General features: G+C 33.7%; 2 protein-coding genes across 2 annotated transcripts; one reads left to right on the forward strand and one right to left on the reverse strand.

The window, feature by feature from the left end:
* The first annotated feature begins 16,787 nt into the window (after positions 1–16,787).
* LOC101891836 (high affinity cAMP-specific and IBMX-insensitive 3',5'-cyclic phosphodiesterase 8) lies at positions 16,788–99,994 on the forward strand. The gene is made up of 5 exons (XM_011296248.3): positions 16,788–17,571; positions 18,379–18,823; positions 83,710–84,262; positions 99,580–99,664; positions 99,930–99,994. The coding sequence occupies exons 3-5, from the start codon at positions 83,975–83,977 to the stop codon at positions 99,956–99,958; spliced, it is 402 nt and encodes a 133-aa protein (XP_011294550.1). The 5' UTR covers positions 16,788–17,571; positions 18,379–18,823; positions 83,710–83,974; the 3' UTR covers positions 99,959–99,994.
* LOC131804258 (uncharacterized) lies at positions 40,274–43,770 on the reverse strand. The gene is made up of 7 exons (XM_059126845.1): positions 43,069–43,770; positions 42,875–42,996; positions 42,677–42,817; positions 42,405–42,617; positions 41,983–42,333; positions 41,770–41,929; positions 40,274–41,703 (listed from the first exon to the last, which is right to left on the reverse strand). Exons 1-7 carry the CDS (start codon positions 43,370–43,372, stop codon positions 41,231–41,233), a joined length of 1,764 nt encoding a protein of 587 aa, XP_058982828.1. The 5' UTR covers positions 43,373–43,770; the 3' UTR covers positions 40,274–41,230.
* Positions 99,995–144,179: the final 44,185 nt, after the last annotated feature.

Here is a 144,179-nt window from a genome sequence, read left to right on the forward strand (position 1 = left end):
TTGAAATTTTCAGATTAGGGCCCATATTGGTCTTGATCACATTCATCAATTGATTTGGCTAAAAAATTGTATTTATGCTATCCTGGGGTAGGGAACCATCATACAGATAATTGCCACATACGGATTTATTTAAGTAAAGTCTCCACATTGGAGTATCCCCAAGTCCACTTTCACATCTAATGTGTGGTCAGAAAAGAAAATATTGTATTCTATTGAATTTGTAACCCCAAGAGAATATTGGTTGGGAACGTAGATTTGGGAGGTACATCTATATGAAATAAATTGTGAAAACATGAACAAATTACAAACATAAGAAAGTAGCACGGGACCGAATATTTGTTGAATCGTCATTGAATTATACTATGATGAAAAATATGGACTTTATGGGGTCTCCAACTTACAATTTGACTATTCCAAAATCATTCTGCCCTCAATTATGAGGTGGATAAAACTATTTTTACTTATTTAAATCACGCGAAATGCTATGACATGCTATGTTGTTCTGCTATATTTTTGATTTGGCCTCTATTTGTAATATTGGATTATAAGGGGTAGAAGAAAATTTTCAATGTATGTCGATGTTTCGGATTAGTGCCCATATAAAGTTACCTCTTGATGTTACCATATTTCATAGGATTTGGCTAAAAATGTGTATTGAGGGGGTGAATATCTTACACAATGATTTCAACATATCTATAAATTTTAGAATTTTCTCCATGTAATAGTACCTTCTCAAGTCCATCTTTTAGCGGACAAACAGACCGACATGGTTAGGGGGACTTATGAGAACTCTAATGCACAATCTAAAAAAGTAATTAACTTTGGCTATGCTTAAATCATTCAATTATGAGGTGTACAAAATACAGTAAATTCAAAATTACTACTCATTTGACTGGAAAATTTTGCTACGATTTTTACCATACTAAAAATGAATTTGATCCCTTTCTAATAGATTTGTATAGCACATCCACACATTTGAAGCCCACGGTTTAAATATTGAAGCCCACGGCTTAAATATGGGTACAGGTATTTTAAAACACTTTTAATCGACCAGTACGTGAACTCTTATATCAGTCATTTTTGTGAATAATTATGCTTTGACAAATATGCATAATAGACAAAAACTACGGGCCGGCAACGCGGACCGGCCCAGCTAGTAATCTATATATATAAAAGAAAGTTGTGTTAGTTACTAGCTTATAACTTAAGAACCGCTGAACTGATTTTAAAGATTCATACAAATTCGAAATTGTCTCCTATCCGAAAAGGATAATATCCAAAAAATTGCGTAAAAATGTGATATTTCATTTTGACTTTTGAAATGTACAATAGTAATGTTTTATTTTGCATGATTTTTTTTTTTCATTTTGACTTACTTTTTTCTTTTTATATTTTATTTTTAAATTCGAATATTAATACCAATTTATTTAATTGACCTGATTTCTTGAGAACTGAATTTGATGGCAGGCTACATGGAAGTGTAGTACCGAATTATGTGGTGGCGAAACGGAATAGATCATATCGAAATAATTTAACGCGATCACACCAAAGTTAAAAGATAATTACCTTTTCAAAATCGCTAAAAATCACGAAAAAGAGATCTCATTGCAAAAATTCTCAAATCGGGAAAATATCCAAAAAAAAAATTTCAATGGAATTGAATTTTAAAATAAAAGTACATTCTATTGACAAACTTTGTAAGGATCTTTAAACAGTTGCTGTAAAAAATCAGCGAACAAGTTGAAGATTTTTTCAATTTGTTATTCTTCTTTTGTCATTTTTTTTCAATTTGTATTATCATATTGAATTCAGTGGATTTTTTGTGAACAAAATAAAGAATAATTGTTTACTATATACAATTTTTCACCAAAAAAATGAAATAAGTGCGAAATACGATGTTAACTGACATCTACCTTTCAACTTCAGGGCCTACAAATTGCTACAGCTGGAAGATGCGCACATATTTAAACAAACAAAAATGACCGAAAAAGACTACTTCTTTCATGTGACAATAATCCGTACAATGAGAGCTCAAAATGCAAAATTCTTTGGGAGTACAATCAGTAAAATACCAAATATAAAGGGTGCAAAATATTAGAGCGAATGGGGCCTTTAGTAAGAAAAGGATTTCTATCCTTCCAGAAATTCTTCCCGAACATTCAAGATACCTTAAATCGCTTTTGCAGGTCCTGATATCAATCATATATAACCATCGTATGATTTAAGCTATTTTTTGGGGTCTTCGCCACTTTATTCTATTTTGGCCCTTTTTTGGCATCTTTGTTTCTAAGGGGGTAGAGAGCCTCTTCGCATAAAATTTTCGGAGTAGGCCCCATATTGGTCTTGACCACATTCATCAATTGATTTGGCTAAAAAATTGTATTTATGCTACCCTGGGGTAAGGAACCATCATACATTAACTTTGGCTATTCTTAAATCATTCAGCCCTCAATTATGAGGTGTACAAAATACAGTAAATTCCAAATTACTGCTCATTTGGCTAATATTTAAAAATTAATCGACCAGTACGTGAACACTTATAACAGTCATATCTGTGAATAATTATGCTTTGACAAATATGCATAATAGCTGAACCCGGTGCGCTTCGCTACCCCTTTTGATTTTATATGCATTCAAAATTTTATTTACGAATATATGTTGGATAAAGAAAAACAAATTTAAAAATTAAAAAAAAATATTGCACTATTTTAATGCGTTAATAAACAAAATCATTACAAAAGCAGTAACATGACATGAATACACGAAGGGTTTGTCCTTCGGATTTATTTATTTCATAGCAAATACCAAGCGTGCAGGAAACTGCAATCTTTTGAAGTTGAGTGGCATTTCTATTGCAATTAGTGAATTCGAGATAGCAACATACTTCGCCGTAATAAGCATACTTCAAATAAATTGTTGTGTTGTTTTTTAGTGTTAGCCTAAGGCGTTGTGGGTCAATGGTTCTTATTAAAATCATATCCCAATCTGATCCGATTTAAACATAAATTTAAAAAAATTACTTTTACACCAAACTCCGCCACACCTTTCATATTTCATTGAAATTGGTGCGTCAAATATGTGAAATCGGCCGAGAATATATATATGGGAGCTATATCCAAATCTTAACTTATCTCCAATTAATTTATCACATTTATTATTATAACCAAATTCCGCCACACATTCTGAATTTCATTGGAATCGGTCATATATATCGTGTTTGGTGCATAATATGTATGAAATCGGCCGAAATATATATGTTAGCTATATCCAAACCTCAACTGATTTCAATATAATTTGGCAATTTTTGCTGGTGCCAGATTTTGTCCCTCTCGCTTTGGGTGCATCAAATATGTGAAATCGGCTGAGTATATATGGGAGCTATAATCACATCTGAGCGTATTTGAATATAATTTGTCAAATTTATTTTTGTACCAAATTTAGCCACTCATAATCAAAATCCCGTTACATATTCCAAATTTCTTTGGAATCGAACATACATATCGTGTATGGTGCATAAAATACATGAAATCGGTCGAAAATATATATGAGAGCTATATCCAAATCTGAACCGATTTTAATATAATTTGACAAATGTATATTTGTTTTAATTTCCGCTACACATTCCAAATTTCATTGAAATTAGAGATACATAGCGTGTTTGGTGCATCAAATACATGAAATCGGTTGAAAAAATATATGGGAGCTATATCCAAATCTGAACCGATTTCAATTTAATTTGACAAATTCATTTTGGCTCCCAATTCCGTTACTTATTTTAAATTTCATTACAATTGGAAATACATGTCGTGTTTGGTCCACCAAATACATGAAATCGGCCGAAAATGTATATGGGAGCTATATCCAAATCTGAACCGATTTCAATATAATTTGGGAAATCAATTTTTTAGATAAAATCTATCACACGTTTCAAATTTCATTGAAATTGGGGATACATAGCGTGTTTGGTGCATCAAATGCTTGAAATCGGCTGAAAATATATATGGGAGCTATATCCAAATCTGAACCGATTTCAATATAATTTGACAAATTTATTTTCGGATTAAATCCCGTCACACATTCCAAATTTCATTGGAATCGAACATTCATATTGTGTTTGAGGCATCAAATGAACGAAATCGGTCGAAAATATATATGGGAGCTATATCCAAATCTGAACCGATTACAATATAATTTGGCAAACTTATTTTTGTTCCAAATTCCGTTACGTATTCCAAATTTGGAGACTGTATCTTCAACCAATCAATAGATATGTGCATATAAAATCTAAATTTTTGGGAGGTACCTCCGATTCTGATGCTATATCTCCAGTTCCAAGTGGAAATTCAAAAATGTATATAGCCTATGTTACTTTCAGGCAATGTTGCAGTATATATGGAAATTTTCAGGAAAATCTATTCAGCGGTTTTCGAGTCCATAAATTACAAACAAACAAGCAAACAAACAAACATACAAACATTTTCCTCTTTTATAGATATAGAAGATAGACAAAAACTATGGGCCGGCAATGCGGACCGGGCCAGCTAGTTCTTAAAAAATTACGTGTTTGTTTCTCTTTCGAGACGAGCTTAATGATCTGAAATTTGCAGTGAAAAGGGAAGCAGATAGACACTATCACACACTCACCACTACGCGACGCTTACAAGGGCCGTTTTGTGGAAAGTAGTATATATTTCGAACTTATTGCGAGTTAGCATATGGGAATTAAACACTAGAAACTCTCCAACAGCCAGGCTCGGCTGAATTTTTTAATTACGCCAAAAATATTTTTATACCCTCCACCCATAAAGTATATATATTCATATATATATATATATATATATATATACAACCTTTAAAATTAGTATGAATTACCTACCGACTATAGGATAACAGCTGTCCCAAGTTCGGCAGGGGATTGAAATCTTTAAAAAATGCGATTAATATAATTATTTTAATTGTCTCTATTATATGGATTAAAATGTACTGTAACAATGTCCAATCAGTTTTATTAAGTAAAAATTAGATTTTTTATTGAATATATTATTATTGAATATATTATTTCTTGGAACATGGCATGTTGAAAACATGGAAAGTGGAAAAAATACCGAATAATAAAAAGCACTATTTTAATAAAATTACAAATTTAGTAAAAAATGGATCAACATTTGCTTATTATTTCGAAAACTTAAAAAAACTTCGAATCTGAATAAATTAAAGTTGTTATAATTGAAAAATTCCACTCAGAATGATGAATGATTGAAAAAGCGAAAATCCTAAATGTGCTGACTACTGGCACACTTACCTTATACCTGTTTTAAAAAATTCAATATCGTTGGAAACATATATGGAAGCTAAGCCAAAACCTGAAGCTTTGTGATCGGTTCACCCACGAGTCGATGGGTAAGGTAAACTTTCCAAAATGTCCCATTATAAAGACAAGACCAGAAGTTTTGTCACCTACAAATGACCAAAACACCAAATAGTTATAAAGGCTTTTAAATTATGAAAATATACAAGTAATAAACTTAAGTACAGCTGACTGGACTAAAAATTCGACCAAAGCTTTAGATATACTAAAATTTTGGAAAGTGGCTACATATAAATAGATTTTCTGTAATATTGCAGTGCAATTGAAAAAAGCGTTTTCACCATTATATACATTTTAGTAGATATTTACAGCACTTAACATTTTTCTTTTCGATTTGAAAGAATTGTTGTAAATTTCTTTAATTCTTTGCAAATAACAAAAATTCCACAGCACACCCGGATGAGGCATGAAAAACTATAAAAGACGGACGGACGGATTTGAAGTAACCGCACAATGGTCCATATTTTAAAATAGGTCACCCTAATTTTTTACTTCGTTCTAAAAGTGACAAACTTTTTATGTGTATGTTGTATAAATTTTCATTTTTAGAGCTCCTACCAAAAATCTCGTTTGTATCGTTATATGGGGACTACTAGAACTCTGCATAGCACAAAATAGTGTCAAACTTCTACATACTACCTAAATGGATTCTAGCGTGATTTACAAAAAGACAAATAAACTCAGAGTAATAATTTGAAAAAAAAATATTGAGAATCGGAACGACGATAATAATATACCCTCCATCTTATACTCATTGGTATGAGCATCATAAATTACAAACAAAACAAATCTAGAATGAATAAATTTGTTCGAAATTCCACCTCCCAAAATTGTGCACTTTGGAACATTTAATAACTTTCATACCAAAACAGCAACTCTTAAGTCTTATGAAAAAGTTTATGTATTGTCGTGGTTCTCCCATGTACCAATTAATTGTGTATAGACGGAAGTATACATTTAAGAGACTTGTAAGGGATGATGCACATTCTCTTCGAGATGGAGTGTACTCTTTACTGGTCTCTTTTCTATGCTGCTAACGCAGAGTGGAATTTGTGTGTATTTTTGGGTTAAATATTTACACAGTTTCTGTCAGCGTTTAAATATTTATTTTATGGGAAATTCATAGTTAAGAAAAATAATTTAATCTTCATTAGTTGCATATTTATTTAATCTTTCCGTTTGATTTGATTTTGATTTCAGAAGCCATGTGTACGCTTTTGCTTTGAAACTACTCCTACAATATCCATAACAGTATACTTCCTAGTTCCTTCTTAAAGGAAGCTGCCTTTTGAATTTTTTTATGAGGGTTCAACATTTTGAGCCGATTTTCCAAATTTCGGAACCCGCGTAAATTGAGTTTTTTTCGTTCTTAATCTAACGTTCCAAATCTACCAACTTGATCAGAGGACATAATACCCCTTAAATTTGAAATAAGTAGCAATCGATGCTACGTTAAGTAGAATTTTTAACAAGTAAGAAAGCGTTAAGTACGTCCTAGTAAAACTTTTAATTCCTTTCTCCATAGGGCAAATAAAGCTATAAAAAAGTTCAAAGGAATTCAATATTCAAACAAATTCTATTTTACACTGAAATTACCAGAAGAATTAGTCTGAGAACTTACTTATATGGGGGCTATACCAATTCGTGAATCTAAACCACGTTGCCGGAAAGAAATTATGTTATGTTATAACTCAAGAATTGCTTGACGGATATTGACAAATCATACAGTATAAGAAAAATATCTTGGCAAAAAAAAAAATCGCGAAGATATGCCAATAAAAATGTGAATGAAAACAAGTAAAAACATTAAGTTCGTCCGTGCCGAACTTTTAATACCCTCCACCTTAAGGTCAAAGAATAATTTTTATATAAAAGTATTTGAATTAAAGCGTGCTCCACTTCAAACTACAAATACCACTAAGACCTTTTGCATAATGCAGTTAAACTCATCAAAAAACCAATTTCATGGGTAAAGGTTACTAGTATTATCAAAATACCGAATACCGGTGGATATCGGTTTATGTGCGCTATAGGAAAAAATTGACCTAAATATTCAACGTTTCGCCACCGGAGCTAAAACCCGTTATGACACACAAATACCAATTTTTAGACAAATCCGTGAAAAAATGGCGCGAAAATCATCAAAATACCGAATATCGGGAGGTACAGTTATATGGGAGCTACACCAAAACGTGGGCCAATACATACAATGTTTCGCCACGGGAGCTAGAACCCATCATGGCCAACAAATTCCAATTTTTAGACAAATCCGTGAAAAATATGACAAAACTCATCAAAATACCGAACATCGGGAAGTATCCTTATATGGGGGCTATACCAAAACGTGGACCTATACATACAATATTTCCCCACACAAGCTAGAACCTATTATAACCTACAAATACCGATTTTTAGACAAATCCGTGAATAAATGTTGCAAAGATCATCAAAATACCGAATATCGGGAGGAACCATTATGGACCTATACATACAATGTTTCGCCACACAACCTAGAACCCATTATGACCTACTAATACCAATTTTTATACAAAACCGTGAAAACATTTGGAAAAAGTCAACAAAGTACTCAATATCGGGAGGAACCGTAATATGGGGACTATACCAAAATCCTAGGCATAATACAAATTGTTCTGCTAAATTTTGACGCTCTACGTCAAATAATGTGGGCTGTATCGTGATTTCAACAGACAGAAAGCCGGACATCGTTAAATCGACTTTGAAGTATATATATACTAGCTGGCCCGGTCCGCGTTGCCGGCCCGTAGTTTTTGTCTATTATGCATATTTGTCAAAGCATAATTATTTAAAGATATGAATGTTATAAATGTTCACGTACTGGTCGATTAGTTTTTAATTTTTAGTCAAATGAGCAGTAATTTGGAATTTACTGTACTTTGTACACCTCATAATTGAGGGCTAATTGATTTAAGAATAGCCAAAGTTAATTAATTTTTTAAACCCATTAGCACCTCAGATTGTGCATTAGAGTCCTCATAAGTCCCCCTAACCATGTCGGTCTGTTTGTCCGCCAAAAGGTGGACTTGAGGGGGTACTATTACATGGAGAAAAATCTAAAATTTGTAGATATGTTGAAATTTTTGTGTAAGATTTTCACCCCCAAATACACACCCCCAAATCCTTTGAAATATGGTAAAATGCGAAACATCGACCTACATTGAAAACTTTCTTCACCCCTTATAATCCAGGATGACAAATAGAGGCCAAATCGAAAATATAGCAGAACAACATAGCATGTCAAACTGAAAAAAAATCACGTGATTTAAATAAGTAAAAATAGTTTTATCCACCTCATAATTGAGGGCAGACTGATTTCAGAATAGTCAAATATAATTACTATTTTACACCCATTACCCTAAGATGGGAACTAATTTTATTTGTCATTTAAATTGTAAATTGGAGACCCCATAAAGTCCATATTTTTCATCATTGTATAATTCAATGACGATTCAACAAATATTCGGTCCTGTGCTACTTTCACATATTTGTAATTTGTTCATGTTTTCACAATTTATTTCATATAGATGTATAACCCAAATCTACGTTCCCAACCAATATTCTCTTGGGGGTTACAAATTCAATAGAATACAAATTTTTCTTTTCTGACCACACATTAGATGTGAAAGTGGACTTGGGGATACTCCAATGTGGGGACTTTACATGAATAAATTTCTATGTGGCAATTATCTGTACGATGGTTCCTTAGCCCAGGGTAGCATAAATACAATTTTTTAGTGGTCAAGACCAATATGGGCCCTACTCCGAAGATTTTATGCGAAGAGGTTCTCTACCCCCCTTAGAAACAAAGATGCCAAATAAGGGCCAAAAATAGAAGAAAGTGGCGAAGACTCCAAAAATGGCTTAAATCATACGATGGTTATTTATGATCGATATCATGACCTGCAAAAGCGATTTAAGGTATCTTAAATGTTCAGGAAGAATTTTTGGAAGGATAGAAATCTTTTTCTTTCCCGTTCGCTCTACTATTTTGCACCCTTTATATTTGGTATTTTACTGATTGTACTCCCAAAATTTTTTGCATTTTGAGCTCTCATTGGACGGATTATTGCCACATGAAAGAAGCAGGGCCACTCTTTGAAATAAGCCCCATTAGTCTTTTTCGGTCATTTTTGTTTGTTTAAATGTCTGCGCATCTTCCAGCTGAAGCACGATGTAGGCCCTGGAGTTGAAAGGTAGATGTGAGTTACCATCGTATTTCTCACTTATTTCATTTTTTGGTGAAAAATTATTCTTTATTTTGTTCACAAAAAATCCACTGAATTCAATATGATAATACAAATTGAAAAAAATTTACAAAAGAAGAATAACAAATAGAAAAAATCTTCAACTTGTTCGTTGATTTTTTACAGCAACTGTTTAAAGATCCTTACAAAGTTTGTCAATAGAATGTACTTTTATTTTAAAATTCAATTTTATTGGAAAATTTTTTCGATATTTTCCCGTTTTGAGAATTGTTGCAATGAGATTTCTTTTTTCGTGATTTTTTTAACGATTTTGAAAAAGTAATTATCTTTTAACTTTGGTGCGACCGCATCACATTATTTCGGTATCATCTATTCCGTTTCGCCACCACATAATTCGGTACTACACTTCCATGTAACCCGCCATCAATTTCAGTTCTCAAGAAATCAAGTCAATTAAATAAATTGGTATTAATATTCGAATTCAAAAATAAAAAATAAAAAACACTACAAATGTACATTAGAAAAAAGTAAGTCAAAATGGAAAAATCATGCAAAATAAAACATTACTATTGTACATTTCAAAAGTCAAAATGAAAATGTTAACATATCACATTTTTACGCGATTTTTTTGGATATTATCCTTTTCGGATAAGAGACAATTCCGAATTTGTATGAATCATTAAAATCAGTTCAGCGGTTCTTAAGTTATAAGCGTAGTAACTAACACAACTTTCATTTATATATATATATATATATATATATATATATATATATATATATATATATATATATATATATATATATATATATATATATATATATATATATATATATATATATATATATATATATATATATATATATATATATATATATATATATATATATATATATATATATAGGTCATAATGGGTTCTACGTTGTGTGGCGAAACATTGTATGTATAGGTCCATAATGGTTCCTCCCGATATTCGGTATTTTGATGAGTTTTGTCATATTTTTCACGGATTTGTCTAAAAATTGGAATTTGTTGGCCATGATGGGTTCTAGCTCCCGTGGCGAAACATTGTATGTATTGGGCCACGTTTTGGTGGTTCTTAAGTTATAAGCGTAGTAACTAACACAACTTTCATTTATATATAGATATAGATATATATATATATATATATATATATATATATATATATATATATATATATATATATATATATATATATATATATATATATATTAGTAGGTCATAATGGGTTCTAGGTTGTGTGGCGAAACATTGTATGTATAGGTCCATAATGGTTCCTCCCGATATTCGGTATTTTGATGAGTTTTGTCATATTTTTCACGGATTTGTCTAAAAATTGGAATTTGTTGGCCATGATGGGTTCTAGCTCCCGTGGCGCAACATTGTATGTATTGGGCCACGTTTTGGTGTAGCTCCCACATATATGTGTCTCTCGATATTCGGTATTTTGATGATTTTCGCGCCATTTTTTCACGGATTTGTCTAAAAATTGGTATTTATTTGTCATAACGGATTTTAGCTCCGGTGGCGAAACGTTGAATATTTAGGTCAATTTTTTCCTATAGCGCACATAAACCGATATCCACCGGTATTCGGTATTTTGATAATACTAGTAACCTTTACCCATGAAATTGGTTTTTTGATGAGTTTAACTGCATTATGCAAAAGGTCTTAGTGGTATTTGTAGTTTGAAGTGGAGCACGCTTTAATTCAAATACTTTTATATAAAAATTATTCTTTGACCTTAAGGTGGAGGGTATTAAAAGTTCGGCACGGACGAACTTAATGTTTTTACTTGTTTTCATTCACATTTTTATTGGCATATCTTCGCGATTTTTTTTTTGCCAAGATATTTTTCTTATACTGTATGATTTGTCAATATCCGTCAAGCAATTCTTGAGTTATAACATAACATAATTTCTTTCCGGCAACGTGGTTTAGATTCACGAATTGGTATAGCCCCCATATAAGTAAGTTCTCAGACTAATTCTTCTGGTAATTTCAGTGTAAAATAGAATTTGTTTGAATATTGAATTCCTTTGAACTTTTTTATAGCTTTATTTGCCCTATGGAGAAAGGAATTAAAAGTTTTACTAGGACGTACTTAACGCTTTCTTACTTGTTAAAAATTCTACTTAACGTAGCATCGATTGCTACTTATTTCAAATTTAAGGGGTATTATGTCCTCTGATCAAGTTGGTAGATTTGGAACGTTAGATTAAGAACGAAAAAAACTCAATTTACGCGGGTTCCGAAATTTGGAAAATCGGCTCAAAATGTTGAACCCTCATAAAAAAATTCAAAAGGCAGCTTCCTTTAAGAAGGAACTAGGAAGTATACTGTTATGGATATTGTAGGAGTAGTTTCAAAGCAAAAGCGTACACATGGCTTCTGAAATCAAAATCAAATCAAACGGAAAGATTAAATAAATATGCAACTAATGAAGATTAAATTATTTTTCTTAACTATGAATTTCCCATAAAATAAATATTTAAACGCTGACAGAAACTGTGTAAATATTTAACCCAAAAATACACACAAATTCCACTCTGCGTTAGCAGCATAGAAAAGAGACCAGTAAAGAGTACACTCCATCTCGAAGAGAATGTGCATCATCCCTTACAAGTCTCTTAAATGTATACTTCCGTCTATACACAATTAATTGGTACATGGGAGAACCACGACAATACATAAACTTTTTCATAAGACTTAAGAGTTGCTGTTTTGGTATGAAAGTTATTAAATGTTCCAAAGTGCACAATTTTGGGAGGTGGAATTTCGAACAAATTTATTCATTCTAGATTTGTTTTGTTTGTAATTTATGATGCTCATACCAATGAGTATAAGATGGAGGGTATATTATTATCGTCGTTCCGATTCTCAATATTTTTTTTTCAAATTATTACTCTGAGTTTATTTGTCTTTTTGTAAATCACGCTAGAATCCATTTAGGTAGTATGTAGAAGTTTGACACTATTTTGTGCTATGCAGAGTTCTAGTAGTCCCCATATAACGATACAAACGAGATTTTTGGTAGGAGCTCTAAAAATGAAAATTTATACAACATACACATAAAAAGTTTGTCACTTTTAGAACGAAGTAAAAAATTAGGGTGACCTATTTTAAATTATGGACCATTGTGCGGTTACTTCAAATCCGTCCGTCCGTCTTTTATAGTTTTTCATGCCTCATCCGGGTGTGCTGTGGAATTTTTGTTATTTGCAAAGAATTAAAAAAATTTACAACAATTCTTTCAAATCGAAAAGAAAAATGTTAAGTGCTGTAAATATCTACTAAAATGTATATAATGGTGAAAACGCTTTTTTCAATTGCACTGCAATATTACAGAAAATCTATTTATATGTAGCCACTTTCCAAAATTTTAGTATATCTAAAGCTTTGGTCGAATTTTTAGTCCAGTCAGCTGTACTTAAGTTTATTACTTGTATATTTTCATAATTTAAAAGCCTTTATAACTATTTGGTGTTTTGGTCATTTGTAGGTGACAAAACTTCTGGTCTTGTCTTTATAATGGGACATTTTGGAAAGTTTACCTTACCCATCGACTCGTGGGTGAACCGATCACAAAGCTTCAGGTTTTGGCTTAGCTTCCATATATGTTTCCAACGATATTGAATTTTTTAAAACAGGTATAAGGTAAGTGTGCCAGTAGTCAGCACATTTAGGATTTTCGCTTTTTCAATCATTCATCATTCTGAGTGGAATTTTTCAATTATAACAACTTTAATTTATTCAGATTCGAAGTTTTTTTAAGTTTTCGAAATAATAAGCAAATGTTGATCCATTTTTTACTAAATATGTAATTTTATTAAAATAGTGCTTTTTATTATTCGGTATTTTTTCCACTTTCCATGTTTTCAACATGCCATGTTCCAAGAAATAATATATTCAATAATAATATATTCAATAAAAAATCTAATTTTTACTTAATAAAACTGATTGGACATTGTTACAGTACATTTTAATCCATATAATAGAGACAATTAAAATAATTATATTAATCGCATTTTTTAAAGATTTCAATCCCCTGCCGAACTTGGGACAGCTGTTATCCTATAGTCGGTAGGTAATTCATACTAATTTTAAAGGTTGTAGGCATTTCAATTTTTAAATAGTTCTATTTGTGAATAAACACGTCTAACCTTTTATTTGTTATATAAAATTATTATTGATATAAGAGTCCGATTATCTTCAAATTTCACATATCCCAATATTTTTATTACCCCAAGGTCTGGTGTTAGGAGGGAATACATCGGTCCACTCCTTTTGGTACCTCCCACACAAAAGGTCAACATTTTCAAAAAAATATATATAAAATATATTTTTTTGCACAGAAAGAGAAACAATTACCCGATTTTGCTCTAACTTTTCTAATATTTGCGTCAGTGCTAGATTAGGTGCTAAAATGGACAGCACCGGTTCACTCCATCAAGCTCCTCCCCCACAAAGGGTCAACATTTTGAATAATTATAACTCTTATAAAATGTGATGTAAGGATCCGAACGTCTTCAAATTTCACACATTCCAAATTTTTTATAAACCCAAGATCTGCTGTTTACATGGAATGTATCGGTCTATCAACACAACATCTGTTATAAAGGTGGTATAGATCGAACCATTTCTTCTGGTACCTCCTCCATTCTTAGGGTTCAAGATTTTGAAAAACAAAACGCTCAAATAAAGCGAAATAAGCATGAAACTCTCTTTCACACATACAAATATTTTTGCTAACACAAGATCTGTTGTGAAGTTGATATATATCTGCGAACTCCTTCTGGTACCTCACCCACAAAGGGTCACAACTTTCAATAATTTTATCTGACATAACTTTCGAAATAAATTAGCAATTCTTTACTACTTGCTATGCTCAAATATTTCTCTCAATAAGAAGCCTGAAATGAATATGACATTTATCGGAATTTATGATTTCGCATAAAATTGGACATAAATATCCTTTCTCCTAATTTAGCCCAATATTTCGATCAATATTTTTTATTTGTATCAGATGAAGTATAAAAATGAAATATTTCGGTAGACTCTATATGGTACATCTCGCACATTTTAGTGAGTAGATATATCAATACCAGGAACGTAGAAATATTTATATCATATGTTTGGGTCTGATACAAAATGGACAATATTGGCCCATTCCTTCGGAACAGCTCCATAGAGGGTCAATCGTTTGAATAATTGTAACACTAGTCAAATATATTTCGTTTATTTAATCGAACATAGGCTGAGGGTATATATATATATATATATATATATATATATATATATATATATATATATATATATACTGCCAAATATATATATATATATATATATATATATATATATATATATATATATATATATATATATATATATATATATATATATATATATATATATATATATATATATATATATATATATATATATATATATATATATATATATATATATCGCCAATACCGACTGATACTTTTTAACTTGTTTAGGTTAGAACAAATTGTTAGTTTATTAATCTTAAGTTCTTTGAGAATGCTCTATAGTCATCAGTATTCTTCATGTAACAGAACCAAGTTGAATATAACAATTCAGGAAATTTGAAGGTAAAACGATTTTTGACGGATAATATTCTATTCCCGGCAGAACAAACAAACTCACTTTAAAGATTTAAGAATTAAATCGTATTTTATATCATATAAAACTCTTTAAATGTATTGTTTGTAAATAACATTTTTTTAACATTTTTCTCTTCTTAAAAAAACGATTGTACCCTACCGTACCGTACAAAAAGCTTACCACTCACACTATGGTAAAATATTTCTTTCTTAAATTCACATTTTTCTATTATTCGTCTTATTTTCAACATAAAAAAGTTATCTCAATGTTGAATTTGTTCAACTTTGAAATTTTGTACGTTCTTGGTATTTTGGCAGTAATCAATAAAATACTGTATTCGACTGATGTGGTGAAAACCTCAAACATAACATAGAAAGTTATTTTGAATATTTTCGAATTCTGTTGAAATTATAAATCTTGTAGAAAATCATTTATTGAGTTTTGAGAAAGGAAACTTAGATCATTAAAAGTTAATAATTGGGCTGTGCCGATACATGGGCAATATTATAAAACTTTTTTGATATGGTTGCTATTAAGATTCTAAAGACATTTCAGTTTAAAATACATAAAGTCGGTCGGTTAAATTTGTGGACCATATCGATTTATATGGCATTTAAACTAACCCGTCTAGAACCTTTGCCAAAACTATGTTATAATTAAGAACTTTTTCAATACCAACGAACTGAAGAGTACAATAAGGGTATTTCATTCATTAATCTTAAATATTGGGACTTCGAAAGAGATGAATTGAAAGTTTCCCACGATAGTTAGGTTAGCATGAGCCAAATTTTTCAAACTGAAAAATTGTAAGTCTAAAAATTAAAACGAAAATAAGTATTAAACACGTAAATGATGAATCGGCAATACTGACCAGCATTCTTATAAAACAAAGCTATTGGCAACTCTGCCAGCGAAAATGCTCCAAAAATTGTGTGAGTATTTTCGACTCACATTCTCTGTTAACCTCTCTATAGCCATATAAATATATACATATTATTATATGGTGTGTGTAAGATGCTCAGATAGCCCCAAATGTGCAACAAGCAGTACACCCAACAGCAGATACACACATCCCATAAATGTGGAGCACAGATGTGAGATTGCTGGCATCTCTTAACCCCCCACCTTGTCATCTTCATGCTTAGAACTTTTATAAAAAGCAAACACCTTGTGCGAAATTGGTTCTGGCTGTGCCAGTGCTTCAGTTGCGTTCCGGCAGAATCAACAGATACATGTATACGCATGTTGCTCGGAAAGCAGCATAGCCAGGCCAGAGTGCAAAACGAAAAGACAATACTTTATATCACTTTGCTCTAGCATCGCTCGTAAATTACCACGGCAAGACCAGTGTCCATCCATCTACAGCTCTAAGTACCTACATACATTGTTTTTGTCTCTTCATATTCGGTTTGGAGACAATAACTCTGGAGGTTATTGTTTTGTTTTCTCTGCCTTAACTGACGTTACTGGTGAGCGACTACTGCCCAGACACAGTATGTCTTAGCTTGCGTTTTCTTTAGTTTTATTTCAGTGCGATGCGGTCCGACAACGACGTTTGACGTGTTCGCTCATTTGATTCGTCGTGGAATTGGTTGCATCGTCTTAATCAACAGTATAGGCCCGTAGTTGTCAATAGCAGTTCGTGACACTAACTTTGTGCTTCCATTTGGGACGTACGATTTAGTTTACTGTGCTCGCGTAGTGGCGGCATTGCTTTTTATTTTTCGTTATACGCAGAGATACATACTTATGTTTCTCCACCTTCACATAGCGCAGTAGTTACTGTCGCAGTCGCGCTATCGGGGCAGCCGTCGAACAGAGCGCTCAGTCGCAGCACAACCAACAGTTGGCCCTCGCGCAAATAGAATCTGTTGATTCTAAATATTATGATTACAACACACAAACGTGTAAACACTCGCAGGCTGTCGTCGAACCCGTATTCTCTCGCGCACCAACAAAACTCACTACACAATAAGAGCAAATTAAAGAAGAAACAAAAACAGAAAAAATAAGAAAACAAAAACAAACACAGAGGAAAGTGTTCGAATGAAGATAATAAAAATAATAATTAAGTGTCGCTGTTTCACGACTCCAAGCTCAACTTAGCCGGAGGAAAAACAAAATAAGCCAGCCAGACAAAAAGCAAAGCAAAACAAAAGCCGGCCAGTCGCTCATTGGCATGCCAAACAAATGAAACAGAATCTAGTTACCTAGGTGATTTAGTCTATTTCGGAGGATAAACCTATCTTACCGTTCGAAGTTCTCCTTCGATACAAAAATAAACAAACGAGAGCATGTGTAGTATATAGGTAGATACTTCATAAATAGTACTGCAAACGGACAGACGAACGAACATTATGGGTACACATTCATGTATCAACAATATATCAATCCATCCAATTCACCCATCGTTCATCAATGTTACGGTGACACATAATTACATATACATACATACATGTCCCTTACGCACACCGCAGAGCTAAGTTTATACTAACCACAAAGTATGCACATTGGAAGAGGGCAAATTTAGATACGCACAGAATTACGGACGGGTGATTGGACGGACGGACGAACGGACCTACAAATAGACTGCTGGGATTACCTTGTGTGCACGTACTTTTATCTATTTGTAGTACGTCCGTAAGTATATGTATCCGAGTGTGTATTGGAATGTATGTAAGTATCATCAGAGTTAATAACTCTCATATCAGCCGCGTTGGACTAAGCTGGGAGGGGAGATACCTACTTATATTCGGTTTACTACGGGCGTACGTTCGTTCTGTGTATGTATAAAAGCTCGACAACCGCACAAACATATCCCACAGATATATATTTATTTGAATATATAGGCATACATACCCACTCACGTATTCGATTCGGCAGCTGATGATATGCATAGATTTGTCTTGGCTTGCTTTTCAACTTGGGAGAGAAATCAGTCAATGGAGTTACTGTGAATGTCTTCTGCTTGTGCTGCCGCTGCAGCAGTCTCCGACTGTCGTCACTTTTGCTCCGCGTCGTTGTCGTTGTCGTCGTCAGCGTCGTCGCCTTCGTATTAAAATAATAAATGTGTTATGTGTGTTATTTTTTATTATTACTATTATTTTCTTTGTTAGGTCTTTGTTGTTGTTACAGTTGCTGTTGCTATTCGCGTCGTCGAAAAAATTCTTTACAAATAAAAAATGAAAAATGTGTTAATTTAATAATAAGAAATAAATCAAAATAAAAATAAGCCCGAAAGAGAGCCCCAGTGTTCGAGAGAAGAAAAGTGGAAAGAAGTAACAAAACAAAATAAAAGTCAAAGAAGAATCAACAAGTCGGCATCGCACAACTAAACCAACCATACACCGCAACACCCCTTTCACCCACATTACAAATTGAAAGATCATTAGCCAGAATCGTCTCTTCGCTGTCATTGAAATATGCAACAAGACTGAACGCCGACCAACCGACCGACCGAACAACTACCATGTGCACTTCGTGCTGAAAATCTGGAAATCAAACCAACTGAACGCAAACCTTGGCCAATAACCAAATTTATTGGTTTAAATATTTTAGAAGGTGAGTGTCGTGATTGATTTGTATTCATAAAAGTGACTACATATGTACAAGGGTAATAGGGAGGCTTGCACGTTAGGGTAGGTTCTAGTTCAATGATTCTGTGGTTCCAGTGCAAAAATAATGCGCATGAGACGACGGTTTAGGATTGAAATAATAATAGGTATGTATGTGGTGATGCTATAAATGACTAAACGTGTGTTTAATTAATAGGAAGGTACAAAATTTCAAATACTTGCCCATATCGATCGATCAGTAACAATTTTCTCTCTCTTAGTACTTAGTATAACAATTTTCTCTTAGTTCTTTTCGTACCCTCATAGTGTAAAATCTCGAAGTCACCCATTCTTTTATCGATCGATTAATTAAAATTGTTTACCATTCACTACTTTTTGTATGGGTTCTCGCTTGTATTTCGCTTCTATAGAACAAATGTAGGTGGTAAATCTCAACATTTTATTTCCTATGGATCGTTCAATTATAATGTTAAACAATTTGACATACCATATTGAAACTTCTAGTACTTTTCTTTTAGTATTCTCTAAGAAGTTTAAAAATCTAACATCGTTCAATAACAATTTTGTTCTATTTTGTATAATTTAGTAGTTTTGATGCACGAATTCCAAAATCTTTATCCTCTTTATACAGATCTTATTAAAAAATTTCAAAGATGTAGTACTTATCGTTTGATCAGTAACTATGTTGAACTAATTTATACCTATGAGTGCTCTCCGTACCCTTAAAGTATGAAGTTCAGGAAAACCAGTCGTTAAACAATGATCCCTACGCTAAATTTTGTAAGTACAATTTCGAAAACTCACACCTAGCGTCGTCAGATTGATCTCAATTTTTTTTTTAATTCTTAAATATCATCGTAGACTTAATAAAGTATATACAGGGTGAGATAAAAAACTGCGACAAAGTCGAACGCCTTAATTTTTAGATTTTTTTTAAATTTTATGTCGGAAATAGCATCAAATTTTAGAATAAGTTTAGATTGGTCACCTTTGGCACGAATTATGGCCTTCAAACGGCCAATGTTGCTATGCGGTACTTTGGCCCATTCCCGGCGAAGCGCTTGCTTGAGGTGATCGATACTTTGGTATTTTTTAGTGCCAACCTTGCTTTCCAAAATACTCCAGACACAATAGTCCAACGGATTGGTATCCGGAGATTTTGGTGGCCATTGTGCGCTGGAAATGAAGCGAGGAACCTAATTTTGTAACCATTCTTGGGTGGCGCGTGCTGAGTGCGATAGTGCTGAGTCCTGTTGGAATGTCCAAGGTCCCCGGCGTTTGCGTGCCCAAGGCTTTAATACACCCTCCAGAATATTTTCGCGATAATATTCGGCATTTATTCTATTCTGATGCGACCATCGGCTGTTATGGCGGTCCACACCATTACCATGGCCGGCGCTTGAATTCTTTTGGCCAACCGAAGGTGCACATTTTCAGCTGACATCTTTGGCAATTAAACACTATCATTTTGTTTGTTTACAAACTGCTGGACAATGAATGTATTCTCATCGAAGAAACCCAAATTCGGCAGTTCACCACTTTCGGCCAAATGAAGCAACTCTTTAGCTCGTTTGAGTCTATTTTTTTTCTTTTGTGGTGTGGTTAGGTTAGGTTGAAAAGCAATTCGCCACATGCCCTGTTGGGCATACACTTAAGCCAGAAGAAGACGGGCAGTTTATAGTCTGTTATATTTGAAATTCAGTTGCCTTTATGAAATTTCTTAACTGTCTTATACCATTTACCATTGTCTGATTAAAGTCTGGTATGGAGTCGTTCCCTATGAATTGGGATCTGATATTTGCAAACGCTGGGCATTGGCAGAGAAAATGTTCCAATGTTTCGTCATCTTCCCCACATGCCCTGCATATGCTGTTATCTCCACATCCCATCTTGTACAGATGAGTTTGTAGGCCCAGGTGTCCCGTAAGGATGCCTGTTACCTCACTGATTTTTTTTTTTACGTAGAAACAAACGGTTCTTCGTTTTTATCTCATCTGGATCGTCCCATAAGATTTTTGTGGTTTCCCTACGCCCTCATTGTTCCATAGGGATATGTGGGTGTTTTTTTGCCCATGTCTTTAACACTAGACGTGAGGCATTTAGCGACACTGGATTGTCTACGTTTATTGTTGCTAATTCCCTGCCTGTTTTGGCGAGAGAATTTGCTATCTCGTTACCCCTAACTCCCGTATGCCCTGGTACCCATATAATGCGTAATACGCCGTGTTGAGAGTAGTTATTGATTGAATTTATACATTCCAAAACAGTTCTTGAAGTTACTGTTTTGGATGTTATAGTCCTTATAGCTGTCTTGCTGTTCGTTAGGACGTTTACGGTAGCCGGTCTCCCGTTGGCATTAAGCCAGTTTAGACACTCTGCAATCGCCCGTGCCGAATGGAATATTGCGATATGTTCAGCTCGCGAGCCATTTTTCGGCCACTGCAACGCGAGTTTCGATTAAGTCGCTTCTTTACTTTTCGAACCCTTTCTGCTGATGTTGCTGTTTTTTCCCGTTAACTTCCTTAACGTCGAGCTACCAGTATCACGGTGATGCGCGATGTTACGAGACACAAAAGATTTATTCACATTGAAATGCTGGTGTGCTCTAACGATAGCAACTTGTGTATTTCCAGCCAAATATAAAGAAATCACACTATCACGTTTGAATTCCATCACGAATAACTTTTTTTCTGGAAAATTTTCACAAAAAAGCTTTTGTACGTTGGTTGGTTACATTTTTTTCATATCACCCTGTATACATTCATAAATTCTATGGCGATTTAACGATATCCGATACATCCCACATTAAGAAAACTTAGTATAGAGAACAGCGTTCACTGTCCTCAATAAATTTGTTTGATAATTCTCAAAGGAGATATTCGATTTGGTCCATAAAAATTAAATATTGTTTGACACATCGTAATATTTTCAACAGGTCTAATTTAGGTGGACAATATCGGCTAATTGCAACAAAAAACGTTTTTTTTCATCCGCATTTCCATTGATCCTAATACCAGAAGTCTTATAAATACCATTTAGTACTTTCCGTACTTATTTACGCACTTATTGTACGCATTTCCACTTTGATATATTTACCAAAAACCGTATTGTACCAAATTTAGTACCATCTAGTACATTTTTTACCCTTAGTACACATTTCAAAACCGTCTCCTTTTATTAACTTTACTTTATAAACTTGATCCTTGTACTAAATTTCACATAATTCCGAAAGGTACCAATTTTAGTGCATTTTAATTCTTTTGGTACACTTATTGTTGGATATTAAAAACACCTATAGTTCGTCTATCCTACACAACATCAAAGATCATCCAACTTTAGCCCATCGTTAAATACCAAATATAATGTTATTTAGTACTTTTCGTACTCTTTTAGTACGTATTTCCATACCCACTTCCATATATTAACCGCACCGCGCAAAAATGATCCCAATACTTCCAACTTCCCCAAATAACAAATTTAGTACCATTTAGTACTTCTCGTACTTTCTTGGTACGTATTTTCAGAACCACTCCAAATCTCAACCCCACAGACCAACAGTGACCCTAATGCCAAATTTCTGATTTCAAGCTGTATCCGTTCACCCAACACCAATTAGTACCATTTAGTATTTTTCGCATACATGTAGTACGTATTTCCAAAGCCACCTCTTCCATTTTTAAATAGCAATATATAAAAATGTGGATTCAAGAACAAGTAGTTCAACACCATATTTGATTCTCTGAGAGAACCCCTTAAGATCGCAATTAAAGTATAAATTTAATTTTTAAACACACTTGCTATAGTGACATATATTACGTGTACATACAATTACTAGGAAGAGTCTATTACTTCGGCAGCAAAAATAATGTTAGATTCGTTCCAACGGTTCATGTTAGTCCTTTTTAGTACTCAAAATGCACAATTTGTTCAGTTTGACAATATTTTTTATTCAAAACTTCACATTTTCCATTTTCGGAAAAAATAATAAGAGATTTATACATTTTACACCAAAAAGTCTTCAAAATCTTTCATTTTGAAGATTTCCGAGTTGGAATTAGTAAAACCGTTGCACAATGGAACCACATCAAATGTTTATGTCCAATACTATTCCAACGGCTTCATATGTAAACCCTGGATACCAACAGTGACCTCAATATCAAGTTTCAGAGTTTCAGCCAAATTCCCTTACCCAATATCATATTTAGTGATATTTAGTACACATATTCGAACGATATTATACGTTTGCAAAAACTCATCCATATCTTAACTACAGACACCAACAGAGTCATCTATATCAAATTTCACGGTTTCAACTCTATCCCTTCATCCAATACCAAATTTAGTACTACTTCCACATATCAATTCCAAACACCAACAGAGTCATCTATATCAAATTTCGCGGTATCAACTCTATCCCTTTACCTAATACCAAATGTAGTTCCATTTGTCACCGCCACACAGATACCATCAGTAATCTAAATATCAAATTTTGGAATTTTTCTCTATCCCTTCAAGTAACACAAAATTTAGTACTTTTCGTCCGTAGGCTACACCTGAATAGCAAGCACTATCTGTTCATCCAAAGTTTTAACGAAATATAGTAATATTTGGTACTTTTCGTGCTACCACCAACAGCGACCCCAATACAAAATTTCAAAATTCCAGCTTCATCCGTTCAACCTTAACCAAACCGTTCCAAATTTAGTACCGGTTCACACACTTTGTACACATTTCCAAAACCATCTTCCTATATCAATATACTTTCCAACCTTGATTTTTATTCCTGTTTTTAGCTCTATCCATTCACATAATGCCAAATGCAACTTTTCGTATTCTTAAAGTTTGAAATTTGAAGAAGCCCTTGTGTACATCTATTCTTGCTCATTCCGTTTGTTTAATACAAAGTATTGGATTTGTAGTACATTTTCGCACCTTTTTGGTACGAATTTCCAAAAATCCATCCTTATCACACACCAACGCCTCCTGACTGACCCTGGGCGTTGCTTCATATACATACAAATTGTACACGAAAGGAAAACATTTCGGGCCACTTTACGTATCTGAAATAGATTTCACAAAAGGTTATAACCGCAAAGTGCATACACACATTTCGGAAGCGAGAATATTGTCCCGGTTTAAGATTGAACTTTTTTCCGCCTCTATCGTCTACAAAGTCAATTGATTTTGGAACTTTTATATATAATATAGTTGTGGTTGCGTAGAACGGTTTTCAGAATTTTGTACCAATGTATATTGTTGATATGGACCCATTGGTTTTAGCCGTTTCTCTGACTTTTCCTACCTGAATCACTCTCTTGACGTTGTGTACAATTAGTGCCCTTTTCGTCCAGCTTTCCGCATTTTTGCATTTCGCTTGAGTGCTTTGTTTCTCTATTTTATTAATTTATTTACTTAATGTCATCGTTAAGCGACGAATATTTTGCTGCGGCTCTTCATTCGCCGTTTGGCACGTCGTATTCTGTATATAGATATGTGTATGCATGTATATGTGTCTATGGATGGTTGTCGTCAGCTTTATTTATTATGCAGATGTTGTTGATACTTTCGTTAAATTTATTTATTTGTTATTTACAAATATTTTAATAATATTTTTCTTTCACTAATCTGTCTTAGCGTAAACTGAAAAAAAATAAAACATACGCTATTGTCAATGAATGAGTTCATTACAACATTGATCAATTTCTTCATTTAGTTGAACATATCAAATAACTTTTTAAGAATATCATATAAATCGATGTGAGATCGGATACAACATATAATACATCAAAGTGACTTCTTTACAATGTGCTATGCCCAATTCGCTCCTCCATCGACAGAATAATAAGGAGCACCAACTTCCATAGCAATAATTCGTAACATTTCTTATGTTATGGAGGCTATATTAACTTTGTAATTCCGTTTGTAACTCATATCAGACCCAATAAAGTATATATATTCTTGATCAGCGTAAAATTCTAATTCGATTTAGCGATGTCCAAGGATAGCGTGATTACAACGCCATATAACGGTACCTCCCTACATTCGGTATTTTGATGATTTTAGCAACATTATTTATCGGAATTGTTTCAAATTTGTTATTTGAAGTTCGTAATGGATACTACAGCCTATGACAGATAATTGTCTATGCATGTCCAGGTCTTCGTATAGGCCCCATATACCAGTACCTCCCTATATTCGGTATTTTGACGATTTTATGTACAATACCCACCGAAATTGTTTGATATGTCGTATTTGAACTTCGTTATGGATGCTACAGCCTGTGACAGAAAATTGTCTATGCTGGTCCAGGTCTTCGCACAGCTCCGATATAACGTTACCTCCCTATATACGATATTTTGATGATTTTACCTACATTATTCACCGTTTATTTCAAGTTTCGAATTTGAATATGGTTATTATTATTATTATATATTATATATATTTTACAAGCATCATTTTAACATTACCATACGAATAAGCGACAATTGATCATGATATAATATACAGAATTGAAACATCGAGACTTGATATAATATAATTAATATTGACATTAGAAAATGTTGGCGATAGCGGAAGGCATAAAATGTTGCAGTGTGGTAGGTCACAAATAGACCTGTTCAGTGAGCCATCAATACCTGCGTGTGTTTCACACAGAACTAAGATCGGTGATAGAACGATTACCAATCTAATCCAGTATTTTGTGTCTGAAGTGTGGTCATCCTCTCTCCAAATTCGTTATTATTTGTATAACAATGAAAAAAATGACCACATTCTTCGTAAAGTAATATGAATGTGAAGTTGAATAATGTTTTTTTGTTCCATTTACAGAACATTGTTGCCATTTTTTGGAATACGTAGTTATTTTGTTGTTGCAAAAAGTCAGGCTAAATCCCATCATTGTTATTTATTTATTTAAAGACCTTCATTACCCTGGCGGGCACAGCAAATTTCAAAATTGCCCTGAGACATAGAACTCCGTTCTTAGACCCTGAATTTAACGTCTTTGTAATTGAGTCTTAAATTTTTCAATATTTTACTAGGACGTACTCGCCGTTAAGCCTGACTATTTTGCGGCCACGTCGGTAATCTATATTTAATCCCTTACCAACAGCAGCTCGTTCTTTAACAAATGAGTTTTTCAGAAAGTACCCCAATTTGAGTGTCTGAAATAGTATTTGCCTATAACCTATTTATGGTGCTATAGTTGCCCTTAGAACCTTTCCTCAAGCCCGGCTTCATCCGTCCATCCTTAATACTTTGATGCTTTTCCCTTTTGCTTATAACCTGTGCATATTTTTAAATTCGAATTCATCTAAATGGACGGGAAGGATGTTGTCCTAGGATTATATAAATAACTCCTTGGGTAATATTCCCAGGCAATACCCAAGGAAGCTGATGAGGATTGGTGGTTCTTCTCTCTATCTATGGCTCTATCTCTCTACTAATAAATAAACGTTATTATACCCTCCACCTTGAAAAGGAGGGTATATTAACTTTGACATTCCGTTTGTAACATCCATAAGTATATATATTCATGATCACCATAAAATTCTAATTCGATTTAATAATGTCCGTCTGTTGCAATCACGATAAAGCCCACATAATTTGAATTCACAATTTGGCAGAACAGTTTTGGTATAGACGCCACATAATTCTACCACCCGATATTTTGTATTTTGATCATTTTCGCCGCATTTTCTACGGATTTGTCTAAAAATTGATATTTGTAGGTTATTATACATTGAATATCTAGGTCCATGTTTTCCTATAGCCGCCATATAATGATACCCACTGACATTCAGTATTTTGATAATCCTTGTCACATCTACCCACGGAATTTTTTCAAATTTGTCATTTAAGACTTACAAGGATTGTTATCTATCCTTGTAGTATAAATTTGTCTAAATGGGTACCCTTTTTGGTATGGCACCCATATAACGGACTCACTTGAACGGTCTTACTGGTATTTGTAGCTTAAAGTGGAACACGTTTCAATTAGATACTTCTATATAAACATGTTTTCTTTACCCTATGGTGGAGGATATTAAAAGTTTGGCTCGGCCGAACTTAATGTTTTTTTTTACTTTTTTATATAGAAACAACAATAACGGGATTATGCCTCACTATTTAGCAATCACGTCGGTGACCTATATTTAATCTATCACCAGCAGCAGCCCGTTCTTTAAAAAGTGAGTTTTTCAGAAAGTACGCCAAATTGAATGTCAGAAATAGAATTTACCTACAACCAATTCATGGTGTTTTTGCTTATAACCTATGCATTTTCTTAAATTACTTCTTAAGGCCGCTTTTCTGATAATATTCAATTATAGCATTCGTAAATTTGTAGTCCTTTCATTTTACGATGGAGGGTATAAATAACGATAGCTACTTTATCTTGATTCAATTTATCTAAAGAGTGATTTGTTAAGAGCTTGATAACTTTTTTAAAAAAAACGCATAAAATTTGCAAAATCTCATCTGTTCTTTATTTGAAACGTTAGATTGGTCCATGACATTTACTTTTTTAAGATAATTTCATTTAAATGTTGACCGCGGCTGCGTCTTAGGTGGTCCATTCGGAAAGTCCAATTTTGGGCAACTTTTTCGAGCTTTTCGGCCGGAATAGCCCGAATTTCTTCGGAAATGTTGTCTTCCAAAGCTGGAATAGTTGCTGGCTTATTTCTGTAGACATTAGACTTGACGTAGCCCCACAAAAAATAGTCTAAAGGCGTCAAATCGCATGATCTTGGTGGCCAACTTACCGGTCAATTTCTTGAGATGAATTGTTCTCCGAAGTTTTCCCCCAAAATGGCCATAGAATCGCGAGCTGTGTGGCATGTAGCGCCATCTTGTTGAAACCACATGTCAACCAAGTTCAGTTCTTCCATTTTTGGTAACAAAAAGTTTGTTAGCATCGAAAGATAGCGATCGCCATTCACCGTAACGTTGCGTCCAACAGCATCTTTGAAAAAATACGGTCCAATGATTCCACCAGCGTACAAACCACACCAAACAGTGCATTTTTCGGGATGCATGGGCAGTTCTTGAACGGCTTCTAGTTGCTCTTCACTCCAAATGCGGCAATTTTGCTTATTTACGTAGCCATTCAACCAGAAATGAGCCTCATCGCTGATCAAAATTTGTCGATAAAAAAGCGGATTTTCTGCCATCTTTTCTAGGGCCCATTCACTGAAAATTCGACGTTGTGGCTTCAGTTCTTGCACGAGCTGTATTTTATACGGTTTTACACCAAGATCTTTGCGTAAAATCTTCCATGTGGTCGAATAACACAAACCCAATTGCTGCGAACGGCGACGAATCGACATTTCACGGTCTTCAGCAACACTCTCAGAAACAGACGCAATATTCTCTTCTGTACGTACTGTACGCATTCGTGTGGTTGGTTTAATGTCCAATAAAGTAAACTGAGTGCGAAACTTGGTCACAATCGCATTAATTGTTTGCTCACTTGGTCGATTATGTAGACCATAAATCGGACGTAAAGCGCGAAACACATTTCGAACCGAACACTGATTTTGGTAATAAAATTCAATGATTTGCAAGCGTTGCTCGTTAGTAAGTCTATTCATTATGAAATGTCAAAGCATACTGAGCATCTTTCTCTTTGACACCATGTCTGAAATCCCACATGATCTGTCAAATACTAATGCATGAAAATCCTAACCTCAAAAAAATCACTCTTTACTAAAGAGCGACAAACTATTTGCGAACTAAAGAATTTGTTTTATTATTAAATATGTTTTATTGAAAATACTACGGCTACAATGTAATCAAACTTTTTTATTTAGCTGGCGACTGACCTTTTCAATTGTTGTTTTTGTTGCTGTTGTTGAATACAAAATAATTCAGTCGTTGACCATGCACCGATGTACCGGGTAATCATTTACACACTCATTCACATGTGTAAATGAAAACATTAGGGTACCTCTCGCAATATGTATACAGTACTGTTGGGGAGGTGTTACAAATTAATCGGGCACGATTGCCGTGTTGGACAACTAAGCATGCGATACACATGGAAAAATAATCAATTTAATTGCCGTCTGCGAAGTGCGCCGGAGATAATTACCACCCCTCGTGTACACATCATTCTGTCCGATCGAAAAAATGGCAATGAAAATGGTCCTCATGTTTTTAGAATTTGATGCGACTATATCATTTTCAGTATACTTGTGTGGGAGTTTTGGTATATAACATAATATTAGTGTGTTTTATAGAAAGCAAAAAATTAAGCAAAATTTTACGGAATGAGAAAATATTTAGAAATGTATTTTTTATGTGCTTTATATACATACGTATTTTTTTGTCAGTATAATTTACGGTTATTTCGTATTTTGAGTTTTTGTGTTTTTTTTTTTTCTGTATTTACTGTTGGCTTTTCATCATAACATTTTTGTGTTCTTGATTTTTCTTTAATGTATTGAGATTTTTTCAAAGCAAAACAGCATTCCAAAATGTATCTTTAGTTTCTGTTGTTCTGTCTTTATAATCGTATCTTTTTGTATGTATACAGTCGAACTTCACTTAACATAGCAGTTGGCGACTGACTATCGAATTGCTATATTGTACAGAAATTTCGTTATGGTGAGGCTGGGCAAAAATACGGTTAAATTCATGGTAGAAGAATACAGTTAGTCGCGTCGACAATGAACTGTCAAACCGATTTTGAAATTGAAAATCGTGATTGAAAAATTATTACAATTTCTAAAATTTTTTGATAAATACATATAATTACTACGTCTGATTTGCCTCGTATATGAAAACATATAAAAATCTACTTATTTTTGACAAAACACTTTAAAAATATTGACATATCAATGTTCATATCAATCAAAGTGTTGATGCATCTACCTATATTCTTCTACCATGGTTAAATTTGTCGGGTATATATACGACTAAATGCAAATTAAATTATTATCCAAATGTTTTCGCAATAAGTAAAAATTAATATAAAGGCAATTTGGAAACATATACATCTGTGGACGATCGAATATCGGCTGAATCGAAGCAAAATCTAATAATGATATGACAAAAGTAGGACGATGCCAATTAAATGATACCCCATTTGTTGACTTTTAGTGACCAAATAAAAGCAACTTCCTGCCAAAGATTTCTTAGAAACGCATTTATTCGACAATGGTAATGGTTAATGACAACCTCATAGAAAAAAATTGAGCAATGTTAGTAGTAGAACATGTAATAAGCTAGATTTTCATTTGGAATAAAAACACGTTACAATAACAAACAAGTAAGTTTGTTTGTGCGGGGTCGACCATGTGATACCCTACAACACTAAAATATTTTAGAAGCCCCCTTATGTCCAAATCCATGTTGGAAGATTTCGCATTTGAAATTATGTCACGGAGCACTGCCCAGATATTGCCCTTAGTTTTTGACCAGGAACATTTGCCCGATATAACCTATACCTTCCGCACTTCGTCGTGCTGTGAGCTACTGTGGTCCATTTTACAGCTAAATATAATGCAATGGTCATCCAAAATACAAGAATTCTTCCCTGTCCTTAACTCTCTTCTCAGGCGTGTCGATTGGCTTCAATTGTGTGATCAGGAAATTTTTTCTGTTTTTGGTTCATTTGAACTCACAAATATTTTGCGATCTCCAAAAGCAAGAGGCGTCTCTGTATCCCCAAACATATATGTCTTGCCTGTCTACGATATTTGGCTACATTCATCAACGAAATCAGCATAAACCGGAAGTTCGCCATTTGTGTTTTTCGGATATCGCCGGTAACTAATGTTGGTAATTTTCACACAAAAGTAGTGGTGCATTCTACCCGCTGTCTTAAACTCTAACTTCATGCGAGATTTCGTGTCTTTTGGTTTCTATTTGTGACCTTTATACGGCTCCAAAATCAGGAACATTTCTAGTTGTTGGTCCATTCCAACCCCTAAATATATTGCGGACATCTTTGAAAATTTTCGTAAGGATCGGACGATAATTGCATTATGTATAAAAAATAAAAAAATAAAAAAACACACTTCAATATTATGCAAGCCACACAAGATACAACAGTTGGTACAACCTGGAGGGTTGTCAAGTTGAATACTTCGGCCAATATCAAAAAAATTTGATTTTTTGTACAACCGAGACACAACTTCGTACAACCACCCCAAAAACGATACAATCTTGAATACAACCTCTCCAAGTTGTACAACCAGTTGCTTCGTGTGTGGCTTGCATTATAAAAAAATAGCATGCGATAAAAATATGAAAAAATGTCACAAAATACTGCAATATCTATAGTGACATCATTATTGTCATCTTTTTATGCCATTTTGTTTAGATTTCATTATTTTATGCCAAGAGGGCATTCTGAATTGACAAAATTTGTCAAAATCGGTCCAGCTATTCTTGAGATATAAACATTCTATCATATATATATATATATATATATATATATATATATATATATATATATATATATATATATATATATTGTATATCAGATATTATTATCTATTTAATGGTCAAAATTGACCTTTTCGTCTATTTGTGATTTCGACAGGATCAAAAATATACGCGGTTTAATGGAAAATTTTACTTTTATTTAACACAAAAGTTACGGTCGATTTCACCCACTAAATATTACCCGATGACCATCCAAATTGGAAGGCTTCTGCGCAGCCCTAAGCTCTAGCCCCATGCTAATTTCGATTGGTCTATAATTGCGACCTGTAGAGCAACTGCAAAATCAGGAAATTTATCAGTTTTTGGTCCATTTCAACCCCTAAATATTATGTGATCATCTCCAAAAGCAATAGGCTTCTATTCTGGTTCTATCCCCACCTCCATTCTAAAATTCGTGAAGATCGGGCCATAACTGCGACCTGTGGAGTGAATACAAGTTAACATGGACAGACGGACGGGAGGACATACATAGTTAGATCGACTCAGCTCGGCGAGATAGGAAGATCCATATATACTTTCCTATGTGGGAAACCAATATTACGAGGTGTTATATAATGTTTGGCCCAATCACCCCAACACATAGTGTTGTAAGGTATAAAAATTGAAAATATACGAAATTGAGTTCTTGTTATTTGGGCCCCACTTCCCAATCTTCATATATCAGTCTAATGCGTGAACTTATTTACTAATTTAAGTATTTTGCCCTGAAACCTAAACTTTTTATTTAGTACACATTGTTTAAACTAATATATTCCTTAAGCTAAGCAAATGTAACATATTAATAATGGCGTACAATGATCAGTTGGGATTCATAGATTAAATCAAGTAAACATAGTTAAGGCGCATTTTGTATGGCTTTATGACTCAAAATATGCCAGAACCAATATTCATTCAAATCAATCAAACTTAAAAAACCTTGGAAGATTGTTAATTTCGTTTACAAAAAAATTGTATAATATTTTTCCATATTTAATTGAAGACGTTCCGAAATTTCAACATTATTTTTTCCTGCGCCATGTGTATTTTATTAATTAAAGTCCCACTAAACACCACAATTTTTAGTTTGTAGTCAAATGTCGAGTCGAATAGTCCCAGAGAATATTTTACTAAACGCCTGTAGCTCGACATTCCAGGTGTTCGTATTCCTGTAAGGCTTCTGCGTACCCCCATGATCTGCAGGGAGGTGCTGGATGTAAATCTAATTATTGTCAATTGCTATAAATCAAATAATTATTTACTCGTTTACATGTATCGGTAACTTACAGAATGTTGCGTACATGTGTAATAGTACACATACGCAACATTCTGTAAGTAACCGTTACCATTATTATTACTATGCTGAGACTGTGAAATCTTCACAGCACTGCTGGCAGCCAGAGTCATCAAAAACAAAAAAAAAAAAAAAATAAAATTTTTGCCGAAACAGTAAAAACCAACATCGCGGAGAGCGATCATCGGCTGTTATGGCGGCCCACACCATCACCATGGCCGGCGCTTGAGTTCTGGTGGCCAACCAAAGGTGCACATTTCAGCTGACCTCTTTCGCAAGTAAACACGATCATTTTGTTTGTTTACAAACTGCTGGACAACGAATGTTTTCTCATCGGAGAAAACCAAATTCGGAAGTTCACTACTTTCGGTCAAGCGAAGAAACTCTTTAGCTCTTTTGAATCTATTTGCTTTCTGTTGCGGTGTAAGTTCTTACAGTTTTTGGAATTGCAATGGCTTCACCGAGCTCATTTTTCAATATTTGCCGAATGGAATATTGCGAAATGTTCAGCTCACGAGCCATTTTTCGGCCACCGTGACTCGGATTTCAATCAAGTCGCTTCTTCACTTTTCGAACCATTTCTGCTGATGTTGTTGTTTTCTTTTGTCCATTTCCTTGACTACGGGCTACGCTACCAGTATCACGGTAAGGAGGGATGATACGAGACACAAAAGATTTATTCACATTTAAATGCAAAATAGCCAATTGTGGTTTTCATCTCCAGAAGAATTTTGTCATCTTAGAGAAGAAGTTAGTAACTCACTTCCAAATGCTTGTAGAGTTGAGCTAAAAGTTAGTTACCAGTGTTACTTGGAATACCTGTACAAAAAATTGTTTGTGCGATTAAGAGATTATTTTATCGTTGCAAAATAGTCAATAGCTTGTTGTTTATAAAAACATTTATTTTTATTGGTGGTGAGTGGGTAGGTTTACTAGGTGGTAAGGCCATCGATGTGGAAAGAGCCACACATCCTTGTCAGTTCCCTTGGTTTTTGTCCGAAGACATTTTCCTTAAGAGTTAATTGGTTGCTTCCTCTTCTATTGAGGTTGTGATTTTCACTTGAGTATAAAAGAGTTACTTTTGAATAAGTCATGGGATGAATAAACCCTATACTGTGGCATTTGAGGTTCTTAGTGAATTTAAAGAATACTATCAATTATTGTCCACTTTTTGGTATAGACAACCTGTACCAGATTTTTGGTGTTTGTACCAGTTTTCTCAGTTCTTCATAAATATATATCACTTTAAAACTAACATTAGTTGTTATCGAAGCTTTGAGTTACTCCAATCGAACGACTATTTTCTTGCAATTACACGAGTTGCCATTGATTTATTATTTTGGTATACGTTGATGTAGCTATATCTTGTAAGGGTGTTGAACAAGAAAATATGTATGATAATGTGTGTGATAAAGATAAGGAAGTGCTACAAAGATTCTGCAATTTGGGTGCCTGATAAACATCGCGGTGCGAATGAATCTTGTATGTGGTGTTGTCGTATGTGGAGTTGAGAACAAGTTCATGGCAATGGGGAAATGATATGCTTAGTACATGGAAATGCTTTACGTGTAATTGGAAATGTCAGAAAGGAGCTTTCCTAACTTTTTCATTTACAATTTACATTGTGAATCATTGTTGTTGGTGCAGCCAATATGATAAATTTTCATAGCCATTGTGTTTCATGCGCGACGTAGAAGAGACCATTTTGCCAATGTCGGTTGTGGGTTGTAAAAAAAGGGGCGAGAAACATTCGCGATTTGTCGGAGGATTATTTGGGCAAAGCTGTCAATTGGTTTACTGCCAGCATGCGTTGCCTTGTGAAGACAATACATCTGATATCAGAGTAACAGGTATTTGTGTGTGACGCAAAATTCAATTTATTTATGTTGGTAATGTTGAAACAGATTAAAGCGCACAACCCCCTATTCACAGCTCACAAAATCATCTACAGATATTTTCAATTGAAAAAAAAAACGCCCGTCGGCGGTAATTCATATCAAGACAATGCACGATTTTTATTGTTGATCCCGTAGTGAAACGACACGACGTTTGATCCAAATTTCATTTCGCTGGGATAAAAATAATCCGGAGCTTATGTTGTAAGCCTATTAAAGTCAAATTGTAAATATTTTATGTCGTTTTGAATTTGAGTACAATATTCCCCCCGTCATTGTGTAATCTTAGATGCGAATTATTTACATTTATACCAACTTGAATCCGTATAATTCATAAGGTCGAGGAGGTATCATCCGATGTGAACGGATCATTCATATTTCCTTCGTAGCCCACTTGAGAGAAAACTTTAATGAAAAATCAAGTGTTTATCACAAATTACTGCAGTTGTTCAATTAATTGTCGTAAGTCATAGTGGTTCTACGATACCAATCCAAACCGAATGTTTATGGCATTACCGTTGCCAACAGAGTTCATTTGCTTTGCAGTCAATTCATTAATTTGGCATCAAAATATTCACTTCAAGTTGGACCAATTATTTTAGAATTTTCATTAAAATGTTAGCATTACCCATGGGCAGTAAATATAAAACCTGCTAAGCGACGCCTGCCTGATATGCAAAGATAAAGTAAATATGAAGCTTTTACGTGAATACGTCTCATGCAAATATCATAAAAATATTAAAATGTTTTATGCCTTCAGGCAAGGTGAAACATATTTTTAAGTAATGATGTTTCAGAGAAATCGAACAGCTTAACTAAACAAATGATAATGTTTGCATATCCTTCGCTCTTTTGGCACATAATATTTAAAATAATTTAACTTTTAATCAGTAGAAGTAACCTGAAGTATTCTATATTTAAATATTAATTTGTTTTTAACCCCTGACTTTAGAGTCGAAGTAGCAGTGATCCTAGGTGTTTAGAAAGAAAATGGAATATGATTCAAGTAACTGACATAAATTAGGATGGCACAATGATATCAAGGTATGGTACAGCTACCAATCAACCAGCGTTCGAAAATAAACAGTATGGTACTGTACCGTAGTGTTCTGTACCGTTCCGAGGTGGAGTGGTACACTAAGATAATGTACCGTACCGGAGCACAACCCTTAAAAAATATTTTAGTGATACTGTACCGGAGCACAACGAGAATCGTACTGTACCGCAGTCGGAGCACTAAAAAACGTAGTGTTCCGCAGTCGGAGCACTACGAAATCGTAGTGTTCCGCAGTCGGAGCACTACAAAATCGTAGTGTACCACATGGCGAAACATTAAAAAAATAGTGTACCGGTAGTGTACCACATATGTGTTGTTTACGATTTGTGAGAAAATTAGATGTTTGATGTTTTTGATAATGCAAAAATTACTAATACAATTCAATATTATGAAAATAAAAGCTGAACTTATTTTATTTGTCATATATGTTTAGATTGGTTGCGAAATTGAAGAAAGTACAAAAATATGGGAACAGGCAGAAAGAATAAAAAAAGGCCAAATCTGAAGTGATAATAATTTGTATTTAACCATTGAAAATTTAAATTTTTAATTTTTCGTAGAAAGGGGCATTTTAGTGGTTGCGTTGCAATGGGTTATTATGCAAATAATTTACCTGCTATTTTATGGTACCGAAAAATCAATGAATGTAGGTATAAAAACTAAATATTTTACAAAGTATGGCTGAGTGTTTAAAATCAGTTTTATGATTTCGATTTTTTTAATGTGGTGCATGTGGTACACTACAATTTTTTAATGCTCCGATTGCGGAACACTACGTTTTTTAGTGCTCCGACTCCGGAACACTACGATTTTTTAGTGTTCCGACTGCGGTACACTACGATTTTTTAGCGCTCCGACTGCGGTACACTACGATCATCGTTGCGTTCCGGTACAGTATCACTAAAATATTTTTTAGTGGTAGTGTACCGGTACACTACCGCTAAAATTTTTTTTAGTGATACTGTACCGGTACAGTACACTATGTTAGTGTACTGTTTATTTTCGAACGCTGCAATCAACTCAACATTTTTTATTTGCCTGGCTTAACACGTCAAATTTGGGTGTGTACATACATGTGTGTTGTTTTCAATCACATGAAAATTGTTGAGAAATCATTCTAATTCAGTTGTAGTCAAAATGCGTATAATAGCGTATGTTTTGTAGCCAAATAAATCGTTAGAGAATTATAGACCATAGTTTTGAAAAGAAATGTAGACATTTTCGCGTTTTTTGTTAATTTTTTTTTCAAATCAATGTTGTTTTTTAAAAACAAAAAAACTTGTTGCTTTTGTTTTGATAGTAATTCTGACATTACAAACCAAACAGGTAGACCTCTAGAACCTCCAAAACAACTTGTTACATTGATTTTGAAAGGTTTATTTCGCTTCAAAAAAACTGTATATTTTGTCGATGCATATTTTCTGAACAATTTTTTATTATTAAAAGGATACACAAATAAAGTTGACATACTAAGACAAGAAAATAAAAGAAAAAATTAAAATCATATGGTATCATAGACCTACCTTGATTTTATTGTACCTTTAATCTATTTAATAGAAGTCTCCTTATGGTCATATTTTTCAGTACTTTGGCGTTTTCTGCCACCGAATTGGTTGGAATTTCTAAACAGCAATAAATACCAGACGTTAATGTTTCAAATCGAATGGGTTATCATTCATTTTCGAATTCGCAATAGACGGTCGGCAAGGTATTTAATTTTATCCACCGTTTGTAACACCTCTAAATATTCGTCGTAGATCCCATAAAGTATATACATTTTCATGATCAGCATAAATTTCTAAGGCGATTTAAAGAAGTTCGTCTGTCTGTTCAAATCCACATTACTTGACGTAGTGCTTAGAATTTATGTCTAGATGGTTGGCATTGTAGGCTTTCCCATAGCGCCCACACAACGGTACCTCCCAATAATCGCTATTTTGATGATTTTAGCCCTATTTTTCCACGGAATTGTTCTAAATTTTGTATTGAGAGTTTGTATCGCGTTCTGCCTTCTGTGGCTGAGCATTGTCTATAGTTTTTATTTCTGGATCGAAATAAACACTTACCTAAATAAACACCGATTTAAATGTTTTGAAGGACCTAACATATTTTCCAGCAACATGGTTGGTACTTATTCTATGACTATATACGTACATCCCTTATTTTTGAATTGGCAACGTTTAGAAACCATGTTTGTTTACTTTTATCCACCTCATGACATTAAAATATTATACCTAGAATATTCATTAGGGACACATAAAGTTAATTCTACGAGAATACACTGTGTCTATCTGTCTGTCCGCCCGTCACATGGCTTAAAGAGAAAAAGGTCCCAATATTTGGGATAGAAAACTTTGAAAGTAGCATAGACATATACATAAACCCTATCCCGCTTAGACATAGCCCTTATATAATTCAACCCAAATTTCACAATTTCTTTGGGCCATTTTGCAATCAATAAATATTTTAGCGATTCAGGTTTTTAGAGTATAAATGAACTCATATAGATCTGCGTGAAAATAAATTTAAAACCAACACTGTTTTTTTTCTCAGAGATAAATTTAAACTTAACTACATTTTGGTGAGAGTAAATTGAAATATAACTCAAAAATGCTTGTTATAAAAACCAAATAAAAGTTACAATGATGAACATTGAAAGATTTTTTTTTAAATGTATAATTAAAAATTGTTGTTCCATTATCAAATTTGACATTCACAACACTGTGCACATAATACCTGCAAAATGGCACACAATAAAAATATGAGTGGTTTAGAAATTACAGATATCTCCGAATACAAAAATGTTTGGGGAATCAGACCCTTCGGGGAGTTCTTCAGTGGCCTCACTGACATTTCTCCTGGTCACTCCAAGTAGAAATAGGTTTGGGCTCAATATTGGAAAATGGTCAAGGATGCGCCTTTGTGGTATCCATTTTTGGAAAAAGTATCGAAAATGCTCCTAGACCGCTTATTTCGATGAACCAACCCCATCTGGAAATCCAATAGTGGCCCGACTTATATTTCATATGACCAATCTCAGCAGAAATTGGTTTGGGCCCACTGTGGGAAAATGGTGAGGGATGCACCTTTGTGGTAAAGACCATGCTTCTAGACCACTTATTTTGATAAACCGAACCTGTCTGAAAATCCCACAGTGGTCAGACTTGTATTTCATATGGCAAATCTCAGGAGAAGTTGGTTTGGGTCCACTGCGGGAAAATGGACAAGGATGGTTTTCGGAAAGATAATTAAAAATGTACCTAGACCACTTATTTTGATAAACCAAATTCATCTGGAAATCCCACAGTGGTCAGACTTGTATTTCATATGGCAAATCTCACGAGAAATTGGTTTTGAGCCCCCCGTGGGAAATGGTCAAGGTGCCCATATTCCGAAAGAGAATCGAAAATGCCACTAGACCACTTATTTTGATAATCCAAACCCATTTGGAAATCCCACAGTGACCAGACTTGTATTTTTGTGTTTAACAAATGTATTTTGTTTTTAACAAATTGTGAAGACAGATGAACGGACCGAAGCAGGGACAAGCATAATTAAGGGACCAGAGTTCAAATAAATATTGTAATTATAATGCAAATAAGGGTACGTTTGTTGGGGGAATAAACTGTGATGTGTTCTAATCGTCGCTTCAACAAAAAACATTCGACATATATGCTGTAAGTTTTAAATGCTCAATTTCCCGAAATTGTGAAAATTGCTTGAATACTATTGGACTAAAATGTAAAACTTTCAAGTTGAAACTCTTTTGTAATTATAAAGGAACAATTTTGATTACAATTTACATACACATGTACACATTTATGTATGAGTGATATTTGTAAAAAAGACTTGAGAAGATATACGTACATTAGGATTGCGTTATTACTGCATAATTTAGACAACTAATTTGCTATGGAGAGAAGTGGGTTACAGTGACCGTATATGCAGATTTATTCAATTGTTTATATCATTTTTAGAAACGCAATTCGAAGACGACTGAATTGTGGAATTATATTTTACAAAGCTCATTGCAATCACATTTCGCAAGTCTCTCCCCCTGCCGTGGTAATTGCTGCCGTGCCAAAATATTGACAACTGCGGACACGTACATTTTGGCGGTGCTATTGTTGTTGGTTTTGCATTGTTTTGTTGTTTGAATGCCTGGCTAAACGTTCGGATTTTAAATGGTTTATTAAAAGTTGTCACTCCATGTAGTAGGTTTTATTTGTATTCGACCATGGTCAAAATACTAATTGGCCTATCAACCATTATGTGTGCACATTACACTGTCGGGATCATTGGACTGATTGAAGGTTAAGCACGGTTTGGTCTACATTGAGTTTCAATGTTGCAACAGGTCAAAGCATTGACAAATTGAATAATTTTATGGGCACGTACGAACATGATATGAATTGGTTAATAGATGCAAAACTTCAACTGTGGGCGCACAATCGATAAATACGTATTTAGCTAACGACTTTTAGTGACCGAAGTCGGTAAATAGTTACCAATTAAAACGATTTTTAGAGACCTAAAAATACTTATTTCGAGGGAATTCCCCTGTTTAAAATAATGAGTTGGTAACACGATTTGTAATGAGTATTTTCTCTGAGCAGTTTGCAAGTTTCTAAATAGTTATTTAAAATACCAAACTGTACTTGTGTAAGTTTAAACAAGGGAATCCGAAAGTTTAAACAAGGGAATCTGAAATTCGAAACAATTTTTTTCACAGGCTTTAGCATCCATTACGAACTTTAAATACACCCAGAGAAAAAATGACAACATCCGTGTATGAAATGACCACATCCGTGTATGATAGTGTATCAACCACGTTTGGTGTCAAAATGAGCACGCCGTTGTCATTTTGACACCGAGATTTTGGCAACGATTTCAACAACAGATGTGCATGAAATGAGCACATACGTGGTCATTTCGAGCACGCCCCGTTGTCAGATTGTCAACGCTTCGTTGTCAGATCGTCAACGCTTCGTTGTCAGATTGTCAACGCTCCGTTGTCGGATTGTCAACGCCCGTTGTCAGATTGAAATCAATGGTGGTCATTTTTTGATATCCGTTCCTTTTCCATTTTATACCCTTAGTAGAAGAAACGAAATTTTTTGAAAAGTATTTTATTTAACGAAACCAATTACATAAATTCAATATAAATACATATTTGATTTAACAAAACAATTCGAATTACATATATTCAATGTATAGAAACAAATTAAATTAACTTAAATCTGAAATAAACTTTTCCATTATTCATAGGATATAAGTGAAATGGGTAAGTAATAAAATCTAAAATTGGTATTAAAAAAATTGTATCCTCATTCAGAGAACCAACTTCATACGATTGTAAATGATAATCAAAGTTTTTAACTTTTACTTGGTTACATAAAATGTAAACATTTTCATTTTCAATTATTAAATGTTTAATTTTGAAAAGTTCAATTGCGGCATTATTTGTTGCTAAATAATAGTTTTTTTTATACCTAGTTCCCTTAAAAAAAATGTCATCAGACACTTTGCAATTTTGGTAATTTAAAACTGGCTTACGTTTTTGTAAATTTTGTAAATGTTTGCTTACAGTTGTCCTGAACGCATTGTACTTTTAAAAATTTAGTGGACATTAAATGGTCTGTTTTCAAATGAGCTATTAAAAGATTTGCCTTATCAAAATGCTTACGGCAACGAAAGCAAATATACATTTTGAATTGTACTTTAATTATTGTTGCAGAAATTAATAAGTGAAGTCAAATTAACTGATTTTATATCATATACAGTATTAATTTCATAAAAATATTTTTGGATAAAAATCCATGGAATTTGGCAGGCATTTGGATATTTTAAAGAAAGTGCATGAAAAATTTTAAAACATGTATCTAAACATTCGAGGAACGATTGAAATTTTAACAAATTGTGGTTAAAAAAAACATAAAAACCTTTTATATTGAAATCGGACAAACCCTCCACAATTATAAATGGCTGTATAGTTAATCCAGCATTGTAATACTTTTCAGTGACTGTATCAATTTGCCTTTTATAATCGTTAATTGTCGGTAGTCGCAGTACGAAACTTTCCTGCGAATCAGCTATTGTTACTTTTTTTCGTAATTTACCGTTTCCACATTTAAACCTAGCAGGTGATGGTAAAACTGAATTCAACAGTATTGCGTATATATAATCTTGAGCATCTGCAACCGAAATATAAAATAAATATTACTTTTAATGTTTATGATAAATCAGGAATTAAAATTTACCTATGCTGCTTGCCGTCAAAACATTTGCGAAGAGTTGTTTGCAATGTTCGTTATGAATATTTTTCCCATAATAATTGTAAATTTTTTTCTTAAATTGGTCCCATTTAGAAAGTAGAAGATTGCCTTTCTGTGGATACATAATATCGAAATCAATGTTGACCTAAAACGAAACATTAGTATCCATATACAAATAAATAGCTCATGGCTACTTACCAATTCTGAAGCTCTTGCATCGGACAACTTCGTCCATTCAAGGAGAAATGTATGGCTACTTAAATTTTTTATATCTCTTTGCCGTATGTTAAAAGATCTTTTCCATTTTTCGCAGATCGATCCCCAATCATTACATTCTCTTAGTAAGGAAGCTTTCAATGAATTTTCAACTGATTCATCAATTTCGGGAACATCTTTGTTACAAAAATTAGGAGATGTGTGAGTTGCTGCTTTGCTTGTGCTAGGCTCGGAAATCAAAAGCTTTATTCTTTTGGACTTCTTGTTTCTATACTTGGCATAAAGTTTTCCGCTTGCGTTGTTCTTTCCTTTTCTTGAAATGTAATAATAATCCTAAAAATAAAGACATATTATAAGTTAAGAAACTACATAATCAGATACGTTGTTTATATTGTTAATCTTACCCTCATTTCGTTTTCAAGAGGAAAAACGGAACAAATTTCATCCAATATGCGCATATAGTCTTGAGTGTAAAGAGTAACATTGTTGGTTAAAATATCTTCAATAATTATATTAATTATATCATCTCTTTGCTCGTCACTTAATTTCTTATTAACGCTACTACATTCAAGCGCTAGTTTCCCCTTCGAGGTATGTGTTAACAATTCCGTTAGATCCTATATTAAATAAAAAAACTACATTAACTATGCTTACACAAATATTACTCTTACCTTACCTCTGACAAAATTCCTTTGGCTTTTGAGCAGTTCGAACCTGTAGTGTCGGGAGTACCAGGAGTACTTGCAGGTGTCTCGTTGCGTTTCCACCATTCACCTATTTTAGATGGAACTGACATAGTTTCGTCATCAATCCCGAGCTATTGTTATGACAATATTAATACTGAGTTCAACTCTGTAAAACAAATAATACGTACCTTTCGTTTTTTCCAAGCAAAGAGCTTTTCTCTGAATTCAACACGCAGTCCCAATGGTGGCACTGCTTCCTTTAAATCTTCTTTTTTCAAGTACTGCAAGCTGCGAAATGTTACATGTGATGCTAAAAGAACAAAAAAGAAAATTCTTTGTTAATTACACTGATTAACTGAAAAATTCATTTTTATTTACTTACCTTTTAATTGTTCAAAAAGCGACTCCATATTTATTCCTTTTAAGAACTCCCTTAACATATAATCGTCCTCATTGTTTTCCGCATCTTGACTGCTGCAATGGTTTGTATCGCGAACCACAACAATATTGCCATCGATTTCTAACAACTCACCAATGATATTTTGAGGATCTTGCGAATTATTATTCATTTTCAATAAATTTTTTGCACAATGCGTCCTTTCTCTTTCAATAACACGGAAAAAATGGTAAATATGCAGCCGATTGCACACGAGTAAAAAAAATGACAACGGTGGTGCATGATTCATACACGGTAGTTGCTAAAATGGCAACGATCGTGTACGATTCATGCACGTCGGTGTACAAAGTAACAACGGTGGTGCATCATTATGCAGGTGGTGGTGCATAATTCATACACGACCGGTGTCATATTGACAACGACAGTGTGTGAATCATGCACCACCGTTGTCATTTTTTACTCGTGTGTAATCGGCTGCAATTACCAATATTAAAAACGCAAAGTTGTCATTTTGAGCACATCGGTGGACAAATTAAGCACGGCTGTTGTTGGTACCGAAAGTTGACCACGTCTCGGTGTCAATTTGAGCACGTTCGTGCACAATTCACCAACAGCCGTTGTTGAAAAATATAACAACGGGTCGTTGCGAAAATGACAACATACGTGCTTGATTTCGCAACGGGATTTTTCCCTCAGTGTACGATATCTAAAACAATTTCGGTGGGTTTTGTACTCAAACTCGTGAAAATAGGGATATAGGGAGGTACTGATATATGGGACCTATACGAAGACCTGGACCTGCATAGACAATTATCTGTCATAGGCTGTAGTATCCATTACGAACTTCAAATACCAAATTTGAAACAATTCCGGTGACTAATGTCGCTAAAATCATCAAAATACCGAATATCGGGAGGTAACGTTATATGGGGGCTATACGATAACGTAGACCTACATGGCCCGTTTACGAACTTAATCTGCCTACTGGAAAAATAAACATGTGTGCAAAATTTTAGCCTTCTATCCCCATTCGTTCGAAGATAGCGTGATTACAACAGACGGACAGATGGACATTGCTAAATCGACATAAAATTTTACGCTGATCAAGAATATATATACTTTGTTGGGTCTGACATGAGTATTTCGAGGAGTTACAAACGGAATGACAAAGTTAATATACCCTCCATAGTATGGTGGAGGGGATAAAAAAAATTTTGGATGCTTGTTTTGTAGTCTCTGGTGACCAAATGTAAAAAAATCATTTATCAATAAAAGTAATTCGGATTCAATATTCGAATATCGGTAGGTACCGTTTTATGGGGGCTATTGCAAAACGTGGAGCTATTTAAAACATATTCTGCCACCGAAGCTAGGCCCATTACGAACTAGAGATACCGAACGTTAGACAAATTCGTTAGAAAAGGTACCATTATATGACGGCTATAGTAAAACATGGACCATATATACAATGTTCAGATACCGGGGCCAGAACCCATTACTAACTCTAAATACCATAGTTGGAAAATATACCGTGGAAAATGTGCCTAAAATGGTACAAGGTGACGATGTTTTTTTTTGGCTGTTATTAAATTTTCCATCACTTTGACCAAAACTTCCGGCGATAGGTCCTCACATTCTTGACGGATATTGTCTTTTAGAACTGAAAGAGTCTGAGGCTTGTTGACATAAATCCGCGACCTCAAAAACTCCCACAAAGGGAGTTTGGAGCGATCAAATCAGGCGATCTTGCTTGTCAGTGCAAATCGCAAAACGGGAGATTAGGCGACCGGGAAATGCATCCTTCAGCATATTGATTGTGCAGCTTCCTGTTGGAACCACATGTTTTTCAATCCCAACTCATCACACTCACCATTCACAGAAACCGTCTTAGAAGAAAAAAATTCTGGCTCTTCGCGGGTTACTCGCGAATTTCAATGCCCCAGAAGCGTAAATTTATAACCCGCTAAGATGGAAATGGGCATCATCACTCATGATTATTTTTGATAAAAATCATCTTCTCCTTGGTGGTGATAAAATAGTCACCAATATTCCGCGTTCTGGAGCAGTGTAGCGTAACATTGTTTATTAACGTGTATTTCGCATGTGTTTACTACAAAATTATCAAAACAGAACTGACATTGGTGCCCAATCGTAAAATTTATAGCATTTTCTGATAGAAGGATTACTTTTGCCCTACCTTGTATATTCAGACCTGTCAGAACGGCGTTCATAGAACAACAATGACACTTGTTGATCATCATCTACATGAGCAGGCAATATCATACCGAAACGACAGCATAATAAAACGCTGTCGATGCCATGCCTTCTCCCAGACACATAAAAAGGCCTTTATGATCGAGAGAAAGAAAGAGGTATAAAAGTATAACAGCGAGCCTCTAAATTAACTGGTCTTTCAAGTAGGACTGAATAGTATACACTCTGACACGGTCAAAGAAGTTAGGGAGAAATACCTATACTGTTAACTATTACTATGAGTAACTTTAACTAAAATGCAACTGGTTTTCTTAAATAAGTTAATATTTTTGGTATAGCTCCAAGTGATTTCTTCAGTTTTACATTTAAGGGCAACGGCATTGCTTTGTCTGTGAAATAAACAAGGAATTATTCGTATAATCCAAATAGACAAAGCTATATCAGATTTAAAAGCCTACAACGAGGAGTAATAAATGTTGAAGTTGGATTGGTGTCGCAAATATATTTGCCTCCTTTAAAAGCAAATGCTGTAGTAAAACACATGACATCTCATTTAAATATCCATTTACTACTTCTATGTATAACTCAACAAATGTAAAAAAACCTTGATGTTTCAGTCGTTCTAAATAACCTCAAAAGTCTACAAAATGTAACTACACCTGGGTCGGATGGTATTCCGGCTTGTATCTTGAAACATTGTGCGGATAACTTAGCACTCCTACTATGCATTATATTTAACAAATCTCTTACCTCATGTGACGTTCCAGCAAAGTGGAAAGAGTCGCATATTGCCCTCCTTTACAAATCAGGAAATAGAAATGAGGCCTGTAATTATAGAGGCATTGCTAAACTAAATAGTATTCCAAAATTGTTTGAAGGAATAATCACCGACTTATTTTCATTTGAGGTGTCATCTATTTTATCGAAATACCAACATTTATTCCATAAATATCGTTCTATGGGTTTAAAAGAAAATATCAGACGGATTGCAGATACACCGACTTCAGCAAAGCTTTTGATAAAGTCAATTTAAAATTATTGTTACAAAATTGGTTTCAGTCTTTTTTATTGAAGTAGATAAACTCATACCTAACAGGCCAAATTCAAATAGTTAAATTTGAAAGCGCTAATCATATACAATTCCACTATCTTGTAAAGTTTCACAGGGGAGCCATCTTGGTCCAGTACTATTCACCTTATTTATAAATAACTAGCTGACCCGGTCCGCCTTGCCGGCCCGTACTTTTAGTCTTTAATGCATATTTTTTGAAGCACAATAAATCACAGATCTGACTATAAGTCACAATTTTTATAATGAGTAATGACTCCACAGTAATTTCTAAATAGAAATAAATATAAGAGATGTTCACCCACCGTCGGTGTTAGATATTTTGAATAACCTGATCTTATTTTTCAGCCATAGGCTTTAATTTGAGTGTTATGATATAGAAAATTTATAATAGCCCTATGTGAGAACTCAGCACAATTTTTGGCATTGTAAGGAGCCTAGCAACATATTCCATTCAAATGGGCTGTAATTTGGAATTCGTATTTCCAACGTTTAGAGTACCGTGCTGCGTGGTATTTAGTTTTGTGCACCTCATAATTAAGGGCAGAATGATTTCAGAATAGTCAAAGATAATTACTCTTTTACACCCATTACCATAGGATAGGGATTATTATTTTTTATACCCTCCACCAAAAAAGGTATGGAGGGTATATTAAGTTCGTCATTCCGTTTGTAACTCATCGAAATAATCATTTTAGACCCAACAAAGTATATATATTCTTGATCAGCGTAAAATTCTAAGACGATTTAGCCCTGTCCGTCCGTCTGTCCATCTGTCCGTCTGTTGTAATCACGCTACAGTCTAAACGAATTAAGATAGGAAGCTAAAATTTTGCACAGATCTTTCTTTTGTCTGCAGGCAGGTCAAGTTCGAAGATGGGCTATATCGGTCCACGATATCGTATAGCCCCCATATAACGGTACCCCCAGATATTCGGTATTTTGATGATTTTACCCACATTTGTCAACGGAATTGTCTGAAAATCCACACAAGGAGTTCCTTGTGGGTACTTTATACCTCGGCAGAGAATTATTTATATAGGTCCACAATATCGTATAGCCCCCACATAACGGTACCCCCCGATATTTGGTATTTGGATGATTTTACCCACATTTTTCAACGGAATTGTCTGAAAATCCACACAAGGAGTTCCTTGTGGGAACTTTATACCTCGGCAGAGAATTGTTCATATAGGTCCACGATATCGTATAGCCCCCATGTAACGGTACCCCCCGATATTCGGTATTTTGATGATTTTACCCACATTTTTCAACGGAATTATCTGAAAATCCACACAAGGAGTTCCTTGTGGGTAATTTATACCTCGGCAGAGAATTATTTATATAGGTCCACAATATCGTATAGCCCCCACATAACGGTACCCCCCGATATTTGGTATTTGGATGATTTTACCCACATTTTTCAACGGAATTGTCTGAAAATCCACACAAGGAGTTCCTTGTGGGAACTTTATACCTCGGCAGAGAATTATCTATATAGGTCCACAATATCGTATAGCCCCCATATAACGGTACCCCCCGATATTCGGTATTTTGCTGATTTTACCCACATTTTTAACGGAATTATCTGAAAATCCACACAAGGAGTTCCTTGTGGGTACTTTATTCCTCGGCAGAGAATTGTCCATATAGGTCTACGATATCGTATAGCCCCCATGTAACGGTACCTCCCAATATTCGGTATTTTGATGATTTTACCCACATTTTTCAACGGAATTGTCTGAAAATCCACACAAGGAGTTCCTTGTGGGTACTTTATACCTCGGCAGAGAATTATTTATGTAGGTCCACAATATCGTATAGCCCCCATATAACGGTAACCCCCGATGTTCGGTATTTTGATGATTTTACCCACATTTTTCAACGGAATTGTCTGAAAATCCACACAAGGAGTTCCTTGTGGGTACTTTGTACCTCGGCAAAGAATTATCTATATAGGTCCACAATATCGTATAGCCCCCATATAACGGTACCCCCCGATATTCGGTATTTTGATGATTTTACCCACATTTTTCAACGGAATTGTCTGAAAATCCACACAAGGAGTTCCTTGTGGGTACTTTATACCTCGGCAGAGAATTGTTCATATAGGTCCACGATATCGTATAGCCCCCATATAACGGTACCCCCCGATGTTCGGTATTTTGATGATTTTACCCACATTTTTCAACGGAATTATCCGAAAATCCACACAAAGAGTTCCTTGTGGGTACTTTGTACCTCGGCAGAGAATTATCTATATAGGTCCACAATATCGTATAGCCCCCATATAACGGTACCCCCCGATATTCGGTATTTTGATGATTTTACCCACATTTTTCAACGGAATTGTCTGAAAATCCACACAAGGAGTTCCTTGTGGGTACTTTATACCTCGGCAGAGAATTATCTATATAGGTCCCCAATATCGTATAGCCCCCATATAACGGTATCCCCGAAATTGGGTATTTTGATGATTTTACCCACATTTTTCAACAGAATTGTCTGAAAATCCACAAAATGAGTCTCTTGTGGGCATTTTACCTCCTCAAAATGAAGTGTCTATATAGGTCCACGATATCGTATATCCCCCATATAACTGTAATCTCCGATATTCGGTATTTTGATGATGTTAGCCACGCTTTTCAATGGAATTGTCTTAAAATTAACACAAGTAGTTCCTTGTGAGTACTTCACCCCCTGAGAGAGAATTGTCTATACAGGTCCACGATATCGTATATCCCCCATATAACGGTACCTCCCGATATTCGGTATTTTATGATTTGACCCAAATTTTTCATCGGAATTGTCTGAAAATCCACACAAGGAGTTCCTTGTGGGTACTTTATACCTCGGCAGAGAATTATCTATATAGATCCACGATATTGTATAGGCCTCATATAACGGTACCCCCGATATTCGGTATTTTGATGTTTTTAGCCATATTTTTCAACGGAATGGTCACAAGGGGTTCTTTGTGAGCACTTTACCCACCGACAGAGAATTCTCTATATAGGTTAACGATAACGTATAGCTCCCATATAACGGTACCCCGCGATATTCGGTATTTTGATGATTTAAGCCACATTTTCCAATCGTATTGTCTGAAAATCCACACACGGAGTTCCTTGTGAGTACTTCACACGCAGACATAGATTTGTCTTTATAGGTCCACAATATCGTATATCCCCCCATATATCGGCACCTTCCTATATTAGATATTTTAAAGATTTTAAAAGAATTTTTATTGGATTTTATTTTTTTGAAAATTTTCTAATTCGTTCCAAATGGTGGAGGGTATTCAAAGTTCGTCCCGGCCGAACTTACTGCTTTTTTACTTGTTGTCCTTTAAATTGTCGTTGGGGACCCCATAAAGTCCATATTTTCCGTGTTACTTTCTAATATTCGTAATTTTGTTCATGTTTCTGCTACAATTTCCGACTAATGAGTCCTAGTTTGACATATCGCAGTTTATTTCATATAGTACACCCTATTCTACGTTCCTAACCAATCTTCTCTTGAGGTTTACAAATTAAATAGAATACAAAATTTTCTTTTCTGACCACACATTGGTTAGGAAAGTAGACTTAGAGGCGCACTTAATGTAGGGACTATACTTAAATAAATGCCTACCTGCACAATTACCTGTAAGATGTAAGACCGGAATAGCCTGAATAAAATATTTTAGCTAAATCAGAATATGGATGTGGTCAAGACCAAGATGGGCCCTATTCCGAAAATTGAATATGAAAAAAAGGTTTTCTACCACCTTAGAAACACAGATGCCAAATAAGGACCGAAAAACGAAAAAAGTGGTCAAGACACCGAAAATAGCTTAAATCATCTGATGGTTATACCAAAACGGGATCAGTTTTTGCAAGGATGGCTTTTTCTCAAAATAGCGACATTTACTGAAGTTAGTATGGAAAATATTGTTAAAATGTAAAATATACTTAAAATCGGTTTCTATATATATATATATAAATAGAAAAAAATTTTTGTGTTAAATACCCATGTGATAAAAAACATCTATAATAGTCCGATGTGAAAATTCAGCTCAATTTTGTATTGTAAAAAGCTTAATATTTCCATTCAAATGATCTATAATTTGGAATTTGTATTTCCAACATTTAAAATCCTGTACTACGTGGTATTTAGTTTTGTCCACCTCACGTATGAAGGCAGAATGTTGTCAGAATAGCCAAAAAATTAATTTTTTGCTCCGATTACCGTTAGATTGGCATTAATTTTTTTGTCATTTAAATTGTGCGGTGGAGATCCAATAAAGTCCGCATTTTTCATCATAGTATAATTCAATGACGATTAAAAAAATTTTCGGTCCCCCTTACTTTCTAATTTCGTATTTTTTATGTTTCTGCCACAATTTCCGACTGAAGGAGTCCCAGATTGACATTTCGGAGTTTATTTCATATAGACGTGCATCCCAAATCTACGTTCCCAACTAAAATTCTCTTGGGGGTTACAAATTCAATAGAATACCAAATTTTCTTTTCTGACCACACATTGATTGGGAAATTGGACTTGGGGGTATACTAATGTGGGGACTATACTTAAATAAATTCCTATGTGGATAATTATCTGTAAGAAGGTTTTCTACCCCAGGGTTTTTTACACCAGGTAGCGTCGAGACTGAGATGGTCCCTTTTCCGAAAATCAAAAATTTTATGAGAAGAGGTTTTCTTCCCTCTAGAAACAAAGATGTCAAATAAGGGCCAAAAAATCGAAGAAGTAGCCAAGACCCCGAAAATACCTTAAATCATTTGATGGTGATACCAAAACGTGATCATTTTTTGCAAGGATGTTTTTTTTTCTTAAATTATCAACATAAGGTTAAAATGTAGAATGTACTTGAAATCGCGTTGTTCCGTTATCGGGGGTTATGACACACATCATGACCTGCCAAAGCGATTAAAGGTATCTTGAATGTTTAGGAAGAATTTCTGGAAGGAATTCGCTCTACAATTTTGCGTCCTTTATAGTCGGCATTTCACTGATTGTAGTCCCAACGTATTTTGCATTTTGAGTTCTTATTGGACGAATTATTGTCATATGAAAGAAGCAGGTCCACTTTTTGAAATGATCCCAAAAACGCTTTTTCGGTAATTTTCATATTTATTTATAATTTTCATATTTATTTATATTTATACATGAAAGATCGCCATTTAACATCTTATTGCGCACTCATTTCATGTTTTAATATTATTCATTAGGAATTGAAAACAATAAGAAATGTACACTTCAATATAGAAACAAGTAAGCAAAAGCTACAGTCGAGCGGGGCCGACCGTTGAATACCCTACAACACTATAATAAATGATACAGTTTATTAGGCGAAATACTCGACAGAATTCCACAAGATATTGTGACAAATAATAAAAGAAAACCATCAGGTTTCGTTCTCTAATTTTCGAATAATAGCAACTTTAACTAATTTGCTCATTTCCAATTTATTGGTAGATGTTGCACGTAAATGGTCTTCCTAGATCTGGAACCAATATTTCCCAAAGACCTTTAATCTCTCAGAAGTGGCAAAAGATTAACATTTATTATTGGTTTTTGACTGAAACGCATCTATATGAGATACAGACATTTGACTATATTCTTCAACGAAATCAGCCTTAACGAAATAGTCAGAAGTGCGTCTTTCCTGTATTTGTGAATTCTCCAAAAAGACACTGGAATGGGTATTTTCGTATTTTGTCTACAAAAGTTGGCAAACTATTTCACACATTGAATATTTTTGGATGGCCATCCAAAACTATTTGGCTTTTGCAATGTCCGGTAACCTCCATTCAAATGCGGGTGAGGATCGGGCGATAATTAAGAGTTGCTGACAATTTTGCAGTTTTTTTGTCCATTTCAATCCCTAAATATATGGCGATCATCTCCAAAAAGAGTAGGCTTCTATTCTGACCCTCATCTTATCCCTATGCAAAATTTCATAAGGATCGGGCCATAAATGCGATCTGTATATGATATCCTGATATCCTAACTACTTAGTTGTGTTAGCTGTAGAAATATTACCAAATGTTTAATTCAAAATGAAAATATGCCAAAAATATGACAAAATTGAAAAAATATGAGAAAATATTACAAAATCAATATTTTCATCTTTAGAGAGATATTTTTATGCAATTTTTTAATTGCGACCTGTAGAGCAACTGCAAAATCAGGAATTTTTTCAGATTTTGGTCCATTTCAACCCCTAAATATTATGCGATCATCTCCAAAAAGAATAGGGTTCTATTCTGACCTTAACCCCACCTACATTCTAAATTTCGTGAAGATCGGGCCATAATTGCGACCTGTAGCGTGATTACAAATTAACATGGACAGACGGACGGACGGACATACATAGCTAGATCGACTCAGCTCGGCGAGATAGGAAGATCCATATATACTTTCCTATATGGGAAACCAATATTTCGAGGTGTTACATAAATTCTGGCCCAATCAAACTTATAATACCCCCAACACATAGTGTTGTAGGGTATAAAAAGAAAGAATTGAAAAAAGAAAAAGAAAGATTTTAGAATTTTCATATCTTATTCTCTTCTGAAATAATATTATTCGTATTACCCAATGAATACATAAAATCTAGAAATAACAGTTTTATCCGTTGTCGCTTTATACTACCCAAAAAACCTACACATCATATTAAAATTCAAAAAAAAAAAAAAAAACACGTGTACATTTGAAAATAGTAAGTCAAAATGGAAAAAATATGCAATATAAAACATTACTATTGTACATTTTAAAAGTCAAAATGAAAATGTTCAAATTTCACATTTTTACGCGATTTTCAAACCGATATCTTCACTATTTTGGCAAATATAAAGATTTTAGATAAATCGTAATAGTCGGCGTTAAAGGAGGCTTGGTCAATATTTTTTTTCTTTTAAAACCTAACTCGGGGTATGACGAACGTTTGTACAAAAAATTATGCAAATCGGTCCAGCCGTTTTCAACTGATTCCGTTACCAACAAACAACAATTGATTTTTATATATATAGATTAGCTGACCCGGTCCGCGTTGCCGGCCCGTACTTTTAGTCTTTAATGCGTATTTTTTAAAGCATAATAAATCATAGCGGCACAATTTTCATTATAAGTAATGACTCCATTATAATGACTCCAATTTTGATTATAAGTAATGACTCCATGACTAAATAGAAATTAATTTTTGTGTTAAATACCTTTATAATAAAGAACATCTATAATAGCCCAATGTGAAAATTCAGCTCAATTTTTATTATTGTTATAACCTTAACATTTTCATTCAAATGATCTATAATTTCGTATTTGTATTTCCAACGTTTAAAATCCCGTCCTGCGTGGTATTTAATTTTGTCCACCTTATACTTGCAGAATGTTGTCAGAATAGCTAGAAAAATTGCTCTTTTGCTCCGATTACTGTAAGATGGACATTAATTGTTTGTCATTTAAATTGTGCGGTGGAGATCCAATAAAGTCCACATTTTTCATCGTAGTGTAATTCAATGACAATTAAAGAAATGTTCGGTCTCGTGTTATTTTCTAATTTCCTATTTTTTTCATGTTTCTGCCACAATTTCCGACTGAATGATTCCTAGATTGACATTTCGGAGTTTATTTCATATAGACGTAAATCCCAAATCTACGTCCAAAACCAATATTCTCTTGGGGGTTACAAATTCAATAGAATACCAAATTTTCTTTTCTGACCACACATTGGCTGGGAAAGTGGACTTGGGGGTATGCTAATGTGGGGACTATAGTTAAATATGCCTATGTGGATAATTATCTGTAAGATGGTTTTCTACCCCAGGGTTTTTACCCCATGTAGCCTCAAGACTAAGATGGGCCCTTTACCGAAAAATAAAAATTTTATGAGAAGAGGTTTTCTTCCCCCTTAGAAACAAAGATGTCAAATAAGGGCCAAAAAAATTGGAAAATACCTTAAAAATGGTGATACTAAAACTTGATCATTTCTTGCAAGGATGTTTTTTTTTAATTATCAGCATAAGGCGAAAAATTAGTACGAAAAATATGGTTAAAATGTAAAATGTATACTTGAAATCGGGTTGTTCCGTTATCGGGGGTTATGACCCATATCATGACCTGCCAAAGCGATGAAAGGTATCTTGAATGCTTAGGAAAAATTTCTGGAAGGAATTCGCTCTACTATTTTGCGTCCTTTATAGTCGGTATTTCACGGATTGCAGTCCCAATGTATTTTGCATTTTGAGTTCTCATTGGACGAATTATTGTCATATGAAAGAAACAGGTCCACTTTTTGAAGTGAACCCCATAACGCATTTTCGGTCATTTTTGTTTGTACAAATGTGTTTGTATCTTCCAGCTGAAGGTCCTGGAGTTGAAAGCTAGATGCCAATTTTGTACATGAAAGATCGCCATTTAACATCGTATTACACACTCATTTAATTCATTTAGAATTGAAAACAATAAGAAATGTACAATCCAATATAGAAAAAAGAAAGAATTGAAAAAAGAAAAATAATCTTCATCTGGTTCGCTGATTTTTTTACGGCAAATTTTTAAAGGTCCTTTGTCTGTAGAATGTACTATTATTTTGAAATGCGATTCCACTGAAAAATTTTCGATTTTTCCCGATTTTAGAATTTTCATATCTTATTCTCTTCTGAAATGATATTATTCGTATTACCCAATAAATATAAAAAATCTATAAATAGCAATTTTATCCGTTGTCGCTTTATACTACCCAAAAAAACTACACATCATATTAGAATTCCAAAAAAAAAAAAAAAAAAAAAAAAAACGCTACAAATGTACATTCGAAAATAGTAAGTCAAAATGGAAGAAAATCATGCAAAATAAAAAATTACTATTGTACATTTTAAAAGTCAAAATGAAAATGTTCAAAATTTCACATTTTTACGCGATTTTTTTGGATTTTATGCTTTTCTGCCAAGAGGCAATTCCGAATTTGTCTGAATCGTTAAAATCAGACCGGCGGTCTTTATGTTATCAGCGTAGTAACTAACATAATTATCTTTTACATATAGAGAGACAGATTTAAAAGTAGGCGCGTTCTTCAGCCCCTAAATAAATACTTACGGTTGGATGGAAAGCCAACAGCATCTCGTGTAATAATTCTCAAACCGATATCTTCACTGTTTTGTCAAATATAAAGATTTTAGATAAATCGTAATAGTGGGCGTAAAAGGAGGCGTGGTCAATATTTTTTTCTTTAAAAACCTAACTCGGGGTATGACGAACGTTTGTACAAAAAATTATGCAAATCGGTCCAGCCGTTTTTAACTGATTCCGTTACCAACAAACAACAATTGATTTTTTTATATATATATATATATATATATATATATATATATACATATATATATATATATATATATATATATATATATATATATATATATATATATATATATATATATATATATATATATATATATATATATATATATATATATATATATATATATATATAAAAGAAAGTAAGTCCCTCTAACCATGTCGGTCTGCTTGTCTGCCAAAAGGTGGACTTGAGGGGGTACTATTACATTGAAAAAACTCTAAAATTTGTAGATGTGCTGAAAATTTTGTGTAAGATTTTTACCCCCCAAATACACATTTTTAGCCAAATCCTTTGAAATATGGTATAATCAGGAGGTAACTTTATATGGGCACTACTCCGAAACATCGACCTACATTGAAAACCTTCTTCTACCCCTTACAATCCAAGATGACAAATAGAGGTCAAATCAAAAATATATAGCAGAACAACATAGCATGTCAAACTGAAAAAAATTTCGCGTGATTTAAATAAGTAAAAATAGTTTTATCCACCACATTATTGAGGGCAGAATGATTTCAGAGTAGTCAAATATAATTACAATTTTACACCCATTACCGTAAGATGGGAATTAATTTTATGTTATTATTTTCTTATATATGTACTTTGTTCATGTTTTCACAATTTATTTCATATAGATGTACATCCCAAGTCTACGTTCCCAATCAATATTCGCATGGGGGTTACAAATCCAATAGAACACAAAATTTTCTTTTCTGACCACATATTAGATGTGAAAGTGGACTTGGGGATACTCCAATGTGGGGACTTTACTTAAATAAATTCGTATGTGGCAATTATCTGTATGATAGTTCCCTACACCAGGGTAGCATAAACACAATTTTAAACAATGAAAATCTCAAATTTTATGCGAAGAGGTTCTCTACCCCCAAAGATGCCAAATAAGGGCTACAAAGATGCCAAATAAGGGCTAAAAAATGAAAAAAGTGACCAAGACCCCAAAAATAGCTTAAATTATACGATGGTTACATAAATATGAAATCGAGTTGTACCCTTATCCGTGAGTTATGAGCGATATCATGACCTGCAAAAGCGATTTAAGGTATCTTGAATGTTTGGGAAGAATTTCTGGAAGGATAGAAATCCTTTTCTTACTAAAAGTCCCGTTCGCTCTACTATTTTGCACCCTTTATATGTGGTATTTTATTGATTGTACTCCCAAAAAATTTTGCATTTTGAGCTCTCATTGGATGGATTATTGTCAGGTGAAAGAAGTAGATCAACGCTTTGAAATGAGCCCCATTAGGCTTTTTCGGTCATTTTTGTTTGTTTAAATGTGTTCGCATCTTCCAGCTGAACCACGATGTAGGCCCTGGAGTTGAAATGTAGATGTCAGTTAACATCCTATTTCGCACTTATTTCACTTTTTTTGGTGAAAAATTGTATATAGTGGAAAATTATTCTTTAGTTTGTTCAAAAAAAAATCCACTGAATTCAATATGATAATACAAATTGAAAAAATTGACAAAAAATAATAACAAATTGAAAAAATCTTAAAGATCCTTCAAAGTTTGTCAATAGAATGTATTATTATTTTAAAATTCGATTTCATTGAATTTTTTTTTTTCGATTTTTTCCCGATTTAAGAGTTTTTGCAAAGTTTTGGAAAAGAATTATCTTTTAACTTTGGTGTGACCGCGTTAAATTATTTCGTTATCATATATTCCGTTTCTCCACCACATAATTCGGTACTACACTTCCATGTAACCCGCCATCAATTTCAGTTCTTAAGAAATCAAGTCAATTAAATAAATTGGTATTAATATTCGAATACAAAAATAAAATATAAAAAACACTTCAAATGTACACTAGAAAAAAGTAAGTCAAAATGGAAAAAATCGTGCAAAATAAAACAATACTATTGTAAATTTCAAAAGTCAAAATGAAAATGTTAATATATCACATTTTTACGCGATTCGCCATCTCCGAACTCGATCTAAGATTGACAAAAATATTACGATGTACCAAGTTTGGACCAAATCGGATACTCCCTCCGAGAGTTATCGTGCGCACCAGTGAGCAAGACAGACGGACGGACGGACATCGCTAGATCGACTCCAAATGTTCTGAAACGGATTTGCTCCAAAGAGACCTAGGGTCTAAAACCGTTATTTTGACTAGGCACGTTTTGACCGTATCCCATAAATCTATATTCTTCTATATATATAAAAATCAATTGTTGTTCGTTGGTAATGGAATCAGTTGAAAACGGCTGGACCTATTTTCATAACTTTTTGTACAAACGTTCGTCATAACCCGAGTTATGTTTTTAAAGAAAAAATATTGACCACGCCTCCTTTTACGCCCACTATTTTGATTTATTTAAAATCCTTTTATTTGCCAAATAATGAAGATGTCGGTTTGAAAATTATTACACGAGATACTGTTGACTTGGAGGGAACTCCAACCCTAAATATTTATTTGGGGGCTGAGGAACTGACCACGCCTACTTTTTAATCAATCTATATATAAAAATCTCAATTGTTGTTCGTTGGTAAGAATCAGCTGAAAACGGCGGGAACGATTTGGATATTTTTTTTTAAATGTTCGTCCTACCACGACTTAGTTTTTTATGAAAGGGAAAAGTGACCACGCCAAATATATGTAAAAAAATGTACATAAGTATAGTAACGCATCAGTTGAGAACGGCTGGGTCGATTTGACTCAAATTTTCTTTTGGGTATTTGTAACTGTTGTAAAAAACGAAAAAATGGAGAAATTTGGCATATTTTCTATGCATAATACAATTATATGGTTGCCGTCCCAAAATTTTTTATTCTGATTGAAAAATACTTCTCAAAGCATCAAAAAACTTTAGATCTCAACATACTTCTAAATTGAAATTATGTTTATTGGGGAACCAATATTAAACAGTTGATTTTACAAAACCGAAAACTTTAAATGTCAAATTACAGTTCATTCGGTAGAAATTGTAAGAAAAACATGCAAAAGGACGAAATTTTATAAACTGATGAAACTTTATTTATGATAGTTAAACTAGTCATATTGCAAGGTATTCAATTTAGAAGTTCCTATCGATTCTAAACTTTAAAACACCATAAAATTGACTAGATATGGAAATAATCCATCCAATGAAATTAAAAAATTCATTGGGACTGCAATCAGTGAAATACCGAATATGAAGAGGCACTTAAATCACAAGTAACGTTATACGGGTATTATGCGCTATCTTCAGTAATTACACTACACCGCAGACAATCATGGGGTAGGGAAATTTTTCGGCTGGTAGATAAAAATCCCAAAAGAAGGGTTCCCGGATCAAACTTGTTTGAGGTCCATATTATATAGCTTAACCATACACAAAGGGCTCTATACTCCGCAAAAGTTTGTGTTAAATTTGATACAGTCCTAGGGGTTACATGAAGAATCATTTGTACAAAATATGTATCAGGTCGGTCTATATTGTGATATAGCCCCCCAAAAATGATTTAGCCCCTTAGAAACTTCTCAAATATTGGTAATTTGAGATTTAAGAAAGAACAACACATTCTTTCAAATAATTATAAGTATTGAACCATTCTTTGGTATAACCCTTATATGAAGGTATCCGCTGATTTCAGCTATTTCCAAGGTCTTGGTCTCATTTTTCAATTGATTTTGCCCTTATTTAGCATCTTAGCTTTTAAGGGGGGTAGAAGACCTCTTCGTGGAAATTTTTCAATGTCAGTGTTTCGGAGTAGCGCTCATATAAAAGTACCTCTTGATTTTACATATTTCGAGGGTTTCGATTATATTTTCGAATCGATTTGGCTTAAAATGTGTGTTTAGGCTACTTTTGGGGTAGAGAACAATCTTATATGGGTATATTACTCTCAAATTAAAACCTTTGAATAATGGAATCAGGTTTTTTGAAACACTATAAGTCGCCCGGTACGTGAACCTGATTTGACATTTTTGCAATGCAGATTTATTTCTATTTAGTCGAGTCATAATTTATACTAACCACTTATGTGAGCCAGATCTGTGAATTATTATGCTGTAAAAACTATGCATTAAAGACTAAAACTACGGACCGGCAACGCGGACTGGGCCAGCTAGTTGCATATAAATGTTCGATTTTGTTATATATTCATAATAATATTTATATCATATGTATTTAGGACCGATATGAAATGGACAGTATTGGCCCATTCTTTCAAACCCCACTCCATAAACGGTCAAGAGTTTGAAAATTCACAACAGAAGTCAACATATTTTTAAATAATCGAACATTGGCTGAGGGTATACATCTGTCGGCAAAACCGACCGATACTTTTTTACTTGTTATTATTCTGATTAAAATATCGTGGCTGGGGCGCCCAGTCATTGCCATCATATGAATATAGATTACGTCTGATTAAACTGAACAGATTAACTAGTAAGCGTTCCATGTTTAATGTAACATCCATTTTAAATATTTATACCCTACAACACTATGTGTTGGGGGTATTATAAGTTTGATTGGGCCAAAAATTATGTAACACCTCGAAATATTGGTTTCCCACATAGGAAAGTATATATGGATCTTCCTAGCTCGCCGAGCTGAGTCGATCTATTTATATATATTTTGTGTTGAAAAAATTCACAATTTTTCATTAAACCGCGAATATTTTAAATCCCGGCGAAATCACAAAGCCATGACAAAGTTACTTCTGATCTTTACATTGATGTTAACATCCAACAAAACGGATATATAGCAAAATATGTGTGATATATTTGTTTATCAAAGAAGATATTCTTGAAAAATCTTTTATATATCGAGAACGGCTGAACTAATTTCGACAGTTCTCATTAATTTAGAATGGCCTCTTGGCAGGAAAGAAAAAACGTCTAAAAAAATCGCATAAAAATATCTCTCTAAAGATGAAAATATTGATTTTGTAAAATTTTCTCATATTTTTTCAATTTTGTCATATTTTTGGCATATTTTCATTTTGAATTAAACATTTGGTATATTTCTACAGCTAACAAAACTAAGTAGTTAGGATATCAGGATATCATATACAGATCGCATTTATGGCCCGATCCTTACGAAATTTTGCATGGGGATAAGATGAGGGTCAGAATAGAAGCCTACTCTTTTTGGAGATGATCGCCATAAATTTAGGAGTTGAAATGGACTGAAACCTGGTTTTCTTTTATTATTTGTCACAATATGTTGTGGAATTCTTTCGAGTATCTCGCTTGTATAATCTGTATCGTTTATTATAGTGTTGTAGGGTATTAAACGGTCGGCCCCGCTCGACTGTAGCCTTTGCTTACTTGTTTTCAAGATAAAATAATTTCAGATTTAATTTTTCAGACAGTTTGCATCCAATGAGACCAACTAGTAATTACGAGCTACTGCAAATTACTCTAATAACGATCCTTTACGCCGACTTTTAATGGAATTCAATAAATCTTACCATTTTATCGATCTTACTGAAAATCGTGATTCAATTAAGAGAAAACTAATTTCATATTTAGGCCCCTGAATATTGTTTTTAAAAATCGTTGGAAGTCTGTAAGGATTTTGTATCTATAGGCTTAAGAAATGAAATAAAACAATACCGTCATATAATTTTTGTTTCAATCATAGCACTCAGCAAAGTCTTACGGTACCGATCATGCTTCGTATGATATTTTATTATATACCGGTTAGGACTTAGATATATGTACATGTTTTATTTTGTTTTTGTTTGTGTTTCTCTTTATCCCTTAAACCGGGATTGTCAGTTGGAGCGTCCCTAGTTTCTGTCACAAATGACTTATATTTCGACACCAAATTTCTTTAGTTGTTTGTTAAATAAATTAAATTAGTTTTATTTTTTTCTTATTTTTTGCAATGCAAATATTGGTAAAGTCATCAAAGAAATTGTATTACAATGTTCCCCACTTGTTGCTAAGGAACACGGCCAATTTCGATTTACCAAAAGAAGTTTGTTTTCGAATAAAAATAACTTTTTCAACAATGGAAATCTAAACAAGACGTCAGCTATAGAAACAAGCTTTGTGTAATTAGCTAATCTTGTTTTTGATAATACGGACAAAGCTGTTGTCGATGTCGAAACCGCTGGCAACAACAACGACATCCTTCAGTCATTTGTTGGACATGGCTACAGTGACCTGAATGCCCGCCCTGTTGTACTTGCACTTCTTGTTGGGCTAACATTTCAACCGTAATGACGATATTCAACAAAAATCCCATTTAAAAACATTTTTCTGTGTAACGACGCCCTCGGCAAAAGCTGTTTTAATTGAAGGTAGAGAGACTATTATCAAGGTGGAATGTAAATACATATCTTTTTGTGTATCCCATGGAAATGAAATCAATTAATGTTCAGTCGAGATTCCATGGTGGTATCAGACGCCCAGTGATGTGTTGAGTCACACATACACTCGCCCAAATTTACATCCCTATATTTTGTACAAACATAATATAAAAACGCCCTTACCCTAACCAAGTCCTCGCCGTATGTCAATGTACAATGGAAAACCACAAGGATGAAACTTTGTCCTACTTGTTTTGTTGGGCGCACATTTCCATACTTCCAGGTATTCGTTTGCTTCGCTTCGCTACATTGTTATGTGATATGGCAAGGGGGTTGCGGTCCTTTAATGTAGTGAAAAGGTTTACCAGCTTCTTTTTACTCATTTTGTTGCTATAACCATACAGTGGTAATTTTGGAGACTATGTTGAAGAAAATAGCATTGCGAAATGATAAATTTGATCATTATTTTCCGAGGAAAAGCTCAAAAATCAAAAGTGGCCAAATACGTAAACCCTGCTTGGGGGTTGTACTTGATAAAAATCGCTTTTCCCTTGAAAATTTAGCTGTGACATGTCAGCCCTATTTCTATTTGGAAAACTATATGAGCATGTGACCCAAACCTTTTAAGTATCTAAAGTCAAGCGGTACGATTTTAAGTGAAATATAGCTTTTAACATACCTAAATATTCGCCTGAAGCAATTCATTAAGCAATCGAAGCAGTGTGGCTAGGACGAATAATATTAAAAATGCCAATATTGTTTCGGTCCCCATCAGGAACGTACAGAGCAATTTCGAGGCCATTTTGAGGGGGTTCAAAAAAAATTAATAAAAAAGTTTTAGAAAAATGTAGAAAAATGTCAGAAAACGGAATATCGGGTAAGGAATGATATCCCTGGCCCCCATTTCTTATTCCTTGTAGTATTTTCAGGATATTAGCCACTGTTTTCTATTTAACAAATTAGTCTCCCACATTATTTAAACTATCCCATAATTGTTTACAAAAATTAAACTTTAAGGGAATTTTACTTACCTTTACCTTTTTTCATATATTATAACATAATTCAAAATATGGGAAACATTGAGTGCGATGCAAGTGAAAATGTTCCCTTGAAACACTGTAAATAAATTTCCAAAATAAAAAGTTTGTTTTTAGAATCCTCTGTCAACTTCTTACTCAAAATATTATTCCCTCAAGCTACGTCATATCATATCTGTGGAAATGATATCAAAACATACCTGTTACATCCTCAAAATTCTTTAACATTGGATGGAGCTGAGTATCAGTAATTTTTTCATGTTTACAATTCTGTTAAGTATTTTAGGGAGCTCAATGGCTAACTTAGTCCTGGAGTTAAACTTGAAAAAAAAATTAAACCATTTATGTACCCTGTAATGAAAATGCATTGAAAGAAGTTAAATGTAAAAGGTTTATGACGTGAGCAAATTTTTAATCTGGCGGTAATCAATACACACATATCTGTAGAACAATGATAATGGATGTACAGTGGTGCATACTCTCACTCTCAAATGTCACTCTCGAATTTGAGAAAAAAGTGCAACAAATTTGGGAAGATTCGCCGTTCTCTGCCGTTATAGATGGAGGTAACCATATTGCAAAAAGTAAAAACGCATGAGGTATACTTTACAAGTAATAGGATCGGGAATAATGGAATGGGTTGGTACAAATTCTTAAAAATGCCGTAAATTGGATGGCATCGGTCTTCTGATAAAGCGGTTGCCAAAGTGTCAAATACAAAATTAAAAAAATCTGCTAGAAAATTTGGTTAAAATCACTCAAATACCAAATTCCGAGATACTGCCTTATAAGTAATAAAGGAAATAATGAGTCTATTCTAGCACCCTTTTGTAACAGAAGATATAACCATTACAACCTTTACATGCCGAATTTTAAAAGATTTCCTTCAAAATTTGGCTAAAATCATCAGAATACTAAAACATGGGGGCCATAACCAAATTTGAACCTATGCTACGGGATTACGAACCACCCATTACGTACCCTAAGTATCGAATTTTAAACAATTCCGTTTGAAAATGTTACTTAAGTCGTGGGGATGTACAGTTATATGGGGGCTATAAGGAAACGCCGACCTATATAGACAATATTTTGCTAGAGGAGGTAGAGCTCGTTTTGGCCCATTTACGAATTTAACTTGCCTACTGACAAAATACACAATTCTTTCGAAAGGACATATGTACTTTGCTATGGTGGAGAGTATAAAAACAACTTCGATATAGAACTCATTTTTGTAATAAGCCATGTTGATATGGACTAGGAATGTCCATTAATTTGAAGAATATTTGAAGAATAAAGTTATTTGAAGTAAGTTAATTCCCAAAATCTCGGTGACAGTGGCGTTCTAAAGCGCTAGGTGCTACCACAGTCGGAGGCGCATGGGAGTATTTTGAAATGCTTTGCCATTTCCTGCCTATTCCTTTATCCAGCCCGCAATTTATATAAGGAAATACCAAATTTCAATGTCAACACAGTCTGCTCGGAAACTTTGACTTAGGCAGTTCGATACGCACAATAATTTCCAGTTGCAATTCCTCTCAAAGTCACGTGCTACAAGCAGTTAATCACTTGCCGTCACATTCTTTTTTTCGACGCCACAACTTTGAGTTTTCCCTTAGATAAACGATTGACCTAATCAATATTCATGGTTATCAACTCACGCCGTGCCTGCGTCAGTACATTATTTACATTTTTGTCGTTTAACGTAATGCTCTGCCTTTATCTAATCGAGTAAAGTATTAAAATGAGCCTAAGCCAATTTAATCGCAATTGTAATTTTGAAATTTAATGTTCTTGGTATACTCTCTCGGTTTCTTAAGAACAGATTTTTGTTTGCAAAAGAATTTAATGGAAAGATGTACAACTCATATTGATATTGATGATATACATTTTGGTAATATTGATGATACAAATCGAAAATATGGCTATATTATAATTGTTGAAAGTTGCCATGGTCCGCATCTTTTATAAAGGTTGATAGAGTAAGTAGTCGGGATAATTTTTAAAGGCCTTTCGGGCCACTGGTTGGATTCATTTTGTTTCTGAACTAAATTGTGCTGAAAGTTGTTACAAATTCCATTAAAGTTGATTGGAAAATATCGGGCATATAATAGAAATGAGATTCAAGACTATCTGATATTGTTTCTCATACCTAAAATAGTACATATTTGATTTTTTTCAACTTGGACATTTGTACTTTCGAAGTACTTCAGTAGCATTCATATAAACCCAGGTATTCCTCTTGTGATGGCAAATGTCAAAGGCGTGCGTCAAGCATTAGGTAAGGATGTCATTAAACTTTTGCGTACGAACTATAACAAATTATTATGTTTACAAACACACATAATGTTAAATTAAGTATGAAACAGTTTTCTGACAATGGTTTTTCATATTGGATTAGCTGACCCGGACCGCGTTGCTGGCCCACAGTGTTTAAGCATATATTCAGGAACCTAATATACTCGCAAGTTGTAAACCATGATGTTATGTTGTTGTTTTCCTTGTGGTTTTGTGGTTTATTGTTGTATTCTTTTGAACCCATTTCTAATAACAATATTTGTGATAAATGGAGGAAATTTTGAAAATACACTTGCTTATATATTTTCGATGTTTTGGAGACTTTGTCCTCAGAATCGATAGTAATTGAAGTAAACATTAATTGCAAAAAATTTCAATGTAGACAGACACATACCCAACATACCAAAAATACAATACAGCTTGAGAATCTCTATATATAAAAGAAATTTGTGTTAGTTTCTAACTTATAGCTTAAGAATCGCTGGACTGATATTAACGATTCATACAAATTCGGAATTGTCTCCTGTTCGAAAAGGATAATAAACAAAAAATCGCGTAAAAATGTGATATATTAACATTTTCATTTTGACTTTTAAAATGTACAATAGTAATGTTTTATTTTGCATGATTTTTTTCCATTTTGACTTACTTTTTTCTAATGTGCATTTGTAGTGTTTTTTATATTTTATTTTTGAATTCGAATATTAATACCAATTTATTTAATTGACTTGATTTCTTGAGAACTGAAATTGACGTCGGGTTACAGGGAAGTGTAGTACCGAATTATGTGGTGGCGAAACGAAATCGAATTTTAAAATAATAATTCATTCTATTGACAAACTTTGAAGGATCTTTAAACATTTGAAGATTTTTTCAATTTGTTATTCTTCTTTTGTCAATTTTTTTCAATTTGTATTATCATATTGAATTCAGTGGATTTTTTATGAACAAAATAAAGAATAATTTTTCACTATATACAATTTTTCACCAAACAAACGAAATAAGTGCGAAATAGGATGTTAACTGACATCTACCTTTCAACTCCAGGGCCTACATCGTGGTTCAGCTGGAAGATGCGAACACATTTAAACAAACAAAAATGACCGAAAAAGCCTAATGGAGCTCATTTCAAAGCGTGGACCTACTTCTTTCACGTGACAATAATCTATCCAATGAGAGCTCAAAATGCAAAATTCTTTGGGAGTACAATCAGTAAAATACCACATATAAAGGGTGCAAAATAGTAGAGCGAACGGGACTTTTAGTAAGAAAAGGATTTCTATCCTTCCAGAAATTCTTCCCAAACATTCAGGATACCTTAAATCGCTTTTGCAGGTCATGATATCAATCATAACTCACGGATAAGGGTACAACTCGATTTCATATTTATGTAACCATCGTATCATTTAAGCTATTTTTGGCATCTTTGTTTCTAAGGGGGTAGAGAACCTCTTCACATAAAATTGAAATTTTCAAAATAGGGTCCATATTGGTCTTGATCACATTCATCAATTGATTTGGCTAAAGAATTGTATTTTTGCTATCCTGGGGTAGGGAACCATCATACAGATAATTGCCACATACGGATTTATTTAAGTAAAGTCCTCACATTGGAGTATCCCCAAGTCCACTTTCACATCTAATGTGTGGTCAGAAAAGAAAATTTTGTATTCTATTGGATTTGTAACCCCCAAGCGAATATTGGTTGGGAACGTAGATTTGGGATGTACATCTATATGAAATAAATTGTGAAAACACGAACAAATTTCAAATATAAGAAAGTAGCACGGGACCGAATATTTCTTGAATCGTCATTGAATTATACTATAATGAAAAATATGGACTTTATGGCGTCTCCAACTTACAATTTAAATGGCTCTCAATTATGTTCTCAATTATGAGGTGGATAAAACTATTTTTACTTATTTAAATCACGCGAATTTTTTTTCAGTTTGACATGCTATGTTGTTCTGCTATATTTTTGATTCGGCCTCTATTTGTCATCTTGGATTATAAGGGGTAGAAGAAAGTTTTCAATGTAGGTCGATGTTTCGGAGTAGTGCCCATATAAAGTTACCTCCTGATTTTACCATATTTCAAAGGATTTGGCTAAAAATGTGTACTTGTATTTACACAAAAAATTCAACATATCTACAAATTTTCTCCATGTAATAGTAATAGTAATAGTACCCCCTCAAGTCCACCTTTTGTGGACAAACAGACCGACATGGTTAGGGGGACTTATGAGGACTCTGAAGCACAATCTAAGATGTTAATGGGCTTAAAAAAGTAATTAACTTTGGCTATTCTTAAATCATTCAGCCCTCAATTTTGAGGTGTACAAAATACAGTAAAGTCCAAATTACTGCTCATTTGACTGGAAAATTTTGCTACGATTTTTACCATACTAAAAGTTAATTTTATCCCTTACATGGGTATAAGATTGATATATTCTTTTTAATAGATTTGTATAGCACATCTACACATTTGAAGCCCACGGTTTAAATATTGAAGCATACGGCTTAAATATGGGTACAGGTATTTTAAAACACTTTTAACCGACCGGTACGTGAACTTTTATATCAGTCATATCTGTGAATAATTATGCTTTGACAAATATGCATAATAGACAAAAACTACGGGCCGGCAACGCGGACAGGGCCAGCTAGTAATATTATGAAAATATAATTTTTCAACAATGCTTGAGAAACACTTATGTTCCACAAACTTTTCTCAAATCTGTCCTTTGTTGAAAAATTTGTCTTGATTTGTTGTGAAAATTGTCAGCAAAAATTGTTTTCGTTGGTAAAAAGCAAAATCACGCTAATTTAGTACCCATTACTGGACCGAATTCTTAAGGTATGGATGAATAATGCCCGTGAAGATAAATTTTAAAATATAAATGCAATGTGTTGGTGCGCAAGGAGTTAATTGAAAAATAGTTTTTTTTAATATTAATGATTTTTACCATTTTTTTTTGGATAAATCAACGTATTTTTAAATTAAATTAATTAATTAAATTAATTTAACAGGAAAATGACACAATTTCCCGACTAGGGCGAATCACCAGAGTGGTGTTGTCGGTAGGGAAACTGCATGGAAAATGCTGAATTGCACAAAAACTATGCTAGCTGCGTCATTGAGGCGGGTCTTAAATGAAAGGTCTCGAGGAGTACTTTCTGGCTATATATGCCTTATATTCCCAACTGATTTCAGATAATCGAATTTTTTCGATTTTCTAACCAAAGTGGCGGTTTCGGTAATATGTAATATTATTCTCAAGCCATTTTGGTATGTTGGGTAGCCACATAGCTTTAATTTATATATCAAAAATAAGGTGTCATCGCTTTACAACAGTTATGACCCCATAAAGAAAATAAAAGAGTGAAACTCTTTGATAATTAATGTTACAAAAGGTATATATTTGTCTTCATTTAGATACAGGCTTATATGAGGCCTAATATTCTTCGACCAAATGTGCTCTAATTTGGCATTTTAGTCATTTTATACTGGTTCCACCCACATAACCTGTCCATTCGAGGTGCTTTGAAGGATGCAATGGCATTTGCGAGGCTATAAATCCATTGTCGGAAAAATTGTAATTTGACATTTAAAATTTTTAGTGTTGTGAAATCTATATATAGCAGTTAACTATTCGTTCTCCATTAGGCACAGCCGCAACTTAAAAGTACGTTTAGAAGCTTAGTGCTTTAATAAGTGTTTTCAAATCAAAAATGACAACCTTTTAAAGATATATATACTTTTTACTCGCGACATTTGTAGAGACTTTTCAAAAAATTGTATTTCGTAAAACCTTTCCACTGTAATTACAAATAACCGAAGGAAGTTTTGTTAAAATCGCCCCAGCCGTTATCAATTGATGTTCAGTGTTGCCCATATTCGACGGACCCATCTGGCAACGCCATAACTTTTAACAGAGATGTCACATCGCTTAATGACATACCGCGTTTGAAGCGTCAGTCCAAGCAGATTTTTACCATGAACCAATACACGCCACGCGAGTTCTCTGAAATAGTTGAAATTTACATTTAACAGAAGAAGTCAATTGTGAAAACTCAACGTGCTTTTAAAACATTAAAAAATGTGAGAAGTGCGCCTTCTACAAACACCATTAAGCGTTTATACGAACAATTTTCGATTGGTAAGGCTCTTTCTAATCCGAAGAGGTCATATAAAAGTCGACCAAGGCGATCGGCCGAGAATATCGCTGAGAGGTCCCCAAGAACATCCCAAAAACGCCGTTCTCAACAGTTGGGCATGGCTCGGTCCACTTTACAACGGATTATTCGCATTGATTTGCATTTATTCCCGTGCAAAATTCAATTGACGCAAAGAATGTTGCCTGCGGACAAGCCTCATCGATTGGAATGGGCCCAAAAAAATTAATTAAGAGTTTACTAAATTTCAAGCAGACATCTTCATTTTTTTTGTAAATATAAGGATTTTAAGTAAGTCGAAAAATGGGAGTAAAAGTGGGCGTGGTCAATTTGTAAAAAAATTGTCTAAATCGGTGCAGCCATTCGCAACTGACTAAATTAGCATCGAACGGCATTTGATTTTTAGTAATATATTAAAAAGTAGGCGTGATCAGTTCTGAGCCCCAAAATAAATAATTAGGGTTGGAGGGAAAGTCAACAGCAACTCGTTAAATAATTTTCAAACCGATATCTTCATTATTTCGGCAACTATAAGCATTTTACATAAATCGAAATAGCTGATGCTTAAAAGATCATTCTAAATATCAGGATCGGTTCTTAATGGGTTACAAATAATATAACAAATTCCTGTTTTAAGGTCATTGTTGTCATTATTACATTACTCAGTTTGCGTCCTCGGTCGGGCATGTGGGAATTTGAAACAACACTTGAAAATGTAGATTCATGTTTCTACGAAATCAGCATTAACGTAAGGGTCAGATGTGCCACTTTTATGTACTAGTAATTTAATCGGCAAGTGACACGCAGTATTAAAAATATTTTGGAATCCTTCACACAAAGTTATGGTCGATTTCACCCGCTAAATATTATCTGATAATCGGCAAAATGTGTTTCCTTTAGAGCGGAAATTTTGTGTGAAAATATACCAACATCTGTACTAGTTTTTTACAGCACAGAATATCATCCATCAGAATTAATGACGCATCGAGCGGTTTTCTTAAATTTGCATAACATGCCTCCACTTCGCATCCATAATTTGTTCTGAGATTGTATCCAATATTCATATTAACTTTTGATAAACACAAAATACATTTTGTTCTTCCTGTTTTTTATTATTTACAAAATCTTAAATTAAAAAAAAAAAATATTGCTGGCTGTAGATGCTCCTTTTCCAAGCAGGATGGAATTTACTCCCACTGACAAGACATCCACATCTGTGTTCCTCTGCTTGGTTGTGTCAATAATGGAACAATCAATTTTAATTAGATGATGATGATAAATTTTATAACGAAACGGAACGAAGCAAATGATAAATGATTTATGTTAAATGATTTATTCAGTGCGGATGGAGCAACAAGTCGAGTGTGGTATCGCTAAATGGAAATTTGCTCACAGTCGGTATTCATAATTTGTTTGATGAGAACTAGGTTGTATATCTGGAGCAGTGCACATGAGCACATGAGGTGGTGTAATTACACAAAGGCCGGTTATTACATCTTTCCGATAGATAAAAAAAGTGATGTTGTCGGACACATAAATCGTTTTTTGTTATTGCAAGTTTCATTTGAGTGTGAACTGTTCGATAAGCGAAATGTCAGAGCACCTTCCCTTTATCTTTTAGCGTAAAGTTTACTGAATCCATGTTGCCATATTTTAGGTCAGGTGAAAATGTACACCTTAGGTTGCCCACCAGAACTCAAGCGCCGGTGCGGACCGCTATAAGAGCCCTCCGCTGGTATTAATTGACCGTGGCAACAGAATAAATGCCGAATATTGTCGCGAAAATATTCTGGAGGGTGTATTAAAGCCTTGGGCACGCAAACATTTTGGCCGCAGACCTTGGACATTCCAACAGGACTCAGCACCATCACACTCAGTACGCGCAACCCAAGAATGGGTACAAAATGAGGTTCCTCGCTGCATTTCCAGCGCACAATAGCAACCAAAATCTCCGGATACCAATCCGTTGGACTATTGTGTTTGAAGTATTTTGGAAAGCAAGGTTGACACTAAAAAATACCAAAGTGTCGATGACCTAAAGCAAGTGCTTCGCCGGGAATGGGCCAAATACCGCAGAGCAACATTCGGGCAGCGTGTGACGGTTTCATTGGCCGTTTGAAGGCCATAATTCGTGCCAAAGGTGACCAATTCGAACAAATCTAAACTTATTCTAAAATTTGATGCTATTTCCGAAAATTTTTGCTTTCATTCAATAAAATTTAAAAAAAAAATGTGGAAATTATGGAGTTTGACTTTGTTCAGTTTTTTTGTCTCACCCTGTATATATACGCTTTATATAAAAACGTTATTATCATTATTTATCAACTCAAATTGAAAATCTGGCCTTTTTTTCACATTAACATTTTTGACCCTTGCCAATCGAGACAAGCAATGACACTTTTTTTGATTGGTTGCCAAACTTGAGCTTTAACAGAAACAACATTCACGGCGCAAAAAAATGACCACCCAAATTTTTACGACACGAAAAAAGCGACAAACAATTGTCATGGTCATGGCCAGTGTCATTCTGCCGCCGCACCACCCACAGCATATAATTTGCCATTGCTGTCTGATTCAAAATCACCGACATATGGAATAGTGAAGCACCGCCGGCCACTAAAATGTAGATAATTCGGTGAACACAAGTATAAAAAATTCAGATTCGGAATAGCGAAAATAAGCACAATGTCACAGGCATACACACACTTGTCTTTTAAGCGTAGTCAAAATACTGAAATTTCTTCTGCTTCGCACCAATGAATTTTTGATATAAACGTGCAGTTTACCAAATTAATGTTTGCAATACAAGACACATGCAGCTGAATAATAATGTTAATATTTTTATAAAATTGTGCAAAATATTATATTTTAATAATTTTTATTTAAAAAAAAAGGTTAAATATCTCATTTTTTATATACTATCAACCATGACTATTACCACCATAACCAAATCATTGCAAAATTACTAGAAGGTAGAAGCAAAATGCTGAGAAATAAAATGTCAATAAAAGCCTCATTGAAAGTAACGCTGGTTTCAGAGTTATATATCCAAGAAAAATCAATAACTATTCAATTAATTATTTTCATTTGAAAGATATGCAATTATTAAATTTATGTGCTAAATGGAAATTAAGAAAATGTTTAATTTGTTTTATCACTCCTCCGAACGTATAAATGACAGAGTAGTGCAAATCTTGCATTGCTTCTGAAACATGAAAAATATTACTTTATAACCAACTGCAGTGGCACTTTTTTACCGTAAAAAATTGTTAAGTATAAAAACGTATTTTTTAATCGTCAGGAAGTATTGTCCACATTGCACTGATGCTAACTTTTATACTAAAAAAGTACATGTATATCAAAATCGGAAATTAAAAAACACAATACAACGATAAACTTTAGTAATTACACTGTAGCCAGAAATATATACGACATCGAAAATCCTAAATGTTATTCTAATAATCTAATAAAAATGAGAGTTAACTTAAATTGAAATCCAAAATATTTTTACAAATTCGTGAATTCAAAGAGAAAAGTCCGGGATTATCCTAGAAATATGAGACTCAAGAGTAAAGAATCATGCGATCCTAATGAAATAGCATTTATATTTGCAGAATTTTTCAAAATACCTTTTCTAAATTTACATCAAATTGTACTACTTACCCTTATAATGTTAATAAGCTAAATCAGTTCCCTCGCATCACACTCACGGATACTGACGTATTAAACAGTTTATTTTCATTGAAATATTCTAACTCACCAGGTCCTGATGGTGTACCAACATCTATGTTAATATCATGTGCTCATGAACTTTATAGACCACTAACGACAATTTTTAATGACTCGTTGGCATTAGGTTACTTTCCTCTATTTTGACGATCTAGTTATATTATTCCCTTACATAAATCCAATAGTAGATGTGTTATTGACAATTATAGAGGCATAGCAAAACTAAGTACTATTCCCAAACCTTTTACGTAGAATAACTCATTTTGTATCATCTGTAATATCACTTCATCAACGAATTTATTAGAACTTACTTGTCAAGTGCACAAGTGTCAAACTGTTGTTTGATACCGTTGTACATGAATTATTAATTTATAATCTTGATTCCATAGGGTTTCCTACAATACTCTTATCATGGATATTGTCATATTTACACAAACGAACCCAAAAAGTATAATTTAAAGATATTCTCTCTAAAAATATAAATGTAAACTCAGAAGTTCCTCAAGGTAGTCATTTAAGTCCACTACTTTTTGTACTTTACTTAAATAACCTTCCATCTGTTATTCGTCGCTCAAAAATGTTTATATTTGCTGATGATGTTTAGTTGTGTTCTAATCTCGAGTCGTATAACCAATCACTTAATCTTCAATGCGATTTAAATTCTCTTGTGAACTGGTGTAGTGAAAATGGGATGTCATTAAATATAAACAAGTGTAAAAAGCTATCATTCTATAGATCCCAGACTGTTACCAGTGACTATTTCATTGTATCACTCGCTGAACCCGGTGCGCTTCGCTACCCCTTTTGAAATTATATGCCTTCAAAATTTTATAAAGAAATATGTGTTAGTTAAAAAAAAAATAAAAATAAAACAATTTCAAAAAATAAAAAAATCGTAATACTGTATTGCGTAAATAAGCAAATAGCTCGGTCTACCAACGCGTGAACATGACAGGGACAGCTGATCATGAGAAAAGCAGAACCATCCCAAATTTAGCCCGCGTACTCAAAGGGTTTTTTCTTCGGATTTATTAATTTCATAGCAAAGGCCAAGCGTGCAGGAAACTGCAATCTTTAGAAGTTGAGTGGCATTTCTGTTGCAATTAGAAAATTCGTGGTAGCAACATACTTCCCCGTAATAATCGTATCCTCAATTTAATTGTTGTGTTGTTTTTTACTGTTAGCCTAATACCATCGTAAAGGCGTTGTGGGTCAATGCTTCTTAATAAAATCGTATCCCAACCTGAACCGATTTCAATTTATTTCAACAAAATGTACTTTTACTACAAATTCCGTCACACCCTCCATATTTCATTGAAATTAGTGCGTCAATTACGTGAAATCGGCCGAAAATATGTATTTGGATATATATATCCAAATCTTAACCGATTTCCAATTAATTTGTCAAATTTATTATTGTAACCAAATTCCGCCACACATTCTGAATTGCATTGGAATCGGTTATATATATCGTATTTAATGCATAACATATATGAAATCAGCCGAAGTATATATATGGTAGCTATTCTGAAACCTCAACCGATTTCAATATAATTTGGCAATTTTCCCTCTGTCGGAATTTATATATGGGAGCTATATATGGGGCCGAAAATATATATGGGAGCTATATCCAAATCAGAATCGATTTTAATATAATTTGACAAATTTATTTTTGTACCAAATTTAATCACTCATACCGAATTTCATAGGACTCGGACATACGTATCGTGTTTTGTGCATAAAATACATGAAATCCGCCGATCCAAATCTGAATCGATTACAATAAAATTTGACTAATTTACTCTAGTACCAAATTTTGTCACTCATACCGAATTTCATTGGAATCGGACATACGTATTGTGTTTGGTGTATCAAATATATGAAATCGTGCGAAAATATATATGGGAGCTATATCCAAATCTGAACCGATTTCAATATAATTTCAAAAATTCATTTGTGAACCAAATTTAGGCACTCATGCCGAATTTCATTGGACTCGGATATACGTATCGTGTTTTGTGCATCAAATACATGAAATCGGCCGAAAATATATATGGGAGCTATATTCAAATCTGAATCGATTTCAATAAAATTAGACAAATTTACTTTTGTACCAAAATTAGTCACTCATACCGAATTTCATTGGAATCGGACATTCGTATCTTGTTTGCTGCATCAAATATATGAAATCGTCCGAAAATATATATGGGAGCTATATCCAAATCTGAACCGATTTCAATATAATTTCAAAAATTTATTTGTGAACCAAATTAAGGCACTCATACCGAGTTTCATAGGACTCGGACATACGTATCGTGTATTGTGCATCAAATACAATAAATCGTCCGAAAATATATATGGTAGCTATATCCAAATCTGAACCGATTTCAATATAATTTGTCAAATTTATTTTTTTAAATTCCGTTATGCATTCCAAATTTGGAGACTGTATCTGTAACCTATCAATTGATATGTGCATATAAAATCAAAATTTTTTGGGCGGTACCTCCGATTCTGATGCTATATCTCCAGATCCAAGTGGAATTTTATAAATTTATGTAGCCTATGTTACTTTCAGGCGATGTTGCAGTATACTTGGAAATTTTCAGGAAAATCTGTTTAGCGTTTTTCGAGTCCATAAATTACAAACAAACAAACAAATATACAAACATTTTCCTCTTTTATAGATATAGATATAAATTGGATAAAGAAGATTACTTTGTAGATTTGGGAGTTATTTCTAATAGAAAACTTAGCTTCAGTTTACATAGATAGATTTTTGTGTTTATAAACCCAAGACATTGCTTGGATTTATAAAACGTTGATCTAAAGAATTTGATGATGCATATGTTACTAAACGTTTATTCATTAGCCTTGTTCGACCAACTTTGGAATATGGTTGTGTACTTGGGAGTCCCTTCTATAAATTATATTCTGATAAGATAGAATCTGTACAGATGCAATTTCTTCTGTTTGCTCTTAGAGGCTTAGGGTGGAATTCGAATGAAACTCTTCCACCTTATGAAAAACGCTTACAACGTATAGATCTTCCGAATTTTCTTTATCTGAACCCTTGTATGTTATAAAAAAATCTATCTTGAGTTCTTAAAGTATAGAAACAGTTGCCAGATAATTACTGTAGCCGATTTCCCCTAGCCTATTAACCCCCTATATTTCGGACGTACACCCTGTACGCGCTCCCTCGGTCGGTGGGACGGGAAAGTGTGGCGATAGGAACGATCGAAAAAAAAAAATTGACACAAATATTGCAATAATCTTAGCTCCACAATAATGTGGAGCGTATATATCTATATATATAAAAGAAAGTTGTGTTAGTTACTACGCTTATAACTTAAGAACCGCTGAACTGATTTTAACGATTCATACAAATTCGGAATTGTCTCCTGTCCGAAAAGGATAATATACAAAAAAATCGCGTAAAAATGTGATATATTTACATTTTCATTTTGACTTTTGGAATGTACAATAGTAATGTTTTATTTTGCATGATTTTTTTCCATTTTGACTTACTTTTTTCTAATGTACATTTGTAGTGTTTTTTATATATTTTTTTTTTTTTTAATTTGAATATTAATATTATTATTTAATTGACTTAATTTCTTGAGAACTAAATTGATGGAGGGTTACATGTGGTGGCGAAACGGAATAGATGATATCGAAATAATTTAACGCGATCACACCAAAGTTAAAGAAAATTACTTTTTCAAAATCGCTAAAAAATCACGAAAAAGACATCTCATTGCAAAAATTCTCAAATCGGGAAAATATCGAAAACAATTTTCATTTGAAAATAACAGTACATTCTATTGACAAACTTTGTTAGGATCTTTAAACAGTTGCTGTAAAAAATCAGCGAACAAGTTGAAGATTTTTTCAGTTTGTTATTCTTCTTTTCTCATTTTTTTGTTCAATTTGTATTATCATATTGAATTCAGTGGATTTTTTGTGAACAAAATAAAGAATAGTTTTTCACTATATACAATAAATAGGATGTTAACTGACATCTACCTTTCAACTCCAGGGCCTACATCGTGGTTCAGCTGGAAGATGCGCACACATTTAAGCAAACAAAAATGACCGAAAAAGACTAATGGGGCTCATTTCAAAGCGTGGACCTACTTCTTTCATGTGACAATAATCCATCCAATGAGAGCTCAAAATGCTATTTTTTTGGGAGTACAATCAGTAAAATACTAAATATAAAGGGTGCAAAATAGTAGAGCGAATGTGACTTTTAGTAAGAAAAGGATTTCTATCTTTGCAAAAATTCTTCCCGAACATTCAAGATACCTTAAATCGCTTTTGCAGGTCATGATTTCTTCTATTTTTGGCACTTATTTGACATCTTTGTTTCTAAGGGGGTAGAGAACCTCTTCGCATAATATTTTCGGAGTAGGGCCCATATTGGTTTTGACCACATTCATCAATTGATTTGGCTAAAAAATTGTATTTATGCTACCCTGGGGAACCATCATACAGATAATTGCCACATAGAAGTTTATTAAAGTAAAGTCCCCACATTGGAGTATCCACGAGTCCACTCTTACATCTAATGTGTGGTCAGAAAAGAAAAAGTTGTATTCTATTGAATTTGTAACCCCCAAGAGAATATTGGTTGGGAACGTAGATTTGGGATGTACATCTATATGAAATAAATTGTGAAAACATGAACACATTACAAATATAAGAAAGTAGCATGGGACTGAACATTTGTTGAATCGTCATTGAATTATACTATGATGAAAAATATGGACTTTATGGGGTCTCAAACTTACAATTTAAATGGCAAATAAAATTAATTCCCATCTTACGGTAATGTATGTAAAATAGCTATATTTTTGATTTGGCTTCTATTTGTCATATTGGATTATAAGGGGTAGAAGAAAGTTTTCAATGTAGGTCGATGTTTCGGAGTAGTGCCCATATAAAGGTACCTCCTGATTTTACCATATTTTAAAGGATTTGGATAAAAATGTGTATTTGGGGGGTGAAAATCTTCCACAAAAATTTCAACATATCTACAAATTTTAGAATTTTCTCCATATAATAGTACCCCCTCAAGTCCACCCTTTTGCGGACAAACAGACCGACATGGTTAGGGGGACTTATGAGGACTCTAATGCACAATCTAAGGCGTTAATGGGTTAAAAAAGCAATTAACTTTGGCTATTCTCAAATCATTATGAGGTGTACAAAATACAGTAAATTCCAAATTACTGCTCATTTGACTGGAAAATTTTTGCCATACTAAAAATTAATTTGATCCCTTACATGGGGATAAGGTTGATATATACTTTTCAATAGATTTGTATAGCACATCCACTCATTTGAAGCTCACGGTTTAAATATGGGTACAGGTATTTTAAAACACTTTTAATGGACCAGAACGTGAACTCTTATTGTCATATCTGTGAATAATTGTGCTTTAACAAATATACATAATAGACAAAAACTACGGGCCGGCAACGCGGACCGGGCCAGCTAGTAGTATATATATTCGTGATCAGCATGCGATTCTATGTCCGTCCGTCGCTCACTCTAGCTTCCGAACTCAATGAAGTTGGTTGATAAAATCATTTTAGAAATATTGTATTTCGCGTTTAGAGTGTATTCGTAGATTGCGATCAATTCCAATGCAGTATAATTAACGTAAAATTTACCAATAAGAGAGAGTTTTCAAATTCCCGTAAAACAGTAACCTGCTCCGAACATATGCATTTTCCACCCAAAACTGTGGTAATATGTTGAATCAAGGCGTTTAAACAAGGTAACACAATAAATATTTTATTGCTGATTAGAAATATATTCATGTTTTGTCAAAATATTGGCTGTTGAAATATTTGTTGGTGTTTTTTCGTTTTTCGAATTTATGTTGACTTAGCTCAAATTATTTGGTGGATTTTATATAGGTGAACCTAAATTCAATTATTCTTTTGCCTAAAAAAGCAAGTCTTAGCAAGCAGATCAAACAATTCTCCAATTTACAGATTTAGCTTAATTAATATCAATTTTTTTTATCACAATATTTTTATCTCCAAAAATTTAATTTTGTGCGGGGTTCAATTTGGATACCGAATAATTCGGAAGCCTTAAGAACCAACCATAGTACAATAGGGTAGATTACGTCTTTTTTATCGCAAAAAACTAATATCTTTTTTTCCCCAAATCCGTTAAATATAAATTGAAATTTTCAAATTCTGAATTTCAAAATTGTTTTGATTATTATTCAAAAAAATGCATACACATACACAATTTTTGCATGTTTTTTGACATTGTACGGAAACTCTACAAAATTGTACTTAGTATTTGCTCCGGCTTACCTTTCAAATAATTGGACCTGAACGCAACCACTGGGCAATGGTGTTTAAATCATTTTTCAAAACATGCAAAGTTTTAAGTCTAATGTATTTTTGATATAATATATTTTTGGTCTTCGCACAGTGACAAACTACCAATCGGATGAACACAAAATACCAACAAATTATTCAGTGATTTTTTGTTAAAAATTTCAGAAGCATTTACATTCTGTTACATTTCTATATTAAAACTAGTAAAGAAAGCCTTAAAGTCGGGCGGGGCCGACTTTATGATACCCTACACCACTTTGCCAATTTAGTAGAGCTCCGCATAACAATTAAAATTTGTTATGGGAAAATTCAATCATACACGCTATGATTATAATTATAATTTAAAGTTCAAAGGACTAAATCTTTTAAATTTGGACTTGTACTGCCCATTTGGTGCACAATTAATATGAAATCGGATAAAGATATGTATGGGAGCTATATCCAAATCGGAACCGATCTCGATAAAATTTGGCAAAGATATTTCTGAACTGTATTTGATATATTTCCCCAAATATTGTTGTTACAGAGTGCATATTACGGCTGGGGAGGACAAAAATAACAAATCGGATGAACAATATATATAGGAGCTAAAGCTATATCTGAACCGATTTTGATCAAATACTTACTATACTTATTTTCAGGCCTAATTTGGTTGTATGTGCAAAATTCCATAATATTCGGGCTGATATTACACGTTTGGTGCACAATAAAAGGCAAATCGGACGAAGATATGTATGGGAGCTATATCTAAATTTTGACCGATTATCTCCAACTTCAATAGGGTTCGTCCTTGGGCCAAATGATTTGTTCAAAATTTCATCTGGATAGGGCAATAAATGCGAACTGTACTTTGTTTACAAAAATACATGGACAGACGGACAAACAGACGACTCAGAATCAAAAGGAACTATGGGTCTATCTCGTTTCCTTTTGCCTGTTACAAACAAATGCACAAAAACATAATACCCTACCTTGAGATGTAGGGTATAATAAGGGGTGAGAAAGCTGTTTTCGTAAATTCTAAAATATACTAAAACCCTATTATTTGCAATTGAGTTGTTTTACTCGGATACCACGGATACATCGACCACTCATCTTGTTTCCCCGTTTGCAGACACCGACTCTCGAAATCACAACAGTCTCTTTGTAGTCAGCAACCCTATTGTAATCGACAAACTAGAAAAAAAGAACATCCAATATCGACATAAGACTTTCTACTACGTATCCTCACGGTTACAAGTGACACAGGGTGGAATGATTGCCATAAATTGGTTAGATAATCCATTATATGATGATTGACGGTGACTATGTGGTCCAAATAGTAACCTGTAGCGTGGTGGACGATTTAAATGATTTTTTAGCTCCGCACGTATTGATGTATTGTTTAAAATGCCAGAATAAACCTAGTTGGAAATGTTCTGCACACTATTGTTAATATATGAACTAAACCACATCTCGTGTTTTTCCCCTTTCAAGAAACGTAGTTCTTTACAAATAAAAAGAAAAACTACAAAACAGCCCAACTATCAGAATACTTTATATGCGCTACCTCAAAATGATGAGACATTAATTCTTTCTTTTACTTTATATTTTGCTCATAGTTGTAGACAGTTCATTGTTTTCATGTTGAATGAAAATACCTAGTCCTACAAGTATTAGCAGTCAATTATTTCCCCTGGGTAATCAAAGTGTTATAAACCATGTTCACTGCCAGCGCAGAGATGTCTGTCAATTGTTTCCGAAATTAAATTGAATGTGGCCAACATATCAACGTTTTTAATTAAATCTTTTTGCTTATATCCGACCGCAACGCTTAAAATGCACTGGCTGGACATATGAATGTGGTAGGGGATGTGAAAGAAACAACAGAATTAACTGTGTTTTAGATGCCAATCAGTGTCAAGGCATATTCGAGAACAAATATTGAGGCACTTGTTGACATCCCAAACATGAACTAATTTTACGATAGAAAATGGAAATGACTTTGAAAATGAAACGTATTTAGGACATAAAATATGTTTCAGAACTTGTTGGGCAATACAATTCCAATAGTAATGTTTTATGATTTCTTATGATTGCACATCAATTTTGTTATATAAATATTTTTATTGAAAAATCATTATTTCGTTTGAAGCCTAAATATTTAACCGGAAAATAGTTCAGCAACATTTCAATTTGGGGTCTAATGAAGAATTGACTCCACAAGCTTTATAAATCTTATCAAAATTAGTGGGATGACGACGAGACAATAATATCTATTACAATAATAATTTCTATTTCTAGGATGTCTCCGACACCTTGTATCGAAAATCATCATTTTTCTTAGTGAACATTACGCTTTTGGGGGACTAAGATTTAAAATCGAATGAAACATATACACATTTTAACCGATTTTCAATGAATCCTATTTGGGTTAACTCAGTATTTTTTGTTTTTTCTTTTTTTGAATAAATGAACAATATAATGTCAGCCGTGTTCGTTAAACTGAAAAAATCATTAAACTGAGTACTATTTACAACAAGGCTTATTTACCCAAAAACTATTGAAATAACAACTAACAACAACAACATTATAGGCTTTGAACAATGTCTTTACTATAGTTTTAATTTAAATCCAAGTTACCAATAAAATAATTGGATATGGTATGTTTGTGGAACTCTTTGGCTTTGTGTTGTAGTATAAGTAATGTCTGGATATAGCTTTTCAGCGGCTGTTGAAACTACAAAAATAACATTATTTCCATTTTCCTTTGAATCAAAACTTGCCATCTCTGTTAACATCTACGATTTTTAATTTTTCTTTTAACAACAACCTTTTTCTGCTATCCTTTTTTCTGTGGTGTGGTGGAAATTCTCGGTATTCAATATTATATTCACATTTATTGTTTTAATACTCTACACCAGAAGGTGGCCAGGGTATTATGTCTTCGTGTATTTGTTTGTAACAGGCAAAAGCAAACGAGATAAACCCATAGTTCCTTTTGATGATCTGTATTCTCAGTCGATGTATGTATGCCCGTCTGTCCATTTATTTTTGCAAACAAAGTAAAGATTGCATTTATTTCCCGATACAAATAAAATTTTGCACAAGTAGATATAGCTTCTTCCGATTTGCTTTTTATTGTGCACCAAACGTGTAATATCAGCCCGAATAGTATGGAATTTTGCACATACGACCAAATTAGGCCTGAAAATTTGATTGAAATCGATTCAGATATAGCTATAGCTCTCGTATATATTGTTAATCCGATTTGATAGTTTTGTCCTCCCCAGCCGTAATATGCACTTTGTAACAACGATATTTGGAGAAACATATCAAATACATCACAGACATACATTTCCCAAATGTTATGGAGATCGTTGTAATATTTGCCCAAATAGAATGGAATTTGGCACTTACGACAAAATTGAGCCTAGAAATAAATATGTCAAGATTGGGTGCACATATAGCTGTAGCGCCCATATATTATTCATCCGATTTGTTATATTTTTTATTTGTAATATAAAGTTCTACTAAATACGCAAAAGGGTGTATGGAATCATAAAGTCGGCCCGCCCGACTTTTATATTTTGTTTAAGGTTTTTTTATTTTGTCGCTGAGGAGATATCAACATCGCCTCACTCACTTATCATTCAGTAAACTACCCTTGATTCGTTAGGTCGGTAAACTGCTGTATCACAAATTTAATGAACAGAAATCGGACGAAGATAGGGGATATATTGTACATAAAGGAGCTTTAAACAAACGTGGTTTGATTGACACTAATTTCAAAAAGATTCGTTCTTGGGAAAAAAAATGATTTGTGAAAATTTTCATCTCAATTGGAAATATATGCGATCTGTAGTTTATTTGCAAAAATGCATGGAAAGGCGAACACTGCATCTATCATTACGCATATTTTTTACAGATTAGAGAAGTGGATTATGAAATCATAATAGTCTGTCTTAGTTATTACTTTATAGCGAATTGGAAAACAAGTTTGTTCACAATGATATATCAATTAATTACAGTCATTTAATCATAGCATGGACCAGAATTGATTCACTCCTTGATTTGCACTCTACACTTAATTAATTCTATTGTCTCATTTCTTCTCTCCGTTCCAGGACATGAACAGCATTTGAAAACCCAACCTCCTGGATGGTAAACTGCGTTTTTATGGAAATTGATGGCGGGAAGATTTCAAGAGAATCGAGCGAAGGTGACATTCATCACATCCCCTTGGCGACGTAAACAAAAGCTTTCGGCCTAATCAAGTAATGCTTGAGTGATTTTTCTCAAATACACAAAGGGGAATTCAAGGAACAAGGCGGAATTTTATGTTAAGTCTCGCTCGGTGGAGTAGTAGGGCCTAGACAAACTTACAATAAAATGGGTTGTTCTCCCAGCAGTTTGGCAAGAAACACAGGATCTTCGGACTTGGCCGAGGTTGGAGGCACAGCTGGCACTGTGGCCACAACAACCGAAAAGGATGGGAATATTTTCTTTTGCATCAGACTAAAAAGGTCTCGACTACGTCGTTGCAGCCAACAAAATGGTGGAGACGGAAGCGGTGGTAGCGGCACTGGTAGCGGTAGTGCTTGTGTCAATGGCGACGATTTATGCAACCAGGCTCTTCTCAATCCACTGCAGACGAAAAACGAAGGAGACTATGAAAAGGTAGGTGTGTTTTTATTATAAATAATAAAAAGTTCATTTGCTACTTTCGAGGCTTTGACACTGCTCGAAGATTATAGCTCCGTCTTAGAATTATTGCAATTTTTGCAACATTTTACACAAAATCGTACCTTCACTCGAGAAAAAGAAAAATTTGATAATTAAGAGGAAACTGTTTTGTAACATTCTTTAGACAAAATTGAGGAGGTGTAAGCCGTGGCAGCATGCCTGCCAGTTTCTTATTAGTTGAAATGTTGTTTTTTTTAAATTGTGCAAATGTGTGGTCTTAATTGGTTTCTTATACCGCTTCCAGGCAATTTATGATGTTTTGAATGAATTAGCTGTATCTTTACATCTTCGTATAACAGTTCCTTCGAATATGATGAATTTCGTAGGTCTTCAAATGATTTCGAGGCGTAAATTTGTGGTTTTTAAATTTGGTCACAAAATTTACGCACCTTGCTTGCTAAATAAGCCAAACTTTTAAGTCCATTTTTAAAATCAATAACTTAAAAACAACTTCAGTTTCGCCATAAGTTGTATTAGAATTACCGTAATATATGAAATTTATAACTAACTAGTGAATAATTTGTGAAATGGGCCTTACGATTTTCATTGGACTGTTTCCTGTCCAGTCCTGAAATTTTATCCCTTGTAATTTTAAGTAAAATCTTAGAGCATTTGAGACCAAAGTGTCTATAATAAAATTTTTAATAAAACAATTTCTTAAAAAATGATTACAAATATGGTTAATTTGATTCTAATTGATGTGTCAAAACATTTTTCTACCAAATACCAGCGAATTCCATCCAAATTTACTACAATTAGTGATCTAGTCTTTCTGCCATGAATTCACATTTTTAATCATCCAAGGTTTCAAATTGTTCAAGAAATTAGTTCATCAAAAGTCTCATATTACAGATGCATACGCTCAGGTAATGTTCGATTATTGAAATATACAGAGTGAGATGAAAAAACTGAAACCAACTTCAAACTGGTGTCATTTCTAATTCACTCGCCCGACAGCTGTTGAAATTATTCCAGTGATAGCTCATTATATTGTTTACAAGCGTACAAAAGCATTTTGGTGAGAATTTTTCAGAAGATGGGATTCAAGCGTGATAGTGTTATATTTTTTATATTTGGCCGGAAAACCACAAGTGGCTATCGTTAGAGTACTCCAACATTTAAATGTGAATAAATCTTTTGTGTCTCGTACCATCGCTCGTTACCGTGATAATGGTAGCGTAGCTCGACGTCAAGGAAGTGGACGGAAGAAAACTGCAACATCAGCAGAAATGGTTCGAAAAGTAAAGATGCGACTTGAACGAAACCCGCGTCGCTGTGGCCGAAAAATGACTCGTGAGCTGAACCATTGAAATTCCAAAAAGTACAAGAAGTTACACTGCAACAGAAAGAAAATTGACTCAAAAGATCTAAAGAGTTGCTTCGCTTGGCCGAAAGTGGTGAGCTGCCGAATTTGGTTTTCTCCGATGAGAAAACATTTGTTGTCCAGCAGTTTGTAAACAAACAAAATGATCGTGTTTGGTTGCCAGAGAGTTCAGCTGAAAAGTGCACCTTCGGTTGGCCACCAGAACTCAAGCGCCGGCCAAGGTGATGGTGTGGACCGCCATAACAGCCGATGGTTGCTCTCCGCTCGTGGCATCAGAATAAACGCAGAATAATATCCCGAAAATATTCTGGAGGGTGTATTAAAGCCTTGGGTACGCAAACATTTAGATATTGCAAGTTTTGACAGATAAAAATAATAAATATTGTGGACCTTTGTAGGTGAGGTTCCAGAGGGGGTGCGTAGATATATATCATCTTTACAACAAATCTTGTGTTAGCAAAAATGTTTTTCAAAATTTTAAACTATATGTGGGGGAGGTACCAGAAGAAATGGCCCGATCTCTACCATCTTTATAACAGATTTTGTGTTGATGGAAATATTGAGATATACCAAGTCTGAATGGAATCAGATGTTAATTTCGCTTTTTATGAGCTTCATGGATATTCAAAATGTTGACCCTTTGAGGAGGAGGTGCCAGAAGGAGTGGACTGATATATTCCATTTTTACACCTGACAAAACACTGATGCAAATATTAGGAATTGGAAAACTTTCTTTTTTTGGACAGTAAAATGTTTATCTTTGAAAATTTTGACCTCTTGAGGGGGAAGTAGAAGAAAGAGTTGATCGATACCAAGTTTGGACCAGATCAGATACTTCCATAGAGAGTTATCGTGTGTGCCAGCCAGGCCGTCTGTCTGTCTGGCACAGACCCCAAATGTTCTGAAACGGATTGGGTCCAAAGAGACCTAGCGTCTAAAACCCTTATTTCGGTGAAGCACGATTTGGGCGGTTCAAATGATATATACCATCTGTAGCCATATGGCTAAGGTTATAAAACATATTGAAAGCCTGTCCGTCCATGACTCAACAAGAAAGGTTGCTCAGCTTCAAGGAAATTAGGAAAATGCAACTCTCTACTGGTGTCTTATTATTAAATAGACTTTTAAACATGCAACAATTGGTTTTGTTTATGTAACATTTTTTTCACAAAATTTTCATATTGCGGAAAACCCACAAAACATGAATGGAATATTGGGGTTTCGTCACAAAATTGAATCCAAGATAGAGAGATAATATGTTTTATCCCATAATTATACATTTTGATGCCCGTTAATGTGGAAAATGTGCATTTCTGTTGTCCCTAAATTTGAAATAATTTCAAATTATTTTCTTTTTTATTCAAAACGATACACCCCCACGCATACAAACTGTGTATATGTTTCGACAGAATAGGGACACCAAAAGAAAAAAATGTATTTAGGATATAGCTTTGTTCTACCTTCTTTAATTGTACCATGTGACCAGCAAACTTTTATGTAAGTAAACAAAAAAGTTTTTTTCTATAATCAAATTTTGGTTCAACAAACTCTAACACAAACAACCGGAAATTTCAAACTGGACAATCAAAAAGTTTCAATCTTTCATTCACAAAATTTAAGCACATATATTAGTGTCCATCCAAACTTGTACTTTAGTCTATAAGTATGACCAAATATGAAAAAATCTGTTTTTGATCGATTTCAATCTCTAAAGGCTTCAATTTTGACCCTGACTCAATGCCAAATTTCGTGAGGTTCGTGTCATTATTGTGGCATGTAGCGTGATTACAAATCGATACCTCAATTTTTACATGTGGAGGGGCATGAGCAATGTGGAAATGACACAGTTTTCATTTCAGATGAAGTTTAATATCTGAAAATATTTTGCAACAAATGGCAATAGCTATATTTATTATAAAGTGGAATCTTCATTTACAAATGTCTTATTCATATCACACGTACTAATATATATCCTATTTGTCCTCAATATTATACACAAAAGTAAATGAAATTTTCATGTAGGAGTAAATACGGTTATGTATATACATGTGCTGTGTTCCAGAACATGCAAGAATCTACTATTTTTCCAAATTTTTTTTCGACATCATAAAGGGAAAATCGATTGTCGCAGTAATAACTTCAACATTCTTCAGTTCTGTAACAGACTAATAGTGATAACCATGGCACAATTACAGAAGGTAGAACAAAGCTACCACCTAAATACAGTTTGTTTTCTTTTGGTGACCCTATTCTGTGTGTGTATTGTATTGAATAAAATATAAAATAATTTGAAATTATTTCAAATTTAGCTACAGGAGAAATTCATATTTTCAGTGTTAATGGGCAATAAAATGTTTAAATCTTGGACAAAGCAGTATTGTCTTGCTATTTCAGATTTAATTTTGGGGAATAAACCCAACATTCCATTCATGTTTTGTGGTTTTCCCCTAATATAAGCATTTTGTTAAAAAAATTAAAATAAATAAAACCAATTGCTGCATGTTTAAAAGCCTATTTGACACTATAAGGCTCCGGTACAGAGTTGCATTTTTTAAACAACCTTTCTGATTGAGCCATGATTATAACCATGGCACAATAATGGGCTATTATATCTAATATGATTTTAATTTTTTTTCTTGGTTTAATATGTCAATTTTATTTATATATGGGTATTTTTTCAATAATATAAAAATTGTTCAGAAAATATTCAAGTTCGGGTGTTTTCAAAACGCTTTGGGGAACGTATGCATATACAAAATCTAAATTTTTTGTAGCGAAATAAACCTTTAGAGATATACAGATCATGATTTTTAAAGAAACTTTTACCTTTTATTCAGTTTTCGCGATTTCCATTTATTTATTCAATATCAATGCAACAAGTTGTTTGGTTTTTTGACAGGTAGACCTGTATTCTTTCAATTTTTTCAAAGTTAGCCTACCGTGCCTAGCATCATTGTATCATGCTCATAACCTCCTGTTCAGAATTCAAAATAATAAGATAATTAAGTATATATGTCTATCTAATGTGATGTTTACGGTAGAACTTTTCGCAGAGTTAACAGACTTCAAGAGGATTTATTTGAAGTATTAATGGTGGATATGACAATTTTAATCCAAATCCAATAGGCTAACCCATTTATATGTAAACGTACTGCAACACTAATTAATGAAATGTAAAAGCGTATATGGAATGTGGTTTTCTGTGTTTGCAGCTTTACAATAAGTTATGAGTATTTGAAGAAATTTGAATTGGAGATGAAAAGGCCAACTGACTATTCCCTTCACTGGGATGAAAGAGCTGAGAGGCCGATTTGAAAAAACTACTCTCTGTAATAGAAAGTAATATGAAGTTAAAGCAAAAGGGAAGTACTACAGACTTAAGCAATCAACAATCTTCAACAATCTTCAACGACTACAAACAAATTTAGTATATAACACTTTAAAATCTCAAATCTGGTATTCAAGTGTTATATACTACTTCTATTATCAGGAATTTATAATACCAAATTTCTAAAATTTCCTTAAAAGTTGAGGTTAAAATTATTGAAATACTTAATATGGGGTACATAACTTATGGGTCAACAGGGTGATATGAAAAAGCTGCAACCATGGTACAATGAAGAGAAGGTAGGCCAATTTTGAAAAAATTGCAAGTATGGAGGTCTACCTGTTTGGCTTGTAATGTCAGAATTAGTATCAAAACAATAAAAAATCAAACAACTTGATGCATTTATTTTCTCTAAAGGATTATTTCGCAACAAAAACTTTAGATTTTGTCGATGCATACGTTGAAATAAACATTTTGAAAACACCCGAATTTCAATATTTTCTGAACAATTTTTTTGTTATTGAAAAGAAAACACATACATAAACAAATAAAGATGACATATTAAGCCAAGAAAATAAAAAAAAATTAAAATCATGTGGTATCATAGCCCTACCTTGATATCATTGTACCATGGCTGCAACCAACTTCAGACTGCTGTCATTTCTAAGCCATTCCTCCGACAGCTGTTGAAATTATTCCAGTGACAGCTCATTATATTTTTTACAAGCGTACAAAAGCTTTTGGTGAGAATTTTCCTGAAAAAAAGTTATTCGTGATGGAATTCAAGCGTCATAGTGTGATTTCTTTATATTTGGCTGGAAAACCACAAGTGGCTATTGTTGGAACACTCCAGCGTTTCAATGTGAACAAATCTTTTGTGTCATCGCTCGTTACCGTGATACTGGTAGCGTAGCACGACGTCATGGAAGTGGATGGAAGAAAACAGCAACATCAGCAGAAATAGTTGGAAAAGTAAAGAAGCAACTTGATCGAAACCCGCAGTCGCAGTGGCCGAAAAATGGCTCGTGAGCCATTCGGCAAATATTGAAAAATGAGCTCGGCGTAAAACCTTTGAAATTCCAAAAATTGCAAGAAATTACACTGCAACAGAGAGAAAATAGACTGAAGAAAGCTAAAGAGTTGCTTCGCTTGGCCGAAAGTAGTGAATTGCCGAATTTGGTTTTCTCCGATGAGAAAACACCAATAATGGATACAAAATGAGTTTCCTCGCTTCATTTCCAGCGCACAATTGCCACCAAAATCTCCGTTAAAAGGTTAATTTAATTCAATTGTACCACATAACAGCTTCTTGTAGTGAAGAATGTTGCCAAGCACTTTCAATACTAATAATTGGCCGCTGATTTTGATACATGTGCTAAGTCCATCAAATAAGTTTCTAAGTTTAAGTTTAAAGCCATTTAAAACATTTAAAAAAGTGTTTATTTATATTTAGATATCGTAACCGACTCGGTGGACGAAAACTTCAAAATACCGAAAATATATACTAATAATAATACTTTTGTATATGCAATGTGTAATTCACTGATCAAACATATTGCACAAGGAAAACATCTATAACCTTAAACCATGAAAAACGATAAAGTGTGTTCTTAAAAATATGACTGTCACAGGTTTAATAAATCAATTAAATTATTTTTGAAAAAATGAAAAATAATTGAAGCTTTTGTCATCACACCACAAAATCCATCATCCATTCCCACATACAACCGTTCTCAATATTATAAAGGACAGCACATGTAGAAATCCCTTAGCCGGATTTGATTCAATTATAAAGAGATCACTACGACAGTACTAGAATCCTGTGAAACGCATGTTGCTGATGCCAGTGTTTCCGTTCTTAACTTTAATTCTCTCACAGTTTTTTTTTTTTTTTTTTTTGTATACACATTAGGGTGTATCTTAGAAAAAAAAAATATTTACTACTGGCTATGCATGCCCTTATTTAATTCCCGATTTATTATACCCTCAGCCATATGGCTACAGAGGGTATATATCATTTGATACGGTCAAAACGTGCCTAGTCGAAATAATGGTTTTAGACCCTAGGTCTCTTTGGACCAAATCCGTTTCAGAACATTTGGAGTCGATCTACCGATGTCCGTCCGTCCGTCCGTCCGTCCGTCTGTCTGTCTGTCTGTCTGGCTGGTGCGCACGATAACTCTCGAAGGGAGTATTCGATTTGATCCAAACTTGGTACATCGTAATATTTTTGTCAAACTTAGATCGAGTTCGGAGATGGGCAATATCGGTCCACTCCTTCTGGTACCCCCCACACAAAATGTCAAAATTTTCAAAGAAAATAATTTATTGCACAGAAAGAGAAAGGATAATCCGATTTTTATGGAACTTTGCGAATACTAATATTTTCATCAGTGTTAGGTCATGTGCGAAAATGGACAATATCGGTCCACTCCATCAGGGACCTCCCCCACAAAGGGTCAACATTTTGGATAATTAAATCTCTTATAAAATGTGATGTAAGAGTCCGATAGTCTTCAAATTTCACACATCCCAATAACTTTATTAGTCCAAGGTCTGGTGCGAAAATTGAATGTATCGGCCCACTCCATCTTGTACCTCCCCCACAAAAGGTCGAACTTTTCAAAAAATAATTATTGCACAAAAAGAGAAAGGATAATCCGATTTTGCTGGAACTTTGCGAATCCTAATATTTTCATCAGTGCTAGGTCATGTGCGAAAATGGACAATATCGGTCCACTCCATCAGGGACCTCCCCCACAAAGGGTCAAAATTTTGGATAATTAAAACTCTTATAAAATGTGAAGTAAGAGTCCGATAGTCTTTAAATTTTACGCATCTCAATCATTTTATACACACACTCCTTCTGGTACCTCCCCCACAAAGTGTCGAAATTTTGAATACCCATGAAGCTAATAAAACGCCAAATTAACATCCGATTCCATTTAGACTTGGCACATCCCTACATTTCTATCAACACAAGATCTGTTATAAAGGTGGTATACATCGAACCATTTGTTCTCCCCCATACATAGGGTTCAAGATTTTGAAAAACGAAAGCCCAAATAAAGCGAAATAAACATCCAACTCTCCTCAAATTTCACACACACAAATATTTTTGCTAACACAAGATCGGTTGTGAAGTTAATATATATCTGCCAACCCCTTCTGGGGTCACAATTTTCAATAATTTTATCTGTCATAACTTTCGAAACAATTTAGCAATTCTTTACTACTTGCTATGCTCAAATATTTCTCTAAACAAGAAGCCTGATATGAATATGAAATTTATCGGAATTTATGATTTCGCATAAAATTGGACATTAATATCCTTTATTTTATTGTTGCCAAATATTTCGCTCAATTTTTTTTATTTGTATCAGATGAAGTATAAAAGTGAAACATTTCGGTAGACTCTATCTTGTACATCACGCATATTTTAACATTTTCTAAAAATTATTACATATCTCATGCATAGTGAAGGAGCTAGTCGATAAAATCCATACCAGGAACGTCGGAATATTTATATCATATTTTGGGGTCCGATACGAAATAGACAATATTTACCCATTCCTACGGAACCTGCTCCATAGAGGGTAAAACGTTTGAATAATTGTAACACTAGTCAAATATATTTTGATTATTTAATCGAACATAGGCTGAGGGTATATATCTGTCGGCAATACCGACTGATACTTTTTAACTTGTTTTTTTTAATATTTAAAAAAAAAAACATCGTAATATTAAAAAAACAACAACAATATCATTTATTTTGTTTGACATTTTCCTATGCAAAATACTGAAGAAGTGGTTTAATATTAGCAATTAAAAATTGCTTCATTTCATTTCATTTTAGTATAATTTGTTAATTTTAAAAGGCGATTTGTTACATTCTTTGGTATAGGAAAAAATGTATTTGTTTTTATTAAGCTTGTTCTGTTTTATGAACGTGTGTTATTTATACTATTTCTGTTATAATACTGCTAGCTGACCCGGACCGCGTGTTGACCCATAGTATTAGTGTTTAATGCATATTTTTAGGAGTCTCATATAAGTTGTAAACGTTTAGCTTTTCTTTTTTTTTAAAACCTAAATTTCCATAAAAGTTTTGGCTTACAGTCTATCTAAAAATTGCCGGACTATTGAAAATAAGGTGTCACCGATTTATAAAAGTTAGGGACCCCAGACGGTATGTAAAAGAGCAGACATCTTTGTCGATTAAATTATGTCCGTGTGCCTCTGGTAGCCATTTGCAATTACTATAGCGGTCGCCATATTCAATATGCGTCTTCGAAACTTTGTGCAGGCTTTCATATTATTCTTAGGATGATTGATGTTACAAAAAGGGTATATTTGTCCTCATTTAGATATAGCTCTCATATAATATTATCTTCTAATATTCTTCGACCAAATGTGCTCTAATTTGGCATTTGATGATTTCAGTACAGTTAAGTCCAATTTTTTAATACTGGTTTAACCCACATAACCTGCCGAATTGAGTATTTTGAAGGATCCAAAAGCATTTTCGAGGTTATGAATCTCTTGTCAGAAAAATTGCAACAAAATTCAAATTTATGATTTATTTCCTATTCACCAGAACCTCTTTATATTGGTTATATTATCGTACTTAATTTCAAACCTTAATTATTAGTATAATACGAAGACCTTAGCAACATTTTCCAAATCAAAGGTAATTTTGAATTCGTAACTTTTAGAAGACCATGTTGTAAGGTATTTCGTTTTATCAACCTTATGTATTATAGATCAGGGTTAACTCCTGTGTCCTTTTAATCGCAATTAATTCGCAATATTTATGTTAATCTATGAACCTATATGTAATTTTAAATCCATACCGGCAATAACTGTTACCTATTGGTTCCCCATTTGGCATAGCTGCAATATAAAAGTACGTTAAGATTTTGAGTGTTTTAATGTTTGTGAAGTATTTCCTAATCAGAATTGAAATTTTAGCATGATTTATGATAATTGATAATTTTCAATTTCAATAGCATTCTAAAGAATTCTATACAAGATTCCATATCAAAAGACAACTTGCGATTTTTCCAGTTTCGCAATTTTTTAGAGGTTTTTTGCGTTGTAATTGCAAATAACCGTAAGAAAATCGGCTCAACCCTTGTCAATTGATGTGTAACTATACTTTTGGCTAGTTCCTTTGACTCTAAATAGATACTTAGGCTTGGAGGGAGAGTCAATAGTAATTTTCAAACAGATATCTACATTATTTTACCATATATATATGAATTTTAAGTAAATCGAAAAAATGGGCGTGCTCAACTTTTCTTTGCATATTAACCTAACTCTGGGTAGGACGAACATTTATAAAAAAAAATTGTTCATTTCGGTTCAGTCGTTTTCAACTGATGCAATTACCTACGAACGACATTCGATTTATATATATATAAATAGGCGAATTCGGTTCCTCAGCCCCCAAAGAAATACATAAGGTTGAGCATCTCGTGTAATAATTTTCAAACCGATATCTCCAATATTTTGGCAAAAATATAAGGAATTTAGTAAATCGAAATAGTGGGCGTAAAAGTAGGCGTGGTCAATATTTCTTTCTATAAAAACCTAACTGCGGGTATGAAGAAAGTTTGTAAAAAAATTATGCAATTCGGTCCAGCCGTTCTCAACTAATTCAATTACCAACGAACAACAATTGGTTTTTTGTACATGGAAGATATAGATTTGTTTAAGTTATCCGTTGAACGCAATAATAACCTCTACTACACATATGTAATTTTATATGCGTCTAATATCAAATATGTTAATTCGATAAATATTTAATGATCATAACCTCAACTGACATTATTTTTGCCAGCACTACAATACCGTTTGTCCATCCTCGAAATACTCATGTTAGACCCCTCAAAGTATATATATTTTTGGTGAGCGTAGAATTCAAAGTCGATTTATCTGTGACCGTCTGTCTGACAGTCACAATTCGAACGAATTGATATAGAAGGCTAATTGTCAGCAAACAGGTTAAGTTCGTAAATGTGCCATGTCGCTCTACTTTTTCCCATCGCAAATTAAGGCACATTGTTTCAAATGCGGTACTTAGAATTCTTAATAGACTTTACCTCCTCTGTCACCACATTGTCTGTTTAGGTCCACATTTTCCCATGGAACGGCACCACCGGATATTTAGTACTCTGATTCACATTTTAGGTTCTTACTCCGTGGCAGTGGATTGGCTAAATAGATCCAAGTTATCTTATATCCCCATATAGCGGTACCTTCGAATAGTTGATATCTAATGGTTTTAGTTATATTTTCAAGAGAATTGGTTTAAAATTGGTATTTGATTTGACTATAGCAGAAAATCGTATATGTAGTTTCTGCCTTTGGTTCACTTAACCTATTGGCAAAATGAGTTACATTTTTTTTTTGAATATTAAAAACTGTTTTTTTTTTTAATTTATAAAAAACTAGCTGGCCCGGTCCGCGTTGCCGGCCCGTAGTTTTTGTCTATTATGTATATTTGTTAAAGCACAATTATTCACAGATATGACAATAAGAGTTCACGTTCTGGTCCATTAAAAGTGTTTTAAAATACCTGTACCCATATTTAAACCGTGAGCTTCAAATGAGTGGATGTGCTATACAAATCTATTGAAAAGTATATATCAACCTTATCCCCATGTAAGGGATCAAATTAATTTTTAGTATGGCAAAAATTTTCCAGTCAAATGAGCAGTAATTTGGAATTTACTGTATTTTGTACACCTCATAATGATTTGAGAATAGCCAAAGTTAATTGCTTTTTTAACCCATTAACGCCTTAGATTGTGCATTAGAGTCCTCATAAGTCCCCCTAACCATGTCGGTCTGTTTGTCCGCAAAAGGGTGGACTTGAGGGGGTACTATTATATGGAGAAAATTCTAAAATTTGTAGATATGTTGAAATTTTTGTGGAAGATTTTCACCCCCCAAATACACATTTTTATCCAAATCCTTTAAAATATGGTAAAATCAGGAGGTACCTTTATATGGGCACTACTCCGAAACATCGACCTACATTGAAAACTTTCTTCTACCCCTTATAATCCAATATGACAAATAGAAGCCAAATCAAAAATATAGCTATTTTACATACATTACCGTAAGATGGGAATTAATTTTATTTGCCATTTAAATTGTAAGTTTGAGACCCCATAAAGTCCATATTTTTCATCATAGTATAATTCAATGACGATTCAACAAATGTTCAGTCCCATGCTACTTTCTTATATTTGTAATGTGTTCATGTTTTCACAATTTATTTCATATAGATGTACATCCCAAATCTACGTTCCCAACCAATATTCTCTTGGGGGTTACAAATTCAATAGAATACAACTTTTTCTTTTCTGACCACACATTAGATGTAAGAGTGGACTCGTGGATACTCCAATGTGGGGACTTTACTTTAATAAACTTCTATGTGGCAATTATCTGTATGATGGTTCCCCAGGGTAGCATAAATACAATTTTTTAGCCAAATCAATTGATGAATGTGGTCAAAACCAATATGGGCCCTACTCCGAAAATATTATGCGAAGAGGTTCTCTACCCCCTTAGAAACAAAGATGTCAAATAAGTGCCAAAAATAGAAGAAATCATGACCTGCAAAAGCGATTTAAGGTATCTTGAATGTTCGGGAAGAATTTTTGCAAAGATAGAAATCCTTTTCTTACTAAAAGTCACATTCGCTCTACTATTTTGCACCCTTTATATTTAGTATTTTACTGATTGTACTCCCAAAAAAATAGCATTTTGAGCTCTCATTGGATGGATTATTGTCACATGAAAGAAGTAGGTCCACGCTTTGAAATGAGCCCCATTAGTCTTTTTCGGTCATTTTTGTTTGCTTAAATGTGTGCGCATCTTCCAGCTGAACCACGATGTAGGCCCTGGAGTTGAAAGGTAGATGTCAGTTAACATCCTATTTATTGTATATAGTGAAAAACTATTCTTTATTTTGTTCACAAAAAATCCACTGAATTCAATATGATAATACAAATTGAACAAAAAAATGAGAAAAGAAGAATAACAAACTGAAAAAATCTTCAACTTGTTCGCTGATTTTTTACAGCAACTGTTTAAAGATCCTAACAAAGTTTGTCAATAGAATGTACTGTTATTTTCAAATGAAAATTGTTTTCGATATTTTCCCGATTTGAGAATTTTTGCAATGAGATGTCTTTTTCGTGATTTTTTAGCGATTTTGAAAAAGTAATTTTCTTTAACTTTGGTGTGATCGCGTTAAATTATTTCGATATCATCTATTCCGTTTCGCCACCACATGTAACCCTCCATCAATTTAGTTCTCAAGAAATTAAGTCAATTAAATAATAATATTAATATTCAAATTAAAAAAAAAAAAAAATATATAAAAAACACTACAAATGTACATTAGAAAAAAGTAAGTCAAAATGGAAAAAAATCATGCAAAATAAAACATTACTATTGTACATTCCAAAAGTCAAAATGAAAATGTAAATATATCACATTTTTACGCGATTTTTTTGTATATTATCCTTTTCGGACAGGAGACAATTCCGAATTTGTATGAATCGTTAAAATCAGTTCAGCGGTTCTTAAGTTATAAGCGTAGTAACTAACACAACTTTCTTTTATATATATAGATTTGTTTTACATACATTCACATGATAGAATTTCTCATCAGATTTCAGACTTTGATGTCCAAGAAGAAGAAGAAGTACTTCACATAACATAAATCGGGAATTAAATAAGGGCATGCATAGCCAGTAGTAAATACAAAAGAAAATATTTTGTGATTTTATGTGAAATAATAACAAATACTATGAAGGCTTTTTCAATTTCTATCAAAATTCCTTAACCGTTCTCAGATGCCTTCGGTTGTTGATGCATGCATATGGGAATAGGTAGAAAGAATAAAAAGGAAAAAGGGTATTTGCAAATAATTTTGTGGTACCGATATATATATATATATATATATATATATATATATATATATATATATATATATATATATATATATCCACCTTGGAAAGGAGGGTATATTAACTTTGTCATTCCGTTTGTAACATCGTTAAATATTCGTCGTAAATATACAGTGTTGCCCCTGTATAAAATTCTAAGTCGAGGGTCCACGATTTGGTATAGCCCCCATATAACGGTACCTCCGATATTCGGCATTTTAATGGTTTTTGCCACATTTCTTCTAATGTTTCCTTTACCATAAGGTGGAGGGTATTAAAAGTTTGGCCCAGCCGAAATTAATGTTTTTTTACTTGTTTTTTTTTTTTTAATTTAATTGATGAAAGAAAAAATGTCGGAAATGGCATCAAATTTCAGAATAAGTTTAGATTTGTTCGAATTGGTCACCTTTGGCACGAATTATGGCCTTCAAACGGCCAATGAAACCGTCACACGCTGCCCGAATGTTGCTCAGCGGTATTTTGGCTCATTTCCCGGCGAAGCGCTTGCTTGAGGTAATCAACACTTTGGTATTTTTTAGCGCTAACCATGCTTTCTAAAATACTCCAGACACAACGGATCCAACGGATTGGAATCCGGAGATTTAGGTAGCCATTGCGCGCCGGCAATGAAGCGAGGAACCTCATTTTATAACCATTCTTGGTTGATGCGTGCTGAGTGCAATGGTGCTGAGTCCTGTTGGAATGTCCAAGGTCTGCGGCCAAAATGTTTGTGTGCCCAAGATAATGTATCGTTCCGGAGCACAACGCTTAAAAAATATTTTATTGATACTGTACCGGAGCACAACGAGAATCGTACTGTAGCGCAGTCGGAGCTCTAAAAAACTTGGTGTACTGCAGTCAGAGCACTACGAAATCGTATTGGTTACGAAATTGAAGAGAGTAGGAAAATATGGGAATAGGTAGAAAGAATAAAAAGGATAAAGGGTATTTGCAAATAATTTTGTGATACCGAAAAATCAATGAATGTAGGTGTAAAAAACTAAGTATTATACAAAGTATGGCAAAGGAGTTTAAAATCAGTTTTATGATATAATTTTTTTAATGTGGTGCATTTGGTACACTACGATTTTTTAGCGCTCCAACTGCGGTACACTACGATCATCGTTGAGTTCCGGTACAGTATCACTAAAATATTTTTTAGTGGTAGTGTACCGGTATACTACCGCTAAATTTTTTTTGTGATGCTGTACCGGTACAGTACACTATGTTTGTGTACTGTTTATTTTCGAACGCTGATAGATTTGCAGGTTCTGGAATAGATCAACATTAAACAAATATTTTTATTAAATAAAGAGCAGTGTTGCTAATTAAAAAAAAACTGTGTTGGTATTTTATTTGAAATACCGTGGTTTTATTGTTGTTTCAAAACAAAAAGGTAGATGGTAACATTTACCAAGGGGTAAATCAGGGAACACTATGGTTTCGAAGCCCTCAATCCCTCAATTGAGAGCTCTAAATCTTCATTAATTTCTTGATTTTTGTCTAGATATATCCTCCCCAGGAGTTATCTAAAAATAACTCCTATGACAAAAACATTTTTTTATATACACATTTTAAATTACTCATTTTTAATATACACATTTCAATTTTTTATTTGTTTACGTTTCAGATGAGCAGTGGAAAGAAAGATTCCATTGTAACTGTTGCAGCATTGGGCAATTTTACACACACTGTCGTCCGACGGGCCACTGGAAGTAAGTAAAAGCATAAAAGATTTATTTAGGATGATTGTTCCGATAGTCGTTAAACCCCAAATTTATAACAAAAGAAATAGTCTGCAATGCAAGCAAACATCGTATGGCAATGTGCTGAAGATAATCCCGACGCGCTTCGCTCTGCTCCACAATTATCTGCTTAGTTATTGTATTCCAATATATTCTCTGTTCCAGATCTACTAGAATTTAACAATAAATACAAATAAAAACAAGATATTAAATTTCTCTTATCTCTTCTCTTTAGCCGACTCTTCCGGTCTTGAGCAGTGCTGATTTATCGTACGAGTATTTTATTAACAATTGAAATATCGCTAATACCTAGCAAATCAAATCGTTCTAAAAGGGAACTTAAAGTACGTTTAGATTAACGTATTTATTTGATTTCATATGCCATGTTCATAGCGTATACGTCAAATAATATCCATTGGATTTATGAAATGATTGATTTGAAATCGAGTGGCTGTAGTATTCTTTTTCCGCTACAAGACTTGTGTGATGCAATCCCTAAAGAAAATATCGCTAGATTAGTTTTTCAATAGTCACTTATGAGGGAAATTTATTTGGTGCTGTTGTAGCTCATTTTAGAGTTCACTTATTTTCGTCCAAATCCAAGGATAGTTCTTCAAATTTGTTTTTTTTTTCTTTTTTAATCTTCATAAAATGCAATGTTCGACAACGATAACGATTACTTTTCCGGTAAAATTACTGAGTAACTTGTATTGAAATGATTTTCTCTCCCACGCACAAATATTGCAAACAGTAATGGAACAGCATTCAGAAACACTAGCAAGAAATCAGCTGTTGCGCAAAATGTCAAAATGGCAAATGTTATAGTAAAAAATTTGTTTTTAAATGGTATAAGAAACTGTTGAATTTTTAATCTCGGAAAAATAATTATATAATTGCCTGAAATTTGTAAACTTTTTTTGCATCGGCCACAACACAATTGTTTTTTTAATAAATTTATGAATTTTTATATAATATTGTGTTATCGTGCACAATTGTGTTTGTATGTTTGTTCTTCAATAACGCAAAAGCCACTAAACGGATTTCACATTATGCCACTTCCACTACTGCTGCTCTTTCTAGGAATGGGAATGGTCAAACGTTTCCGAGAATGACAAACGATAGTCACAGTTCACAATTTTCGATGCCAATACACCGCGTGCCACCACTAGTTGAAACACCTTAACTTACACTACCACTTTTCATTTTTCATTCCGCTGTCGCTCAACAGGCTCAAGCTCAACACAGAATGATTCACGTTAAGTATATGCGAGCTATATCATAATATGAATCATTTTGTGATGGGCTTTTGAAGCAAAAGACCGTGCGTGGATAAGTGATAATGAAGTGACAATAAATCAATCTTTTTGGTTTCTAATCTGTATGCGTTCACAAAATTGGATTTTACACATTTACACATCATTATGTAGGTATACCTACTTCTAATATTATTCTAATATCGAATTATTCTAATGTCGAACATTCAAGTCATTTACCTCCATCATTGAACAGCTTCCTTGACATCGAACATTGTGCTGGGTTATGTATTATATGCTGCTCCAACATATTATTTATGTTCCATGTCTACTCATATATGAGATGTAGCTACTGAGGTAATCCGAAATCCGATATTCTTCGACCACAATGCACATGTTTCGTTCAGCATACAGAACATCTGTTTGACTGCTGCTGCTACGTCAATTATGCGAACATGAGGAACAAGTTCGATGCATTCATTTTCCATCGATTGGCCGAAATGTAAACCACCAGATGTTGCGTTGAATCAAACTTTGCTTTATACAACACTGTTGGTCCCTACACTAGTAAACCACAGTAGTGTAGTGTAGGTTAATATAAATTCCCATGCCATTGACCTCACAAGTAAAACCCGTTTTGTTTTATACCCTGCCCCCAGTACGGAGTGGAATTTGTCATTTCGTTTGCAAATCCTCGAAATAATTATATTGACAATGCACTATGAGGCCAATGGCATGTTTTCGAGAAAAAAAATCATTTTTTAAAGTTAGTCGTTTGAAAAAAAAAAATAATAATAATAATAATAATGGAATTGTGGTCATAATACTTTTAAAACTTTGAAAAAAAAAAATTCCCAAAGATGTCATATTTTCTCTTTGCCATTTCCTGACATTTCAACTCAATGAAACCTTACATATATCATTATTGGCGCAAAACAAAAACTGTTTTCAATATATTAACAACAAAAAATGTAAAATATGTGGAAAATAGGAGAAGAATGTAATTTAAGATCACCATTGAAAATAAAAAGTATTGTTAAACGCTGTAAATTTTCTATTGGGTGAATTTATTGTTTCTTTTAATTTAGTTTTTGGTATTGGAATGTATTTGGGAAACAATATACATGTGGTGAAAGATAATAAAGTGTTGTATTATATTTGTAAAAAAGTTTGCACAAATTTGCACCTTTTCAAAAAAATCTATTTTCAAGTAGCTCAAGGCTCAAAAATGTCAGTATTTTTAAAAATTTGGATGGAAAATCAGCTAAAATGAACTAGATTTCAGCAATATGTGAATTAAATTTCATCGACAAATATTTTACGACCATGAAAAAGCTAACTAATAACATTTATGCACAAAATAACCTAAAGCGGCTAAGAAACAACGGATCGAAAAATATTTTTTAAACACAACAAGGTATTGTTATCTCAAGATAGAGTCTTTACGTTAGCAGATTCATCTGATCCATCCTTGCACCTACATATTTTAACGAGTATGGAAAAGTCATGCTGGGCCGACAATATGATACCCTACATTTTAAAATAACTTCTGGAGAGAATATCGCAGAAAAAAGCTAGGGAACTGATAAGGATTGGTGGCTCTTTCCGAAACCTAGGTATTCCCTGCCTTACCTCCTGGTAAATATTATCATCGTCCTCCACTAATATACAAACATTGTTTTTATAAAAACAACAATAATGGGATTAAGCCCAACGGACACTTGCTAGAATACATAAGAAAGCTATATCTTAATCTGAATCGTTATTCACTAAATTTAAAGGAGACGCCATAATTTTTACATTTTTTTAAATTTTATTGAATGAAAGCAAAAAATGTCGGAAATAGCATAACATTTTAGAATAAGTTTAGATTTGTTCGAATTTGTCACTTTTGGCACGAATTATGGTTTTCAAACGGCCAACCGTCACACGCTGCACGAATGTTGCTCTGCGGTATTTTGACCCATTCCCGGCGAAGCGCTTGCTTGAGGTGACCGACACTTTGGTATTTTTTAGTGCCAACCTTGCTTTCCAAAATACTCCAGACACAAAAGTCCAACGGATTAGTATCCGGAGATTTTGGTGGCCATTGTGCGCTGGAAATTAAGCGAGCAACCTCATTTTATAACCATTCTGGCGTGGCGCGTGCTGAGTGCGATGGTGTTGGAATGCCCAAGATCTGCGGCCAAAACGTTTGCGTGCCCAAGACTTTAATACACCCTCCAGAGTATTTTCGCGACAATATTCGGCATTTATTCAGATTCCACGGTCGATTAATACGAACGGAGAGCGACCATCGGCTCTTGGGGGCCCACACCGGCGCTTGAGTTCTGGTGGCCAACCAAAGATGTACATTTGATGAGATGACCTCTTTGGCAAGTAAACGCGATCATTTTGTTTGTCTACAAACTGCTGGACAACGAATGTTTTCTCATCGAAGAAAACCAAATTCGGCAGTTCACCACTTTCGGCCAAGCGAAGCAACTCTTTAGCTTTTTTGAGTCTATTTTCTTTCTGTTGCGGTGTAAGTTCTTGCACTTTTTGGAATTTCAATGGCTTTACCCCGAGCTCATTTTTCAATATTTGCCGAATAGAATATTCCGATATGTTCAGCTCCCGAGCTATTTTTCGGCCACAGCGACGCGGGTTTCGATCAAGTCGCTTCTTTACTTTTCGAATCAGTTCTGCTGATGTTGCAGTTTTCTTCCGTCCACTTCCTTGACGTCGGGCTACGCAACCAGTATCACGGTAACGAGCGATGGTACGAGACACAAAAGATTTATTCACATTTAAATGCTGAAGTGCTCTAACGATAGCCACTTGTGGTCTTCCAGCTAAATATAAAGAAATCACACTATCACTCTTGAATTCCATCACGAATAACTTTTTTCTGGAAAATGCTCACCAAAATGCTTTTGCACGCTTATAAACAATATAATGAGCTGTCACTGGAATAATTATAACAGCTGTCGGACGAGTGGCTTAGAAATGACATCAGTCTGAATTTGGTTGCAATTTTTTCATCTCACTCTGTATATAGGAGTTTTACGAAAACATTAAACTGCAACGTAACGTTGCGAGTTTGAAATATAAAATTTGTTACAATTCCGTTGAAAATGCTGCTAAAATCATTAACATATCGAATATCGGAATGTACTGTTGCACTTGTGCTATAGGAAAACGTGGATCTAGACAATAGACAATGATCTGTCGTAGGATATACCCCATTACGAAATCTAAATATTGAATACCGAATATCCGTTATTTTGATTACTGTTATGATTATTCAAATTGTTGACCCTCCATGGAGTGGGCTCCGAGGGTATGAACCAATATTGTCCATTTGGTATAGGACCTAAATAAATATGATGTAAATATTGCGACGTGCCAGGTTTTTACTAAATCGACTATTTCCTTCACTTGATATGAGATATGTAATAATTTTTAGAAAATGTTAGAACGTGCATGTGGTGCCATATATAGTCGACCGAAGTATTCCAATATTGGTAGTGTACCGGTACGGTAAAAATATTTTAGTGTACTGTACCGGAACACAACGATGATCGTAGTGATTCGCAGTCGGAGCGCTAAAAATCGTAGTGTACCGCAGTCTTAACCCTAAAAAATCGTAATGTACCGGAGTCGGAGCACTAAAAAACGTAGTGTTCCGCAATCGGAGCATTAAAAAATCGCACATTAAAAAATCGAAATCATAAAACTGATTTTAAACACTCAGCCATACTTGCTAAAATATTTAGTTTTTTACACCTACATTCATTGATCTTTCGGACCACAAAATAACAGGTAAATTATTTACATAATAACCCATTACAACGCAACCACTAAAATACCATTTTCGCGGAAAATTAAAGATTTAAATTTTCAATGGTTAAATACAAGTTATCTCTTCAGATTTGGTCCTTTTTTATTTTTTCTACCTATTCTAATATTTTTCTACTTTCTTCAATTTCGCAACCAATCTAAACACAAATGACAAATAATATAAATTCAGCTTTTATTTTCATAATATTGAATTATACTAGTAATTTTTGCATTATCAAAAACATCAAACATCTCCGGTACGGTACATTATCTACTCCACCTCGGAACGGTACTACGGTACATACTGTTTATGTGTGTGAAATTTGGAGAGAGTTGGAAGCTTAATTCGCTCTCTTTAAGCGTTTTTTTTTTTAAATTTGAACCCTCTTTGGAGGGGGTAACAGAAGAAATGATCCGATCTCTACCATATTCATAACAGATATTATGTAGATGAAAATATTGAGATGTACCAAGTCTGATTTTAACTTGGCGTTTTATGAGCTTCATGGATATTCAAAAGGAGTGGACCAATATATTCCATCTTCACAACAGATCTTGTGTTAGTATTAATAATGAGATATGTGAAATATGAAGAGAATATAATGTTTATTTCAGATTATATGATCGTTTTGATGTATTCCAACTTCACCCTAGACCTTGGGTTAATAAAATATTGTGATTTGAAGACAATCGGACTCTTACATCATATTTTATAAGAGTTATCTATATATATAAAAATCAATTGTTGTTTGTTGGTAACGGAATGAGTTGAAAACGGCTGGACCGATTTGCATAATTTTTTGTACAAACGTTCGTTATACCCCGAGTTAGGTTTTTAAAGAAAAAAATATTGACCACGCCTCCTTTTACGCCCACTATTACGATTTATCTAAAATCTTTATATTTGCCAAAATAGTGAAGATATCGGTTTGAGAATTATTACACGAGATGCTGTTGGCTTTCCATCCAACGCTATGTACCTATTTAGGGGCTGAGGAACGCGCCTACTTTTAAATCTATCTCTCTATATGTAAAATAAAGTTGTGTTAGTTACTACTCTTATAACATAAAGACCGCAGGTCTGATTTTAACGATTTAGACATATTCGGAATTGCCTCTTGGTAGAAAAGAATAAAATCCAAAAAAATCGCGTAAAAATGTGAAATTTGAACATTTTCATTTTGACTTTTAAAATGTACAATAGTAATGTTTTATATTGCATATTTTTTTCCATTTTGACTTACTATTTTCGAATGTACATTTGTAGTGTTTTTTTCCTTTTTTGAATTCTAATATGATGTGTAGGTTTTTTTGGGTAATATAAAGCCACAACGGGTAAAACTGTTATTTATAGACTTTATGTATTTATTCGTAATACCCAATAAATACATAAATTCTATAAATAACAATTTTATCCGTTGTCGCTTTATATGAACATTCTAGAATCGGGGAAAATCGACAATTTTTCAATGGAATCGAATTTCAAAATACCGACAAACTTCGTAATCACCTTTAAAAATTTGCCGCAAAAAAATTAGCGAACCGGTTGAAGATTCTTTCTCTTTTTTCTATATTGAAGTGTACATTTTTTTATTTGCTTGAATTCTGAAGGAATAATATTAAAAAGAAATGAGGGCGCAATACGATGTTAAATGCTTTCTACTCCAGGACCTATATCGTGCTTCAGCTGGAAGATGAGAACACATTTAAACAAACAAAAATGACCGAAGAAGCGTTATGGGGTTTATTTCAAAAAGTGGACCTGCTTCTTTCATATGACAATAAATTGTCAAATGAGAACACAAAATGCAAAATACATTGGGACTGCAATCAGTCAAATACCGACTATAAAGAACGCAAAATAGAAATTCTACCTAAACATTCAAGATACCTTTAATCGCTTTGGCAGGTCGTGATATGGGTCATAACTCCTGATAACGGAACAACCCGATTTCAAGTATATTCTACATTTTAACCATATTTTTCGTACTAATTTTAGCTTATGTTGATAATTTAAGAAGAAACCATCTTTGCAAAAAAAATATAAAAAAATATCACGTTTTGGTATCACCATTTAAGGTATTTTCGGGGTGTTGGCCACTTTTTTCATTTTTTGGCCCTTATTTGACATCTTTGTTTCTAAGAGGGAAGAAAACCTCTTCTTATCAAATTTTTGTTTTTCGGAAAAGTGCACATCTTAGTCTTGAGGCTACCTGGGGTAAAAAAACCTGGGGTAGAAAATCTTCTTACAGATAATTATCCTCATAGGAATTTATTTAAGTATAGTCCCCACATTAGTATACCCCCAAGTTCACTTTCCCAACCAATGTGTGGTCAGAAAAGAAAATTTTGTATTCTATTGAATTTGTGACCCAAGAGAATATTGGTTGGGAACGGATATTTGGGATGCACGTCTATATAAAATAAACTCTGAATTGCAATCTGGGACTCATTCAGTCGAAAATTGTGGCAGAAACATGAAAAAAAATACGAAATTATAAAGTAACTTTATTGGATCTCGGCCGCACAATTTAAGTGACAAACAATTAATGCCCATCTTACGGTAATCGGAGCAAAAGAGTAATTTTTTTGGCTATTCTGACAACATTCTGCCTTCAAGTATGAGGTGGACAAAACTGAATACCACGCAGTACGGGATTTTAAATGTTGGAAATACAAATTTCAAATTATAGCTCATTTGAATGCTTTTTACAATATCAAAAATTGAGCTGAATTTTCACATGGGGCTATTATAGATGTTTTTTATTATATAGGTATTTAACACCCAAATTAAATCCTATAGCTGAAAAATAAGATCAGGCTATTCAAAATATTTAAAACCGACGGTAATTATAATTTTTGCCATGAATATTAATTTATATATAGTCATGGAGTCATTACTCATAATCAAGTCATTACTTATAATCAAAATTGTAGTAATTATAATGGCGTCATTACTTATAATCAAAATTGTGCCGCCTGCGTAAGTCAGATATGTGATTTATTACGCTTTAAAGACTAAAAGTACGGGCCGGCAACGCGGCCGGTTAGGTTTTTAAAGAAAAAAATATTGACCACGCCTACTCTTACGCCCACTATTTCGATTTATCTAAAATCCTTATATTTCCCAAATAAACAAGATATTGGTTTAAAAATTATTACACGAGATACTGTTGACCTTCACTTCAATCCTAAGTATTTGTTTGGGGGTTGAGGAACTGACCACACATACTTTTTAATCTATCTATATATAAATGAAAGTTGTGTTAGTTACTACGCTTATAACTTAAGAACCGCTGAACTGATTTTAATGATTCATACAAATTCGGAATTGTCTCTTATCCGAAAAGGATAATATCCAAACAAATCGCGTAAAAATGTGATATGTTAACATTTTCATTTTGACTTTTGAAATGTACAATAGTAATGTTTTATTTTGCATGATTTTTCCATTTTGACTTACTTTTTTCTAATGTACATTTGTAGTGTTTTTTATTTTTTATTTTTGAATTCGAATATTAATACCAATTTATTTAATTGACTTGATTTCTTGAGAACTGAAATTGATGGCGGGTTACATGGAAGTGTAGTACCGAATTATGTGGTGGCGAAACGGAATAGATGATACCGAAATAATGTGATGCGGTCGCACCAAAGTTAAAAGATAATTACTTTTTCAAAATCGTTAAAAAAAATCACGAAAAAAGAAATCTCATTGCAACAATTCTCAAAACGGGAAAATATCGAAAAAATTTTCCAATAAAATTGAATTTTAAAATAAAAGTACATTCTATTGACAAACTTTGTAAGGATCTTTAAACAGTTGCTGTAAAAAATCAACGAACAAGTTGAAGATTTTTTCTATTTGTTATTCTTCTTTTGTAAATTTTTTTCAATTTGTAAAATTATATTGAATTCAGTGGATTTTTTGTGAACAAAATAAAGAATAATTTTTCACCAAAAAATGAAATAAGTGAGAAATACGATGGTAACTGACATCTACCTTTCAACTCCAGGGCCTACATCGTGCTTCAGCTGGAAGATGCGCAGACATTTAAACAAACAAAAATGACCGAAAAAGACTAATGGGGCTTATTTCAAAGAGTGGCCCTGCTTCTTTCATGTGGCAATAATCCGTCCAATGAGAGCTCAAAATGCAAAAAATTTTGGGAGTACAATCAGTAAAATACCAAATATAAAGGGTGCAAAATAGTAGAGCGAACGGGAAAGAAAAAGATTTCTATCTTTCCAAAAATTCTTCCTGAACATTTAAGATACCTTAAATCGCTTTTACAGGTCATGATATCGATCATAAATAACCATCGTATGATTTAAGCCATTTTTGGAGTCTTCGCCACTTTCTTCTATTTTTGGCCCTTATTTGGCATCTTTGTTTCTAAGGGGGGTAGAGAACCTCTTCGCATAAAATCTTCGGAGTAGGGCCCATATTGGTCTTGACCACTAAAAAATTGTATTTATGCTACCCTGGGCTAAGGAACCATCGTACAGATAATTGCCACATAGAAATTTATTCATGTAAAGTCCCCACATTGGAGTATCCCCAAGTCCACTTTCACATCTAATGTGTGGTCAGAAAAGAAAAATTTGTATTCTATTGAATTTGTAACCCCCAAGAGAATATTGGTTGGGAACGTAGATTTGGGTTATACATCTATATGAAATAAATTGTGAAAACATGAACAAATTACAAATATGTGAAAGTAGCACAGGACCGAATATTTGTTGAATCGTCATTGAATTATACAATGATGAAAAATATGGACTTTATGGGGTCTCCAATTTACAATTTAAATGACAAATAAAATTAGTTCCCATCTTAGGGTAATGGGTGTAAAATAGTAATTATATTTGACTATTCTGAAATCAGTCTGCCCTCAATTATGAGGTGGATAAAACTATTTTTACTTATTTAAATCACGTGATTTTTTTCAGTTTGACATGCTATGTTGTTCTGCTATATTTTCGATTTGGCCTCTATTTGTCATCCTGGATTATAAGGGGTGAAGAAAGTTTTCAATGTAGGTCGATGTTTCGCATTTTACCATATTTAAAAGGATTTGGGGGTGAAAATCTTACACAAAAATTTCAACATATCTACAAATTTTAGAATTTTCTCCATGTAATAGTACCCCCTCAAGTCCACCTTTTGGCGGACAAACAGACCGACATGGTTAGGGGGACTTATGAGGACTCTAATGCACAATCTAAAAAAGTAATTAACTTTGGCTATGCTTAAATCATTCAATTATGAGGTGTACAAAGTACAGTAAATTCCAAATTACTGCTCATTTGACTAAAAATTAAAAACTAATCGATCAGTACGTGAACATTTATAACATTCATATCTTTAAATAATTATGCTTTGACAAATATGCATAACAGACAAAAACTACGGGCCGGCAACGCGGACCGGGCCAGCTAGTAATTATTAAAAATGTTGACCCTTTGTGGGAGAGGTACTTGATGGAGTAGACCGATATTGTTCATTTTCTCACCTGACCGAGCACGTATGCAAATATTGATAGTTGCAAAGTTGAAGCAAAATTGGATGATCCTTTCTCTTTCTATGCAGTAAAATATTTTCTTTGAAATCTCTAGCCATCATTTTACCACAGCGTGGAGTTAATGTTTTAAGTATGCCACGCCGATTTTTAGGTAAACCTGTAATAAAACAAAAGGTGACCTCGTTCAAATCAGCCCTGAAATATATACACGCGAGAAAAAAATATTTTACATATTCAGGCCTCTACTTATCATACTTGCACAAAATGTGAAAATGCTAACACTGTGAGAGTGGCTAAACATTTTCTTTATACGCTTATGGATATTGTACTTCATCTAGTGGAAGCAACTCTATTTATATTAGTAGTTCCATTTTGTACTATTTTTACAATTTTTTACTTCCACGCCTTTTTTAATCTCCAAACAATAATAAAAATAATTACAAATAATTACAATAATTTGGCCGGTTAAAAACTAGTAGCATGATTGTCAGCTTCTGCTTGACTTAAATGTTGATTTTGAGGGATTGACGCCTTGTTTTGACATTTTTGCTAGTTTTTTCTTTTTTTTGCCGTAGTATTACCAATAAAAGTTTGGCAACAAAATAATTATGGCCCGGTTCTAAAATGTTTATTTCCTCTGTAATTAGCACCTTTTATTAATGGTCTATTAATAAACGTGTTCACAAGAATATCCTCTTAAAAATAGTAAAGTCTGTTTGTACAATATATTGAGGTTCATTTGGAATTATTTTATTTTTTCAGTATGAAAATATTTGCTGACAAACTTTTATGCTTGATTGCCGCAGTATTATTCGGCCTTTTCTACAGTGTGTCTGTGGTAATCACACTGTCATCTTAGCGACTTAAGTGATGTTTCGTCTAATCTGTAACTTTTGTTTGAAGTAAAAGCATGGTTTAGACATAATCGCTAGATTTATTACTACTATGAAAACAAGCATTTTAAATCCTAAAGTAAAATTCTGAGTTAAAGTACAGTCAAAACTTGACTTTAACGGACGGGCCGACGGATGAACAATGTTTAACAGACCTACAATTTTGCACCGATTAAGAATACATACAGGGTGAGATGAAATAACTGCAACCAACTTCAGACATTTCTAAACCACTCGTCCGACAACTGTTAAAATTATTTCAATGACGGCTCATAATGTTGTTTAGAAGCGTACAAAAGCATTTTGGTAAAAATCTTTCACAAGAAAAGTTATTCGTGATGGAATTCGAGCGTGATAGTGTGATTTATATTTAGATGGAAAATCACAAGTGGCTATCGTTAGAGCACTCCAGTATTTAAATGTGAATAAATCTTTTGTGTCTCGTACCATCGCCCGTTACCATGATACTGGTAGCGTAGCCCAACGTCAATGAAGTGGACGGAAGAAAACAGCAACATCAGCAGAAATGGTTCGAAAAGTAAAGAAGCGACTTGATCGAAACCCGAAAAATGGCTCGTGAGCTGAACATATCGTATTTGGCAAATATTGAAAAATGAGCTCGGGGTAAAACCATTGAAATTTCAAAAAGTGCAAGGGCTTACACCGCAACGGAAAGAAAATAGATTCAAAAGAGTTAAAGAGTTGCTTCGCGTGGCCGCGTGACAACATTCGTTGTCCAGCAGTTTGTAAACAAACAAAATGATCGCGGTTACTTGCCAAAGAGGACATCTCATCAAATGTACACCTTCGGTTGGCCACCAGGACTCAAGCGCCGGCCATGATGATGGTGTGGGTCGCCATAACAGCCGATGGTCTCTCTCCGCTCGTATTAATTGACCGTGGCATCAGAATAAATGCCGAATATTGTCGCGAAAATATTCTGGAGGGTGTATTAAAGCCTTGGGCACGCAAACATTTTGGCCGCACACCTTGGACATTCAAACAGGACTCAGCACCATCGCACTCAGCACGCGCCACCCAAGAATGGTTACAAAATGAGGTGCCTCGCTTCATTTCCAGCCAGAAAAAATGGATGTAGGTCCTTTGTGCAATGGTTTTACCAAGACTTTTTAGTGTAAAAGGTAAGCATTTTCTTACCATTCTTTCCAAAAAGGCCAAGAAAAATTAATAATATATTAAACTTGAAAGTTTAAAAATTTACAATGAAGGAAGTTTTGATTAAAGAATGTTGTCAAACTGAACAAATTGTACACTTTTAAGTACTAGAAAGTCCTAACACGAGCTATTTGAACGACTGTGGACTTGTTCGTTACTTATAATTGAACTCACTGCTAATATGGGCTAGATTTATAGATTAGTATGTTCTTAAAAAGTGAATTAAATATTACAATTACGGGTCAGCTAGCTTAGAATACAAGAAATTCGAATTATTGATTTATTATTTGAATCATTCGAATTATTCCATTTCTGAATAGTAACACCATAGAAAAATGAAAATATAGATGAAGCTCTCTTTATTTAAAAATCTTAAACCCCATGGGGAGATACCAGAAAAAATATTCTGATTTTTACCATCTTTATAACAGATCTTGAGTTTATGGAAATGTTGAGATGTACCATATGTGAATGGAATCAGATGTTAATTTTGCGTTCTATATGAAGCTCATACACAAAATTTTGACCCTTTATGGGGGATGTACCAGAATTAGTAGATCTATACATCCCATTTTCACACCAGACATTGGGTTAATAAAAATAATGTAATGTGTAATTTGAAGGCAATCGAACACTTATATCACACTTTATAAAAGTTATAATTTGACCATTTGTGGGGGAGGTACTTGATGGAGTGGACTGATATTGGGTATATTAGGACCGATTTATTAGGATTTGCAAAGTTGGAACAAATTCGAATTATCCTTTTTCTTTCTGTGAGATAAACTTTTCTTTGAAAATGTTGACATTTTGCAGGGGAGGTACCAGAAGGAGTGGGCCGATATTGCCCATCTCCGATCTCGAATTAAGTTTGACAATAATATTACGATGTACCAAGTTTGGATCAAATCGTATACTCCCTTCGAGAGTTATCGTGAGCACCAACCAGCCAGACAGAAAGATAGACAAACGAACGGACATCGCTAGATCGACTCCAAATGTCCTGAAACGGATTTGGTCCAGAGATACCTAGGGTCTTAAACCGTTATTTCGACTAGGCACGTTTTGGCCGTATCAAATGATGAAATCTAGCCATATAGCTGAGGGTATAATAATAAATAAGCCTGTGCTTTCGGCATTTGTAGAAAGTAAAAACCGTTATTGTTTCCATATCGATCAAAGTTACAAAGTTATCGCCGACCCATTGTTTGAAAGCATAATAATTCACAGATGTGGCTACGGTGGTATAATTTTTGTTATAATTAATGAATCGTTAGTTATTTCTAAATATAAATAAAAACCCATGTCAAAAATGTCAATGCATGTTCGCGATTTTAAGTGTTTTGAAAATTCTCGTTTTGTCCTGATCTGTCAAACTTAATTCCTCTTTACTCTAAGATGGGGGTTTATTGTTTTGTCAAATTGTTCGTTGGAGTATATTTTTAATCAGAGTAAAATTTTATGACGATTGAATCTGCTGTTTGTCCGCATTATTCAAAACACATCTCTGAAAGTTTGTGCATGCGGTTGAATTATTCCTCGAATGGTAAATATTAAATATGGTGTACATCGGTGCCGATCGGCTACATTCTAACATTCGTCATTTTGAAAGTTTCTGTCACAATTTCCGCATATGCCCCCGTATAACGGTAGGTACCGTATTTAAGGTATTGAAGGGTTCGAAAGAATTGTCTGAGGAAATAAATCCTTTTGCAATCACATATTCAATTTAGTCTTCTTTTTGTCCCATTTGATATTCGGTATTTCACGGATTGTAGTTCCAATGAATTCTGTATTTGAGTTCTCTTCGGACGGATATTTGCTGTGTCGTCCATTTTTGATGCTTTGAATATGGTCCAACTGGAACACGGTGTAGGTCTTGGTGTTGGAAAGCTAGATATCAATTCTAGTCAGAAAATGCATAGTACTTCAAATTCAAATTGAAAAAATTTCAGCCATATATATGAAAGAGGGAAATCTTTGTATGTTTGTTTGTAATTTATGGACTGAAAATTTCCAAGTATACTACAACATCGCCAAAAAGTAACATAGACTTTATAATTTTTGAAATTCCACTTGGACCTGGAGATATGGCATCAGAATCGGAGGTACCTCTCAAAAATTTAGATTTTATATGCACATATCTATTGATCCATTACAGATACACCCTCCAAATTTGGAATGCGTAACTGAATTTGGTACAAAAATAATTTTGCCAAATTATATTTAAATCGGTTCAGATTTGGATATAGCTCCCGTACATATATTTGGACAATTTCATGTATTTGATGCACCAAACACGCAATGTATCTCTAATTTCAATGAAACTTAGAAAGTGTAACGAAATTTAAAACGAACATACATTTGTCATATTATATTGAAATCGGTTTCAATTTGTATATAGCTCACATATATATTCGCGGCCAACTTTGTTTATTTGATGCACCAAGCAGGATATGTATGTTCGTTTCCAATGAAATTTGGAAAGTGTGACGGGACTTGATCAGAAAATAAAGTTGTCAAATTATATTAAAATCGGTTCAGATTTGGATATAGCTCCTATATATATTTCCGATCGATTTTACATATTTCATGCACCCCACTCGATATATATGTCCGATTTCTATGAAATTAAGAAAGAGACACGAAATTTGGTACCACAAAAAAATTGCCAAATTATATTGAAATCGGTTCCATATATATTTTCGACCGATTTCGTTCATTTGATGCCTCAAACACGATATGAATGTTCGATTCCAATGAAATTTGGAATGTTTAACGGGATTTGATCCGAAAATAAATTTATCAAAATATATTGAAATCGGTTCAGATTTGGATATAGATCCAATATACATTTTTGGCCGATTTCATGTATTTGGTGCACCAAACACGATATGTATGTCCACTTTTAATGAAATTTTAAATAAGTAACGAAATTGGAAGCAAAAATGAATATATATCTTCAACCGATTTCGTTTATTTGATGCACCAAACACGATATGTTGTTCGATTTCAATGAAATTGGGAATGTGTGACGGGATTTTGATTAGAAAATAAATTAGTCAAATTATATTAAAATCGGTTCAGATTTGGATATAGCTCCCTTATAGAGTTTCCGCCGATTTCACATATTTGATGCACAAAACACGATACATATTTCCGATTCTAATGAAATTCGGCATTAGTGACTAAATTTGGTACAAAAAAAAATTTGACAAATTATATTCAAATTCGCTCAGCTTTGATTATAGCTCCCATACCTATTTTCGGCCGATTTCACATATTTGATGCACCCAAAACGAGAGAGACGAAATCTGGCACCAGGAAAAAATTGCCAAATTATATTGAAATCAGTTAAGGTTTGGGTATAGCTAACATATATATTTCGGCCGATTTCATACATGCTATGCACCAAACACGATATATATGACCGATTCCAATGAAATTCAAAAATTCGTATGTGGCAATTATCTGTATGATGGTTCCCTACACCAGGGTAGCATAAATAAAAAAATGAAAAAAGTGACCAAGACGCCAAAAATAGCTCAAATCATACGATGGTTATATAAATGTGAAATCGGGAAGAATTTCCTCTTCTCACTAAAAGTCCCATTCGTTCTACTATTTTGCACCCTTTAAATTTGGTATTTTACTGATTTTACTCCCAAAGAATTTTGCATTTTGAGCTCTTATTGGACGGATTATTGACACATGAAATAAGTAGGTCCATGAAATGAGCCCCATTAGGCTTTTCGGTCATTTTTGTTTGTTTAAATGTGTTCGTATCTTCCAGCTGAACCACGATGTCGGCCCTGGAGTTTCGCACTTATTTCATTTTTTTGGTGAAAAATTTTATATAGTGAAAAATTATTCTTTATTTTGTTCACAAAAAATCCACTGAATTCAATATGATAATACAAATTGAAAAAAATGACAAAGGAAGAATAAAAAATTTAAAAAATCTTCAACTTGTTCGCTGATTTTTTACATCAAATGTTTAAAGGTCCTTACAAAGTTTGTCAATAGAATTATTGATTATTTTAAAATTCGATTCCATTGACATTTTTTTCGATTTTTTCCCGATTTAAAAGATTTTGCAATGAGATCTCTTTTCCGTAATTTTTTAGCGATTTTGAAAAAATCATTATCTTTTAACTTTGGCGTGACCGCGCAACATTATTTCGATATCATCTATTCCGTTTCGGCACCACATAATTCGGTACTACACTTCCATGTAACCCGACATCAATTTCAGTTCTCCAGAAATCAAGTCAATTAAATAAATTGGTATTAATATTCGAATTCAAATATAAAATACAAAAAACACTACAAATGTACATTAGAAAAAAGTAAGTCATTTAAGTTTATTGGGAAAGTGGAATTATACGAATAATATCATTTCAGAAGATAATAGGCTATGAACCAAAAAATCAATATTTTAATTACTTTTTAAAACACTAGAAAATCACGAAAAAGGTAATCTCATTGCAAAAATTATAAAATCGGGAAAAAATGAAAAACAAATTAATGGAATCGAATTTCAAAATTTCAACAACATTATATTGACAAACTTCGTAAGGACCATCAAACATTTGCGGTAAAAAAATCAGCGAACAAGTTGAAGGTTTTTTCTTTTTTTTAATCTATATATATATAAAAGTCTATTGTTGTTCGTCGGTAATGGAATCAGCTGAGAACGGCTGGATCGATTTAAATAATATTTTGTACAAACATTCGTCATACCCCGAGTTAGGTTTTTAAAGAAAAAATATTGACCGCGCCTACTTTCACTTGATTTATCTAAAATCCTTATATTTGTAAAATAATGAAAATATCGGTTTAAAAATTATTGCACGAGATACTGTTGACTCTCCCGACATTTTAAAGTGTTTATTTGGGGACCGAGGAACTGACCACGCCTACTATTTAATCTATATATATACAAATCAATTGTTGTTCGTTTGTAATTGAATCATTTCAGAACGGCTGGACCGATTTGGATATATCTTTTTGTAAATGTTCGTCCCTACGTCCAAATTTGAAACAATTCCGGTGAATAATGTCGCTAAAACCATCAAAATACTGAAAATAGGGAGGTACCATTATATGGGGGCTATACCAAAGCAAGGACCTGCACAGACAATTTTCAGTCATAGGCTGTAGTATCTATTACCAACATCATATGCCAAATTTTAAACAATTCCGGTGAATAATGTAGCTAAAATCATCAAAATATATTTGTTAAGCGAATACGTGGACCTGAATAAACAATTTTCTGTCATAGGCTGTAGTATCCATTAAGAACTTCGAATACCAAATTTGAAACAATTCCGGTGAATAATGTCGCTAAAATCATCAAAATACCGAATATCGGGAGGTATCGTTATATCAGTGAGATTATATATATATATATATATATATATATATATATATATATATATATATATATATATATATATATATATATATATATATATATATATATATATATATATATATATATATATATATATATATATATATATATATATATATATATATATATATATATATATGTACTTATTTGTCGTTTGTTTTGTGGTCAACGAATAACTACTTACTTCGAGCACAATGGGTTATTAATCCGATTCGAAATGTGTTTTGATGGTTATCTCATGAATATGTTGCAATAAGATTAAATTTTAACTGTTACGAATATTGGACTATTGTTATATAAAAAGAGTACGGAATTGACGAATATTTTGGAACAATGTAAATCAAAAAATAAAAATGTGTGCCTCACATTTGGTGGTTGAGTGCAAAAATACTGATAAAAATCTAGCATCTATGCTCTTATCTTGAGATACACAGAAAGAGCAATAAGGCTGTTAGCCCGCGAACTCGCAGAACTTTGGTTCATTCATTTGAATGTGCTACGCTTTGTATCTTGTTCATACGGCTCGTATGGTCGATTGTGTGCTCTTGACTCTTGCTAACTACCCAAACGCCGAGATACTGGTTTTCTTCTTCTATAGGTATCTCAGTTCTTTGGCAACATACGGTTGATTGCGAGTGTCTGCTTGAATGGGGAGAACAACTTAAGGGGTATGACGCTTTTACGGCCCGATATATTGTGACAGCTGTGCTCCGAGTTCAGTTAATTATCGTTGTTTAGTGAATTCGGTACGGTATCGCGGATACGGTTGAACGTCGTTCGTTGAGCTCTCTGTGTCGGTTAGTTAGCTTCGAGGACAGACACTAACAAATCTCGAGTACAACGTAAATACAAATTTCTTCAATTGTAGCGCGATAAAAGTGTTAAAAGCCCTAATTGTCATACATCCCACATTTCTGTCTCGACATTCACACACATGGGTACATATACAATTCCTGCAGTCCATTCAAGATTTACCAAAAACAGACAACCGTTAATAAAGATATAGGTGCATACATCAGTTCACATATGTATATATGGCTTATTTTTACAATTTCCCTACTCACGGTTGAACGATAATCGGGCACAATTAGGCACGTACCCATGAAAATACCAAAAAAAGTGAAAAATTCGTTCATATAAAAAGTGAGGTAAACTACTAAAACAGTTCTAGCGGCACACATACGCTGTGCACCGTACATACCCGAATATACATGTGTGCGTGTGGTTGATTAATGTAATCTCTGCTACGCGCTTTGTTAACCGAATATCAGTGAGATTGCGTCACTTCAAAGAAGAACATTTTGTTGCACAGTCTGTAATAAAACATCAAAAAATAAATAAAACAACAACAACGAGGACAAAACATCGATCTATAGCCAGTTGCAAGCTGTGACAGTCGCGCGCTGTCAACTGGTTTGGGATATTGCTGCATCTGGTCGTGAATGCTGTTGCATTTCGTATTTGTCGAATTAGGTCTAACAACAACTTCGCGATCAGGGCCAACTACTCGCGGACAAAAACACACATTATCGCCCAACAGTGTCTATGGATGTGATATATACATTAGTGATTATGTTAAGAATCGGCTGTGAGCAGAATAAAAATTTAAATGTGTTCACCTTGCGCACTTTCTAAAAAAAAAAAACAAAAAATAAATTTTATATTAAAGGTGTAAATAAGACAATTAAACAGCAGAAAATTTCCTCCGAGCGTTAAATGATATGGCGATCTCTCAAACACCGAAATACGCGTCGCGCCTGAGATAAATTCTCATTGTGAAAACCAAGGCGAAAAATGAAAATAAATAAATAAAATAAGTAAACATTATTGCTAACGATCGCCGAGCACAACTACGGTTTACTTACTTCATTAAATATCAATATTTTAGTGAGATTATGTTCGCAGTGAAATAACGCCATACTCAATTACATACGTTGATTGATTGCTAGTTTTTCTCCCAATGGGTTTCCAATAACCACAAAATTCAAAAAACCAAGAAGAACCTGAAGCTGTATTCACCTGCTAGTATCTATTTCGTCAAGTCCTGTAATTGAATATACTTATTGCGATGCTTACGGCTGACGCACCTCTAAAAGTACCAAGTAAATGTTGTTTCAAAAAATAAAAACACGAAAAACACGAATAAGGATAAGTGGCCAGGGGACTCAATTCTTGTTCTACGAAAATCTGAAGTGAAAACTGTTTAGAAATAATGTTAAATGAAAACAAGTTCAAAACGTTCGACCGAACAGAAATATTGATACCCTCCACCAGAGTCAACATGTCAAATATAAAATGTTAGGAAATTTCATTGAAAAAAAAAAAATTGGGGAAAACCATCAGAATACCGAATATAGGCTGGTATACAGGTCGCATTTTTTCTCGAATTGAGATGAAAACTTGCAAACAATATTTGTTTGGCCCAAGGACGAGCCTTACTAAAATTGGTGATAATCGGATCAAATTTAGATATAGCTCCCTTATACCTTATAGAGCTCGGAAATACCTCTGCCAAATTTTATCAAAATCGGTTCAGATTTCGGGTTAATTGTGCACCAAATGGCCAATATATGCCAGAAAGTCCTGAATTTTGGTGCATCCGACCGAATTCAGTCTTGAAGAAAGTACATCAAATTTAGAGAAAACCAGTTCAGATGGTGTTTAGGCCCCTCACATTTGTAATATGTATTCGACAACAATGATATATGGTACCAGATATCTTATAAAGCTCGGAAATACCTCTGCTAAATTGTGTCAAGATCTGTTCAGATTTGGATATAGGTCCCATATATACTTAATCCGATTTCAGGTTTATTGTGCACCAAATAGCTAATATCAGCCCAAATGGAGTGCATTTGGGGACGTACGTTTCTATCTTTTGCAATTGGGCTCCAATATACATTTTTTAATATAATCCTTCTCCAAGTGATATCATGCACTCTATAGCAAACTATAACTGCTCTAAAGCCAAATGTTGATAGGTGATATGATCTACTTGAAATAAATTATTTTGTTACGGGAGCTATACTAAATATGCATAGTGGTGTAGGGTATCATATAGTCGGTCCCGCCCGACTTTTGACTTTTCTTTACTGATTCTTAATGTTTTATGATTTATATTAATTTTTTTAAAAACGTTAACGTGCATCAAGCCGTTATTCACAATTGGCAAATGATCATGCTCGCATTACACAAAAAACAATGTCAAACTAAGCAATGCGAAAACATTTTCGATATACTCGTACCTTCTTATTCTATAAAAAATTTACTCCAAAGAACTGTTTGATCAAACCAAGTCGGGGATTCCATTTGGAATTTCTTCTAACTAAGAAAATATAATGAAACTTTTGAGGTTTTTGGGAACGGAACTTTTAATTCCCTTCATCACGATGTAAAGAAAAACTTAAAAACACAAATATCGCAATTTAATATTCGATTCGGTAGGTTCTTATGAATAACTTTGAAAGAATTAATTTTTTATATAGCTATTGCTTTTGAAATCTTAAAAAAAATATTTTTATTTCAATGCTGTCTGCAATCTACTTTTGAAATTGACTTTTAACTTTTAACTGAACTACACACTCCGATTGATGAATAAAGTAATTCTTTAATTATAAGTAACTAGCTGGCCCGGTCCGCGTTGCCGGCCCGTAGTTTTTGTCTATTATGCATATTTGTCAAAGCATAATTATTTAAAGATATGAATGTTATAAATGTTCACGTACTGGTCTATTAGTTTTTAATTTTTAGTCAAATGAGCAGTAATTTGGAATTTACTGTACTTTGTACACCTCATAATTGAGGGCTAATTGATTTAAGAATAGCCAAAGTTAATTAATTGTTTAAACCCATTAGCACCTCAGATTGTGCATTAGAGTCCTCATAAGTCCCCCTAACCATGTCGGTCTGTTTGTCCGCCAAAAGGTGGACTTGAGGGGGTACTATTACATGGAGAAAAATCTAAAATTTGTAGATATGTTGAAATTTTTGTGTAAGATTTTCACCCCCAAATACACACCCCCAAATCCTTTGAAATATGGTAAAATGCGAAACATCGACCTACATTGAAAACTTTCTTCACCCCTTATAATCCAGGATGACAAATAGAGGCCAAATCGAAAATATAGCAGAACAACATAGCATGTCAAACTGAAAAAAAATCACGTGATTTAAATAAGTAAAAATAGTTTTATCCACCTCATAATTGAGGGCAGACTGATTTCAGAATAGTCAAATATAATTACTATTTTACACCCATTACCCTAAGATGGGAACTAATTTTATTTGTCATTTAAATTGTAAATTGGAGACCCCATAAAGTCCATATTTTTCATCATTGTATAATTCAATGACGATTCAACAAATATTCGGTCCTGTGCTACTTTCACATATTTGTAATTTGTTCATGTTTTCACAATTTATTTCATATAGATGTATAACCCAAATCTACGTTCCCAACCAATATTCTCTTGGGGGTTACAAATTCAATAGAATACAAATTTTTCTTTTCTGACCACACATTAGATGTGAAAGTGGACTTGGGGATACTCCAATGTGGGGACTTTACATGAATAAATTTCTATGTGGCAATTATCTGTACGATGGTTCCTTAGCCCAGGGTAGCATAAATACAATTTTTTAGTGGTCAAGACCAATATGGGCCCTACTCCGAAGATTTTATGCGAAGAGGTTCTCTACCCCCCTTAGAAACAAAGATGCCAAATAAGGGCCAAAAATAGAAGAAAGTGGCGAAGACTCCAAAAATGGCTTAAATCATACGATGGTTATTTATGATCGATATCATGACCTGTAAAAGCGATTTAAGGTATCTTAAATGTTCAGGAAGAATTTTTGGAAAGATAGAAATCTTTTTCTTTCCCGTTCGCTCTACTATTTTGCACCCTTTATATTTGGTATTTTACTGATTGTACTCCCAAAATTTTTTGCATTTTGAGCTCTCATTGGACGGATTATTGCCACATGAAAGAAGCAGGGCCACTCTTTGAAATAAGCCCCATTAGTCTTTTTCGGTCATTTTTGTTTGTTTAAATGTCTGCGCATCTTCCAGCTGAAGCACGATGTAGGCCCTGGAGTTGAAAGGTAGATGTCAGTTACCATCGTATTTCTCACTTATTTCATTTTTTGGTGAAAAATTATTCTTTATTTTGTTCACAAAAAATCCACTGAATTCAATATGATTTTACAAATTGAAAAAAATTTACAAAAGAAGAATAACAAATAGAAAAAATCTTCAACTTGTTCGTTGATTTTTTACAGCAACTGTTTAAAGATCCTTACAAAGTTTGTCAATAGAATGTACTTTTATTTTAAAATTCAATTTTATTGGAAAATTTTTTCGATATTTTCCCGTTTTGAGAATTGTTGCAATGAGATTTCTTTTTTCGTGATTTTTTTAACGATTTTGAAAGAGTAATTATCTTTTAACTTTGGTGCGACCGCATCACATTATTTCGGTATCATCTATTCCGTTTCGCCACCACATAATTCGGTACTACACTTCCATGTAACCCGCCATCAATTTCAGTTCTCAAGAAATCAAGTCAATTAAATAAATTGGTATTAATATTCGAATTCAAAAATAAAAAATAAAAAACACTACAAATGTACATTAGAAAAAAGTAAGTCAAAATGGAAAAATCATGCAAAATAAAACATTACTATTGTACATTTCAAAAGTCAAAATGAAAATGTTAACATATCACATTTTTACGCGATTTTTTTGGATATTATCCTTTTCGGATAAGAGACAATTCCGAATTTGTATGAATCATTAAAATCAGTTCAGCGGTTCTTAAGTTATAAGCGTAGTAACTAACACAACTTTCATTTATATATAGATAGATTAAAAAGTATGTGTGGTCAGTTCCTCAACCCCCAAACAAATACTTAGGATTGAAGTGAAGGTCAACAGTATCTCGTGTAATAATTTTTAAACCAATATCTTGTTTATTTGGGAAATATAAGGATTTTAGATAAATCGAAATAGTGGGCGTAAGAGTAGGCGTGGTCAATATTTTTTTCTTTAAAAACCTAACCGGCCGCGTTGCCGGCCCGTACTTTTAGTCTTTAAAGCGTAATAAATCACATATCTGACTTACGCAGGCGGCACAATTTTGATTATAAGTAATGACGCCATTATAATTACTCCAATTTTGATTATAAGTAATGACTTGATTATGAGTAATGACTCCATGACTATATATAAATTAATATTCATGGCAAAAATTATAATTACCGTCGGTTTTAAATATTTTGAATAGCCTGATCTTATTTTTCAGCTATAGGCTTTAATTTGGGTGTTAAAGACCTATATAATAAAAAAACATCTATAATAGCCCCATGTGAAAATTCAGCTCAATTTTTGATATTGTAAAAAGCATTCAAATGAGCTATAATTTGAAATTTGTATTTCCAACATTTAAAATCCCGTACTGCGTGGTATTCAGTTTTGTCCACCTCATACTTGAAGGCAGAATGTTGTCAGAATAGCCAAAAAAATTACTCTTTTGCTCCGATTACCGTAAGATGGTCATTAATTGTTTGTCACTTAAATTGTGCGGCCGAGATCCAATAAAGTTACTTTATAATTTCGTATTTTTTTTCATGTTTCTGCCACAATTTTCGACTGAATGAGTCCCAGATTGCAATTCAGAGTTTATTTCATATAGACGTGCATCCCAAATCTCCGTTCCCAACCAATATTCTCTTGGGTCACAAATTCAATAGAATACAAAATTTTCTTTTCTGACCACACATTGGTTGGGAAAGTGGACTTGGGGGTATACTAATGTGGGGACTATACTTAAATAAATTCCTATGAGGATAATTATCTGTAAGAAGATTTTCTACCCCAGGTTTTTTTACCCCAGGTAGCCTCAAGACTAAGATGTGCACTTTTCCGAAAAACAAAAATTTGATAAGAAGAGGTTTTCTTCCCTCTTAGAAACAAAGATGTCAAATAAGGGCCAAAAAATGAAAAAAGTGGCCAACACCCCGAAAATACCTTAAATGGTGATACCAAAACGTGATATTTTTTTATATTTTTTTTGCAAAGATGGTTTCTTCTTAAATTATCAACATAAGCTAAAATTAGTACGAAAAATATGGTTAAAATGTAGAATATACTTGAAATCGGGTTGTTCCGTTATCAGGGGTTATGACCCATATCACGACCTGCCAAAGCGATTAAAGGTATCTTGAATGTTTAGGTAGAATTTCTATTTTGCGTTCTTTATAGTCAGTATTTGACTGATTGCAGTCCCAATGTATTTTGCATTTTGTGTTCTCATTTGACAATTTATTGTCATATGAAAGAAGCAGGTCCACTTTTTGAAATAAACCCCATAACGCTTCTTCGGTCATTTTTGTTTGTTTAAATGTGTTCTCATCTTCCAGCCAGTGTGACCGCTGGGAATTTTCAAAAAGTATCACAAAAAGTATCATTTCTTGAAAAAAGTGGCACATATCATTTTAAATGGTGGCACAATTTGTTTCACATTTTATTTAAAAAATAACAGTTTAGAACAAAACAACAAATTCATCTATATGTAATACTATATAGTAATAATATATGTATGTACATATTGCATATTTAACCAGTAAAGAAAGCCTTAAAGTCGGACGGGCCGACTTTATGATACCCAACACCACTTTGCTAATTTAGTAGAGCTCCGCATAACAATTAAAAGTTTTTATGGGAGAACTCAATCATACACGCTATGATTATAATTATAATTTAAAGTTCAAAGGACTAAATATGCCGAAGCATTTGTATCTTTTAAATTCGGACTTGTATTGCCCATTTGGTGCACAATTAGTTTGAAATCGGATAAAAATATATATGGGAGCTATATCTAAATCGGAACAGATCTCGATAAAATTTGGCAAAATATTTCTGAGCTGTATTTGATATATTTCCCTGAATATCGTTGTTACAGAGTGCATATTAGGGCTGCGGAGGACAAAAATAACAAATCGGATGAACAATATATATGGGAGCTATAGCTATATCTGAACCGATTTGGCATACTTATTTTCAGGCTTAATTTGGCTGCATGTGCAAAATTCCATACTATTCGGGCTGATATTACACGTTTGGTGCACAATAAAAGGCAAATCGGACGAAGATATATATGGGAACTAAATCTAAATTTTGACCGATTATTTCCAATTTTGATAGGGTTCGTCCTTGGGCCAAACAAATGATTGGTGCAAAATTTCATCGGGTAATAAATGCGAACTGTACTTTGTTTTCGCTCGCTCTGAAATTTGCTATCGCAAATAGGAAATGGCAGCGTATGACCCTTTTCATTGTTTCATTGTTTCATTTTTTTAAATACAGCGTTTAGATTAAAATATATGTAGTTTAAAAAAAGGTGGCACAATGTATAAAAAGGTGGCACAAAAATTCAAAAAAGTGGCTCATTTAAGATCAAAATAAAAAAGTGGCACAAAGGTATCAAAGCCCAAAAAAGGTGGCAAAATTGATACTTTAGTGGCACAACGGTCACGCTGCTTCCAGCTGAAGCACGATATAGGTCCTGGAGTAGAAAGCATTTAACATCGTATTGCGCCCTCATTTCTTTTTAATATTATTCCTTCAGAATTCAAGCAAATAAAAAAATGTACACTTCAATATAGAAAAAAGAGAAAGAATCTTCAACTGGTTCGCTAATTTTTTTGCGGCAAATTTTTAAAGGTGATTACGAAGTTTGTCGGTATTTTGAAATTCGATTCCATTGAAAAATTGTCGATTTTCCCCGATTCTAGAATGTTCATATAAAGCGACAACGGATAAAATTGTTATTTATAGATTTTATGTATTTATTGGGTATTACGAATAAATACATAAAGTCTATAAATAACAGTTTTACCCGTTGTGGCTTTATATTACCCAAAAAAACCTACACATCATATTAGAATTCAAAAAAGGAAAAAAAAAAACGCTACAAATGTACATTCGAAAATAGTAAGTCAAAATGGAAAAAAATATGCAATATAAAACATTACTATTGTACATTTTAAAAGTCAAAATGAAAATGTTCAAATTTCACATTTTTACGCGATTTTTTTGGATTTTATTCTTTTCTACCAAGAGGCAATTCCGAATATGTCTAAATCGTTAAAATCAGACCTGCGGTCTTTATGTTATAAGAGTAGTAACTAACACAACTTTATTTTACATATAGAGAGATAGATTTAAAAGTAGGCGCGTTCCTCAGCCCCTAAATAGGTACATAGCGTTGGATGGAAAGCCAACAGCATCTCGTGTAATAATTCTCAAACCGATATCTTCACTATTTTGGCAAATATAAAGATTTTAGATAAATCGTAATAGTGGGCGTAAAAGGAGGCGTGGTCAATATTTTTTTCTTTAAAAACCTAACTCGGGGTATAACGAACGTTTGTACAAAAAATTATGCAAATCGGTCCAGCCGTTTTCAACTCATTCCGTTACCAACAAACAACAATTGATTTTTATATATATAGATAGAAAATAGAATAATAGAATATAGATAGATATAAATTTATATCAGCGTTCGAAAATAAACAGTACACAAACATAGTGTACTGTATCGGTACAGTATCACTAAAAACATTTTTAGCGGTAGTGTACCGACACTACCACTAAAAAATATTTTAGTGATACTGTACCGGAACTCAACGATTATCGTAATGTTCCGCAGTCGGAGCGCTAAAAAATCGTAGTGTACCGCAGTCGGAACACTAAAAAACCGTAGTGTACCGGAGTCGGAGCACTAAAAAACGTAGTGTACCACATGCACCACATTAAAACCAGTAAAGAAAGTCTTAAAGTCGGGCGGGGCCGACTTTATGATACCCTACACTACTTTGCTAATTAAGTAAAGCTCCACATAACAATTAAAAGTTTTTATGGGAGAATTCAATCATACACGCTATGATTATAATTATAATTTAAAGTTCAAAGGACTAAATATGCCGAAGCATTTGTATCTTTTAAATTCGGAATTGTATTGCCCATTTGGTGCACAATTAATTTGAAATCGGATAAAGATATATATGGGAGCTATATCCAAATCTGAACCGATCTCGATAAAATTTGGCAAAGATATTTCTGAGCTGTATTTGATATATTTCCCTGAATATCGTTGTTACGGAGTGCATATTACGGTTGTGGGTAACAAATATAACAAATCGGATGAATAATATATATGGAAGCTATAGCTATATCTGAACCGATCTTCACCAAATTTGACATACTAGCTTCTAGACCTAGCTTCTAGGTCGTAAGTGCCAAATTCCATCCCATTTGGACAAATATTAGACGTTTGGTGCACAATAAAAGGTAAATCGGACGAAGTTATATATGGGAGCTATATCCAAATCTGAACCGATCTCGATAAAATTTAGCAAATGTATTTCTGAGCTGTATTTGATATATTTCCCCAAATATTGTTGTTGCATAGTGCATATTACGGCGGCGGTGGACAAAAATAACAAATCGGATGAACAATATATATGAGACTGCGGAACTCTACGATTTCGTAGTGCTCCGACTGCTGTACAATAAATTTTTTAGTGCTCCGACTGCGCTACAGTACGATTCTCGTTGTGCTCCGGTACAGTATCACTAAAATATTTTTTAAGGATTGTGCTCCGGTACGGTACATTATCTTAGTGTACCACTCCACCTCGGAACGGTACAGTACCATTCCGTTTATTTTCGAACGCTTATTTATATTAGCTTTTTAAAATAGTGTTCACTTGTTTATTTGAAGATCAAATTCGCCCACAAATTCCAGATTTCATTGACATACATAGCGTGTTTTGTGCGTCAAATATATATAAGAGCCATATCCAAATCTGAAAAGTGTTCAATATAATTTGAAAAATGAATTTTTAGACCAAATAATATCACACATCCCAAATTTCATTGAACTTTCACATACACAGCCTGTTTGATGCGTCAAATACATGAAATCGGCCAAAAGTATATGTGGGAGCTATATCCAAATCCAAAATATAATTTGACAAATTTATTTTTGTGCCGAATTTCGAAACACATTCCAAGTTTCATTGAAATTGGAAATATAAATTCAGATCGATTTCAATGCTATTTAGTAAATCTATTGAGCGCTCTTTGAGACCATAAATTACAAACAAGCGTACAAACAATTTTATAGATATGAAAGAAAATATATATACAGGGTGAAATGAAAAAATTGCAAAAAACATCAGACTGGTGTCATTTCTAAGCCACTCCGACGGCAGTTAAAATTATTCCAGTGACAGTTCATTATATTGTTTACAAGCGTACAAAAGCATTTTGGTGAGAATTTTCCAGAAAAAAAGTTATTCGTGGAATTCAAGCGTGATAGTATGATCTCCTCATATTTGGCTGGAAAACCACAAGTGGTTATCGTTAGAGCACTCCAGCATTTAAATGTGAATAAATCTTTTGTGTCTCGTATCATCGCTCGTTACCGTGATACTGGTAGCGTAGCGACGTCAAAGAAGTGGACGGAAGAAAACAGCAACATCAGCAGAAATGGTAAGAAAACCAAAGAATCGACTTGATCTAAACCCGCAGTCGCTGTGGCCGAAAAATGGCTCGTGAGCAGAACATATAGGAATATTCCATTCGGCAGATATTGGAAAATGAGCTCGGGGTAAAGCCATTGAAATTCCAAAAAGTACATGGACTTACACCTCAGCAGAAAGAAAATAGACTCAAAAAAGCTAAAAAGTTGCTTCGCTTGGCCGAAAGTGGTGAATTGTCGAATTTGGTTTTCTCCTATAAGAAAACATTCGTTGTAGTAGTTTTTAAACAAACAAAATGTTCGTGTTTACTTGCAAAAGAGGTCAGCTGAATATGTGAACTTTCGGTTGGCCACCAGAACTCAAGCGCCTGCCATAGGGATGGTGTGGGCCGCCATAACAACCGATGGTCGCTCAGAAAAAATGTGAAAAATATGTAATGTTTCATTAAATTTTTTTCCAGATTTACTCCATCTTTAAAAGGTTGTGAAAAGTGTCAAATAAACAAAACAACTTGTTGCATTCGTAATTAGTAAATTTGAAGTAATTAGTAAAAATCAAATTTAATCAACCTGCCCTACCTTGTAATGATTTTATCATGTATCTACATGCTCAACATAATTATAATTACTACAGTAATAACTCAAGTACAGCAGCACTGAATTTGACAACAATTCCGAATGGTCTCTTGGCAAAAAAGGATAAAATCTAAAATTGCATTAAAGTATGCTAATATAAATAAGAAAAAAAAATATAATTGTGTTATATTTGTTGATATTGTTCCATTCAAAACCGGTACAATGAAACGTAGCATTTGCAATGTTTTGTTACACCTTCCACATACATATTATGGAGGACATATTAAGTTTTTCATTCCGTTTGCTATTCATCGAAATAATCATTTTAGGCCCAACAAAGTATATATTGTTGATCAGCGTAAAATTCTAAGTCCGTCTGTTATAATCGCTCTAGAATCCAAACGACATGTGATATGAAGCTAAAATTTTGCACAGAGTTGTATTTTGTCTGAAATCAGGTCAAGTGGGAAGATGAGCCATATTGGTCATCTTTTTAAGTTTAAGATTCGGTTTTAGCCAGATATTCTAACGGAATTTCTTAAAATTCAGTATTTAAATTCCGTAGTGGGTTCTTCTTTTCATATAGAACAATTCTAGTCAACGTTTTTATACAGCACCTATTTCTAATATTCGGTATTTTGATGATTGTAGCCAACAGTTTTAGAGAATTGTTTGAAATTTGGATTGAATGTCCCTAGTAACAGTAACAGAAATGATGGAATTTCGGTATTTGTAGGTATATTTTTATTGGGGGAGGCTATAAAAAGTTCGACCAAACTTAACCACTTTTTATACCCTACACCACATAGTGGTAAGGGTATTATGTCTTTGTGCATTTGTTTGCAACATGGAGAAGAAAACGAGATAGAACCATAGTTCCTTTTGGTGATCAGCATAGAATCACATTTTGAGTCGATTTATGCATGTCCGACCGCCTGTCCGTCCGTCCGTCTGATTGTCCGTCTGTCTTTCCATGTATTTTTGTAAACAAAATGCAGGTCGCATTTATTATTCGAATGAGATGAACTTTTCTCAATAACATTTGTTAGACTCAAGGACGAACCCTATAGAAATTGGTGAAAATCGGTCCAAATTTAGATATAGCTCCCATATATATCTTCATCCGATTTTAGGTTTTTTCTGCACCAAATGTCAAAATGGTGTAAATTTAGCTACATCTGACCAAATCAGCCTACAAGCATGTGCTTCAAATTTGGTGAAAATCGGTTCAGATACAGCTATAGCTCCCATATATATGTTTTATCCGATTTGGCGTTTAAGTCCCTCACATTCGTAATATGCACACCACGAGACTGATATTTTGCACCAGATATCAGATATATTCTAGCAATTCATGATTCAAATCTGATCAAGATCGGTTCCGATTTGGATTTAGCTTTCATATATATCAGTATTCGATTTCATGTTTATTTTGCACCAAATAGCTAATATTAGCCCAAATGGATCAAACTGAGGAAAATTAATTTAATTTTAAAATTAGTTTCGTCAATACATAACGTTTTTGCTACATTGAAATGTGGCATTGAATTCTATCGCGGTTGCGTCAGTAATAAATACAACAATTTTTATAATTTCAAAAACGCTACATCGGTTTATTGGGAGTCAACTGTATTTCATAGCCAACCATAAAATGTAGTCCTAAAAGTTCGTATGTCTGGAAAATATGCTTATCGGTTGGATTCACTAATATTGTATTTACCTGAGCGATATTTTACAACCTTTAAAATTGTAAAATATTTTTGCATGTCAGCAGTTGCATGCTGTAAACCCCAAATACTAAAATGTAGTTATTTCAAGTGGAAAATCTTACTGGATCTATTGTTCCCTTCCAATACCCTAAGCTTCTTTGTTCTTTAACAAAGAATTGACAAAGTAAATTAGAGAAAATGCAGAGCCGGGAAAGCTGATTTGAAATGAGGTTACCTTTATTTTATTATACCATGCATTTTTTTAGTAAATAAAGCAAACGTCACCTGAAAAATCAAATGTAAACAATGACGAACAACTCTGAAACAACGCACTTCTAACAGATATTTATAACTTACCACCCTTTAACTCCATATCTCCTACCACAAATAAATAATTCCTGTACTTTTTTCTTAATTAAACACAAAATTTAAATTTATTTATTTATTATTTATTTTTATTTATTTATTATTATTTATTTATTATTTATTTATTAATAATAATACTAATTTGTAGAACTCGGTTCAACAATAGCTTTAAGACGGAGGATATGTGAATGCTTTCTTAAAAACACAGCTATATTAGTGAGGATAACTTGTTCGGCCATGAATAGAACCCGTCAAATTAAAGCTACAATATTATATTCGATGTAGGCTTTTGTGGGGATCTCCAAAGAATATATCTATAAAACTCATTTTTTGTTTGTTTGCGCGTTCACAGATCATTTAGGAACTTACTGTTGTGAATTAGGCTATACATTTTTTTAGAAATGCGAAGGGGTGTGGTTCCTCCCACACGCGCTTTCTTCAAAAACGCTTTATCTTCCAAACTTATCGATTAAAGATTTGTGTACGGTATTGGGAAACTTGGAGACAAATAAACTTAATCCGTTTCGTCGAATCATTCTTATAGCAGATGATGTCTTAATTGGTTTACTGTCATTGGTGCAATTCCCAAAACTTTTTGAGCGTTTGGTTACACAAAGAATAACTCACTTTATTACATCTATATTTTCACCACATCAGCGTGGTTTTGTCAAAGGAAGATCAACTTTGACAAATATACTAGAACTGGTCTGTCATGTTCCCACCGGATTCTCAAATAAACTCCCTACAGATATTATATATACTGACTTCAGTAAAGCTTTCGATACGGTTGTGCGTAATTTATTAATATATAAACGTGATTCAATGGGTTTCTCTTCAACTCATCTAAAATGGATATTGTCTTATTTACGGTCATGGTACCCAAAAAGTTTCTTTTAACAATACACTCTCTAAAAATATTACAGTGTTTTCTGGTGTTTCTTGTGGTAGCTATTAAAGGGCTGCACATGTGACGATTTTCTCTATTTATGCCATGGAGAGAAAACGCTCGTCATGTTGTGCCCTGTTTGATCAAACGCATAACAGTACTTGACATCCAACTAAATGCTCGATCTCTCGTCATGTGAGTCACACTCAAACTCATCGTCATAACATGTAATGACCAATAAAAGGGAATGTTGAATAGTGTGTCATACAGAAAAGTTCTATCAAAAAAAAAAAAAAAAAAAAAAAAAAAAAAAAAAAAAAACAATTGCCAACGAAAAAGAAAGCAAAGCGCAATCGCTACCTGCTTTTCCGATATGTGAAAAAGAAATTTGTAATAACGAATTTCTTGGCGAATACTAAAATATTAAAGGTACTTCTAATTGGTCCACACAAAATTTTCACATTTCGTGGTTATTGACGAAACAATCTAAAATGTTAATCCTTATAAAAAAAACAATAACTCCCTGTAGGGAGGTGTAAATGAGAATGAGTGCTACTGTAATTCACGTAACAACGCTATATACATCAATTCTGTGCATATTCTGTTATTGAATGAGAGTCAAATCTCTGCCCACAAACTTTAATTTTAAAAGAACACTTTATGTAGATAGAAAATAGGCAAACAATATTTACCTCTTTTTTATGACCAATATTTTATGATAATCACCAATAAATTGGGATTGTTCAGTCTATATTTCATTTTTTCTATTCATTTGTTGATGTCTATTAAAGGCCTGCACAAGACGAATTGTATGAATTATGCTTTTTTTGACACAATTTTCTTAATATCTCAGCCCTCAACTACGTCATAAATAATTATACCCTACAACACTATGTGTTGGGGGTATTATAAGTTTGATTGGGCCAAAAATTATGTAACACCTCGAAATATTGGTTTCCCACATAGGAAAGTATATATGGATCTTCCTAGCTCGCCGAGCTGAGTCGATCTAGCTATGTATGTCCGTCCGTCCGTCTGTCCGTCTGTCCATGTTAATTTGTAATCACTCTACAGGTCGCAATTATGGCCCGATCTTCACGAAATTTAGAATGTAGGTGGGGCTTGGATCAGAATAGAACCCTATTGCTTTTGGAGATGATCGCCAAATGTTTAGGGGTTGAAATGGACCAAATACTGAAAAAATGTCGGATTTTGCAGCAGCTATACAGGTCGCAATTATAGACCAATCGACGCGAAATTCCGCATGTAGATAGAGTTTAGGGCGGGGAAGAAGCCTACTAATTTGGGTGGTCATCGGATAATATTTAGCGGGTAAAATATACCATATCTTTTGTGTTGAAAAAAATTCAAAATTTTTCATTAAACCGCGAATATTTTAAATTCCGGCGAAATCATAAAGCCATCACAAGGTTACTTCTGACCTTTACATTGATGTTCTTATCCAACAAATCGGATATATAGCAAAATATGTGCGATATATAGGTCTATCAAAGGAGATATGCTTGAAAGATCTCTTATATGTCGAGAACGGCTGAACTGATTTCGACAGTTCTCATTAATTCAGAATGGCCTCTTGGCAGAAAAGAAACAACGTCTAAAAAATCGCATAAAAATATCTCTCTAAAGATGAAAACATTGATTTTGTAAAATTTTCTCATATTTTTTCAATTTTGTCATATTTTTGGCATATTTTCATTTTGAATTAAACATTTGGTAATATTTCTACGGCTAACAAAACTAAGTAGTTAGGATATCAGGATATCATATACAGATCTCATTTATGACCCGATCCTTACGAAATTTTACATGGGGATAAGATGAGGGTCAGAATAGAAGCCTACTCTTTTTGGAGATGATCGCCATATATTTAGGGGTTGAAATGGACCAAAAAACTGCAAAATTGTCGGCAGGTCGTAATTATCGCCCGATCCTCACGCACATTTGAATGGGGGTTACCGCACATTGCAAAAGCCAAGCAGTTTTGGATGGCCATCCAAAAATATTCAATGTGTGAAGGAGTTTGCCAACTTTTGTAGACAAAATACGAAAATGTCCATTCCAGTGACTTTTTGGAGAATTCACAAATACAGGAAAGACGCACTTCCGACTATTTTGTTAACGCTAATTTCGTTGAAGAATATAGTCAAATGTCTGTATCTCATATAGATGCGTTTCAGTCAAAAACCAATAATAAATGTTAATCTTTTGCCACTTCTGAGAAGTTATAGGTCTTTGGGAAATATTGGTTCCATATCTAGGAAGACCATTTAAGTGCAACATCTACCAATAAATTGGAAATGAGCATATTAGTTTAAGTTGCTATTATTCGAAAATTAGAGAACGAAACCTGATGGTTTTCTTTTATTATTTGTCACAATATCTTGTGGAATTCTTTCGAGTATTTCGCCTATATAAACTGTATGGTTTATTATAGTGTTGTAGGGTATTCAACGGTCGGCCCCGCTCGACTGTAGCCTTTGCTTACTTGTATTTTTTAATTATTGATTTCGTACTCACTTTTATGTACGTCGTGTTTGTTACTTCAAAATTACCGCACACACAAAAACACACTCTCGCCGTCGAAAGTAACACACACTCACAATATTTAAGCACACGTACACAAATGACACACAATTTGACGATGACACGGTACGATGTCATCGTTGACACCCTGCATTTATGGAGAACACCATGCAAATATTCGAGTCAGCCATGCCACGATCGAACCTTAGACAATGGCACACATGAATCAAAATGGGGGATGTTGTTGGTTGCCATTGCCTATCAAATACATAGCGCATGATTGAATAGACAAAGTCAGTGTGTCGATGAAAGCATAATTCATATAATTCGTCTTGTTCAGGCCTTTAGTAGCTATTTAGGTCCGCTATTTTCGTGCTTTATTTAAACAACCTTCCACCTATTATTCGCCTTTCTAAAATATTAATGTTTGCTGATGATGTTATAATATTATTGATCTGCACTCTCACTAGTAATTTTCACAAACAATCGCTTAATCTGCAACATGATTGGGGTAGTTTCAATGGAATGTCTTTAAATTAAAAAATATATAAAAATTGTCTTTGACAGATCTCAGGATATGACCTACAACTATTTCATTGGTTCGTACAAATTGGATAATGTTGATTTGACTTCTTGATCTTGGTGTCATATTAGACAATAAATTACGTTCGAACTGACGTATAATCTCTTGTGTAGATAAAGCCAAGTCGTTACTTGAATCTATAAAACGCCGGTCAAAGGAATTTGAGGCTCCTTATGTGACCAAATGCTTATTTATCAGCCTTGTTCAACCTACTTTAGAATATGGTTGCGTACTTTGGAGTCTTTGCTATAAATTATATTCAAAAAAAGATAGAATCTGTTCAGGTTCAAGTTCTTCTGTTTGCTTAGGATGGAATTCAAGTAAACTTCTCCCACCATATGAGAACCGTTTCAAACTTATTGATCTTCCTACACTAGAGAAAAGACGGTTAACGCATGGTAAAGTCATGCAATCATGTGTTAAAAATTTTTCAAAATTATTCATTTGACAACATCTCATTGTCAAAATTTGTATTTGTAAATCCATTGTACATACACAAATCAGAGATGGGAACTTGTTTTTATGTAGTGAAATGTGAAAAGGTAAATTACAGAAAATGCAGAGATGGGAATGATCATTTGAAATGACTTTACCTTCTAAATTTTACCATTTATTAACGCTTAAATGTATTTTTATCTTGAAACTTTTACACAGTCAAATTGATTCTGATATGGGGGATATAGGACATCGTGGACCTATATAGAAAATACTTTTCCAGGGGATTAAGTACTCAGAAGCATGGCACAATTACAGAAGGTAGAACAAATCTACCCCCTAAATACATTTTTTTTCTTTTAGTGTCCTTATTCTGTCAAAACATATAAACATATTTGTTTGTGTGTGTGTTTTGTTTTGAATAAAAAATACAATAATTTGAAATTATTTCAAATTCGGTTGCAATGTAAATGCATTTTTTTTGACGTCAATAGGCAACACATTGAACGATTTTGGGATAAAATTGTATTGTCTTACTATTTTAGATTCAATCTTGTGGAGTAACCCCTAAATTCCATTATTTAATTAAATTTTTTGATTGTTAACCGGCTGATGGCCTAATGTAGCGGGTTTCTCAAGTCTACAAACCCCCTATAATCCGGACTACGGTGTACGCGCTCCTTACGTTATGGGGAGATGGCCCTGTCGGTTGGCAGAGGCGGGAAGGTGAGGCGTTGGAAAGAACAACGAACCAGCGTCGTGGGCTGGGTCAGCTAGTCTAAAATCAAATATACACTATTTTCTTGTGGAGTTTATTCACATAAATAATTTTATGTTCATCGGCCAGAATATGTCTACTGATCTTTTACCTTCAGACTTCATGTCTTAAGCCTTATTTAAAACTGAAATTAAAAGTGGTGAAATTCTCAAATGACTTTCACAATGCTCAAGGTAGCATTAATGACTACTGAATGACTGAAATAAGGAAAGTTGATGTGTGATGGTATTGTATTTAAGAATGATCGCTTGTCATGCACTCAGTCATTAGGAAAATAGATAGTTAAACATGTTGATGAGAAAATTGTAGCTGTTTCCAAGTCGCCGACTCTTGCTCAAACTGAATAAAGTCATCATTTACTGATGAGATAAAATTTCGCATGGTATGGTATGTACCTTTCATGGTAAAATTAGGAAGGTAACTTCATTTCAAATGACATATCCCTCTCTGCATTTTCTGTAATTTACCTTGTGAACTTTTACTTCATTGAACATATGTTGCTATCTCCCATTTTTGTATATATTTGATATATTTGATATACAATTGATTCATAAATATACGTTTTGACAGTCGGATGTTATTAAACGAATTAATTTGAAAATTTGGTCTGTTCCAGAATCTGGAACAGAGCACATGATAGCTTGTTTTAAAGCATGGTAGAATAATACAGGTAACAGCAAGTGTTGTTGTACAACAAACGTTTCAAAAAACACATACACATTTGTTTTTGTACGTAATACAAGGGTTAGAGTTAAATGTCCAAAAATGTAAACATAACAATTAATTTTTAATAAATTATTTGATTTAAAAAATGTTGCTTTTTTTGCAATTTGAATTATTAAATTTAAAATGCATACGAATAGTTCTATAAATATTTAATTTTAATGTTTTCATATCATTCCCCCGAATGTTTAGTTGTTGACTATAAGTCCGAATCTTTCAACACTGCAACCAATCGCTAGAAAATCGTGGAAAGAGCAGCATCCCTCTCAAATTGAATACCTACATATTGCAATTTTGGAAACATGGAATATACGACTATATTACGTAAAGTGGTTTTACTGTTCCTTAACCACGAAAAAAGTTCCCGCACCATCTTCGCTGGCGTTTTGTTAGGAATAACAACGAACTTTTTCCATTATTAGGAAAAAATATGTTCACATTACCCTGCACTGAAATTTTATTTCAAACAAGTAAAACAACATTAAGTTCGGCGGGCCGAACTTTTAATATAATAGAAATCATTATGACCAACAAATACTAATTTTTAGAATATCGAGAGATACCGTTATATGGGAGTTATACCAAAACGTATACAAAATACATACAATGTTTCGCCACCGGAGCTAGAACCCATTTTGACCAACAAATATCAATTTTTAGACAAATCCGTGAAAAATGTGACAAAAACCATCAAAACACCGAATATCGGGAGGTACCGTTATATGGGGGCTTAACCAAAACGTGGACCTATACATGTAATGTTTCGCCACCGAAGCTAGAATCCATTATGACCAACAAATACTAACTTTTAGGCAAATCCGTGTTAAAATGTGGCAAAAATCATCAAAATACCGAATATCGGGAGGAACCATTATATGGGGGTTATACCGAATCGTGGACCTATACATACAATGTTTCGCCACACGAACTAGGACTCATTATGACCTACAAATACCAATTTTCAGACAATTCCGTGAAAAAATGTGGCAAAAATCATTAACATACCGAATATCGGAAGGTACCGTTTATATCCTAGCCAATACAAGTTGTTCTGCTAAATATTGACGCTCTACGTCAAATGATGTGGGCTGTATCGTAATTTCAACAGACAGACAGACGGACATCGTTAAATCGACTTAGAATTTTATGATGATTATAAATAGATATACTTTATGGGGTCTAAGACGAATATGTAGGGATGTTACAAACGGAATGACAAAGTTAATATACCCTCCTTTCCAAGGTGGAGGGTATAAAAAGTGTATACCTATTGCCATGGCAAAACAGTAAAGGTAAACTCATTTTTTAAATAAAATCTATTTTCATATATAAAATATTTTCATATGACCAGTGGCAGATTTTATAAAAATAATAAATGCTCTTTTATTTTGGGTGGCGCGTGCTGAGTCCTGTTAGAATGTCCAAAGTCTGCGACCAAAATGTTTGCATGCCTAAGGCTTTAATACACCCTCCAGAATATTTTCGCGATAATATTCGGCATTTATTCTGATGCCAAGGTCGATTAATACTAGCGGAGAGCGACCATCGGCTGTTATGGCGGCCCACACCATCACTATGGCAGGCGCTTGAATTCTGGTGGCCAACCGAAGGTGCACATTTTCAGCTGACCTCTTTGGCAAGTAACAAGACCATTTTGTGGACAACGAATGTTTTCTTATAGGAAAACACCAAATTCGACAGTTCACAACTTTCGGCCAAGCGAAGCAATTCTTTAGCTCTTTTGAGTCTATTTTCTTTCTGCTGCGGTGTAAGTCCTTGCAGTTTTTGGAATTTCAATGGTTTTACCCCGAGCTCATTTTTCAATATTTGCCGAATGGAATATTCCGATATGTTCAGCTCACGAGCCATTTTCCGGCCACTGCGACGCGGGTTTCGATCAAGTCGAATCTTTGCTTTTCGAACCATTTCTGCTGACGTTGCTGTTTTCTTCCGTCGACTTCTTTGACGTCGGGCTACGCTACCAGTATCACGGTAACAGGCGATGGTAAGAGACAAAAAAGATTTATTCACATTGAAATGCTGGAGTGCTGTAACGATAGCCACTTGTGGTTTTACAGCCAAATATAAAGAAATCACACTATCACGCTTGAATTCCATTAGGAATAATTTTTTTTAGAAAAATCTCACCGAAATGCTTTTGTACGCTTATAAACAATATAATGAGCTGTCACTGGAATAATTTTAACAGCTGTCGGACGAGTAGATTGTTGCATTTTTTCATCTCACCCTGTATTCTTTTTCATTTTATGAAAATTATATAAAACTGGCTGGCCCAGTCCTCGTTGCCGGCCCGTAGTTTTAGTCTTTAACTCATAGTTTTTAAAGCATAATAATTCACAAATCTGGCTCACATAAGTGGCACAATGTTTAGTATAAATGATGACTCGATTAAAAAGAAATAAATACGTCTTTTAAAGAAACCTGATCCTATTTTTCAGTAAGAGGTTCTAGTTTGAGAGTTAAAAACCTAAATAATATATCATATATATTTAAAAGCATACCCCCAAAATAGCCTAAATCAAAACCCTTGAAATAGGTAAAATCAGGAGGTACATATGTATGAGAGCTACTCCGAAACATTGACATTTGAAAAATTTACAATTCCTCATGTATCAAAGTTTAAACTTTTTCGTAACTTTTGCGAAGTATAGAGCAAAATATTTGCGGCCCTTTGTGTATGGTTAAGCTATATAAAATGGACTCTAAAAAAGTTAGATCCGGGAAGCCCTCTTTTGGGATGTTTATTCACCAACCGAAAAATTTCCTAACCCCAAGATTGTCTGCGGCGTAGTGTAATTACTTACGTTAGCGAATAGTGTCCGTATAACGTTACCTATGATTTAAGGTTACGTTAAAGGGTTCGGAAGAATTTTTCGATTATATGAATCCTTTTCTTACTATATTTTGAATTCACTCCACAATGTTGTATAGTCCGCATATTACAGTTCCTCTTCATATTCGGTATTTCACTGATTGAAGTCCCAATGCATTTTGCATTTTGAGTTCTCATTTGATGGATTATTTCCATATGTAATCAAAATTGAAAATTTAGATATGGCAACCATATAACAGTATGTATAGAAAATATGCAAACTTTCGCGATTTTTTCAGTTTTTTTTTAATAAGAATTTTCAATTCCAAAACGCATTCTGAAACAATTCTGCACAAAATTCCATATCATTTTCTTTCATGACAACGTTTCCACTGTAATTACAAATAACCAAAAGAAAATTTGAGTCAAATCGACCTATCCGTTCTCAACTGATGTGTGACCATACTTTTTCAAATTTGTTACACATAAATTTAAAGAAGTAGGTGTGATCAGTCCCTCTGACCCCAAACAGATAGCTAGGGTTGGAGGGAACAGATATCTTCATGATTTTGGCAAATATTAGGATCTTAGATAAATCGAAAAAATGGGCGCAAAATTGGGCGTGGTCACTTTTTCTTTGCATAAAAACCTAAATCGGGGTAGGACGAACGTTTAAAAAAATATATCCAAATATTTCCAGCCGGTCTCAACTGATTCAATTACCAACGAACAAAAATTGGTTTATATATAGATCAAAAAGTAGGCGTGGTCAGTTCCTCAGTCCCCAAATAAATACTTAGGATTGGAGGGAATGTCAACAGTAATAATAATAATTTAATAATTTAAAAACCGATATCTTCATTATTAGGCAAATATAGGGATTTTAGATAAATAGAAATAGTGGGCGTAAAAATTGCGTGGTCAATATTTTTTTCTTTAAAAACCTAACTCGGGGTATGACGAACGTTTGTACAAAAATCTAATCGGTTCAGCCGTTCTCAACTGATTCTATTACCAACGAACCACAATTGATTTTTATATATATAGATAAATTTTTAATTATATGAAAATTGTTAAGAAAATATTCAAATTTATAATATTTATCAAAATGCTTATTACAATGTATGTAAGGACAAAATGTACCCTTTTTGTGACAAAATATATCTTTAGAGATACATAGACATGCTTTGGAACAGAAGTTTTGACCTTTCATTCAGTTTTTGCGTTTTTGTACAATCAATGCAACAAGTTTTGTTCATTTCATACCAATCAACTTGTTGCATTTGTTTTGATAATAATTGTGACTTACAATCCATACAGGAAGGCCTCTTTACTTGCAAATCTTTCCAACTTAGCCCACCTTGTCTTCATTATACCCATGGCTCAATCAGAAAGGTTGCTCAACTTCAAAAAAATGGGAAAAATGCAACTCTGTACCGGAGACTCAGAGTGTCAAATAGACTTTTAAATATGCAACAATTGGTTTTGTTTCTTTGACAATTTTTTAATTTATTTGAGGTTATTCCCTAAAATTAAATCTGAGATAGTAAGATGTACAATTAGTAGGAAATTATACAATTTTTTGCAATTAACACCGTAAATATGCATTTCTCCTGTAACTGAATTTGAAATAATTTTAAATTATTTTATTTTTTTATTCAAAACAATACACACACGTATACAAACTGTGTATATGTTTTGACAGAATAGAGGCACCAAAATAAAAAAAAAAAATGGTTTTAGGGGGTAGCTTTGTTTTACCTTCTGTAGTTGCGCCATAATTTCTACCATGAAATAAATGAAGGTTTCTACAAACACTTAAAAAAAAATAAGTAAGTAATAATGGTTTAGCTATTAAAATCCTTCTCATATATTCAAGCAGCAAAAATAACGACTGATTTTGGACGGCATACCTTTCTAAAAGTAATGAGTTAGGCCGTTGAACGTTAAATAGTTACGATGTAAAATGGATGGATTAGAAAACCCATTGTTGGTAATGGAAGTTCTACCACATCATTAGAAGTGAGATATGTAAACTCATGTGCCGCAGGGTACCACAATAGATAAATCAATATAAGAGCTGCAATAAAGAAGAAAGTAATGAATTCGTAGTGGTGTGACGTCAATCGGGTTTCTAACTCACTGCACGCAAATAATGCTACGTTACTACATCCATTAACGCAGTATATTTGTAACATCAACATCGTGTACATTTGATTAATACACATATGTATGTATGTATGCATGTTTCATATACACTGCTCTATTAGAATCTCGCCAACCGACGCTTATGATCATAGTTGTGTCATGGGCTTAGTGGTAGGACAGTCTGCTAGGTCGTACTTCATTTTTTGATTGGCAAGCAAACATCTGCTGGTTGGAACAACACAAATTCTGTTGCTGGTTCCTCTGCTATCAATAGCAAATTGATAGAAGATAAACGAATCAGTGGCCCATTGGATCTATGACAACAAGAGAGTCATTTGCAAATATTACGTTTGTTTAAAGGGCGATTGTGGTGTTGTTTTGTTTTCTCCAACTTCATGAAAGAGCCTCTTAAATACGTTCGCAGTTGTACTTATTTAGTCCCTTTCGCACCTTACCGCACAGTGGTACACGGTATTATTGTTTGTAATTTTTAATATGAGATAGACACGCTCACTTGAAAACAAGAAAGGCGATTAGACCTCCCAAGACAACACGAATGTGTTTCCAGTTAAACTAGACTCTTGGATTTTTTTCGGGTACGTACTCGGGAATGCACTTTAGGGGAGGACTACTAGAAAAAAACACAGATCCTTCCCTGTAAAATGTACAAAAAAATTAAACAAAAATCTGAAAAAATCTAATAAAAGTTGTTCCAAGCTAATGAAAGCTTGTACAAATAGCAGGTGGGATAGGACACTTATACATTTTTCAACAATTTATCTTTAAATTCCCAACCTGATAATTCAGAATATATTGAATATATATATATTATACAGAAATGTATAGTATAAAATTATATCAAATTCAATATTCATTAAAATATTCACAAATCTTACAAAGTTGCAGGTCGCTGATAATGCTTGCGCTTTTCGCTTCGGAAGGAGTGTCCAACTATCGTAGGAATAGAATATTCCAGGTGGCAATTTCCAGACGTACGCTATGAAAGATGAAGAATGTATATTTTCTAACATATTGTTAAATTCTTGATTAGGGTACTTTACCCATATAAAATTTATGTAAACTTTGTGTGTTCAAATTTCATATTAATATCAAAATCTAGAAGCTTTAATATTGCCAACAAGTTTTCGAAACATAATAATATGAAACATTCTTCAATTTTTTTTATGATGCTATAACTTCACTGTATCTTCAATTATCGAAAAAGCATTTCAAATTAGTCCTATCTATAAAATAGCATTGTTTAATATATCTGTAG

The sequence above is a fragment of the Musca domestica genome, unplaced genomic scaffold (assembly GCF_030504385.1).
Source record: "Musca domestica strain aabys unplaced genomic scaffold, Musca_domestica.polishedcontigs.V.1.1 10, whole genome shotgun sequence".
In the NCBI taxonomy this organism is placed as follows: Eukaryota; Metazoa; Arthropoda; class Insecta; order Diptera; family Muscidae; genus Musca; species Musca domestica.

Excerpts from the sequence above, each read along its gene's own strand:
- LOC131804258 (XM_059126845.1), bottom strand. The coding sequence starts at position 43,372 with ATGAATCATGCACCACCGTTGTCATTTTTTTTACTCGTGTGCAATCGG. Across the intron at positions 42,997-43,068 it reads GCTTTTTGAACAATTAAAAG|CATCACATGTAACATTTCGC; the intron begins GTAAGTAAATAA and ends TTGTTCTTTTAG. Across the intron at positions 42,618-42,676 it reads CCAAAGGAATTTTGTCAGAG|GATCTAACGGAATTGTTAAC; the intron begins GTAAGGTAAGAG and ends TATTTAATATAG.
- LOC101891836 (XM_011296248.3), top strand. The coding sequence starts at position 83,975 with ATGGGTTGTTCTCCCAGCAGTTTGGCAAGAAACACAGGATCTTCGGAC. Across the intron at positions 84,263-99,579 it reads ACGAAGGAGACTATGAAAAG|ATGAGCAGTGGAAAGAAAGA; the intron begins GTAGGTGTGTTT and ends TTTACGTTTCAG. Across the intron at positions 99,665-99,929 it reads CGTCCGACGGGCCACTGGAA|CCGACTCTTCCGGTCTTGAG; the intron begins GTAAGTAAAAGC and ends TCTTCTCTTTAG.